The sequence below is a fragment of the Barbatula barbatula genome (assembly GCF_947034865.1).
Source record: "Barbatula barbatula genome assembly, chromosome: 19".
NCBI lineage: Eukaryota > Metazoa > Chordata > Actinopteri > Cypriniformes > Nemacheilidae > Barbatula > Barbatula barbatula.
The window spans coordinates 20,696,214-20,840,392 of NC_136782.1; the positions used below are offsets into that span (position 1 = coordinate 20,696,214).

The following is a 144,179-nucleotide window of genomic DNA, read 5'->3' on the forward strand; positions in this document are numbered from 1 at the left end:
ATTGTTAATGCATGCTTTTAAACACGTCAGATCTTGTTTTCAATGCTTAAGCTTTCTGGTCTCATTTCTTTCATTAAAATAATCACGTTTAATATTAAGGGGTAAGTTACAAACACTGAACGCACAAGGTCAACGCAACACCGTTATAATGCAACTGCAGATTGCGCAGTGTTAGCATCTCTGTGTACTCACTGATGTCTGGTGCTGACACGCACAGCAATCTTCTTGTAACCCGCAAAAGCATTCGGGCATTTTGATCCACGACTTTAACACAACAGTGAGACCTCCACACACACCGCGCTACACCGAAGGCTGCCATGTTGGAATGACGTCACCATCCGTAGCTGAACTTTCACCTTAGGGAACCGCAAATCGCAGCATCATAAATAACTACATGCCGCATTAGCATCTGTTTCTATGGGCCGATAAACGTTGGTAATCCGCCGTATTGGAACGTAAAGTTATCAAATTCGGCTATTTAAATCCCCGTGGATTACACAGCCACGGCTGCGCAGTGTTGGGGCATTCTAGTCAACGGTGACCGGCGTCAGTGGACTGTTCCAAGATGGCGGACACTTCTACGTGCATACGTGCATAGCATGATCGCCGCCATATTTGATAGGGCAAGTCCGCCCCACGAGCACGCGTAAACTGGAGAGCTTCGTTTTTTCTGGTTTATTCAAATAAAAACTGAAATGATGACAGAATGCGCGTGTCCTTAATAAACAGCTAATGTACATTTCATGTACACTGAATAAGCTTTATGCCAAAGAACTTGCCTGACTGTGCGCATTACATCCAGATATGTTTTACTCAAACTGTCCTTAAGATTGTTATTATTATTATTTACCGCATTCACTGCCTTTTTCTTTTAGTAAATAAATAATAAATGTAAATACATTTACCAGTAGATGGCGCAAGAGGTTAACAGTGTCTGATCTCAGCTAGTACCCAAACACACTTCTTCAAGTCACATCAGCTGACCCTGGACTTTATCATACAGATAGTGTACATTACACTTTTAAAGCCATGAAAAGCTTTAACATCAGCTCTGTGCAGTACACAGGAACAACATGTGATGATTCATCTGTTTTCCAGCACCCTCGCATTGCAAGTTTTATATCCATGCACTACTTTTTAACACTTTCCAGACAGGTTTGTAAAAATGTAATTTATACTTATACTATTCATGTAGTGTGTTTTTCTTATTTTCCCCTGTAAAGCTGCTTTGGAGCTAAAGCGTATTATAAAAAAAAAATTGAATTGAATTGAATACTGCATATTTTCTCATTTTATTTTCACCTCCAAGCTCAATATTTTGGAGTGATTTCTTTTGTGATCGTACAGTTTCCTAGATGGAAAGTAAATCTCCTGAGCTAGTGATGTGTCATAATCTGGTCCTTTTTGCAGTAAGATTACCTATGTGTGTGTGTGTGCGCACGCATGTGTGTGTGTGTGTTAATAGTCCTAGTCACCAGAGGCAAGACTGGTTTACCCTTTCAACAAGCAACAGCTGTCTCCATACCAGACACACACACACACACACACAGAACTGATCTCATAATTGTAGTTTTTTTATATAATTCTTAAAGAATCTAGATTAGTCAGAACGTATTGTACCAAAATAAAAATATACCACAATATGTTTACACAATCAAAAGTGAAGCGACGCCTTTTTGTCCTTTTATGAGCATTCCTAGTTCCCAGGTTAACAGGTTTGTTTTCAGGGGCTTTAGTAAATATCATTATCTCAGTATCTCACTTGTACAGTACAGCTTCTATGTGTGTTCTGTGTGTCCAGGAAGGTGAGAGCTTGACCCAGGATTGCCGACTGCACGGGGAGTGTGTGATTACATGTGTATGCACACTTATTGTATATGAAGACTAATTCAATGTATGTTTATTTTGGTTCCTACACACCAGCCAGAAAATGGAGGGTTCACGGAAGGGTAAAACGGAAAGGTCTGTGTGCGTGTGTGTGTGCGTGCGCACTCTCAGGGGCAGTAATAAGGCTTCAAGGACTGAAGCATTGGTATTTCTCAGTTCAGTGGGAGGGAAACGAAGGAGAGGTTGGAAAAGGGCACAGTGACACTAAACCTGACTGCTCTCTTGCGGAATTGCTCTCCCGTGTTCTTTCTTGTTTTTCGTCATCACACCCATTTTAACACAGTTGTTTTTTTATTTTTCTGCTTTCCATTTCATCCTTCATATTATCGACTCTTTCTCACCTTGAGTGTCTCTTATATAATATAATAATTAATGTGTGTAGTGTCTTTTATTGATATTATTGAGAAAATGTATAGAATGGAAAGTTATGGTAAAACACTGTAGGAAAAGTAATACTTTAGTTAAAAAGTTGCCTTAAAATGTAAACTCGAATTTTAAATGATGATATATGAAATACAACTAGATTTTTAATAAATTCTAATTTAAATATAATTTATTAAATTATAAATGTAGTTTTAAAGTTTGAATAAGGTGGAATTATTTTTGCCGTGTACACTTTAAATGGCCTTTAAATGGCAATGTTATATTAGATTTTTACATACTAAACCAGGGCTGTCAAGGTATCAGATTTTAACAACAGGATAATTTTTTTACACCATTTTAGATGTATTATAGATTTGACAAAAAGGGTGTGTTTTTGAGAGACAACATGTTGTGCTTTGTAGGATTTATGTGAATTAAATGCACAAATCAAAAGCGATTGTACCCTAAAAATGGAGAAAGCACTTCATAGAACATAAAATAGTTTCTATATTTCATGTGCCCATTAAAGAGGAACGTGAAACATTTATGGACATGATCAATCTGAAACCATAACACTGTCATGTAAAAATATCTCTAGAATTTACAGAATTGATTTATGTAATTTAGTTGCAATAGTTTGTTCAAAGATAAATGAACATTAAACATTAACAAGTCTTTATCTTTACTGAAGAAACTTTAAAATAATAAAGCATTCTATGAACCAGATATCCTTCTTTTTCCCAGATTGTTATTTTATAACAATTTTATAACGTCCGTAAAGGTAAAGACTTGTAAATGTTTAACGTTCATTTATCTTTGAACAAACTATTACAAGTAAATCACATTAATCTAAATCTAATACTAACGCCTCACATTAATGTTTAAACCACTAAATATCGACATCAGATGGTGAAAACCTTAGCTTGTCTGCATATGCACTCCACCCAAAAATGAAACTTCTGTCATCATTTACCCACACTTATGGTTTCCAAACCTGTATAAAAGTCTTTGTTCTGATGAACACATAGAAGGATATTCAGAAAAATGTTCCTGACTTCAGTAGGAAAAATTCTTGTATTAATTATTTAATTTATTAAAGCAATCCGTTCTGTGGCAACTTTGACTACCAGTTAAATCTTTGCGACTATGGTAGTCAATGATGTCCCAGAAATATCAGTTGCTAACATTCTTCCAAATATATTTTTCTCCGTTCAGCAGAACAAAGAAATGTTTAGGTTTGGAACAACATTGGGGTAGAGTGATTCATGGCAGAGTATTAGTTTTCGGGAGGAGTATCTCTTTAAAAGATAGTGTTTATTACAATAGAGCATGGTGTTCTTAACCTTTTTGACTCTTAGGCCCCTTACAACAATATTCAAAAGTCGCGCTCCCACTCACAAAAACTCAAAATGTCTACACTGTACAATATTTTAGTGCTTTAAATTAATTTAAAAAACTTTATTTGTTAAATCATTTTAAATATTAGTCATCTTCAGGCCCCCTTGAGACTCAGTTGGGACCCCTTTATCGGCCATGCTCGCCCTGTTGAGAACCACTGACTACACAATTGATTTCATTTTGGAATTTTAGCCCACTTCGGGAAAAGATGTCAAATTTTTGGTCATTGTTATTCAGACATTCCCTCACACGTACACACACACACACACTCAGACAGTAGGAAGACTGCAATCAGGATGAACACAATACGGGAAAGCACTTTAAAGGAGTATATTTGGATGATGAATTAGAGAGACTATATATAGACCTTGTTTTAATGCTTTCTCGTTCTCTCAGACCAGTTAGAGGCTGCGGAAAAACCATGTTTATCCCAGTCATCCGTTGTGGAAATGAACTAACACGCAAGGACCCAGCGTAAATGGAGGTGGAATACAGTCGTTGATGATCATTATCATTCATTTAAAAATCTAGAAAGGTGTTAAATAATTTAAATTATTAGTTTAAACCTAAACGGACACTATACGCACGATTGGCTGCCAACACGTGTTCACCTCACCCAGTGACTGAACTATAGAAAAGAGTACCAGCTTTAAAGCTCGTTCCTGACATATGCGCACCGGGGTGCGTACTTCTAAGGCATTTTTATAAAAGCGACATAAATATCTTAATTCAACTAAGGCATAGTCCTGGCTTAAGCTATACGGTGTCTCTGAAACTGGGCCATAATGACTCATTTTCTAAACCCTGCATTAAATCAACCGATAAGATGTGAGTTTGCAGTTAATGTGAGGTTTAAGCTCATAGCCGTAATGGTTTGGGTCTTGGGTAAGCCGTTTTCGACTAAAAACGGACAACGTTTTATGCGTTTTGGCTGTTCGTTTGCACGAACACGGTGTTTTGGGGCAATGATAAAAAGCTGACCGGTTGCACAATCTCTATATAACTGTGTATGTGACAAACAAAATCTTGAATCTTGAAAATGCAAACCTTTGAAAATGTGTTTCAAAGTGCAAATGTTTGAAAACAACATTGTTGTCATGTCTGTGTTAAACTGTGAAAACTCTAGGGGTCAGTCGATCAATTGCAGTTTTATTCTCTTCCGTGTTGGCTTCACGAGACAGATCGGAAGGTTGCCGTCTGGTAATGAAGGAAAAAGCCAGATCGACACTTGGAATAGTGCCGCTTCTCCTCCATATTGAAAGGAGCCAGCTGAGGTGGATCGGGGCATCGGGTTAGGGTGCATCCAGGGCGCCCTCCAGTGGAGGTGTTTAGGGAAGAGATCCCCTCGAGAGAACGGGCTGGATAGCTTCGTTTCATTCATACCTTGCATTACTTTCTAAGGCAGATGAATCTGTAGAGAGTACCTGCTCCTCTTGTGTCATTGTTTCTGAGCACTCCTGATCATAGAGATTGTTCTCACACACACACAACAGCTGGATCTCAGCAGTGCACAGTGACCCTGAAGATAAGCTCGGACTGTACTTCTACCACACAAAGACACACACACACACACTGATAATAAGACAGCTGTGTGGAGGAGACCTTCATCCCGTTCTTTTCCTTCTCTGGTCTTTTATTCATGTTTGTAAAAAAGTGTGTTTTCCTAACCACCGTTTATTTTTCTTCTTTAACAGAGGTAAACGTGCATGGAGACATATATAAGTTGCTTATGTTAGTATAGCATATGAACATTTTATCATCAGCAGGTACAAAGGAGGTGTTCAGGGAGCGCCTGGAAAGAGATCTTGGGGCAGACCACAGAGATTGTTTACATTTAAGATTTTAGCAGATGCTCCTAACCTAAATTTGATAAAAGCGATAAAAGTGTAAACGGAGGAGTACAAAATAATGTGAGAAGGACAACCGTGGCCCAATGTTTCTACATGGGGATGCTGTGCATTTGGCAATTATTCACACTCTCCACAAGGCAACACTGCCATTGTTTTAAAGGTCATAATAAATTGAAAGGAAGATGAATTGAATTGTCCCCGAGCGGCAACCTTCCGGGTTCTCTCGTGAAACCAACAAGAGACTTAAACTGCAATTCATCGACTGGCCGCTAGAGACTGGCTCCAAAACAGAGCAGAATCCCATTGAGCCCCATGTTTAAATGCCCAGAAAAAAACACGTTTACAGCCTGGTTCAAAAAATTATTTGCCCTTCGTGTCAACTGTGAGAAGGGTGACATTTTCTCATCCGGTTCAATTTTCTTAAGCCTTTAAAATCGGAATAAATAACCTTTTTTCCCATTTTTGGTTAACCGGGAGTGACGCGTGCAGTGAAGCGCTACCAAGATGGAGTCCGCTGGCTCCGCCCACTTTAGGCTTCAAAATTGCTTGTCACAAACCTATGGGTGACATCACGGGCACTACATCCATTTAAATAGGTATATATAAACCGATTTCCATCTGTTCCTTTTTTGTGTTTTTTTTTCTTACTTGATTTAACACAACCAAAAATCATTGAATTAAAAGACTACTTCACCTTCAAAAATGAAAATTCTGTCATCGTTTATTTACCCTTTTGTTATGTCAAACCTGTTTGACTTCCTTTCTTCTGCAGAGCACAAAAGAAGATGTTTAATATTTGTTTGGGTAACAGCACAGCCCCCCATTCACTTCTATTGTAACCAATGCAAGTGGATGAGGGGCTGTTAACAGCATTCTTCAAAATGTCTTCTTTTGTGCTCTGTGGAAGAAAGAAAGTACAGTCACAGTTATTGATTGCATGAATTGACCAAAAACTGTATATACTAATGAAAACTTGCGTCGCAAACCTTCTGAACTGAAGCCAAGATATGACTTTATCTGACGATATTCATGAAAGCAACGCACACAGTCAGATCTTGTTTAGACATCATGATGCAATCCGTCACGAGAGCCAATGACACATCACATTACGAGATATAATGGCTGTCACTTGATCTGTACCGGAAAACAAGATTTGCCTGTGTACATACATATCTTTATTTTGATGAACACAGAGAAAGATATTTGGAAGAATGTGAGCAATATTTAGGTTCTGAGACATGACTCACTAGTAGGCAAAATTAGAAGTTGATGGTGCCCCAGAAATGTTTGCTTTCCTAAATTCCTAAAAATATCTAATTTTGTGTCCAACAGAAACAAGTTATAAATAAGTAGAACATACATAGTAGAAGTAAACTTTTATTGCATTTAATTTGTGCTACATATTAACCGTGATATTTTTAACATAAAATGTGTGTGCGTAATTATTAGTTAGTTGTGTGCTAATGATTCTCACAGATCGAGCTGTGTGATAAAAGAGGACTTTACTTTATTTCAATGATACAGCATCCAAAACAAAAGCAACAAAAGACACATGTTTCTTATCTACATCTCAGTAGTGTAATTTCTAACTGCACATATTCTTTGTTTAGGCCTCCATATGTGGAGTTCAGACATAATTCTATCATAATCTAATTAAATCCACTTAAATTAAAATAATTGTTGTCGATTTTGTCCCCTAAATAACGCTCAATTGCTTTAGAAGTTGAGAATTTAAGCAATGCGACTATGCAGGAATCGAACCTACAATGAGAGAAGTGTGACAACTATTCTTATCCAAATACCACGAACTGTTTGTATTAAGTAGTTCTTAATCAGTGCTGTGTGTGTCTTTCAGTAGTCTAGATGTGAAACTAAAATAAACAAATCCTTGCTAGTTAAGACTGCACATTTACTTTCACTTATCAGAGGCGATACGTGTGTGTTTATATCGGCTTCACTCTTTGTTATGGTTAAATTTACGTTCATTACAACATTTTTCTTGGAATCACGAGGGCCTGAAATGACTCATTAGAGGAGGAAAAATATTTCAAGAACTGTCAGCCTGATCTATACAGACTGCATGAACTCTGTTTTATCATTCTTTGATCAGATCTACGACAATCTCAGTTCTTGGTCGGAGAGACAGGACACCGCACTTGTGTTACACTCATTGAGAAAAATGTACCACAAACTAACACGGTATTTACAATGAATAAATAAATAATCTAATCTAATATTTTTTTTTACATTTATGTTAGTCATAAATCATGAAAATCCATTGATATGAATGCATATATTGCTTTTAAATGTGTACTTTTTAAAATGCTGTCAAAGGCATTCTCAGACATCTCTACCGATCATTAAAAAAAATTCTGACGCTAAATCTAACTGTGATTAAAGGACGGTGGGATAATTTCCCATACATTTGGGAAAATTGTAACCTCGCCGTCCTTCTCATGATGTCATGGCGTGAAGACTCTCCGAGGGGATCGTGCTGAAAGGATCGGTGTGCCGAGCCAATGTAAACGGGGCGCCTTGGAGCCACGATGCAGCGTTGAGAACACGGACACCAGTTACGAAAAGACTCAGATATGGATCGTTTGGTCTGAGCGCGACTGCAGCTTGAGTCAATTATTGGTGTCATCTTGATCCAATTTCACTGATCTAAAGGGGAACAGAGGGAATGAGGAGGTGGGGGTGCAGAGGAGGGCAAATTCTGGTCAAATATCCTGAGTGCACAGCACCCCTACCCCAAAAAAACCTTTCCCCACCTCAACCAGCCGCCGGTCACTTCGACCCCCAACGGGGCCAGAGGGTCAGTGGCAAAAAGTGTGACACGCTCTTAAATTTAATGAGTGGTGATCGCAGGGCGGCGACATCACATTACACCTGCATATGATTCCAGTTCGTGTTCACGTGATGATTTGATTTCCATAATCTCTACTGATATCCTGATGGTGAAACATATTACATCGTGTAAGGTGAGTTCGTATAACTCTTGCAACGTCTTAGCCTGATCTAACAGGAATTTAAATATTTTACCTGACGGAAAATTTGGATGAATTCGTACATGAGAACCTTACAAAAATGTACAATTTTATGTGAAATTAACACTCAAAGTGTATATATAATCCACACCTCAAAGTGTGGATTATACAGTTTATACACTGTGAGAGTTAATTTGCACATTTTTAACACTTGTGTACAAATCTTGGGTTGGCTACGTAATACATAAGTAGGCTGATACTTCTCAAAAGAGGGTAAATTGTATTTGGTAGTAGCTGTTGAAAAGAAAATAACCATTGTAATAAAGCAACGTTTCAATCATCTCCTGGTAAAATGTTTGAAATTACAAGTAAAGATGGGCTTCAATGGAAACGCCTTTAAATACCAACTTGCTTTGAGACACATACCACGCAGACACGGTTTGGACGGCCCTACAAAACCTGAAAACATCCATAAGCCCTGTTGAGATCTGAGCAAATCTGCCTCTGGTCTTTATCCACACGACCTACACAATATATTACAACCTCCTACCAAAACATAACATAACATGGTGGTGCTTTCGTTCTGTCGTCCGCCGTATCATCTTTTCAATTATTTTAAATCCTTACGATGACATTTAGTCTGTTTACACTGACAATATTGATATTATTGTAGCTAATGGTTTTTGGTGTGGCCATGAAGTGATCTACATACATCTGTTTTGCCTGATTTCCTTGAGATAGTTAATGCCGTCCGAGTATTGGGTTACCTGTGCGAAGCGTGCGCTTGAAGCCAGGTGCTGCTGAGTCTGGTTACCGGAGCATCACTCAGCAATGGATGTGAAATACTGGGTTAAATAGACAGAAATGGTAAACCACTGTGTTTGGACATCACAGGTTAGATACCAATGTGAAAACCGTACCAACCGATTTCACATTTTTACACTGTAACATTTTGCAAGAAATATAAAAACTTTCTTGAATGTTTTATTCTTATGCATAGTTTATGCAGCCAGTATTTTATGAGGTCCCTAATTCATAAGAATTAATATACAGTGTTATTCATAGAAATTAATTTGATTATTAGAGAAAACAATAATGCAGCCCCACACGCAGTGTTAACAGTTACTGTAATTTAAAGACTTTTCCCTTTAAAAAAGTAAAGTGAGGAATTACTCTTCCGTAATTTAATTACAGTTACTTCAATTACAGTTAATGTAATTGATCCAAATACTACGTATACAATACTGGAATTGACATTAAAATTCAAAGTCTAACTTTAAAATGCACGTATTGATGTATCTTTCCTCACATTTGTAATACTTCAGTCAGTTAACAAGAGTACTTTTTGTAGTTTTTTATATTATTTAATTAAATGTTTCATGTCTATCCTTGAATCACTTAAAACGAATAAAGGTTGCTATAGGATATAGAAAGTAATTAGTAATAAGTAATTCAATACCTTTTGGAGAGAGTCATTTGTACAGCAATATAATATTGGATTTGTAATTAATAACTAGTAGTGAATTACTTTTTTATTACCCAACACCGCCCACACGTAAACTAAATGTCACAAAGTAGTGAAGGTAAACAACCGATAGTTTTATCCCCGGTAAGCCAAATACATTTTTGCATCTCCTTTACACAATCTGACATTTTTCTTTAAAAGAATTAGACAGTCTTACAGAAGAGATTTTCCGATAACCTTTTCCCTTCCCGATACCGATTCCGATATCTGTGCTCAGGGTATCGGCTGATATCGAGTACTGAGCCGATTCCTGGGTTTGTATCTTGCAGCTGTACTAGCCCTGTATGAATTCATTTTATTTTATGGTATGCTTCAGAAATATTAGTATCGGTATCGGGACAACCCTAGTTTACAGTAGACTATATAGCTACAAGCTATATACTGTAGCTACCTTAAATTGTGAATCAATATAACGTGTAGGATTTTCATTAGGAAAATCCATGAATCCATTTGCCAGTCTCAGGACATGACTGGGAGCACTCTCATAGTAGTTGCCATCTTTTAAGCATAAAACAATTTGAATGTTAGAAACGTTTTTTTTTTTATTAAGTTATTAACGCAAACGCACATACGTCATTTTACTCTAAAACATATTGCGCCATTGCAGTTTGTGCTAAGTGTGTTCCTGATAATCCCTGACATTAATACACACGTACAAACACACGCCTGATACAATTACAGTTACACACTCGGATACAATTGCAAAGACGCTAAACGCATAAACAGAGTGCAGATCTCTGTATATGAGGCACACCACACGGACGCACACACACACAGGAATGGTGAAAGTCTATCCGAGTCCATGTCTGACAGAGGGGCTAAGAGGTTGGCGGCACATTGCAGGTTTATTGAATTAATTACGATAAGGATCAGAGCTTTAAACGGGGGTGAGACACTGGCTGGAAAGACACTGGAGCCCTTCAAGCAATCTCTCTCTTTCTCTCTTTCTCCCAGCGCATGATTGGATTGGTCGTGTCAGAGTTGAACTGTGTGTGACAGTAACTAACTCCATAAGGTAAGCCGAGGGTTGAGCTCGGTCAGCCGCACAACTTGTCCACTCGCTACACGCGAAAAATTAGTCCTGCATACTGAACAAATAAGGGGCTGGGCTCGGCCCGGCGGTGTGTGTGTGATGGCAGGGGGTGAGGTTTGGAAAGGTTGAAGGGGTCACTGCAGATACAGTTACCAGATCAGAAATAAAGAGGGTCATTCTGGCATGACACATTTGTGTGTGTGCTTATTTTCAAATAAAACATTAAAGCTTGAATGTTTGAGTGACGTATGAATGAATAACCGAAATACAGGTGTGTTAGATTCCTGTCGAGTTTGCTTTGTAGATTGACACCCCAAAGGCAGGAATGGTTTTCATGAAGAGCTCCTGGGTTTGTGTGTGTGTGTTTTTACAGAGCAATTACAGTGATTATAATCAGTAAATGTGTGCTTGTGTGTGTTACAAATGCTCTTTATAAATGTTTTGACGGGTAATCTGTGTTTTGTAACGAAATCAAGCATTTATTTTGCCAAACGCGTAATATTGTCTGTTACGTATAATATTTATAATAACCTTGAATGAATTATCAACAGGGTCATATCCTTACGATACCAAATGAACGCTTTTTATAGCGCAGTGTGTTTATTTGGCTGTGTTGACATTCGGTGATGTTTACGTTTATTAGGATCATAATTTCTAAGCTCTTTAAGATAAAACACTATGGTATTTCAAAGATTCTCATCTGATCTCTAATCTTTCCCAGTGTGTGTGTGTGTGTGTGTGTGTGTGTGTGTGTGTGTGTGTGTGGCAAGGCTAAGTGTGAACAGATGTACCACAATATTTTCTCAGTAAGGGAGAATCACAGTGCGACAATAACCTACAGCTGAATCAGCGTACTGTCCTGCCACACAAACACACGCACACGCATACACGCATACACACATAAACATCGTCTCTAACCCACACCCACGTGTTTAAACATACTGAACATTCCCCAATGCAGAATGCACACACAAACATATAAAAAGTAAACTGTCTCATTAAAATAGACATCGAATGTCTGGGTGTCGGAGTGATGTGACATTACACAAGACATGAATGTGATGTTGCTACTGTCAATACAGCTCATCATCAAGCCAACGGCGTTGCAAGTTTCCGCATTTTTATTAAAATTATTTTACAAAATGATAATGCTTTGTTTTAAAGCCCATCAGGTAACAATAACATATCAAACTTTATAAAGGTAAAAGTATGGGTAGAGGTGACTCTCTATCTGCTTTTTTGCATGTTGTCAAGACGGTCGGCTCAACAATTTGTAACCATGATGATATAAGCTTACAAAGAACGACTTGCTTATGGCAATTAACATTACTATTAAAGGGGTAGTTCACCCCAAAATAAAAAAATTGTTCTGCTAAACAGAAAGGAAAATATTTGGAAGAACGTCAGTAACCAAACAGGTCTCATTCCACATTTACTGCCATAGTAGGGAAAATAAATACTACGGGAGCCAATGGGGAATGAAAACTTTTTGGTTATTTTTTTGGGGTGAAAAGAAATTTGGAACAATCTGAGGGTGTGTATATGATGACCGGATTTTCATTTTTGGGTGAACTATCCCTTTAATTAACATTTACTATTACTTTTACTATTAGCAATACTTAAAACTATATTATGTTAATAGTGTAGAATAACACATGCAGGATGTTTTCGACTATTAAATTATAATCTATAGTATAATCAACACTCATCCATAGTACCCCTGGATTTACTGTATACTTGGTCAAATGTACAGTTCTGAATGAGTTGTTTTCTGTTCTTTATCAGGTAGGCTGGTTTACTCGGCTGACTGATAGATGAGGGTGTTATACAAACATTGACTTCTGATAATGTAAACATCAGTGCAATAATTTGATCTTAAATCATTAATTTAAAGATAACATGGTGAAATACTATCTCTGACGCTAATTACAGATAATGTGTCAGGTGGTCTGTGCTAATAATGAAAAATGGATTTCAGTCATCACCTAGGGTTGATGCTGTGGAAGCTATTTGTATAATGACACCTTAACACTGCCTTTTGGAATGACACAGCGCTGTGGTATCACATTTACAAACACTGCACACACACACACACACACACACACACACATACATGCCAAATGGCAGTTTTCACTCCACACCAAGACTGGTAGACATTCCATTGCGTCAGGGCTCCCACACCTGGCATGTAAAGACATTGCTCCGTTTCTGAAAATGAAAACGTGTACATCCACTTCTTCTGTAAAACAATGCATCATATTTTGCAGTTTTAAATATTATGTTTTTCCTTGTATAAACAGATACACTATAAATTATTTCTGACTTCCTTAATTCCCCTGACACCAACGTTTTTCACAGAAATCTGATTCTCTCACGAATACCAGCATGGAAGTTTCTGTCCGCTTACTGAACCAACACTTTTAACTTCCTCACTATTTAAGCTCTTACTCTTCCGGTCTGCAGTTCTCTTTATCGATTTTAGAAATAACTTAAAAATACACTGTCAAATTAGATGGTGTGCCCCAAGGACAAGTGTTAGGTTCATGAGAGTTCATTGATTGATAGGACTGCAATTATCTGCACTCATATCTATTATATTCTCTCTCTCTCTCTCTCTCTCTCTCTCTCTCTCTCTCTTCACTTTTGGATTAGATTTAGACACACCAAAAGCTTTTCTCAGATCTCTGCCAGCTGTGATATCCCACTGCCACACTGTCCTACATACACACAGCTCAAGGAGAGCATGCAGTCATGCACACATCTGAATAAGCACTGTAGATAGGCATGTCATCTGTGTCTCTAATCTGTTGTTGTTTTTATTGGTGCTTAAAGGTATAGCTCATAAAAAAATGTCATAATTTATTAATCTGCAGGTCAATTAAAACCTGTAAATAAGTATTTTTAGCAGAAAACAAGTCACATTTCTCAGTGTTTTTTTTTGTCATTACAATATTCTGTTTAACACAAAAAGAGATATTTTGCAAACAGTTCTAGGGCACATTTGACTACCATTAAAATGTTTCTACTATGGTTGTCAGTTGCCAACATTCTTACAAATATCTTTCTTTGTATTCAGCAGGTTTTGAACAACTTGTAAATGGATTTTGGATAAACCCTCCATTTAATGACTGATAAAAGCTTGTGGATAGACTCTTGTGTGATTGACAGCTGTAGGTAAACAGTTAATTCTCTCTCTCTCTCTCTCTCTCTCTCTCTCTCTCTCTCTCTCTCTCTCTCTCTCTCTAACACATGATCCCCCACATCGTCCCTTCGGCTGGCTGCACTGTTGAGTTGTGTATTCCAGCTGGTCTCTTCTCTCTAGTTTCTGATGTTTGATGTTTCTACTGAGCCCAAAGCTTCCCTCATGAGCTTATATATATGCGTGTGTGTGTATGTGTGAAGTCCAGGTGTTTGCTATTTGGGGGTTGTCTGTCAGTCTTGGTTTGGTTGGGGTGTGTAGAGTGTTTTTGAGTATGTCTAAGTGTGTTCACCCCATGTATGCATGGTTGAATTGGGCCGGGTGGAAAAATTCCTTCCATACCAATAATCCTCATATAGACACCTGTATCAAAAACACAGGTTTATTTAACAGATTTATTTGTTGAAGTATAATATACTGTATATACAGCTTAATGTATGTAGGTAGGTAAAATTAAAATTTTTGTTTAATTCTGTGAACTACAAACAATATTTCTTCCAAAGTTCAAATTTTTTTATTTACATTCATTTGCAGAAAATGAAACTGGAGAAACAAGTCAAAATAGGAAAAGATGCTCTGAGACATACATCACCTACTTTGACCTACAGGTGCGTCTTTGTTGGTCATGTGACCAAGTGGAAACACAAACAAATACATATTGGATAAGCCATTTAATCGTTTGACTTCTAAAGACAGTAAACATAATTGCTCTGTTTATGTGTTTTAACATGTCATCTTAAAACTCAACCAACTGCTTGTTTGTGTTGTCGGCATTTTTGTATGAATGGATGTGAATCATATTAAAATGTTTCACGTAAAAAACCAAGAATGAAACCCCACCCCAAAACCTAGCATGCAAAAGCAGATCATACTGAGCATACTGCATGGAAACTGTTAAGATTAGATTTGCCGTGAGATTGTGTTGAATCTTAACAATGCTTTGTTCATGAATACTTGAAAATAACCTGTTGCAAAAGGCACACACATGGATAAAAACACGAGGTTGTATTTTTATCTAGTTCATATTACAATGCCAGCGAAATGGCAGGAGGATGTTTGACGGAAAAGGCGTGTCACGTGCATGCATGCAAGCGGGATGTCCAATCAGAAAGCTGCGTCATTAACTCTCTTCCTTTCCCATCGCATAGACACGATACAATTAATCAGTGTTCTGCATACACGCATAACAACATCTCGCTCTTTTCTCATTTTTTCATCTGCCACTCAACCAAGTCTTTCCTGGTTTCCCGCGTCATCTGCTGTGTTTCCTGTCTGAAAAAGCTCTAATCATTCTCCATTTCTTGTTTCGAGCAGAGAACATCCCTCGTCTTCCCTTCATGTCTCGTCGTTCATTCAGCTCTAATTGGGATCTGTCATCGCCGGGATCTGAGGGTTTATTATTAGAGGGGTGCTTCCTGTTGCAGATAAAAATAATCAAAGGGCTCTGCGAACACATGTAATAGGGTGTCCTCTGGGGCGGGTATCGTGTGTGTGTGTGTGTGTGTTAGGACGAGGGCCTGCTTCGATATGGTCTCGCCGAAGTCTGTCTGTTGCTTCTTTGTCAGGGGTGAATTCAGGGGTCGGATGTAGATGTCTTTAGTCACGTGTTACCACCACCATACCTCTTACACCCCTCCTGTCCACCCTGTTCAACCACGGAGCAGTTCAGTCTGCCGTTTGTCAATTAACACCTAGTCACTCTGAACCCTCCCCTTCAAACAAGTAAGAAATAAAAAACCTGTGAACCAGACATGGCCCTCCATTCACTTAGTCTTTCATTACCACCCACCTCCACTCACACACACACACACACACACACACACTCGCACACGCTATCTGTTTTCACCATCCACCTCGACAAGAGAGTGAAAGGGAAGAAAAATGTCAGCGGCCATTTTGCGCACCTGTCAGCTGTGCGGTGACAATATGGCAGCTGCTGATTTGTGAACATAATAATTTATAATTGTAACAGAATGTAAAAATGCTAAGAACCTGAAAATACTGTATACAGTTAACGGCTACACTTTATATTGATAGACATCATACTGATGATAAGTAACTTTGCAGCTACTGTACATGTCAACTAATTCTCATTGCAGTATTAGTACAGTGTTAGGTTAAGGTTAAGGTTAAGGTTCTGGTTGGGTATTGAGTATTATTGGGTTAGGAGAACATGCTATAAATGTTTTTCTTTTATGAACTATTATAATAAATTGTTAGTTAATGTTTACTAATACTTCACTCATTGGTAGTTCACAAGAACTATATTTTTCTAATACGGTGATACATGTACGTTTACAGTGTAATGTTAAAATAATGCATTTAGTAAATACAAAATATCATTCACTATATTGAGTACTCTCTCTACAAATGGTGCATCAATAGGTAACTGGGTAATATTTATAATAGGTACATCTCTTTTAAAAGTAAAATAATAGAGACATAAAATATATAGATTACTATATTTTATTGTGATTTTTTTTCTAATAAGGTGGTACATGTACTTTTACAGTGTAATGTTTTTAGTAAATACAAAATATCATTAACTATATTGAGTACTCTCTTTAAAATGGTGCATCAATTGGTTCCATGAAGAACCTTTAACATACGAAGAACCTTTCTGTTTCACAAAAGGTTCTTGGTGGCGAAAAAAGGTTTCCCAGATTATAAAATGGTAAGAAAGAGATCGTTCTTCAAAGAACCTTTGACTGAATGTTTTTTGTGGAGCCAAAATGGTTCTTCATGACATCGCTGTAAAGGACCTTCAAAGCAGCTTTATTTTTAAGTGTGTATATACAGAATGGTCACTTATGATGGACTTTGATTGTACATGTGGCTGCTTGTTTCCATTTGTATTTTTCTGGGCAAACATAGCACAAAGCAGAATTATGTGTCATATCAGTTTGAGGGACAGTACACCCCAAAAAGAAAATCCATTCGTCATTTACTCATCCTCATGTCATTCCAAACCTGTATGTTTTCTTTCTTCTGCAGAATACTAAAGAAGATATTTTGAAGAACACCATTAAAAATAACGATGCTTAAAAGGTTCTTCACAGCGATGCCATAGAAGAACCATTTCCGGATCGAGTAAAGAGGGCTGTCATTCATGAACAAAGTTTTCCCTCAGACCATTTCCCCGATCGCATTTGCACCAACAAAAGGAACTATTTAGTGACCTAAGCCAGTCGACAACAACGTCATAAGTGCGTTCGTCGAAACAACAACCAAAAAACACAAGATAGGCCAGTTGGTGTTTGCCTACATCACAGGTCGTACCTATCCTGCTGGTTTAGACCCTATCGTCGGAGATGGATTCTTCGGAGCTTAAATACTGGCCGGTTCCTGCAGTGCAAACACAACAAAAAGCAGGCACTTCCGGCAAACTACGAAATAGTTCCTGCGGTGCGAAAGCCCCTATTCAGGCAAAGGTTCTTTAAAGAACCATCTCTTTCCTACCTATAATCTGAAGAACCGTTTATCGCCACAAAGAATCTTTTGTGAAAGGTTCTTTGGATGTTAAACGTTCTTTATGGAACCACTTACACAAAATGGTTCTTCTATGGCAACATGATGCACCTTTATTTTTAAGAGTGAACATAACCAAAGAACATTAAACCCCTTTTACTTCCATTGTATGGACACAAAACATATTTTTTGCTTGCTAAGGAAATGAATAAAACGTGTGTGCTGTTGGTTAACAGGAAGTGTTATCGCTCTTTAAAACATCTTGCCGGACTGGTTACCAACACACTCTCTCCAGTACAGAATACAGTATGTAAATGACTTGAATGGAAAGGATAAGTTCATCTAAAAATCTACAATTTGTCACCTTTTCCTTAACAAACTTCAAACTTTATTACAAACTTTAATGGCTGTTTCATTTGTAGCTTCCGAAGGGAGATGTTTTGTTAAACGTGCATGTTCCTCCAAGTTCAAACCTGTCAACTAAATGATCATACAGGAAGATGACTGCATGACCTTTCATCACTCTCTGTGTTTCGGCCAGTGTTTCATTTTAGTGCTTGAAAAAAAGGTTGATTGTTTCATTGAACTCAATTATTAACCAGCTGAAATTTCATTCTCCAAAATCAGGGTAAGTTTTTGTGCAATACAGACAGACTTAAAGAAGAAAATGTAAGTGTTGACTAGAGTTCTAGCGTTTCCAATGTGTCTGGTAGTCTCATAGGAGGCATAAAACAAAACAGGCCAAAGTCTAACCTCCTCTTCAAAGTTGAAATACCACATGCATGGGTTATTTTGGAATAAAAGGGTCTTCCTGCATTGAGGCATAGGAAGGTGAACAGGAAAATGTTTGGCAGGACTGGAAGTGTAAGCACCTGCATGTGATTTGAGGCTGTCAGGGTCTGACTCCATCTTCTAAATCTGTGTCTACTATTTTAAAAAAACACAAGTGAAATTCTGCTTCAGCTGTGTGTGCGGGCAAAACATGACAGACAGCTGTGTCGTGTCACCATCCATCCCCTCATCACTTCCTGTCTCTGTAAACCGGCTGTGTTCACAATGGAACGCTACTGTACAGTATAAACCATTGTTACTTAACAAGGACGTAAAGATATTCTGGCGACCTGTATGATGTTTTCATCACTGAAAAAAGTAATAGTAAATATGAAGAGTGAGTGTTTACATTAACACTGTGACACTATTGTTGGTCGTCAAAAATAAAAGAGCAGGAATATGCCAAAAACACAGATTGAGAAGTGCACAAAAATAGAAAGTAGTACCATTACTTTCTTGCACGTTGGTTCAGTCTTGTGGGCTAACAGGTTTGTCTTCCCCCTTCCGTGGATCAACTAGGAACTCAACACTAGGCACGGTACCAGAACACCACTGCACTCGGAAAACGACACCTCCTGCTCCAAACAAGTAGACATTCAGATGTCATTTTGTTAAATGCATCATTACGCAACATAAGCACTTTTGGAAGCACTTTTCCACATTTACTTCATGCATCTCTACACATCAACTGTGACTGTGTCCTATTTAAGTTGCCTTCGTATATATTTTTTTATAGCGTTTTAATCATGCCACGCTCGAAAAACCCACCACCCTCCGTGTGGCGAGCAGTGCAGGACTAGAGACGTGAGGGAAAGGCGCGAGGCCGGGCACGTGAGTGATAACAATCCCCACCTCCACCACAATCCCCAACTCCGCTTCCTCCGAATGCATCTTTCAGGTACCCTTCATTTTCATCCTGTATGCATCCTGATTTAGATTATTTTAACAGGTGTGGATCCTCTGGATTCGATTATACATTTTTCATATCACTATCGGCGGTTTCCAAAGTGGGGGATTATTATTGCTGTTGCACTCCACAGGCAGAGAGTTGGCCCAGAAAAGTTTCATTCTGCTGACTTTAAATATTGCTATTGTTTAAATCTTGACGGTAGTGGTCCTGACAGAAATGTAGATTCAAGGGGCCAAAAGACCAACTCATGTCAAGACATGTGCACAATTCTCTTGTTACTTCTGTTATGTACGGCCTTGGATCCATGAACACTAAATAGACAACCTCTCCAGTGCCTATACACTGCTGACATCTTTTCGTCTTCACTAGTGGTTGCTTCTGTTCAGTGGCACATAATGCTGAAGATGCATGATGATAAGTGATCCTGGTCTCCCATTGTCCCACTGCACCCACTGTCCATGCTACATCATCCCTGGTCCCACGTAGCTGTAGATTCCTTGACTGACCTGCCTCCATCACAAGGTAATACCACCATCTTAGATGTAATATTTGTGTTTTATCCCTTTACAAGCATATACTGTATTCTGGTTCTTCGACTCACCCGAGGCCACTGTGAAGAGACCACCAGTGACTGAAAGTCGCAGTCGTTTTTATTTCAGTATTGTGATGTATTTCCGATTGAAACCGAATATCAAATGAGAAAAATTCGAGGTTGCGGTTGTTTTTGACTACTAGGAATTTACTGAATGTATAAAACTCAGAAATGGAGCTGGCAGCAGACTGACGGCTGGAGGGGATATCAGATCTGCCCAAACTGACATCATCAGGAGAGAAGAAGATTACGAAAAGAAAACGTTCCTTTGGGGATTGACTTGCATTGTTTACAATAAAAATTAGTAATGTGATCTGACAAGTTAAATGGGTCGATTTTGATGTCCTGAGGAATGTCTACATGCCAGAGTTTCTTCATTGTATTACATTTATTTATAGGTAATAATGAAAAGAATATGTCTGTGCATCAGTGACCTGGTGTGTTAAAGGTGCAATTTTTGGAAATGCAATATCATTTACATAACTATGTCTTCCTTACGTAATAAAGCGTATGTTTTTATTACCTGATCTATTTCTATCTACATGCACCACGGGTCCCCTTGCATGGAATTCGCCATGTTGTTTCTACAGTTTTGTAAATAGGTTATCTCCATCTGCAAAGAAGCAAAACAAAGTCTTGTCCTGTAAGAGTCGCCAATAAAACACAATAATACTAAAGGAAAAGCAACATACCCGTTTCTCTCTTTTCTTTTATCAACATATTGCAGCCTATTGACATAGTGAGTGATTTATACCGGCAACATGATAATGACAAATATGATGATGACATCAGCCAGATGATTTAGACCGAATCATTTATCAGAAAATATGACATCACTTTAAGCATGATGTTGAGAATCACTGATTTACTGTAATTGCTTGTTTTGCTTTTTGTAGTGAGATGGCCTTTCGTGCCACAGTTTCAGATCCACCCCGAGCCTCTGATGGGGCTTTTCCTGCCAGGCAGAAGTGTTGATTGACGGCCGTTGGCTTGACGGACCCCCGCCTGCTTTAATCAGCTTTGGTTCGGCAAACTAAAAGGGTTTCTTTTTCAAAAAAGCTTCTGAGCTTTGTCCCAAAAACAAACACACACAGCACTTCCTTCAGGAAAAACGGTCACAGCTCGTGCGTGTGCACGCGGCTTTGAAGTGAACATCCAAACGCACACGCCTTCATAGGCGCTTTTTGATGGAGCTACACACCAATAAAGCAGAAAGAAAACATAGGCCGTGTGCTTGGTTTATGCATTGCGTGTGTGTCTTTAAGCGTCTGAAAGAGAAAGAATGGAGTTGACAGAGAGGACACAGCCTGGTTGCTTATTAGACCGGTGACCCCGTGTGTCTGAGAGGATCAGGAAATAAACTAAAGCAGAAGTTTTCTCGCCCCCACTTTTTAAATCTTTGGATGACTATAGTGTATAAACAAGCACTTACTTATTGAGTACACGTGTGTTGTTCTGTAAATATTGTATGAGATTTTTAAGTTTTAGGGTACAGAAGACTGAGAAGTACGGTCCAGTTTAGGGGTTAAAGATTTGGAATAGGGTAGTGTAATTACAGGTAGGCCTATGACGTTTTTCACAGCATCCATAAAGCTTCAGAAATGATGGTTCTAGTGGGGGAATTGGTTTTACAAGTTCCATATTGTGCCTTATTAACAGGGACGTGTCAACTGTCAACTGCCCATACGCCCTTCTCGACTCACGTTGCCCTTCCAAGGTGGAAAATAATTAAAACAATAAATCGTACAATGGATGCAGAATTTCACGTATAGGCCTAGATAAAGAAAAACGCAAAGCCTCATTTACTTCCCTATTCGGGCAACGAAAATGAAAGTCAGTAGGAGAAGGGCAAACCCTGTTTACATGGGTGCAGCGCTGGATGCGACCGCCACCTGAGCTGAGCCTGCATGAGCGGCCCTAGAAGGAGATTGTCGCGGTTGTCGGGTGAGACGACTCAACGTTGTTGGTAAAGGCGAGTTTTTGATGTATAACAAATGAACGATCATCATCATGAAGTTTTATGAAATGAATTAAAATCTTCATAAATCAAGGCTGAGTTTGCCACGTTTAACCTAAATAATAAGATCTTCATATAGCCCGTGAGGTTTTCTTTAGTTTTTTTGCGGTGCCCTTTTTTCAGGTCATTGCAACTGCCCCTCAAAATTCATGTGCACATCGCTGCTTATGAAAGCTCCAAGAGTGCTTGCAGTAATAAAATGGTCAACGATTTTACTCTTACTTTTATTTATGACAAAAATGTCATAAAAGACAGTCTAATAAATCTGTTAAAATAAATGAAACGTCAAAACACCACTCTTTTGATCTGAAGGCATATGCTTAAAGTTTAAAATTTGTTTAGTTTAAATTGATTTCTTCATTTATTGATAAATTGATCAAAACATCTACAGTAATAAGAACTCAGAATATCTCCTTTCATACTAATCAGTATTTTCTCAAATGTAGAGAAATATAAATAAAGAACGAGTGACCTCAACATAACAATTTAATTGTAGATATGAAAATGAACTCAATTATGAGTTTGACATTTTTTATTTAACATTTGGCAATGTGAAATGATGGGGAATAATTAAATATATAAAAATGATCTAAACAATGTATTGAGTGAGAGAGGAGACTATAAATAAAGGTTATATAAAGAATTTATACATTATTCATTATGAGCATAAATGTGCTACGCAAATAATTGAATAGAAATTGAAAAATGTAATCTAAGACTTGAATATATTGTTTCCATACATATTTTTTGCCTGTTGCTTTATGGTTTCTTGGATGTTCGGGGTCCTTGCTAGGGCATTGCTGACCAGTTAAGGGTGCTGCTTACTGGCCCGAGGTGTCTCACTCAACAAGCCACACGTTTCCTTCGCATCTACAGCCAAAATGATTTTAAATGAGTTACATGTCGAGGTTTAACCCCTAAGGTTAAGCAACTTTTTTTTAAAGTACCGCATGCTTGCTTTAGCAAATACGACAAATTAAAAACCACAAATTAAAAATGTAAAGTCACAGTACTTTCAGAAATATGTGAATGGAAATGAATTACAAGCATGGATATTAAGAACAAGTGTAGTTGTGCTCAGTTGTCCTCCTAACCCTGCACACTTTTTTTACTTTTTAGTGGCCGAACTTCCTGTGGCCGAACATTTCAAGAACTTTCTCTTTCAAGATTTGTGGTATGTGGACTGTCATCATACTGCAGAGATGCGGATCCTGATCCCCGAGCCTCTGCGCTCGAGTTTAACAACAGCCAGGCAGGATTATCCACACCAGATGAAACTTTAGACCCATTTCAAAGAGATTGACAAGGATTAGACAATTACCTGTTAATGCCCTCATCTGCTGAAATGCTACAGTAAACAGACCTCATCTGGGCTGGATTATGTACACAAACACACACACGCCAAAAACATAAAGATCAGTAACGTGGGACTTTACTAAAGTTAACACACTGAACACTGACAGAGATGTCTTTGGATGTGACGTCAGTGTGAAACAATATGGCCAATGTATATTTAACTACGTATACCTTGGGTGAAAACAGCCCTCAAATATTGAGTAAATAAGACAAAAGTCTAAATCTGACCGGTTGCTTTTCTATGTGATGTGATGTGTAATGTACATGGCACGTCGTCTTTGGCTTGATATGGTTGTGATATGAGGTTTTATTTTAACTTTGGTAATCATCTGCTCTGACTTGTATCTTGAAGACACATCTTGAAAGATCTGTCATCCTTTACTCACCCTGCTGTCACTTTAAACCTGCACGGTTTTAGTTCTTCTGCGACACACAAATGAAGATTTGGTCATTTTTCTTCGGTGGTCTCCATTGATTTCTATTGTATGGACACAAAACCAATGCAAGTCAATGGGGACCGAAGGTTTTCTATTACAAACATTATTCAAACTATCTTGAGAAAGAAAGTCATATAGGTTTGAAATGACAAGATGCAAACAAAAGGTGAACTATTCCTTTAGACACAAGGTAGCATTTCGATATTCATTATGACTCCTTTTTTCTCTTTCTCTTTTTTATTTGCTTTATGTTTGCTCTTCAATGTGTTTTCGGTAAAGGACGTGTAAAAAGAAAATGTCAAAATAATGCATCCATTAAAACATACAACCAACCTCATATATGTGCAAGAGTTTCCAAAAAAGGCATAAATCAAAGTTTTCTGTTAAAGGGATACATCACCCAAAAATGAAAAATCCTGTCATCATTTACTCGCCTTCGAGTTGTTCCAAATCTGTATAAATGTATTTGTTCTGATGAACACGGAGAAAGATATTTGGAAGAACGCTTATAACCAAACAGATATCGCCCCCATTGACCCCAATAGTTGGAAAAATACTTTATCATATATTTATTGTTCTGTAAAACACAAAAGAAGACATTTTGAAGAATGTTGGACTTTTGACCGCCATTGTATTTTTCCTACCATGGGAGTCAAGGGGGGGGCAAAATCTGTCTGGTTATAAGCACGCTTCCGAATATCTTTCTCTGTTTTCATCAGAACAAATAAATGTATACAGATTTGGATGTAAATGAATCATAATAATAAATGATCATTTTTGAGTGAATATTCCTTTAAGGGAATTGGAAAAAGATGGAAAATTGAACTAGACCGAGATGTGAGAGCTTAAATGAATGATGGATGTAGTAAATGAAAGAAGAGAAAGCAACAGATTATTGGGGTCCGAGGCAGGTTCAGAAAACTCTTCTCCCTGTGGATTTGAAGACGTCCTGTTTTACTTTTCCTTTCCTGCAGGAAACTACTCCTCACTGTGTGCAGAGACCTCTCTCTCTCTCTCTCTCTCTCTCTCTCGCTCACATGCACGCAAACTATTTCAATTATGTGTGCAAATAAACACTTGCAGATTTCGAGCTAAATGAACATACGTACAACACAGACAACTGATACACATCTTTTCACGCTGCCTGACCGCCCCTTGGGTGTTTTATTACTGTAAACATTTTTTATTATACTTCTGTCCATATTTTCACACCTATACTATGCCACAGTCATTCCAGGCACCCATCTGCCTTTCGTATGTCAAAAACCCAAACCGGACTACATAAGAACTACATCAATTATTAAGGGGGACAAAACTGAGCATAAGAGACGTGAAGAGCTGAAGTTAAACAGCTGGCTGACACAGCGGCAGCAGTGTCCCGGCTGCATTAACGTCTCTTGTTGTCGTGGAGATTTGACAAGATAAGATCTTCCACGATTCATAGCCGCTCGCATGGAGTTTATGCCTTTTGTGCTGTGGTCCAATGCCGTGCCAAGAATGATATCTGGTCGCTTAGCAACAGCAGGGCATGGGGGTGTCAGGTGGAGACCCGCCCCATCGCACAAACCGAACCTAGACTCGTTCACCTGAATTAACTTGGCTGGTGTTTTTGCTCCATTGACTTTGAGGATTTAAACATGTCAACTGTCATAGCTGCGACTTCCTCTTCCTGGTGTGTTGTGTGTGAGGGACGGCTACGACTCAAGGAAGCGTGCGGATAATGCCTTGTATTCATTGAAGTTCATCAAATGCATGTGCTTTAAACGGGATACGTCACCCAAAATCAATTCTGCTAACATTCTTCCAAATATCTTTTTTTTTGTGTTCAACAGAACACAGACATTTGGAAGAATGTGGGGGGGAGTAATTCATGACAGAATGTTTGGGTGGAGCATCCCTAAATTTGTGTGATTTGTCTGTATATAAAACATGTTATGAAACATCACCGGTTTGATGTTCTATATTAAGAGTCATTATATGAATTAATAACCTAAGTAATTTTCATCTAATCTTCCGAATCGGTATGGGCAGATAACATTGGCAGATATTTAGGTAATCCATGCATCCTAACAGTAAACCCACGGAATTTGGCCTGATTCATGTAAAAACCCAGTGTAGTTGAAAACAACTAGACTTTCACAAGACATTCACTAGAAGCTAGAAAATAGGCCAAGAGCCCGGCAGGCTGAAATTTAAAGTCAATGTCCAAAATGTGCTATAAGAAAGGTCTTTTAAATATGAGTCTGGATTTATCAATGTACGTGACACATATTGAGTGACAAACATGCACCGGGTTTGTATGTGTGTGTGTTGTTCACCTGTGTCACAGCAGGAGCTAAGAACATCTCTCCCTTAATCCCTCTTTCCGTTTCCTCACCCTTACATCTCCACATGCACACTTTTCTCTCTAGTCAAAATACACAGACATCTTTCATCCTTGCTCTATGGACTGATGTGTGTGATCCAGTCCTCTCCGTCTATACCAGTGGTTCTCAAACTGGGGGACCCCAAGATGGGTCCAGGGGTGCTATTTTTTGAAATATATAGAAATGTATCATAAACTTTATGCAAACAAACATCAGAAAAATGCAGAAATAAGAATCATCCAACCAAAAGAATTTATTTTTCAGGGTTGTATGACTGTGCTTTTGGTTTTATTGAAATTCTAGGTTTGGGATTATAAGTCTTTATTCGGGGGCCGCACTCTATACACAAAGGGAGGCACAAACTTGCACTGAAAGAGTTTGAGAACCACTGGTTCGCACCCAAAAATAAACATCCTTACGTCTCAGACCCGGCCAGGAAGTGCAGAACAGAAATTTCCATCTTCCCGAGTTCATTAAGCCTGGAATACATACAGTACTTCTGCTAATGCTTTCTTCATTTCTGCATTACCTCCCCTTCTCTCATCATATACAATAACTATGTATTTTGACACTTTGACCAATGATAGATATTGTTTACACCTAAAGGGGCATTTTTACTGCTCTTTTGCAAATCTTTGGCATGGAGGCACAACCCCAGCATGCTTCTAAGGACCGGATGAATGTTGGGCATTAAACATGTCTTTGTTTTTCCATTTATTTAAAAAAAATAAAGGCATTGCTGTTCGTATGAAAATGTAAATAATAAAGTCATCTGACTTTTTCATAAAATTTCAACATTGTTGAAAAGAATAAGAAACATTTAGATTCATAGATTAGTTTTACTCAGTTTTTTACAGTTCTCTTTTTTATTAATTTTATTTCAAAAGATATACAAAATAGTTTCGGCTAGCCATATGTTTTGTGTATTTGTTTTGTATAAATCAGCTCCAGAATGTGTGTTCTCGTCTTTGCTGTCGTTTAATGAAATTCTACGGAAGCATTACGCATGGGTTTTAAGCGATTTAAAAACGTGTTTTGTTCACTTACATCACGCAATTGTATTTTTTGTTAGAAAAGTAAAATGTTGTAAGGGAATATTGGCATGAGTAAATAAAACATTACTAATATTTTAAGATAAGCGCGTGAATGGAAGGTTGCAATATCTTTACCATAAAACACTCATCTAAACGAGCAGAAACATGCACATGCTTATACATTTCTCCACAATAAAAGAAAAAAATAGGATTTGATAAAATATTAATATTATTGCCAAAATTAATAAATTGATGTGATCAAACGATGCGGATCATAAAAGTCAAGTCAAGTCCGCTTTATTTATATTGCGCTTTTTACAATGTTCGAAAGCAGCTGTACAAGAAAACATTGACTATAAGCAAAACATATAAGGTTATGCAAGTCAAAACACAGGTCAAATATCAGACAAAGAAAAGAACGTTTTGTTAAAAACTTGACTTAAAGAGAATATGGCCAGAGATGCCCGGAGCTACTGGAGCGCATCCTCATCGAGTTCTGTTAACTGCGCAATAGCGTTTTGCTATAAAACCGAGATGCTCCTTTAACATATTCCCTCATCTTTTTCACGAACTCCTATGTCGGCCTCCCTGTTGTGTGAGAAAGCACAGTCGAAAAATCAAACGCGTTTCTTCCGCATATTTATCAAAGTAGGTCCAAATAGAATGGAAGTAAATAAATGCACATGTAGGCCTGAACTATGGATAATATATGTAAGTCGCTTTGGGTAAAAGTAAATGTATTTTTAACCTGCATTTTCTTTCATTTTCCTTCACACGTAGATTGGCTTTGCAATGCAACCCAGATTATCGTTTATCATGTGGAGAAGTAAGGAGGAAAAGTGCAGACATGCAAACAAAATAAAAAGCGATTAGATCATCGTTCAAGTATATATTTTCAGCCCCAAAGCGATCTCTTAAAACAGCAATAATAAGAATAATAATGAATGTTGTTGTCACTCGTTTGGTAATACTGACAGAGTGCATTCATGTCATAACTCGTTTTTAGATTGAAAGGAAAGTTGAGATATTATTATAAAATGGTTTGACCACAGGGAAACCTTGCGGGCGTGACACTCATAAATTGATCGATTTATTTTCGCTCGTGCACCTGTTTTATGAATCAATGATGTCTTGTTAAAGTCGGCCTCAGTCACCAGTTGTTGGCTCATTTGTTCTGCTGTGAAACAGCGCACAGAATAATGAAAGGTGTGAAACAAAAGAGCTGAATAATCGCGTCGTGGCAGAAGAATCAGGAAGCTTTATTTCCTTAGCGCATCAAATATACGTGTGTGTGTGTGTGTGTGTGTGGTTGTGCAGGAGAGTAGGCGGGATTACGGAGAAACCAAACCACAATTTGCCCTCCTTCTAGTTCAGGAGAAAGTCTGGGACGCAGGAGCTCGGATAAACGTTTTCCTCTGGCATTGAGCTGCAGACGTACAAACAAGTACGCATTTTATTCGCAAGAAACCATTTCTTACAGAAGACTGCTAAACTTGGGGTTGGACTGCTCTTCGGGTGTGCTGTGGCGCAGGTCGGCCGCGTGCGCAATGATGGCAACTTACCCGGGCCCTGAGGATAGCGCAATGATCCTCGTGGACACCAAGTCGACGGAGAAAGACAGGACCAAAGGCGACCTAGAGCCCGAGAAGTTACCGGACAAATCTGACCCGACCCAGAAACCTCCGTACTCCTACGTGGCGTTAATCGCGATGGCGATCCGCGAGAGCACGGAAAAGCGTCTCACGCTGTCCGGTATCTACCAGTACATCATCTCCAAGTTCCCCTTCTACGAGAAAAACAAGAAGGGATGGCAGAACAGCATCCGACACAACCTGTCTCTCAACGAATGCTTCATTAAAGTGCCAAGGGAAGGTGGAGGAGAACGCAAAGGCAACTATTGGACCCTGGACCCGGCTTGCGAGGACATGTTCGAGAAGGGTAACTACCGGCGGAGACGGCGCATGAAGAGACCGTTCAGGCCTCCGCCGACGCATTTCCAGCCCGGTAAATCTCTGTTCGGCGGGGATGGGTACGGTTACCTGTCCCCGCCCAAATACCTGCAGTCGGGGTTCATTAACAACTCCTGGTCTCCGGCGCCCATGTCCTACACCTCCTGTCAGATGAGCAGCGGGAACGTGAGTCCCGTTAACGTCAAAGGCCTGTCCGCGCCGTCCTCGTACAATCCGTACTCGCGCGTGCAGAGCATGGCTCTCCCGGGCATGGTGAACTCTTACAACGGCATGGGTCACCATCATCACCATCACCACCACCACCACGCGCACCCGCACGCGCAGCAGCTAAGTCCCGCCGCGGCCGCACCTCCTCCGGTGTCCACGGGTAACGTGACGGGGCTGCAGTTTGCCTGCTCGCGGCAGCCCACCGATCTCTCCGTGATGCACTGTTCGTACTGGGAGCACGAGAGCAAACACTCGGCACTGCAGGCGCGGATCGATATATAGAAACCGACGTTTCCACGCGTAAAAACAATACGAGACGGTGATCTGGTCGGATTTGAAATCCACAGGTTAAAAGGCAACACACCCAAATAGATGAAAAGCAAAGCGCGCATGCGGTGTGGGACATGTAACGAGTTGGATTATGAGTCGAAACATTTTGTCCACGTGAGATGTGCTGGACATCTGTATAAACTGTACACTCGTGTCCTGTGGGATGGCCAGCAGATTGAAGGCACCGACATCTGGATTTACAGATCGTGTTTACCTGAATCCCTTCCCAGCGTGCTGTCAGTGACTTTGGAGAGACGTTCTGGGTTCTGGACCCATTGTATTTTATTCTCTTTGCTTTTGAATGTTTAAGGACACAGTGGAGTTCAGAACGGGTAGTTGAACTGAAGCTCGGAGGGGACGCATGTACACGCTCACTCACACCTGTGTTTTGGTCCTTTATTTTCGCGTAGGGCCCTTGATGCGGGGTCTTACAGGGGTCAGCGCACGTGACGGCTTGTTCGGACTATTTTGTATGTACTTTTTTAACAATATGAAAATATGTTGAATTGTCTGTGACACAAGGGACCATGTTTAAATAGCACTTTTCAATATTTTTTATTTTATAGGTCTAGCTTTTTATCTTTTAATAAACTCTTTGTCAACGTAACGGTGGTCGTCAATTGAATAAATTACTATTATTATTATTATTATTATTACGTGGCAATTTTAAGATTAATTATTATAAAAATATAAATTGTTCGACCAACAACAATGTTTCCTTGTTATATAGGCTACCAACACGGCGTTTAGTGCTGTGAAATGTAGGTTGAATCAATTTCTGCTATGTAAAATGTTTAAGGCCAAACATATAAACGGGGGAGATCTGTTTTCATTTTTTTTATTCGTTTAAATGTTGTGTTACAGTTTGTTCACCGCACGAAAATGGGAAAAAATTTGTTTTGGTGTTTTAATAGCCAGCAAATTTGTAAAAAATAATAATATTTTAGGAAATACACAAAAGTTTCAGCAGTAGGGCATCAATGTGATAGATGGCAAAACTTTTGAAGATTTAAGAAAATGAATTATTCAACTGCGCAATACACACACACACACACACACATATTGCCATATTTGCGGACCAGCTTTTTTGATTTAATCGGAAATGTTAAACATCGTTTATGATCACAAAGTTGTTTGGGGGTGTTTCCTGCACGGAATATTCAGATTTTTCTTCGGGGTCAATAAGCCTGGGTCATAGGTACAATACAATGGATGTATGATTGACAGACGCAATATCCATTCAATGAGAATTTTGAACTGCAGTTTGAGTGATACAGATCAGCATCTCATTGTTTTTCACCCACTGACAAGCAGAACTTTTTTATAGGAGAAGTTATTCCGCGTTACAGACATGGTGTCGCCTTTTAACAAAAGAATAGGCTTACATGAGATCACTGTTTTTCAACTTGACCGTATTTCCAAAGAATAATGAACAATTTTATAAATTCTTCGTAAAAAACAAACCCGATTTAAACATTATTTGTAAAGTTATGTTTGATTAAAATGACCCTTGCACAAGAAGAGAGATATTCAGACCTACCCTGAAAATTAAGTCACCGTAACAATGAAACATTTATTAATTTATTTGACATAACAGCAAAACAGAAAAGCAACGAATAAAACACATTTCATCAACATATAATAACATTATAATGCCTAGCAATTTATAGCTTAGTTTATAATTTATAAAATTGTAAAATACATCTCAAATATATGCATGTTTAAAACTGACCCGTTAGGAAAAGCTTAATTAATAAAATATGTGTTCTTCTTTCTCTCTGTTTGCCCTAAAACTGGAGGATCAGGAGTGTCGATCTCGAGCACACACATTTAACAAAATATGTCGAATCTAAACACATCGAATCCAAAATATTCTTTAAAGATTTGGACATATGCATTAGGTGACGTAATGAAACGCATAAGATAATTCAGTAACTTCAAATCTCTTATTATTACTCTTTCTTAATACGAGCCAATTCAATGAATGCAAACCTATAAATCGAACACAATAGCACAGTCATTTATATAAATAATGTTGTAAAAAAATTGTTTTATCGTTATACTGAATTAAAAAATATGTATATCTTACATATTATATAAATTCAACATGTCAATAAATGTTCTCACACACAGCAATATAATCTAAGTAAAAAATGAATGAATGGTATCTCGCTTCCATGTTGGCCATGCCCAAGCGGCGCTTTCTCAGGTGCCAGGTGTGCATCATATAATACACCCGCATGCAGGATGCCCGGGAACAGTGGGAGGTGAAGGTGGGCCCCCGTTAAAGTATGCATGCATTATGTGTGTCAGTGGGCAACAGAGAAAGCTGTTAGCAAAATAATCTGTTCACTTGAAATATTCTTATCGGGGTTGTTCACAGGGGAAACTTGCATTTCAGTTTTACCGAGTTGGTTTTAAAATAATTCATAATATCATTGTTTTCTGTTGCCATTAATAAAAGAACAATAGAAACACAACCTGCAATATTAAATCACTATCAACAACTACTTTATAATAATATAGTTTGGACATTTTAACAAGTGAGATGAATAATAATAATATTTAAATGAATTAATGGATGAATAGTGTTGATCATCCATTGATGTTTTTCTATGTATTATAACTATAATAAAAGTATTATTAATTTAAAGTATTAAAGTGTTATTTCTTCACCGTGAGAGTGTGTTCCCTAAAATCGAAGGCAAGTAGGACTCAATGCATGCGTATTTTAACCTAGTGACATTTGGCTTATATGTCTTTAGTTAAAAATGTCTTTTTTTTAGTTAAATTGACTCCGTTTACTGTATTGTAAGGTTATGTGTGTACGAAGTTATGGCACCAATGGTTGCTATTGCATGCACTTTGTTTGCTGTGTGACTTTGGAAGATTGCTTGTCACATTCAGATCAACTAGACATGAAATTGCGCACAAACGCATCCGAGCACTTTTCCAGCACTGCGCGTTCTGAGAGACGTTTTGCGCACGAAGAGCGACCACGGCATCTCGATCTGACCCGGCCTCTGGTGTCACCACACAGGTTGCCAGCTTCCCGATGCTCGGGTACACAATTGAATTGGCGGGATTCTTAGCAGTGGTTTCCACGAGCTTCTCTGCGCACTGAGCCCCGCGCCTATAGCACAAGACACAGAGGTCAGCAATGTTTGCCAGACACAGGAAAATAGCCAGAGATTTGATTTGCACAAAATCCGGCAATTGTTGTAACGCACAGGATTTTTTGGGAAAATCCAAAATAATTTGGTAAATAGAGATTAGTGGTTTGCATGAAAACGTTTTCCTCCCTTTGCTTTCGGAGATTCAACTTGCGTGATGTTTTCTGTTATCTTCTGTGATGAACAATAGATGACAATAAATAAGCATTCCTCCCAGAAGTGTATTATGATATGCCACGATCGTTTTAAATTGAAAGTGTACACACGGGATTGTTTGGGCAGAGAAAAGACACGCAGTTGTCAATGATTAAGTTTTTAAAATAGACAGCTAATAATAAGAGATGTGTCATCTTCCTTAAGAAGTTAGTTTCGTGCTAACCTTGAAATGACCCCTGGCCTCGGGTGAAAGGGTTCTCAGATGTTATCATGCAATCGTAGAATAACTAACAATGTTTTAGTGAGACAGATACAGTGTTAAATATACACAATTATTAAAATGCTGAAGAGTGAAGACTTGAAACTGAAAACCTGGAATGACTGCATAACATTTGTATTAATTTGGGGACTTTGATGCCAAAGAAAAACCTTTTTTCGGTGTGTTACCATAAAGAAAGTTTAACATCTGAATAATAAAAAGGTAAGAAAGAGATGGTTCTACTACAGTCTTAAAAATAAAGGTGATTCAAATGTTACTCACAGCGATGCCATAGGAGAACAACTTTTGGTTCCACAAAGAAGCATTCAGTCTGAGGTTCTGTAAAAAACCAACTCTTTCATACTTTTTTATCATCTAAAGAACCGTTTTTCGCCACAAAGAAAGGTTCTTCGGATGCTAAAGGTTCTTTATGGAACCAAAAGGTTCTTCAATGGCATCGAAGAACCTTTTAAAGCACATTTTTTTAAGAGTGTAGTCTATGAAAACTTTAGGCCGCAGTGTCTGTTATTGAAAGTTCAACCACCAAAACATTTTGATTGTTGGCACGATGGGAGACTTTTTGACATCATTCTCTCCGACTAGACGTCCAAAATATTACAGTGTGTGTGTATGTAGCTACTGTGTGCTAACACAACTGCGCAAATAATTTACACGAATTTTAGACAAATACATATTCAATTTAAATGTTGTGGTGCTGACAAGCCAGACCCCACCACAGTCACAAATGCACATTTGACTTACATTACATTACATTTAGTCATATAGCAGACGCTTTTATCCAAAGCGACGTACAGATGAGGTAAACAATGGAACAGCATAAGGACAACACAAAGCATAAGCACAAAACTGTTCTCATAACCTATCGCAGTACACAGATTTATACGGACACTCTCGGACCGGAAAGAAATAAAAGTGTCAACCTTTGCCCCGCCACAAGTTTGAAATATAATATAGCAAAATATGTCCTTTAAGGCAATTACATACCTCTTGGCCAAAGTTCACAATTAAACAAATGATTATATTTTGATACCCACAATTATACGCTTAGGCATATGGGTTCCTTTCAAGTGTCATGTGTGTCTGGTTATAGATGATGAGATTATGAGTCGGGGTGGTTTGGGTCCAGTTAAGGGAATGTATAATGGAATAAGAATGGAATGGGTGAATAATGGAAGCATGCTGCTAACAGGTCTACCCCTTTAATGTGTCATGCACTCATTCATAACATTGATAGGTAACGTTTAACTTGAAGGTGATAAATTAAACAACAGAAAATAACACATAGCCTACATCTTCAAGTGTTTGCATTACAACATATATGTTTGGAGTCATGATGACTGAAAGAGAGTCAATGCTTTGAAACTTGATCTTCTTTTAGCAGTCCTATTTCTGACTCGGTTCACAGCGGGAATGACTGGGGAATGTTTAGGGAATGTTTGGAAATGCTTATCGGAATCATTCAGATCTGATCATCACATGAAAGAGAGGTAGGCAGTGTGCTGGAGTTACATGACTGCATGAGCACCAGAACCACAATAATACGTGTATGTATAATAATGTGCAGACTGAGGCCCGAACACGTACAAATCACACAGTAGAACATTCACTAGAAGAATTAACAAGAGAGAAAAAATGCCAAGATGTTGCTAATCCGGAGGGAAGAAAAGAGAACCGGTAAACATAGAAATGAAGAGAATAGGCCTTTAGGCTATTTCACGTGCAAGCAATGTGAATGATTTAAAACCATCAAAAAACTGCGAAAATGATTATTTATTGTGTATTGTGTGTGTAGTTTATATGTGCATCTACTGCCCCCTGGCGGTCGTTCATCTCGCAAACAAAACAAACACACTTCAAAATTGTAATAAAATGACTGTATTCTGGAAAAATAGGTTATTTCATTGAAGTAATTAAAATATTTCCTACATATTTGACTAATTTATAAGAATTCATATAATAAAACAAAGCACAACACCTTTTCAAGTCAAGGGCCGTTTTTATAGACCACGTCACAAGATGTAAACACAGGTCCAAAGGCACTTAGTTAATTTGTTGTTTTCTGTAAAAACGTTCGTGTAGTGTTAAAAATCAAAACAGGAAGTTCTTCTGGACCAGCGTTGTACAAAAAAAGTGTATCAGTGAAGCAACACACATACAGTGAATCAATCAACTTCACCACAGATTTCACAAACTAACATTACAACCACATTGTAATAATTGCTAGATGAGTAGAGTAAACTCTAAACACCATAACGGTGACGCATCAATAACAGCAAAGCTCGATGTCTGTTCATTCTCAAACTGAACTTTTATACATGAAAGAAATCAAGTGTTCAAATCATTTCTATAAATGTATGTATTCATGTTAATGTTATTATTAGGCCTACAAGAGTCAATTATTTGAAAATATTTAATTGAAATAAGTAACAAGCTTATCTTCACATTTAAATTATTATTATGCTTTTACACTCTTCTTACTCTCTTCTTTCAAATTCTAAGTGCCTATTCTTTTCAAATCATTGACACTTTATTTATAAAAGGTTTCATTGAAGTTAACTTCTGGTCTGTTTTCGGTTATAATGAAATATATTTAATTCATATTCATATTAATATTCAATGAATTATTAATTGCATTAAACCAAATGAAAACTTCTGAACAGCAGAGGTCATTCTTTGCAGAGGTCTTCCGGAGGTTAATGTACCGGATGTAAACCACATAACTTTTGTTTATGTTGTTAACGCTGAAGCGTCTATAATGTTTGTGTAAAATCCCAGTGTGTCCACTATGCCCCTCATGTCTTTGGCGGCATTAGAACGGTTCAGGGCTCAACATCACTCGTGTAGTTTAGTGTGGCAGGACTTGTTCGTGTAAGCTGGCTTCACATGTTGCTGTTTATCAGCATCACAGCACAATTTTCTTTAGTTTTTTACAATATTTGGTGCACAACATCAAATGGATTTGTTCGGTTCTAGCTGTTTATTAAAATTGCTTTAAAAAATATATACAGCACAACACCAGACGCAGGAGTATTTAAGAGCATTAGTTTTTCTTCTTGAAAACTTGATGGCAGACTTTGTCCTCACAGGTGATCTCCTGATGAACATTGAGAGAGGCAGAAATCACAATTTTGATACAAATATTTTCCCACATTTTTACTACAGCCTTGTATAAAATAAGGTATAATTATGTTCTCACATAAAGTTCAATGAAAAACGTAATTGCCAGTAACTTACTGTAGATTTGATTCATAAAAACGTTTTTAATTCGATTAAAATGACTTTTATCAGAATGAAAACACTTTTGAGATTCAAAATGAGCACGACGAGACTTGACACAGTTACATTGCAAACAGTTTTGTTTGGTTTTCCAGTAAAAATATTTATAACTTCTTAAATTATGATACATTTACGTAACAAGAAAAGTGACCTTAGATATTTAGTCTTATTTTATGAAAAGAAATTTAAGAACTAAGTAAATTATTATGTTTAAAACAAAATTGTAAATGAAATCTACAGTAAGTTACTGGCAAACCTGCTGCAAAAATACAGAAACGTTTTTACAGTGTATAGTATTTTTGTACAGTACATGTACTGTAAAAAGTGCAAACCCCAACCCACATCACACACATGTAACTCGGTGTAACTGTGAGCATTGGTTTATTGAATCTTTTGGGTGTATAGCAGTCGTTCTGTACCAGGTGAAGCAGGTCTCCTTCAATCCATTGCTTCCAGCCACGGTTCTGTTTTTCCCCCTTCTGCACACACACAATTTTATCCCCATCCCACGTCACCAGGGTCTGAAACGAATTTGCTTTGTTAATATAAGAGATGAGAGATAATTCAACCAGCTTGCAAATATGTGCATCAACATCCCATCCATCTCTGGACCGTGTCACATTACTTTTTAAACAGCAAAGATCGGCCGTTCTGCACACTTGCCTTAACAACCCTGTTGTCCAGACCTTTTGTGTTCTCCTCAAACTCCTCCCCGATGGTGAAGTTGACCTCATAATTTCTAAAAGTGCTGAGCGTTTTGGTTTCAAATCTGTCGCCGTTTTGAACAATGACCTTAGTCTGTTTGAGATGCGTCGCGATCTTACGAGTGGCGAAGTCGATATCTGAAGGTGAGAAATAGAAAGCAGCATTCAAATTGAAATACACAATACAGAAGGATCCATCATTAATAAAACTGGGCTATTACGCAACAGATTAGCAGATGACCTCATGCACAAATGCACACATGGGTACAAAGGTGATCGATGTATTTGGGTCCACTAATCTCTCTCACCTTTATCAATGTGTCTGATAAGAGACTGTAACATGGCATAAACTTTGACCCCGCATCAGGCACTTTTTTCCCCACAAATAAAGATTAAAACTATATTCAGAAATTACGTTTGGCACCTAAACTCCAATGTTTTATAGTCAAATAAATAGATCCAAGTGCCCGTTGCAAATGCTCAGAAGTCCTTGCTTAACTTTAACTTGAGCTTAAACTGCACTAAACTTCTGTCCCACTTAAAGTGACAGAACTTAAATCTACGTCTGTGAGCTGCTCCGTGTCGTCCGTACCATATCATGCAAGTTGCTGTAAACAAAATGACTTACCCATAGCCTTCATGACATCATCAAACTTGTCATTGCTGACCATCTCCCATGTTCCACTGTAATCTGCCGGCATCGTGAAGCTGAGATGATGTGTGTGCGTGCGTGAAGGGGTTTCAGATGAGGACAAGGAATAAAGTAAGTCACGGTACCTTATAACTGTGTGTTGTATGGACATGGCTTTTTGATAAGACCCTTTATCTTCATTTACAGAGGAGGAGTTTAGATCTTTACTCCTCCTCTTTTAATGAGAATAGCATGCTTATGTCAGCTCTTAATATGGTCTGTGAGAGAGCTACAGATAAGATTGATATTAATATATAAATTGCGTTTATCTGATAATAATGTCCTCCGGTGTGACATCGTGATGCAATCCCCTTTATTTATTATATATTGAGAGAAGACACATAAAACTAAAATATATGTGGCTTCACACATCCAAGGGATTGTTCTTACGAAATCCAAATTATTGGATCATTTATTGATTTTTAATAACCAAATCACAATGACTTCCTTTTATGGACACAAAACCACTAAGACTTCATCAAATGATCTTCATTTGTGTCAATGACACGAGGGTGAATAAAGGATAAAAGACACTTATATTTTTGGGCGAACTATCCCTACAAAAAGCAGTGAATTTACCTGGATTAAACATTATATTGACAACATAAGATATCATGTAAAGAATAACCGTGTATGACAGAAAGAAGAATTATTTCTGTTCAGTTTATTAGGTTTTGTGCAAAAAGGTCAGAGGACATTGATTATCTTGTTTTGCACAATCTTGCGTAGTCCAAGCCAGCCCGGCTTCTGGAATTAAAGCAAAGGGGAGGCAGTAAATATTTCATCTACACCGGAAGAAATCTGTTGGATTGACATGAAAACATGATTTACACATAATAAAGTTTCATTAGGTGCAACATTAATGTTTGTTTTATATGTTAACGTCTCATATTAACGCCTCTTAATCTCAAAGATAAATTAACATTGAACACTAACAAGTGTTTCTCTTTACTGAAAAACACATTAAACAACACTTAAGAAAAGAACTCTGAAAATGCATTTCAGGCCGTCACAGACATCATGGTAATAATAGTATATATGTCAAGGTCCATCAAAGTAAAAACGGCCTAATGGTTAGAGCGTTGGTCTTGTGCCAGCAGGTCATGACTGAAGGGCCCTTGAGCAAGGCACCTTACCCCTGATTGCTCTGCAGTAATGTGTCACTGTATAAAACTACTTGTAAGTCGCTTTGGATAAAAGCGTCTGCAAAATGAATAAATGAAAATGTAAAATAAAGAGCTAAGAGCTTCACCTCCCTGTCAGTCTACGCCGCATGAGCCATGAGAGCACCATGAAACTTGTGCATCCAGGTAATAAGTTAGCTTGCCTAAAAAATGTAAGTTAATTCAACTTATAAATATAAGTCAACTCAGCGAGTTTAGTCAACTTAACAAGAAATACATTGATTTAACTCTATGCATTTCTTGCTAAGTCAATTCAACTTAAAAATATAAGTTGATTTAACACGCTGAGTTGACTTATAAATATAAGTTGAATTAACTTAAAATTTTAAGGCAACCATTTTAAGTACCAACAATATACATTTTCACAAACACACAGTAATATTGTCAATTACCCACAAACAGTGAGATGACATGGGGGCAAGAAGGTGTGTGGGGTCGTCTTGGTTAAAGTAGGACATTATGTTATACAACTTAACAGAGAGAAGATAAGTAAGTGTCTTTCAACTTCATCTGATCTCTGTCACCAATATTACACACATTATCAGCTACACAGGGTGTGTAAACCACTGGTTTCATCATCAATGTAATCAGCCATGTGATGAAATCACAAGTTTTTAAACCTCAAACTAAGAATGGTTTTGTAACACCACTATTATTGCTTAAATATGATTCATATACTGTATATGACTTAAGACTCCTTCAATATTTTTGTTGAATAAACTCTCGGCAAAATATCATAACCGACCACTCAGAATATTGCAATGAAATATTTTTTTATGATGTCCACTAGACTATAGTTGGCTGCTAAAAAAAGGTTCTTCGGATGTTAGAGGTTCTTTTGTTTGATTTGCCATGAAGACAAACTACAGCATATCAAGGAAATGGGTTTCATTGTAGGCTAATATACAAAAAAGACCAAAACAGCACAGTAAAGCAAATACCGACTACAATGTAATCTGTCAGTCATTTTTGTTGTCAGACCTTAAGCTCATATGTTGTATTTTTGTTTTCTTAAAATTATTTGCAAAGTTGAACTTCATTGATACAACTATGCAACATCCATACAACACGTTTTATACGGCAAAATGACATATTTGAATAAAAGGCGAAAGAATCATTTTCTAAAGTTGATACAAATATTGTTTGGCCTGTGTTTTTTGAGCTATTTTCTACACTGAACGAAATGTCACTGGGTTTAATAAACAAAGCAGAAGGGCATGTTGCTTAAGAAATGGAGCTTAGGTCATGCTTGATGTTAATGGCATGCAAAGCCCTCTCCTCCTTTACACGCTTCTCACAGATTTCAAGAGCGGAAGGAAACTCATTCACATACTGCATGTTCAGTCGCTGCTTCGAATAAGATTGAGAAAGAGGTCAAAGATATCATTTCCAGGTCAGGTTGACACCGTGTTGTTTAGGAAACTCACGCATACATTACATACGTGCAGTATAAACGGACGATACAGAACACATCTGATCAGATATAGAGCACATTTCACCACTGTTTAAAGGCTAACAGCCCGACGAGACGGGAATTATATTTTTAGACGAGTCAAGAAATGCGGTTAAATACTCTTATGTAGGCCATGTTATGAAAATCTTACAAAACCGGCACTATTTTGAGAGTTGGGACATACATTACCAGAACATTGCTATAGAAACATTTTAATAGTTGTAGTTTAACTAGTAATACAGTTGAATTGCGTTCCCTTCCAACCGCTATTTGAGGAACGATACTGTATTTTTACACAAGACGACAGAATTCACAGATATTGTTCAAATAAAAGAAAGAGAGAACTGTGCCATGACTCTGGACAAATACCCTTAAATGACTTACAATTGATATTAACTGATAACAATACAAAATAAAATCTACAATTAAAGTAACCTTTGGAAAACTGTAGGACATTAAAGGAATAGTTCAGCCAAAAACGAAAATTCTGGCATCATTTACTCATCCTCAAGTTGTTCCAAATCTCCAAAATGTCTTTGTTCAGATGAACACAAATGACGGTGTTTTTAAGTTACAAACGGTGTTTGGTTACGAGCATTCTTCCAAATATCGGTCTCGGTGTTCAGCAGAACAACGAATTAACAAAGAAAAACACATTTTGGAACAACTGGAGTTTTAAAAAAGGCCACAGAACCAGTTAACTACTAAAGGTACAAGTGCATATCATCCATTTACATCCTCTTGAATGGGACATTCAAAATACATCACTTTTTTATTAAATATTCACAGCCGTCAATGAAGAGTGACAAGCCCTTTCTCAAGCAAAGCGGCTAAAAGGCAGCGAGTCAAGAGCACAAATCAGACCATCCAGAAACAGTATTTTTATTCATAGGAATTCATTCCTTTCCCACTTTTCATTGGCCAACAAGCTGATCATCCTCAGAGAAACTTGTATTAAAGAAGAAGCTTTTACGAAAGACATTAAGCAAAAATGCTAAACTGCGTTACAGAAACCGCGATGCACAATTTAAAGTCTGGGTACAAAAGTTCACGGCTGTTCATAAGTTAAGTCAGACAAGGAATTAATACTGAAAGTACGCAACAGGTCACTAAAACATCTTCCCAATATGAGAAATCACAGTACTTTGCTGCAAGTACTCGTTCGATTTACTGTACTTCGCAAATAGGTACAAAAATCATAGTACATGGCATTGCAATGGAATATAAAAAGAAAGTAATGCTCAACAAAGAAAAGTTTCAATGTACATCTGTTTGCTACAAACCGATTCTCAGAAAACTGAAAAAACATACAAGGAACCAAAACGGGAAACCAAAAAGTTCGATGCGAGGAAGAAATTTTGTACATTTTGGCTCAACAATCCCTCTCCTACAGTGACAATACAAAACGTGAGTGTTCGAGTCCGAGACCATTCATTTATTGTAGTAAAGTGTGTCCAGACGTAAACATAGTTGACCCCTGAGTTTTTTTGAATGCAGAACTAGTGTATAAAATACCTCAATACAGTGTGCCTTTTAGTGCAAGCCAGCAAAAGATGCTCGATTTAACAGTAGAGGTAAATTAGGATAGCACCCAAAGCAGACAATGCCCCTCTATGCAGTCTTTCCTGTTGGTCGAATCACCGAGTGGGGCTGGAGTGAACCAGCGGATGAAACGCATCTCTAGAAATCGCTTCCCTGTCGTTTTTTCATAGAAAATATAAATATCCCTGAATGAAACCGATTCACAGTATATAAACCCGAGGACTCCAGTGCTACTACCATTTTAATTGTGGGCACAATCAAGTGTCTTCAAGGTCTCCAGTTAGTGTCTCTTGCATGGCCAGACTGCCCAGTCCTTCATTCGCTGTCTTGGTAATTCACAGTCCGTTTGCCAGCGTATCTGGTCCGGATGCGCCTAGCCCGTCGCGGATTTCCGTACGACACCTCGCTGTCCTCGTCGGATACATCTCTCTGGCGTTTCCTCAAGCGTGCGGTTCCTCGAAGCGTTCTCTTTGGAGTGCTCCGCGAACCCGAGCTGGTTTCTGATTCAGACTCTTCTTTGCTCTCAGAGCCGCTTTCTTCGTGGCTTTCACTTTGTCTCCGTTTACGGCGGTGGCGCGCCTGATGCTGGGTTTCTCTGGGGAGCTTCTCCTCCGACCGGTGGTCTCGCTTTCTGCGTAACGAACCATTCTCCGATTGACACCCTGATTCGGAGCTGCTTTCAGAGTCCGCCAAACCCTTCCTTAAGCGCTTGGAAGGTTTTGCACTCTTTCGTCGAGGTTCTGAAGTCACGTTTTCATTGCTGACCCGTCTGCCGGTGTCCTCGACGTCTTCATCTGTGGTGCAGCCGCGTTTCCTTTTGGAGTCCCCAGATGGTTTTCTTGCACGGGAGGTGGACCGCTCCTTGTTCTTTTCACACTTGGACCGCATCTCTGCCTCAGAATTGAAGTCTTCATCAGAGTCCTCCATAATGTAGTTCTTCTTCGGAAGATCTCTGAGAGAACTGCGTTTAGAAGTGGCTTTAGTGCAAAGCCTCCTTCTTGGATACGTTTTCTTGTCTTTCTCAGATCCGTCACTCTGTTGCCACTCGTCGGATGAAGTGGCCTCTTTTTTTTCCTCATCGCTCTCTGAACTGGAAACATTCAAGCTTTCATCTCGCTTCTTCCGAACTCTGGATGTCCAACCTGGAGTGTTGGAGGTCGGCTTTCTCTTCCGGAGCGATATTTCCTCGGCATCATCGCTTTGATTCTCTTCATCTTCTGATTTAATCCTCTTCCTGTCCTCAACAGATTTATCTGAACCGGAAACATCGGAACTACCATCACACGTTTTTCTCTGAGCGTTGGACGCCCGCTTTCTGTTCCTGAGCGATCTTTTCTCAGCATGTCCATTCTCTTCAACATCTTCATCTGATTTAATGCGTTTCTGGCGTGCAAAAGGTTTTACTGGAGTGTCACTGAGTTCCTCGGAGTCCTGGGTTGTTGAAGTTAATGCATCCAACGTTTTTTTCTGGATGACATGCAGTTTTGAGACCGAAGCTTGTTCTTGGCATTCTGATGCGAGTTTACTCCTCTTTAGCTCCTTCACCTCCATCTTTCTTCCATTCTGATGAGGGTGCTTTTTAGCTCTGGGCTCTTCATCCTTATCTGAACGTCTGGTCTCCTGTTTGCTTGACTGATGTTTCGGACGTTGGTTTCGGGGGGGGCTTTCATGATCCTCTGCATCGCTGTGATTCCGTTTTTTTAATTTAATGACGGCAGCTTTTGCCGTCATCCTAGTGGGCTTCTGTCTGACGGTATGGTCTTCGTCCGAATCCTCTGCCGAACTTTCATTCAGACTCCGCCCATTATCAGAGTTGTCCTCACTTTCATCGGATTGCCGTTTGCTATGCCCGTTAACCAAAGCAGCTTCTAAAATGTAAAATAAGAACAGTTCGACTTGAATGAAAACTCAAGACTTTATGCTGATGTTCGATAGCATGAAGAGCAAACCAAACGCACCCTTTTTCTCTGCTGTCCGTCTGCATGATCTAAGGCTAGCTCTTCCGCTTCCTTTGCTGTGAGCCGAAGGGTCACTGTCAGCGCTAGCCTCGCTTTTCTCTTCTTCGCTGGCCGAACCTTCACTTTCATTTGACTCTGTGAGAGAACGAAACAAAAAAAACTTGAGTACCATTCCCAATGGGCCACCAAATGTCATTTTCTAACTAAATGGTGATGCATCACACGAGTTGGTATGCTTATGTACCTTCCTGAGATGTGTCGTCTTCCTCAGAATCACCGCTGCTCTGAATAACAGTAGAGCGTTTGCTAGCACGGGTAACGTGCCGCACGCTGCGTCCGCGACCTTCCCCGTCTGAACAGTCTTCTTCATCCAGGGTATCCATGAGTTTCATCTTACTGACCGCTGCCATGGCAGTCTTGCGGGTCCTGGGCCGGCAGCTGACAGAAGACGACGACTCGTTCTCAGAAGCGTCTGAATCTGCCGATGGCTCCTGATCAGAGTCGCTGCAGGGTCTTGACCTCTGACGCTCCTGGCTTCTGCTCAACCCGTTCACCTTTATGTGGCTCTCTAAAATACACAAGACAGACAACCCATGTTGCGCAAGACTGAAATATTACACATATTTTCTTCAAAATATATTTTACTAATACTATTTGTTAGTGGATATTCGTTTATGTACCAGTACATATCATTTGCACACGCAAATGTATTTTCTCTCTCTCAATTGGTAAAAGAAATTGCATTAGAGAAGCAATTTGAAAAGGAAAAGTAATCTCATGTCTCAGACAAACTCACCATGTCTCTGCTTTGCTCCTTTATTTTGTGCCGCTCTCCTCGTCGCTCTTGTCTCTCGCCTGAAGAGACGGGATGACGAAGGCCTCCCGTCCTCTTCAGACTCGCTCGAAGACTGTTTGCTTTCTTGATCAGACCCTACATTGACATAAAAGAGGCACAAGTTGACCTAAGCATAAAATTCCCAATTACTAATGTGTGTTCAACTGAAAAAGAAAATCAAACATCTGCGATGGCATAAAGGTAAGCAAATTATGCAAGAGTTTTATCACCTTTGAGATGTTGTGCCGAAATGTATTAATAACCCTCCCACTCATACTATATAGAACGTACTGTTTAAATGGCTGATAGGTAGGTACTTATTCACATTCAATACATACGATTTCGGATGCAGACAGTTGCTGCATCCCAACCCGCATACTATCCGTCCTAAATAGTATTCGAAAGTAGAATTAGTATGTCCCTAATCGTAGTATGTTTAAAATTTCCATTTTGTTTAGTGTCAAACAAGAAGACCCTGCAGTCGACGGAAATCCGTCATGGCGACGGAGAACTTTACATGGAATATATTTCACTTTTATAAAGTATGCAACTATCCTAAGTTTTGGCCATTTATCAAGAAGATTTATTTGCGAATTTAAAGCACAATAAAAATGAATATACTCCATTATAAGTACATTTACAACTATATTTATGTTTGCTGTAACATTTTACCCCCCAAAAACCTGAATCCATAAAGTAGACATTTTACTTACATTTAATGTGATATATACATTCTTATAGAAGATAAGCTCAGTATATTTGATATAATATAAGTAATGTTAATACACAGGGACAGCCATAACAGAAAAACGCCTTGGCTGTAGTGCATGTTTACCTTGAACAGTTGTGTTTCAGGTGGGTCGTGACCAAAAGTGGGTCGCGGAGTGTACGGTCAGCAACAAAGAACGTAATTCTAAATGTTTTTCTGATGCAAGACTTTTATTTTGAAAGATGTGGGTAAAAGTCCGAGCGAGTGAACGCTCGCTATGCCAATGGGATACAAATTCAACCGTTCAAATATCAGCAAACCGACAACACTATGGCTGATATGCCTTGTCATCACGCTTCGAGTAAGTGCAAAAAGTTGACTTCGGTGAACGTAGCTTGAAACGGATAGCCTGAAGTGCTTCTCCCTTTTGGTCGTTGATGTATGACATGGTATCATCGTTTTTAAGATCCTTTTAAGATCTCACATCAAATGTGTTACAGGCAAAGATCTGAGTTCATCTTACCAGATGAAGATGCGCTGCTCCGCCTGAAGCCGTTCTTTGATTCGTTGACTCTGCGGCGCCCTGACACGCACGCCCTGGCTGAGGTAGATTTGGTTGTAGACGGTTCCAGGTTTTCCTGAGTTTTATCAGTAGCCCTCTTTTGACTACGGCCAGAAAAATACACGTGTCAGGTTATTTGCCATATATCTTCCGTATGCAATCAACTCCATATATTCTCTGTAAGATTTACTGAGCTCGGTCCTACCGTGTGGATTCTTGGCTAAATGGAGCCGAATCCTGATGCTGAAGTTTCTTCCTGAACCTCTGACTGCGCCTGAGCTTCAAGCTACTTTTGACAGCGGACTTGTAGTCGGAAATGATCTTGCGTATTCTCTCCTCGAAAAATGCTGAGAGTCGCAAGGTCATGCTATAAATCTGTCAAACGCACGAGAATATCAACAGTCACGTTCAGCCTGTAAGACCAAGCAAAAAGACATTTGTTTGTCGTTGGAACTACCTTAGACCGTTTGTTCGGCGTGTAGGCTTTAGCGTTGGCAAATATGAGCCTGGTGTCCTTGCAAAGGTCTGTGGGATTTTCATATTTGTCCTCTTCAAGAGTTTGTCGAACACTTCCGAGGTCCATGGGCGTATCAATAATATCAAAGTAGTCCTGAGGTAAACCAAGACAAGGCGTGAAGAACGTTACAATCAGACCTAACGAAAACGACTTTAGATATTGGTCAGAACATCATCAAGTCAGGTTATTGTAGGCGGTCTTATTCTGTGACGCCAGATACCTCAATCTGATCCAATTATACATTTTATCCGTATGTGCTTCTTTGGAATCAAACCCAAGACCCTTTATGAGACTCACAGAATATTCACTCCGATCCACAGGATTCCGGAAAGGTTCAGAGTCCTCACACTGAAACATGTAGTCCAACAGACGCTTGCACTGGTCCTTCCACGCGTCCCTGTCCTGCACGACCTCCAGCGAGGCCTGCCAACATAAGCACATCTTTCACCTGCCCTTTCATTTCATCACACATTGTGACTTCTCAAAACGATTCAACGTGTCACACTACCTGACGAAGTCTCTGTCCGGATGAGGTTCCAGGTGCATCAATGTCATTCAGATCCTAAAAAGCCACATGTAAATCATTCTCACTTCTACTAGACGACACAACAGTCCACAGGAAGAACACAACCTCACCTCATCATCGGAGTCCTCCATGTTTTCCACAGCATTGTAGATCTCCATGATATCCACACAGTGAGGTTTACTGCACACAACGAGACCGTAAGCTCAGTTTGATTTGGGCCGGTCTCTTGAATGCATTCATTTTACGATACGACAAACACTGACCTGATGAACTTCAAGAGAGCATTAGTGATGGTCTTCGCGGAGTCTGCAATCTTGCTACGGGGCTCATTGAAAGTCTTGGCATTTTGTTCAATGTGTTTAACGTCCCAGATCAGTGCGGACAGCCGCCTGAAAGAATCGCGATTCGTTAAAAACAAACCAAAACCAGGCTGCAAAACCACGAAAGCTTGCACCCAAACTCCAAACAGCTACGAGAACAGGTAATGTAAAGGTACACACCTGTAGAAGTTGTGCTTTAACCGTAGTTTGATGGTGTTCAGGTCTGTGGGATATGCGATGACGGCACAGTACGTGGGATACTGAGCAGTGTCGACTGGACCAGAGAAAGGTGCGGCGATGTCTGTTGGACAGAGACGTAAGGGGTCAAGTCACATTTAAGTCCCAGTTTAAAATGATAAATTAACTAGTCTTTAGAGGTATAGTGGCACGGGTCGACATGGATATTAAAGGGAAAGAAAATCGAATAACCAACATCGAAATTAAGAAGCTCTATCCAACGTAATTTTTCAATTCCTTTTCGATTAATCGCCCAGCCCTAATAATGACCCAATTCTGAATTTTGGAAATATCACTTCAAATGACCAAAATGTCACCTAAATAATACTTCATAAAAAAGCGGGATGCTTTGTGAAAGTATAGTATACTAATGTTAAATAAGAGTTAAAAAAAGGTTCATATAAGACCGTGCCTAGATCGGTATGGTAGAGCATTTGTGTTTTAGTAAGGCATTTTTGAATGTCATGTTTCACAGATTTTAAGATAATCCCTATCCAGGAAACCAATCAGGAGCTTGCTCTAGTGAGCGAGCGGCAGAAGCCCCTCCCATGACGTGAATTTGCATCTGTAATGAAGCGAATTTCACATGCGAATGATGCGTGTCCGACAGCGCAAAAGTGTAAAGCGCGATTTACCGCATTTGGTGTGAACACTATTACAGTTTTTACCTCCCCTTGTTAGTGATATGCTCTAGTGCAGCGTTTCTCAAACTGTGGGGCGCGCCGCACTGGTGGGGAATAGAGACGTGGGGCACGCCAAACGGGAGGAAATGTTCCTTTTTATGCCTTATATGGAAACGTGAGATCAAATCCTCCGGAATTTTGTATTCATGGTTACAAATGAAATTGTAGTGAGGTAGGCGGGGCGAGAGCCGGGATGCGAGTGATAACGAGCGTCAGCTGTACGCGCACCAGTCTGGTATCACGGAGGAGATTGTGAAGCATAAGTGGACGAGTGACCGGGCCGTCAGTGAGAGAGGACCGGGCCCGGAAATTGTGTTTGTGTTTTACGTCCTTGTTTATTAAATTTAAGATGTTAAATGTTCGCCGGTTCCCGCCTCCTTCCTTCCCTTCATGGAACTTTGTTACACTGGTGCCGAAACCCAATAGTACGGTGCTCGTACAGCTGACGCTAGTTATCATTCACGCACCGGCCTCGAATACCCAGCTCTTGTCCCACCTACCTCACTACAGAAATTTTTAACCTTTTGAGCGGTACCCGGTTTGGGATATATATGGGATATTATTTCTGTGCCCCTGAGAATACGGTCCCAGATATGAGATTAAGAATGTTCAGTGACTGCCAGATTCAAATTGTGCTTTCGCGCGTTGGTTTGCGCTGAGCCAGAGACGGACGAGCTCAGCGCTGTCATATATCACAACTATGCAGTGTTTTCAACCTAATAATGTTTATTTTAGGTTTCAGCCATTTAAATACACATAAGCACAAGTAAAACAATACATTTGGAGTTTGTAAGATACACACTCATGTCTGTGGACGCAGCAATAACAATCTATTCAAATATAATTTGACGACGTGTGTTATTCACATCAGACAAACATAGTGGAAGTAACTATAAAGTTTACAAGAGTTAAAGTTCTCGGAGTTCACCGGCCACTTTCTTGCATGTATTTCGGGAGAAACTGATGACAGACAAAACTCTCTGAACTGCGTTGCAAAGAAACATGGTGGCACCCGTCTCACGTATAGATCAAGATTATTTATAAATGACCAAACACACTCACTTACACATTTTTGAGAATCAGAATATCAGATAGTTGATGACATGCTAAGCAAGTTTGTGAATATTTTGAAATAAAAAAGGAAATTAAGGCGATCTGTCATAAGGTGTGGCTGCGGTGTGTCACGTGACAAATATGACGCGTCGCCATGGAAACATTAAAGGGGTAATCATTACTAGTCTACATGGAGTCTATATTAAAACAACATTAGATATGAGACCCCGAGAAAAATATAACCTGGAACCGAAGTGCCAAAATAACGTGACATCGGCATATTAATTGTAACGGAACAAACTTTCACGGCCATATTTAAATGTTTTTTTTTACAGATTTCAAAATGGCACGTTTATATATTTTCTATTTTTGAAATTAGTAGTGCACAGCTGCACTTATTTCTCTATTTCATGAAAGTTATTATGACACAGCTGCACTTTTATTTTCTTTATTTTAGAACTTTCTGTTATTTGATGTATATAGTTTGTATTTTAGATACAACTTGTTACTCTGATACTACTTTTTAGTTCAATAAATTGGAACATATAAGCTTGTTGCGCATTTCATTAGCATTGTGTTGGGGCGATGGGGGCAGGTGGGGCTTGAAAATTCCCCCTTGTCTAAAGTGGGGAATGACCAAAAAAGTTTGAGAACCACTGCTTTAGTGGAAGTAGGAAGAGTTCAATCTCAGAAAATAAACTGCTGACTAGAACGAGACTAAGAAAATAAGGCTACTCACCAACAGTGATGAGCTGCTCGATGCCTGCGATAATGCGTGCGCTCGCTTCCTCTCGTCCCCTGACCCCCCATTCACCCTCCTGTGGTTTATACAGGATGTCAATCATCTCTTCAACCGTTCCTGGAACTCCGGCCCCCTCCGACTCCGGCTGTTGAGCTGACATACAAAAAACATTAATTCATTCAGGCTGAAAGCGACCCTTTTGTCAATTTAACACAATGTTGACGTCCTAAATTCCTGAAATATAGAGAACTTAACATAAAAGAACCGTGACGTACCGTCTTCAGGAATAGCTTCCACATCCCAAGGACTCAGCTTTTCTATCTCACCATTATCCCACCTGAAGAAACAGATGTCACAAATACAGTCTAAACCAAAAGACTTACGCCACATCTCAATGAATCAACAAGTTTGGGCTTACTTGACTTTAAAGCACTGAAAATGGCTGTCAGGATACTCCGCCTGATACGGTTCCTGACAAACTATCGTCCCAAACCACCAGGCGTCATCAATCACAGAGCGAAATCGATCACCTACATGAACAGCAAGAACATAACATTTGATTTTCACGTGTACATCACCGCATGAACTGCATGTAAATAAAAATGTAGGGCTGAGGAAGATAACGCCTACAATAATTTAATCGTGCATTAACGCATTTCTTTTAAATTATTTTATTTCGAAAGTCTGTTGCTCACTGGCTCTGAAAGGTACAGACAAACCATGGGTCACAGAAGGGGTGGGATGTTGATCGCTACTGGCTTGGGATGGGCGTCATCATGCGTTTCAACCAATGAGAGCATTTGGGGTTGGCCCAAGACTGCTGAAGCGCGCACATGAACCAGGAACACCAGAACTGAATGGAGAAAGGTACCGAACTCTTACATGGACGTTTTGTTTTAAATCTCTTACAGACGGTGGAGTTTATGACACAACTAGGCCAGGGGTATTCAATTTAAGTTCCAGGAGGTCCGGACAATGTTTTTTCTCTTTTATCAGGCCATTTGTTTTATATTTTGATACATGTATGTATAGGCTCTGCGACTTTAGGGAAATGCCCACTTAATAGAAGTCTGATTATTATTATTATTTGTAAATAACTCAAATTAAAATGCTATATAACAATTAAAATCATAAAAAGAAAACAGAGTTACTAACTACATTAGCCTCTCCAGGCCATTATCACCTTTTCATTTTCATGTCCTTCATAAAATCATCCTACAGAATATTGTGCAAAAAGAAAATCTTTAAGATTTTGGTATTATTCAGTCAATAATTGAGAAATCAATGCTTGAAATTTATCTTTGATGCTTGTTATAATAATCAGTTAGATTATGAGACTTTAGCCTGGGTCTTCACAGGGTTTTAAATGTTTACATGCTGACTAAAGTTTTAAAGGATTTATTAGGCTATGTCTCGCGCTCCTGATGGAACAAAGTAAAGGTCTGGATCCAGACCGTAGTCCGCCTATTGAGGATGACTGAACTAGGCTCTAGAATTGGTTGAATTTTACAAATACTTTTCTTGCCGGCGCGACCAGTTTTTCGTCATTTTTCTATAATTTTTGGCCTTTCTAAATGTTATGTGCAGAACTGTTAGACTGTGCAATTGGCGCATCCAGGAAATGTCATATGCTATGGTACAAAACAGCGTGTTTTGTATGCAGTGTGAGGCTAATGCAGAAAACATGTTTAAACATGCACGCCAAGAGAGACAGAGAGCAAACTACTAAACGGAGTTCTCTTTTACGTCTTTTTACTCTGAAACAGACAAATAAACACAACACTATGTCAAAATTCCCATATAAGCAAGGGTCCATGTGAAATTAGTCAGTTTCATGAACGTGAACAGCTAGGAAACAAAACGAACGCGTCACAGTATATTAGATCCGGATATCTGCATAGAGCGCTCTTAAAGGGGCAGCAGCTTAATAAACATCTCCTTTTATAATGTTTATCAAACAACAAATTTATTTCAAAGTCATGCAGTTGACTTACTCGGCCTCCAGACTCTGTTCCGCGCCTCATCGTAACTCTGATGCAGCACCAGGAAGTCAATAACATCTGGCATATCATGATATCTAAAACAAAAAGCACCGAAACGTTTACTACATTCTTGATGACGTCATCTACATTTCAAAGCATATCTTGGCAATAAAAGAATGTTGATGGACAACTTACTTTATTGAGAAGGACCTGTCTGTTATTTTGCCTGTTCCAGGGTCGATCTGGGTGAGTTTTAAACAGCACAAGGTTGGTGGGCACACTTCATATTTGATCCCTGTTATTTTCACAAACTCTTGGTCCTTTTAGAAAAGAAAAACAGAATTATGAATTTTCAAATGCAGAAATCCATTATTTTGCTATTGTACTTTTCTTTTGGGAAGGGTAGGTTTTATTTAAAGCATTTGGTCATCAGACAGGGTGAGAGATGGTCCTAAGACACTCACAAAGCCTTGATTAGCTTTATCAATAGAGACTCACAAATAATTTGGATTTAATGTAAGGGTGGGCTTAAATCGAGAACGATTTTGCAGGCATCCTCAATCCACTTTTCAATGGAGTCGCTAGGTGCATGTTCAACAACATTCAGCGCTGCACAGACGCATTGGCGTATGACATTGAAGCACAGCGAGAGCTTTGCATGCTTTCGGACATTTTTGTATTATCCTATACATTTTACATAGGTATCTGCATCCCCTGGGATCCAACCCACAACCTTGTGTTGCTAACGCAATGCTCTTACCACTGAGCTACAGGAAAGCTGTGCTACTTTGTACCTTAGCCGGGAAAATTATTGTATTCTGCAGGCGGCAAAACATATTTATTTCAGTTGCAAGATTAAGCGCTTAACTCGTTTGCGCTGTCGGTCCTTCTGCTTCATAAATGTGCCTCTTACACCCGCGCATTAGGCAATATATTACGCAATATAACATTTCTGCACATTACATTTATAATATATGCAAAAATGTATATTGTTCAGTTTGGCAGTAGTGCCGGTGCAACCATTAAGAAAAACTTAATATGCGAGCATATGGTACTATGAGCCCTATGCCAGAAAATCTTACTCTCAACTCCATTTTCTTCCACGGCTGTTTCTCGAGATTAATGGGGTAGAGGTTACTCCTACAGACGGCATCCAAGTACGCCTCGTGACCCTGCCGAAAATAGATGACCTGTGAAGAGAATCAGAGACAGTGGGACATGAAACGCACACATTCAGCAAAGGCGTGTCAACAGTAACGACAAGCGAAACGCCACAGCACCTCGTCTCCCATCTGAGGGACAAAGGGCGACTTTCTGGGAATGACGTCGGTGATCCACGCTGAGGGACGGAACTCGTTTGACACCTCTCTGTTAATGGGCGGCCTTGGTTTCGGGCGCTGCTTTTCCCAGAGACAAGATATAAAAAAAAATTATTATTAAATCATTTTATACAGTAATTTCACATCAGAACTTTTTCAAAACTCACCTTTGGTGTTTTGCTTTTGGCCTTCTTGTGTTTCCGGGGGGAAGACGTCTGTTCCTCTTCGTCGAGAGTCTGTTCCTCATCCACTGCATCTTCGTCCTCCTCCTCTTCTTCCTCGTCCTCGGAGCTGCTGATCCTACGGCAAGCACGCCTTCGGGATGACGGAGATGAAGGAGGCCGCAGACTGATGCCTGCGTCTGCCGTCCAGTCTGAACAATCACTGGAGGAGTGGCTTCAATTTTGAAACAAGAAATTATTCACAATGAAAACATGTTAAAGGCGACAACCTTGGATATAACAGATTATGAATGATCAATAAGTGTATTGTGTCATATTTTCACAATCCTTATGGTGTGTCAAATTCATTGAACTCTTCAGCTGTAATTTCGGCATATTAGATGCCTCTAGTGGCGTAGAAATGACACAACACTTGGCAACAGTGTTACCTTGAGCTATCGCTTCTCCACTCGTCGTCATCTTCAGAGGAATTGACATCACTTCCCTCCTTTTCAGTGTCCTACGGCAACAACACAAATCACTAATGACATGACAAATGTCGATGGCAGGTATAACACAGCTTGCCAAAAAAAAAAAAAAAAACGACACTTCACCTCAGAAGAGGCCGTCTCCTCCCCTTCCTCACAGAACATATCAATGAACTCTTCAACCAGTCTCTCTTTATGCTCCGAGGTCTTCTGACGTTTGCGTGACTGCGTACGCTTGATGCACGGCCCCTCGTCGTCCGAATCATCCTACGATCAAAACGATCTGACTTTAGCGAGCGGTAACCCAACATAAAAGACGTGGATCCAGAGCTGTAACCTTACCCTGAAAGTTGCATGGGTCACTCTCCGCTTCTTTGTGTTGTAAAGGGTCACCTCCTCCTCGCCCTTGACAGCTCTAGACGACTCCTGGGCCCTGAATGAACCAACGGCACGGTTACACTGATTCCGTGACTATGTTAGGAAGAAATGGTAGCAACCCTTCAACTGATTTAAAGGGATAGCTCACCCAAAATTGAACATTCTGTCATCATTTTGTTCTGTTGAACACAGAAGACGACATTTTGAAGAATGTAGGATAGCAAACAGTTCTGGGGCACTTTTGACTACCATTTTTGTTCTTCAAGGGATGCACGATAAATTATCGGCAGATAAAATGTCATCTTTATAGTAATCGGCCGACATATAATAGCCGATAAATCATAAATATTTCCCTGGGGTATAACTTCTACAGCTGCACGCTTCTCACAGTGCAGTACTCTTTCTGTAGTGATCATTCACTTACTGCTATTAGCAAAACACAGTTGACCTAGGTAGAGTTTGTAGATATTTATGAATGTGTAAATTATAGAAACAAAAGCATAGTTTAAAGCCGACAGCTGTCTGAATTCGGGATGGGCGATATTATATCGTTTGCAATACACCGGAAGAAATTCTCCCCACGATAGAAATGAAGAGCCTGTTTGATTTGGGGAACGTTTTACTTTTTCATTAATGTTTCACTAATGTTGGAGGCGAGATCTGTCTGGTCATAAGCGTTCTTCCAAATATCTTTCTCTGTGTTCGTCATAACAAAGACATTTTTACAGATTTGGAACAAATCGAAGGCGAGTAAATGAATGAATTTTCATTTTGGGTGAAGTATCACTTTAAGAGGGAACGGAATAAGAATCTCACTTGTAGCTGCTCGTCGTAAGCTCAGGCACGACCACCCTACGTCTCCAAGCCTGAAGGTCTCTCTCAGTGGCCATCTGGCTGCGAGGTGCATTCTGGTGCATCTGTCGCACACCCTCCACTTGACCACTGCGACGTAAGCCCACATTAGGAGGAGACTGCACCCCAATGCGATCGTTCACAGACACTGTTCAAAACAATTCATTAATATATACTGTATATACACATCAGATTTGATTATACATATCAATTAGTCGCAGTATATTGGCTTTTAAAAACCCTGGTTTATAATATAGGTTTGTTTTATGCCATACCAGCTTCCACGGCGAGAACATTTTTGTCTATGAAATGATAAATACCTAATTTAATAAAGGATTAAACTGTATAAAAACTTTTTCCTCGCACAATCTACTAAAATATAGAGTGTCTGACAATGAGGACATGTTGGAGGGTCTTCTTGTATTAAAAACGTTTACAAAAATACTATTTGGTTTCATCGGTTTTGAAAAAATTAAATCTTTTGTTTCCAACACTAAGGTTGATTTCATGTAGTTTATTCATAGCAGTAGGTCTCACTTTGTTAATCATTTGTTATTAAAGGGATAGTTCCCCAAAAATCCTGTCATTATTTCTCACACCCTCTTGTCATTTCAAACCTGTATGACAAAAGATATTTTGAAAAATGGCAGCAGGGGAACCCTTTGACTTCTATTGTATGGACACAAAACCAATGCAAGTGAATGTCTGCCAACGCTGTTCGGTCAACAGCATTTTTCTAAATATCTTCTTTTGTGTTCTGCAGAAGAATGAATGTCATACAGGTTTGAAATGCCATGAGAGTGACTGAACTCTCATTTTTGGGTGAACTATCACTTTAACATAGGAATGTATTAATGGTTTCATGTCTACAAGTTTTAAGGTCTATGTTCAGGCACCTCTGCGGGGAGTACCGGGCTCTGGAACGCGGGCAGGGACAGGGACAACCTCTGCACGAACGGTCACCCGCCTGTCCTGGTTTTCCTGAAGCTGACGGATGGCGTCATCCAGAATGTTGTGGCGAGGTTCCTCGCTCTCGGCGTGCTGCTGACTGATAACCTGCTCCACAACCTCACCATCACCTGAAATTAAGCCAGAGAGATCAGAAAGTGTTCAGCTTTTCACTGAACTACTGATGCTTTAAAACATGGGCCTCTTACTCATAGCGACATAGCCCAGCTGAGGAACCAGATGCTCGTCTGCGATGTTCTCCCTTCCAGGCACCAGTCTTTGAAACCTGGGAGGATGAGGGTTCCCATCGACGTCCACTAGGAATGGAGACGGCATCAGGTGTGGGGCCTGCTGAGTCTGTTCATCCAGAACAAACCCGTTGGAGTCCCGGATCAGCGGCCGGTAATCCGTGTGAAAGAACACTTGGTCTGGAAGCTGAGAAGCGTTTTGGATGGATAAATGATATGCAGTTAGAAGTTGCTTCAATCATCTAATAGCTTGACTTCATGAATCCTACAAACCTTTTCATAAGGCTTAGAGCTCCCGAAGCCGAAGATAACCAGATGTCCGTGAGAGTCCGTACACGCGAAACGATGGCCATCAGGAGTGAACTTACAATCAAACACTGCACCGTGTCCTTGACCTTCAATCTACATAGAAGAAACTGAATTTAGACCTTAGGGGAATCCGTTTTATAACTAAAATGACAAAGTCTAATTGAACGCCAAATTTCTTTAAGTTGAAATCGGTCATCAATGTTGAAAACCATCTCCTTACTAAAGTATGTAAACTTCACGAGACACGTGTATTACTATTATCCATGTGTTTAGGGTTGTTCTTTCAATCATAAACATCATTAGGACACTCTTGGGTATGTGCAGGTCCTGGAAGTAATTTTACCATATTGAAGTAATGAAGCGTTTTGGTGCCTCTGATGAGGTCCCATATGAAGACATTTCCATCATGACCAGCAGACAGCATGACCCTCGGGTCATAGGGATGAGGCTCCAAAACAAATACCTCTGCTTCATGACCCTGCGTCAAGAAAAATACAAATGACCTTTGTTGATCATACAATTGTGTTTAACCTCTGACCCAAGACCGTGAGTGTGTTCAATGTCACAACACACACATATACCGTAACTAGTGATGCACTGAAATGAGAACTGTGGGCCAAATAGATTCCAAAAATCACTTTAAATAAAAAATAAAATGTAATACAATCATTTCAAACACACTAAAACCACAAAAATAAAGGAGAACATTTTAAAACGATATACAAAATATATTATAATGTCTAATTGCAACACAATATAACTTTTTTGCCAATCATCTAAATGTTGTTTTTAGGGATGCTACGATCCTACTTTTTCCTTTTCCAATCGGAATGCCTGGATTCTGATTATCCGCCGATACTAGGGGTGTAACAATACACTCAGCTAACGATACGATACACATTACGATATTTTGCACTAAATTAAAATAGGAAACAAATTCAAATTACATTATGCAAAATATTTACGATTTCAGTAACTTGTTTGTTCCACATACAACTTGATCAATCATTTGAACATTTCAAGGCTTAACTGAACCTTCTGTACTTCAGGTTTGTCACTGAAAAAATGTGCAATTTAACATGAAATTAAGAACAGTGTCAATTTTGACAGCAAATTTTGATTTAGTCTTTTGATTAAAATGCTATTTAGTCTTAGTCATTTTATTTACTTTACCTTAGAATTAAACGAAACCAAGTCATTACCTTTATTTTTGGATATGCTACTGGATACGCATTGTTGCGACAGCGAATATTAGACCATGAATGCCATATACATACCAGTTCGATCAGTCTCATTTTGACTCAATTGACTCGTTCGTTCAGTGAAGGGCGTATTCATTCACTACATTTAACCAATGAAACGCTATTGGCTCATGTCTTTGCTTGAGACAGTAATGAATGGGATTAAATATCTTTCAAAAAGACATTACAAAAACTATTGCATTTCTTCAATCATACAAATGACTCAATCTTTAGCATGTCATTCAATCTTTTAACATGCAGTACGCCTCACTTCTCTAATCGGAACAGCGCTGGTTTCTATTGATTTACTTTATGTTGCAGATCACGTTATGCAGCAGCTCACGTTAGCGGATAAATCAACATTGGCATATACAAACGTTAGTTTCGGGGTGACTCGCATGCAGTCACGCTTCAAGTTTGCTGTGTTTTACCAGCGATTGTGAAGGAAAAGAAGATGGTATATTTACTAGTTCAAGCCTTTGTGATGATGCGCTTACATGATCTAGAGAGAGAGTGTGAGCCCGAGCACTGACGAGAGAGAGGCGGGCGCCGGATATTTCGGCCAAAAACGATGCCATTTTCAAATGCCAGCCAAAATTTCAGTGCATCACAACATATAAACCAAATACTTTCTGTACAATTAACTAAAGCCTTACTTTTAAAACATGAAGCAACTGTCCGGTATATGAATTCCAGACTTTGAGGAGATGATTGTTAACAGCAGTAATGACAGTGTTGTCGTGCCGGTCCCAGGACACCATGGTGACTTTGGGTTTGACGAAACTTTCATCCGCTGTTAAAGGTGCAGACCTACAGGGAACATGCAGGGAGACGCTACAATAATCTGCATTGTCAATTCAATATTTCTTCGAGATTGCTAGATGCTTTCCTACCCTGGAAGAGTGGCAGACATGTTCAATAAAAGACTCTTCCACTGATGTCTCTGATGTAGCCGCCATATACGAGCTGTGCCATCTCGACTGCCGCTCACAAACCTGAGAGAGAAAGCGAGAGACACGTTACCAAGAAACATACAAAACACTTAAGAGGTTTTGAAGTAAACCGTTAATAATACCTTTCTCCAGAATGACAGAACTGAATGCTGTCCACCTTGTCCTGCAAATGAAAAGTGAACATTATTACGAAGCATTTCACATTTATTCACAATAAAAATGTATAAAACCCCTCCCACTCTGCCGTAGTTATTGACTATTTTCAATTCAAATGCGCTACATCAAAACCAGAAGCCCAACGGCAAAAGACACAAAACATTTCACTAATATTTATGTGCCATAGCTTCAATCAGAAGATTTTTGGGTGAGCGATCCCTTTGTACATTGTCTTTTTTTCACTAAAGAAAGTCACACAACTAAGGGAAACTAAACAAAGACCAAATGTTAATTTATCGTATGAACTATTCCTTTTATTTGGGAGCACTTACAGTGTGCGAGTCAAGCTCTGCTAGTTTTTCTGGACCACCACTGCCCACATAGTATATCCTGATGACATCATCTGTACTTCCTGTGGCAAGGAACATGCCACCTGAACGTGAAAACAAACAATTTTTTTTTTAAATAATGCATCTACATCTGGAGAGACTACTTGAGATCTTTAGTTAGTCTTACCAGGGCTGAAAGAAGAACAGACCGTTTGCACACCAGGTCTCGGCCTCTCGGTGAATTTGTGTGGCCGGTCGCTAATAAACATTAAAGAGAGAAAGTCTTACTTTTAACAAACTGTTACGCATGCATCACAGCTGATGAAAGTGCACGACTTTTTTTAACGTGGTGAAGAATACTCACTTAAAACTGTTGCTATGAACATCCCACTGCCAGAAACACACGGTTGCATCCGTTCCTGTGGAAACCATGTACCTTTTGAAGCCCTTGACAAACGGAGAGAACTACAAACAGAAAGAGGAAGTAGAAATGAACACCTAAACTGTTAGAGCAAGTGAAGCGCAGAGCCACACCAACTGAAACAAAAACACTCTCTGCCAAAAGCAAATGTGAGTTCATATTAATACGACGTTTTATCTTTTAATTAAATGTCATACTTGTTTCATTTAGAAAGTAAAACGTTTTCTGTAACGCTACTGTGACACAATGCATTGTGAAAAGCTCTTAAAGAAATTAAGCTGAATTTGGCTCACAGTAGACTGTTCAGGCCACAGGTTTTGCTTATAGGTCTTGTGCCCTGATACTCGATTGGTCCATTACGTTTTTCTTACTAGGTTTGCAATCTTTATTTTTGTCTTGGAACACCATTTTTTATTTTGCAGCTATGGCTCAACAAAGCATGAAACAGAAGCTTAAGTCATACTGCACAATCACCTGTAAAGAGGTAATAGATCCACTGTGGCCCTGCAGGACTGCCATCGGGGCACAGGTTCGAAGGCACCAGACACGAATAGTTTTGTCGCAGCTTCCCGCCGCAATAAGGGTATTCTCAAAGTTAACGGCGAGATCAGATATCTCGGCGTGATGTCCTCTGAGCGTTGAGTGAAGCCTCCCATCAAAAGAGGACCAGATCTTCACCAAGGCATCATCGGAACCCTGAACGTCAAAGAAACACAAATCATGTCTGCTTCATTAACATCGACAAAGAGTTGAATCCCATGCAGCTTCTTAGAGATTTCGCTGCTCACCGTAAAAATCCTGGAACCTGTTCGATCAAATGCGATACAGTATACGGCAGACAGATGTCCCAGAATCCTCCTGTGCATCCTCATGTGTTGATAATTGCTAACGGGGTTGATAGAGCTGAAGCGCTGAGCTCCTGTGAGCTCTCTGCCACGGCACACCCCCACTAAAACAAGACACTGTAAGTCACTTTGGAAAAAGGCATCACCCAAATGCATTCATTTGTATTAAATTATCTCTTAAGAAAAGAAACATTCAATTAAAAGGTTGCGTTCTTGTGTAAGTTTGTAAGGTGCTCACCTATATTTGGGGCATCCCTGCAGCTTAAAGGCCTCTCCGGTGGTCGCCCCCTGTGAAGGGCCGCGAATGTGGAGGCTTTCCAACTGCTATTGCCGCAGTCTAGAGATGTCGAGGGGCAGATATTAGTGAAATGTAGGCACAGACGACTGGGCTCATACAAAACACGGTCTCACCTTTTGATGTTCGCAGTAAGGAGTGTTTGCCAGCTCCCAGTAGAGAGTGCACTCCCTGCACACCAGACGGAGCCTCCCGGTCCAGAATCGGTCCGATCTGCTTGCATATCTGCAGCAGGTGATCTGGCGCGATATGCCTGTTGGCTGCAACCTTAAAAAATAAAGAAAGTTTGAGAACCACACGTGTAAACATTCTTGTAATTTTTGTAATGATGTTTTGTAACATCTCCTCTATGTGCTATGATTGGACAGTTAACCAGTGCGTAGTAATTGGTCAAATACTGTAAGCGTGTGACGGAAATGTAACACCTGTACAATTGAAGAGGACCTGGGGTACGTCCACCTTACTTGCATTAACATTTTGGCAGTCTTAGTCAAATCATACCACGAAACGATGAAGATTTGTGGGGGTGAGGTTACACGAGGCGTTTCAGGCAGGTGTAGGTGAGCATTTGATTTTAGATAGAATCCATTATTTTTTCCCGACACTTTCCTTTTTGCAATTTTACGCATCTAATACATGCTTGTGCAACTTGTAACAAACCAAAGACACAGAAAAAGCTGTATTCGTGCCGTATGACCCCTTTAAGATACAAATTCCCTCATGTCGACACATTAAATCTCACTGGTTCTTGCACGTCTTGGGGCATGCTATCATATGACAACAAGACCCCGGAGCACCGATGATATTCAAAGTTAACAACCACATATTAATTTATCTTATCGCTTAGTAAATATCAAATATGAATCGTTTTCTCTTGCAACTATCACTTATTTTTAAATCATTTATAAACCCATTGGAGTTGTATGGATTACTTCTGCGACAGATGCACGAGCTTTTTGGAACAACAGATGACACAAAAGCATTTGAATGTTAATGTTATAATAAAATGTTCATGTTCGGTTGAAAGAAAGTCAGTCATAAACATCTAATGGCATAGTGCAGAGTAAATTATACAAGATTTTTTTTTGTGTAACTATAGATTTTTAAAATCTGATTAATTGAATCCCCAAATAAAGCATCCATTACTATAAGTACTGTTAATTGTAATACACTTTCCGATCCTGAAGCGACTGAGCAGCGGTCATGACCCTTCAAAAACATCAATAAAAGGTCCGTCTCGCGTGCAAGGAGTTTATGCAAAACAAGCCAGCTCATCAGCCAATCACAGCGCGGGTCACATGCGAAATAAAAAGCCGACTGCGAGTTCCCACCGCCGATTGGACGGTTCAACAATATGACGTAGCCGCAAGCCAAAGAGGCCCCACCCTAACTGCGATAGAGCGCTGAATAATAGGAAACAGTCAAAATAACAATAATCGCGCAGCGTTGAGCGTAATAACAACAAACATCCATCCTTAACGAAGTTTAACAGATATATTAAGGTCACACAGCACACGGCAAAACATTTTACGGTCGCGTCTGTCGTTTAACGTACTTTTATCGGCCAACAAAACAAACATGTGCGAGAATAAAACACGCCAAGCATACGCTCCAGAAATAACACTTACCAAATCTTCAAATGATCGAGGATGCTCGCTTCCTTTCCAATCCAACCGGCGCGGAAGGAGCTATCAAAAAGTAAACCGGGTAAATAAGGGCGAAAACAGAGCGACTAAACCAAATACAATTTGCATATCAAAACCTCGATATAATGCGATATGGTAAAGCAATATTCATCCACATCTCGGTCCAAATAGGAAGCATAACGTTACACACAGACACAGCGTTAAAGGTTGACGAATCGTACCACACACCTGATTTTCTTCCAGCTCACACACGAGAGCCTGCAACAGATGATAATGACCTCCATCAGTTCTCCCATCCACATTATTTTACAGTCGATGTTTATAAAAGTATCAAAGACCGAAGACAACTCACCTCTGCCGCTTTCCGACACGGCCCCGTGCTAAGAAAGCGCGATATCAAATAGTACAACTCTGAGAAGAAACATCGCGAGGTCGTTCGTTATTCGATACACGATTAATAAACTACAAAAGTGCCTCAGAATAATATTTCTCAAGTGTTACTTTTCGTGCCTTACCCGATTCAAGGGGCGAAATACTCCCGTTTCTGGCCGCGGCATCGGCCATGTCTCGATATACGTGTTATTTTGTACCGGAACTTGAAGTACAGTTTGAGAGTTAAATAATTTATTTAATTAATGTCGATCGTGCACTCCGTGCCCCTCCGCGATTGCTCCCGCTTTCTGTTCGGCCAGTTTTCGGTCGCCATTGAACGTATGAGGCCTGAGCTCGGAGCTACTTCCGCCCAAACACCGGAAGCGGGGGGAGGGGTGCAGCTCCGTCTCGTTCGGCAAAACAGAAGCCACGCGGGTGTAACGCGACAGCTGTAAGCGTTGTTATCTCATTGTACCGAGACAAGAAACGCACGTCGGCGTTTATCGAACGACATATTCTTCGCAGCGTTGGGAAAAAACGCGTTTGTGCGCGAACGGCGCGTTCGTGACGTCACTCCGAATGGCGACCGCATAGCCGACCGTCTCTTTTGTTTCCAGAAGACGCGGAGACACGACACGATTTGTAATTTTGACACGCTTGTGTTAATAATAGTGTTTGCGTTTTTCACACAACAGTCCACCGACAAACACCCTTTGATATATTAACTTCGACACGACTTATCATTATGCAGACGCAAACCCCATCAACGTGTTAATCTTTTAATGGTTACATGGCTAAATGGCTTTAGATGATGTCATGACAATTCAATAAAAACTTTAATATCACTTATAGAATTATGTTGGGCAAATAATCAGGTTGTTTTTGACTGAGAGCTTTTTTGAACGTGGACAATAAAATGATTTGCTGTAAATAATCCAATACTATTTATATCCATGAGTGTAATCAGACTGATCCTTTTAGATTTTCTCAAAAAAGTGCTTTAGTTTTTTATAAATGTTTAAGTGAAAGATAAGGATTGCAGTAAAGGTCACCGAGAGACAAAATGTTTGGAAATATCTCAAAAACAGAGCTAGGAGGGTCTCCAACACTCCCCAAACAGTATATAGAATGGATGGCTAGACAAACATGACCAAAATGTCTTTAAATCATGAAAATACAGTTAAGCATCTTTGCTTTTGGGCAATATTCAGCCCTCTTATGGAAGATCTCTTGATCATTTAAAATGAGACATTTTACACATTTGTTGTTTATTACCTTAACAAATAACAACCATTTTATTGGTATGTTATACCAATAATTACAGATACTACACAACAAGAGAAATCAAAACATGAAACTGTACATTTGTACTTCTAACCTAACAACTCTGTGATGTAGCTGCTGCTGGCATGTACATGTGAATGAAATTACAGTAATTTTCATACAACCTGCATGTTTAACACTGTGGCACACTTGTTTCCAAACACACTATTCCTTTTAATCCTCTTAAAGTACCATCACATACTGCATATAGAAAATATGAAAACCTTGTACACAGCAGCTATAAAACATTCTTGCAGTGCTCTTACCAAACAAAGTCAAACTACAGTAGTCAACATTTGAAGCTCAAAAAATCTAATCCAAATTCTCCCAAGACAAAAACAGGAATTGTTCTTGTTTTATAACAATTTTGGTGAACGTTTTTGATCCACTTCAAATGTTGACTACTGTATGTTGCAGTTCACATATCTGATGAGTGTCCCAGTACTAGTGAGCAGGTTTATCATTTACCAAAGATGTTGATTAAAAACAAACTGGACTAATATCGAGGTTTCAATCCATAAAATACAGCTTATTAACAACTCAAACAATCAAACGTTTCTTAAAAAACTCCCTTCCCATACAATACAGACTAGAAACATGTACCTCACATCGCCTATGGAATGTTAGTGTCTCAAAAAAACTCTTATAAAGACCTAAGAAATTACACTTTTTTTTTTAAAGAAAATGGCACATCCTGTACGACTTCAAAGCCAGAAAATTTTAACAGGGTGGAATAAGATGGATCCTTCTTTAAAGGCATTACTCATGGATCGTTTTTTATAAAATGAGTTATTAATAATTACTACAAAACCTGCTTAGAAAAGAGTCAATAAAAATATTCCTCTGTATTGTACAAGAAAAGAGTTTTGGGAGCTCTGGTGAAATACAATGTTATTTAGCAGCTTCCTCTTTCTTGTCCTGCTTTTCTTCCTCTCCATCAGTGTTTTCTTCCTTTAATGAAGAAATGTTTTATATTAATACATTTTAATAAACACTGCGACACATAATATCACTGTTTAGTACATACGATGAACAAATAAAATACTTACTTCCTCAGTCTCTCCGTTCTCTGCAGGGGTCTTCTCCTCAGATTTTGCTTCTGGCTTTGCATCTTCTTTCTTCTCCTGTGGTTTGGCCTTTACTACTTCCTTGGCTTTCTTGCCCTTTGCCGCTGCCTTCTGCAAAGTTTACCAATCCACACTATTTAAACACATGCCACAAAATTCTATGTACATTTTATATTACAATTTTGGTTGCTCATTGACCTTTGGCTTGGGCTCAGGCGTTTCGGGCTTCTGCAAAACAGGATTTTTTTGTCAGCGATCGAATGGTGAAAAGAAAGCGTACATGAGCTGATAGGAGAAATGTACTTACAGCTTGAAGTCTCTGAGACCTTCTTTTGGGCTGTTTGGAAGAATAAGAATGGACAGTAAGCATCACGGTTGCAAACTACATCAAGAAAAACGCAAAACAGTATAAAACGAATCATGCAAACCACTCACCCCGGCTGCTTCAGTGTCATTGTTTGCCTGTAAGAGAGGAAACAGAAGCTGTTAGTGTATCTGTAAATATATACGTGTGTTTGTGTTGGTCCCACCCTCTCCAAATGATGTGCAATTATGTAACGTAAAAAGGGGGAGGGGCTATGACCAACTACGGAGCTCTTCCTTCAATTTATTTAAATTTCCACATTACACAACCCCAAAACGTCTTTCCGTAAACGATATCGAAACAAAGTGTAAAAATACAGTATGGAAACGTACATAGATGCCGTAAATAAAGAGACAATTATTTAAATCGTGCAATTCATTACAGCATATACATTTATCCATGTTAACAAAAATCGCTGTCCCTGAATGCGTCGAAGTCGGGGGAGGTAAGCAGCAGCAGCGGCCCCGCCTTTGCCAACCACATTTAATCGCCCGATCGTCGCATTTTTTTTCACATCGTCGATGATAAAGCGGGTTACTTTGTGAAACGGCACGATCACGTGGCACATAAACGCGCAGAAATCGCGATGAAAGTAAGCGAGAACTTGAAGCCACTTCAAGTCCCCTTCAAAGGTCGTGTGGAAAAACAAGACACGCGTGCAATTAAAAATAGCCCTGCGTGAAAAAAGGCACAATGCATATACGTTACAATGACTCAAATGTGTCGAGTTCACAGGCAGCCATGACACCCAAGACCGTAATGCGTGCATCCTGCCCAAGAACCATATGGAGCCCGTACACAACGATCAACTCCGCGTACTTACATTATTATTAATTTGTCTAAAACTTCCGGAATGCGCTGCAAGAAGAACATTTACACGATTTTTTTTATTTATTGAGGATACACCCCTTTGTGCGACTATTACTTAAAAGGTGTGTGTGTATATAAATATATATATATATATACACACACCTTTTATCTAGATCGACACCAGAAATGTGTTTTGTGGCTTAGGTGGCCATGATGTCTTCACGTAATATATACGTTGTGTACACGGCAAAATACTTCACAGCTCTCCAAGTAAAAAGGCGCCAGAATCGCGCCACATACTTTCACGCAACAAATCACGTATGAACACATGTACCAAAGTATACAACAAACACAACACTTCACGTGCTATTAATGCGCGCTAATAATAAACAAAGCGTGGCAACAAATAGGAAATCCAATATATTCAACTTACTTTGCTTCTTTTCGGCATTGTTGTTTTAAGCTTGTATACTTACAGAACAACACGGGGAAATGAATATTGATAATCTACCACTGTAAATAAAGTGTAAAAGTGTAAGGAAAACACTTAAACCAGCATAAATGTCCTGGCGGAACAGAAACCCGACCGGATCTCTCCTTGTATATATTCTTTTCATTAAAGCGCTAACGTGATGGCCATTCCCGCCCCGCCCATTCTCGTCTCTGATTCGCTGAAACGTCCTAGCAACCGAATTTCAAACCAAAGCAAAAGACGTAAGTGGATGGGTTAAGATGTCAATCAATGATCGTTGTGTGCATTTTATTCGACACGAAACTACGTTTTATCTCCTTAAAACCACACGAATTCACGTTACTTCTCATAGTATTATATCTTTGTGCTTTTCTGACTATTTGAATGCGTTTAAATATAATAACACGGCCCTTAAACAAAATACGTGTCCAAACGATTAATTTATATGTAAACGCTACGTGATTCATTTAGGTGCTTGTAATTCCAAATATATATATATATTTTTAAACACTAAAGTGAGAAGACTCAAAGCCGCATTGTTGTAGTGTTGGGGCTGGATCCGGCTGACGAACAGAAAATGGCTACCGGGTTTAACTGGTTTCTCGTGTTGAGCGCTGTGTTTCTGTGCAACCTCGTGAAATCGCTCCTGCCGTCAATTTCTTCGTGTGTGAGTACTGAACCGTCTACTGTAAGAGATCCACACGTACGCAACGTGGGTTTTAAAGCGATAGGGCTCGATGCTATAATGGTTAGCATAGCTGCTAACGTTAGCTTCTGCGTGGACGTGGTGTGTGCTGCGGCGATCAAAATTATAAACCATTCACAAACTGTTTGTAGATCACAACGTCCACATCAACAAACAGTAACAAACAAACGTTGTTTGTGTTTTTATAATCTGGCGTCAAAACAAAATGCCTTCCTCTCACCAAAACAGTGTTGGTAGGGTACATGCGACGTTACTTGTATCATGGGGTTGAATGGTGTAATGGCATATTAGGCTACACACCCCGTTTTCAACTCCACAACACAGCACAGTGAATTCCAATAAGAAATCCACCACGATTTCACTACAGCAACCATAGATTAACTCTTGCATTTGTAGAAAAGCCCATATAATAGCAAATGTACCACGATAACCGTAGTTTAACAATGGTCTGTTTAGCACAGCAATGACAATAAAGATGGTAATCTGCCATGGCTATTACATTTTTACTGTAATAAAACCATGATGCCCTATGGTGATCGTACTCTGAGACTCCTTATACGTCTGTTATACGTATACAACTGGAGAAATAATATTTGAAAAGTATACATGTTGTCACATGACAATGCAATGACTCGTGTATATGCATCCTACATGCATTATACAGATTTGATGATAATGAAGTACACCTACAAGATGCAGGGCAAGTTTGGAAATGGGTGAAAGACAATGCATCAAACAATGCATTGTTGCTCTAAATTTTAATCAACAGTTGCACATTTTATGTTAAAAAACAAAACATTTATTAGGTCTTCACGTAAACTGAATGATTTTTAACACTGAATGCTTGCCAATACCTTTTTTTTAATCGAAATAAGCATGTAAACATTTCAAGTTACCCAAACATCTTGTGTTTGCTCTCGTAGCTGTCAAAGCTCTTTCAGAAAGATGCCGAACAGGAGACGGGGATGCGGATGGAGATCCAGAACATGCGGATGGAGCTTTCCACCGTCAATATGATGGATGAGTTTGCCAGATACGCTAGATTGGAGCGCAAGATCAACAAAATGACCGATCAGCTAAAGACTCTAGGTAATAAAAAGCATGATCTAGTTCTTATTTTGTGCATAACGCATTTATCCAAAGCGACTTATACAATTTGACTATGTGCAATCCCCTGAAATCGAACACGTCACCTTGGTGTTGCTAGCGCCATGATCTTACCGCTGAGCCACAGGAAAGCTATTGTGTCTACACAAACAACTGTCTAAAATGCCATGATGAGCTAAAACATGAGCATGTGATTTATACAGGAAGAAGTCCACAAAACAACATGTTGCATAATGTGTAGTTTATTTTACTTGGAGTTTGCTTTTTGACATAGTGTTTGCCGCTATTTGCACACCCCATTGGTTGTAAACAACAGTAAACGTTTTCTCTTAAAAGGAGTTCACCCAAAAATGACGAGCCACAGATATTAGTCTTCCATTACAAGTACAGCAGAAAAAGAAAGCTTGTAAAGATCTTCAACCACCAATTTGTTTAATTGATATGGAAAAAGGATACGTTTAACCTTATTTTACAATCAACAACCTTTATTTTTTATTTAACTTTATAATGATGTTGTATTTGTTAATGCATTGACTAACATGGATAAACACTGCATCTTCAGCAATAATTGATTTGACTTGTTTTTAATTTGTTTATAATTTATTGTTAGTTTATCAAGACATGTATTAATATTTACTAACATGTGTTTATTAACTTGCATCAGTAATGCAAAATGAGTAATTGTTTTCACATTAACTAACTTTTCATGGATTAATAAATGCTGAAAAACCATATCGCTCATTGTTAGTTCATGTAAGTTAAAGCATTTAACAATGTTAACAAATACAACCTTATTGTGAAGGGTTAGTGAGAAAGATTTTCAACAACTTAAAGGTGTAGTTCACCCCAAAATGGGAATTATTTTACTTTTTTAGCTGACCAGAAACAGAGATGCTATATTAAACTAATCAAAGCTAAACTTATGTCAACAAGAATGACATAATGGTAAATAAAATATAGATTATATCAACATCTGTTTTGAAGACCGATAACAGCTTTGTAGAGACCCACATTCTAAAAGATTGAATGTGTCTTTGATTTTTAGTCAAATCAAGAACTGCACAGCAGGCAAAAATGAAGTGGATTGTGAATATTGCATTTTACATTCTCCAGGTGAGATGCATCTGTTTCATTATGAATGATATTATATTTACAGATATGTGTCTCTTATCATCACCGAGATTAGAAAAAAATGTTGTTTTCTTCCTGTTTCTTTTTAGGCCGCGCTTATGATCTCACTCATATTGAAGTATTATGCAGACCCAGTTACAGTGGTGCCCAGTAAATGGATTTCTCCATTAGAGAAACTGGTAGCCTTTCCATCTGGAGTCACAGGTAACCCTTTGGACGGACAGTGGGATAAAGTATTCATTAAGAATGTTTGAATTACATTTCTGCACTTTTTGCTGCTTTATTTTAGGTGGTGTTGGAATCACATGCTGGCTCGTTGTCTGCAACAAGGTGGTTGCCATTGGTCTACATGCTGTCAGTTAAACCAAGTTACCTCAGTGTTGTCGCAACAGAATTGTGCAGCGACTGGATGTTTGGTACTTGCTAAAAGTTTGTATCAAGTTCCATGTGAAAAGCCATTGATTTTTTAACCACTGCACATTACAGGTCTGTAATACATTGCTTTTAAAAATACAAATGTTACAAACATGTTATTTCTTTTCTGGTTTAAATATTTTCTATTGTCATATATTTTGATTTCAACAAAATGTTATAATTTATTATAATTAATGGTACTCTTTATTTGGATTTGTTTGTCAAAGCCTGTACCACATATATTTATTCGACTGCGTTTGTCTTCATCCATGCATTAAAATGTGCAAATGAAAAGGTGTCCACATGAGGTTCACAATAGACCAAAAACTCATTGCACAGGGACATTTTATCAGTAAGTGTGGATCAAACCCTTGACCTTTGTGCTGCTAACAGAAAGCTCTACCATTTAAACTAAAGAAACACTTTCCATTTTCTGTAATAGACAAGCTTTAATTAGTTTAATATGTTTATCACGTGTTTCATGACTTAAAAAGTATGCCACTGTAAATTCCAAAAAAATTGAAATACAAGGTGCCCTTGCAGTTTGGCAGTACTCGTATCGCCTCATAAAAATGATCCATGAGATTACATTTAGCTCAAAAGTCATCACAAACACTAACTATGGATGACATTTTTGTGAAACTTGATGAAAAACATGTATAAACCAAGAAACACACAATACTTTCATGTTTAAACTTTGAAGTGTAGATATTAAAATAACAGTAACAAACCTTCAAAACACGTCTTTGGCATATGATGCTGTACATTATTAAGAAAATCTCTATGTTTGTTATTAAGGCAATGTTGTGACTTAAATTCACAGGACCCACTCCCAAAAGGGTGACACGTGTAACTGATAAGAACAGGGGTTTTCAATGGGGTCCAGAGACCCCTGTGGGCTTCCGAATTCTAGGGAAACAAGATAAAGCAATGTGAACAAATCAACTATAGTTGAATTTCGAAGTTGCTACAGTACAAAATACACACAATGTATAAGCCTATTTATGTTTGGAAACAATATGATGTTGTTATAATATCACATAACAATGATAAATGGATGGTATTTTTGATTATAACCATTAGTTTCTAAAACCAATATCTCAATTTTACCCACTAACACTTCTGTAATGGTTGTCATTGTGTTTGTTGTTCATTAGGGGCTGCTCTTATAATAAACAGCCTACATTCTAAAAAATTAAATATGTAAGCGATAATGTAGAATCCCCAGTCGGTAAATTACACCTTTCTTTTAAAAAATACCATTTGTGTCCATAACACTAACTTTAGCAGACAGACAGCTGAGATTGCCAATCACTCTTACAGCAGCGAAGCCGCGCGCACCAATGTCGCCGGATCATCAGGACAGAAATAGACACGGTGCGGATCCTCTAACGCCTTGTGCCTTCCAACCCGGGCTGGATCTCCGTCTTTTGCCCCATTATTTCACTTCGCAGTCTTTACACAATGGTCATTAAAGTCTTCCTGGCATCCTCCTCCGGATCGACAGCGGTAAGAACGGAAGCGACAAGTGTTTTTATTCAACATGCGTAAGGTGCCCTGTGCGTTTATACGCATTCAGGCGACATCCAGCACTAACTTACACACTCGTGTTTGCAGATTTCTCATTTAAAGTCGTTTGGTTTGAACGGTTTAAATAACTCTTGTCATAACTTGACCTGAGAAAAGTTGCAAACGCGAGGCTTCGGTTTCTTTAAATATCTCTGAGATCACATGCCAGTACGGCTACTGCCTCCGCAGTCTCGCGTTTACTTTCATTGGTCTTCTTCGGCGTTTTTTATTATTAAACAAATAGTTCATTTCAAGTATTTGTTATTTTTCTACGTGTATTCAAATAAACACGTTTTCCTTTGATTTTAGAGATAAAATAGTCGCATAAAACGTACGCTCTTGTGACGTTGTTTTGACGTCACTTTGACTAACGCTAAAGTAGCGATTAGCGTACCGTTTGATTTGAGGATTGGTCACTGTTACTTATTTTGCATATATGTCTGCCTTTTGAAAATTGTAAGTTAATATTGTTTGTTCAATACCTATTTTGTTTGTAAAATTGAATTAAATGGGAAAAAACAACTAGCACCATTATTTGGCATCTGTACCATGATTGTTAAACTTACTCCAGTAAACGACAACATTTACAAATGTACCTATTCTTAAACTACTTATATAAACAGATGCAACTTTAGATTTCAAAAATGTTTTAGTAAATGTAAATGAACTAAAGTTAATAATAAACGTGTTAGTTGACGAGTGTTAACCTTGTGTCATTAACAATGCAGATCAAAAAGAAACAGCAAGATGTTGTTGGGTTTCTCGAGGCGCTTAAAATCGATTACACGCAGTTTGACATCGCTTCAAATGAGGAGAATCGCCAGTGGATGAGGGAAAATGTGCCGGGAGAAAAGAAGCCCACCAGCGGGATTCCTCTTCCTCCGCAGATCTTCAACGAGCAGATATATTGCGGGGTAAGACCCCGGCATACATGTTCATTAAAATGTCCTCTACAAGGGTCTGCTAATACAAAATTAAGTTCCTCGGATGTGACGTATCTTTGTGCGCAAACCCCAGATGCGAGTTCGACTTCCGGTTCTATCGCCCCACAGACTTTGGGGTTTTGGTTGTCTCCTTATTGTGACTTAAAAACAGCGGTTGTGCAACTACTTCCTTTGGGGGTCATCCCGCATATAAAGCAGCTCACGCATAACGCAACATGGGCGACTGTTTTTATTCTGTTTTTGACTGTTATTATCTGTATATTGTTTTAATCAATAATAAAAAAACGCAACTGGCTAGGTTGGTTCGGTATAAATTCTGTATCAATAACAAAGTTAAAGAAGTGCATTTTAAAATTCTACACACAAATGTACCCCTTGCAATTTATTTCTATCTACAATGACGGATGTTGGTGATACATGTTATTTTTGTAATATGCAGGAGGAAAACTTTGCTCATTTATTTTATAACTGTCATGTAACTCTTAAATTTAATGTAAAGCTCCTTTTTATTTGCTCGTAAAAATATTGCGTATATTTGATCTCTTAACGGTGTTATATGTTTATATACTAATGAATGTAAAATGTTTTATGATGGGGTGAATTTCTATATTTTACATGACAAACATTATATTCAAAAGTTTGTAAAACCTGCAATTAACTGCGATTATTTTTTTAGTTAGACTTTGAGAACTTTAAAACATCTCTATTGCTTATAAACAACCAAATTAAAATGTATGCAGACGTTTTTTTCAACGTAATATCCCGCCTGTGTTTTACCATACAGTGTTTTTATGGATGCTCTTTTGTTTTTTTTGGTGTATTGAGAATAGGAAAGAGAAGAAATACTAGTTTTTTTCTTCTTCTTCCTTTTCCTCTTTGTATGATCTATTGTCTGATCTTTATAATATTGTTACTGTCAAAGATATCTATTAATAATTTTTTTTAATGAGAAAAATAGTGGGAAAAACGTAGATGCGGATTCATTCACGGAGTTATCACTTACCAGGGAACACATTTTAAATAAAGTTTGAAAGGGTTGATATTTCTCTTTGCTTTTGTTGATTTTTAAAACCCCAAAACAAACACACCCCTACCCCATCTTTCGCTTTCGTCAGCACCCGGCTCGAGTAACGGCCGTCCTGTGCACCTTACTGCTGATTGGCTACAAGGTTGTTTTGGTACTCGGCCCGACCTTGTCTAAACAAGCGAAATTCAGAAATCGGACACCCCGCCTTTAAGTGTAGTCTGTTTATAGCGTCGTGTTAGCTTTTTACTTCTGCCGATTGTATTTCCGCTTCAAAGGTAACTGTTTATTTGTAAAGATTATCCTGCTAGACAAAACGTGTAAACATTTGTTAATCACAGAGCTTTTCTTTGCGATAAGTCTATGGGGGAAATGCACAGGCTTTAGGTGGAGGGAACAAGCGCGGCGCTTACTTTCGAGTTAGCATACAAAAGTACGTCATCTCTGAGGTACTGGATCATGGGCCGGGACAAAAATGTTGATTTACGATTACGACATTTACTACAGCGAGCTAGGAATTGGGATAATGCTTAAATATTTTGGCTAAACTTTTTACATGCCACGTTTACATTTAAGTAAAATAAGTGTGCTTAATAATAAAGTTTTGAAATCCAGAATTTTTCCGCATCTCATATATAATAAAATGAGTTTAACTATGTGGTTTGTGTAACATTACTTGTATAAAATGATAATGCAAGCTTTCTGTCTTTCTTTGCAGGACTATGAGACATTCTTTAATGCGAAGGAAGACAATGCAGTCTATGAATTTTTGGGCCTGCAATCTCCACCAGGATCAAAGGTTGTAATTGTCTCTTTCGTTGTCTTTCTTTACTGTTCATTTACCTAAAACCAGTATCACTGTTAGTTATTCTACTTATAATGTAGTAGGCGGAGAGGAATCTTCTGGAGTAAGAACACTACCAGAGCACCGTTTCTATGTTACATGCATAAATGTCGGTGGAGTTTCTTGTGAAAGAGTGTTCGCTGTAGATAATGGCACATTTCATCACTTGCAGCTTTCCTTTTGTTGTACTTCTTTCCCCCAGTTCCTGACAGCAATGACATTGATTGTACATTGTTTTAATAAAATAATTCTCTTGACACAGGAGGCAAAACAAGCGGAAAATTCACAAAAACTTCATAATGGATCTGGCACAGAGGAACACCCACACGATGACACAACAGTAATGTCCCACTGAACCTTTTTTACTTGTTTTCTCTCTCATCTTTTTAATCGTTATTTGCTTTTAGTTCATTTCCAGACATGTGCCAGCATTTGTTTCTCATCCACATTGTGATTCATTTAGGTTTTTGTACCATCAATTTCTCTGTTTGGAATAGCGTACTAATACTATTTATGCAGTAGCGTACTTTGCACTCACTAAGTATGTAAACTCTGCGTCAAATTCTTAGTCCAGGACTTACTACACTTTATTATTATCCTCTTTTTCGTTTTATAATTTTTTATATTTTTGGGGATTTAAATTCACATGATAAATGAGAAATTGATTTTCAAGCATGCTTTTCATAAGTTGAAATATAATATAATATAGTTCTCTATTATAATAATATAGAATATAAAATGTATACTGAGGGGTATAGTGGCCAGTTAGTGTGGGGGAGATTTTGATGAAAGTGAGGCAACATGTACTCACTGGAAATTTGCAATAACAATTTGCATTTTGTTTTATATCATTTAAAAATGTTTGTTGTCATAAACGTAAAGGGAACATATATATATTTCTGATGTTTTTTAATTGATCAATTTGGACGATGTAAATTGTAGAAAAAAAGCCCCACCCCTAAGCACAACTATCCCTTGATAGTGCGAAAACATAATTTGTAAGAAAACTTACAAATTACATCGCACACATTAATAAGAATCACCACAAAATTCTCTAAAATGTCAAATAGCTACAAATTGTCATGAGATTGTGTTGGAACTAATGGCTAATCTGTGTCTGAAACCAAGATTACTAAATTAACCAAAATAAAAAACTTATTTACAACGGATCAGCCACGGCTGTGATTACATTTTTCTTGCAGCCCATGAAGATCCTGAAATATGTGAAAATTATTGTTTTCCATTGTAGTTTGGCAACACACCCATCTAATATAACCAAACCATGTTTTCTCCTCCTGAGTGTGTTTTCTTTCTCAAGTTCCATTGTGAAATCCCCGATCATTAAATCATGTCTGTTCTCATCCTGAGGAACCTGATTACCCAGGATGCCGTTGGAACACATGATGCCTCACTGTTGACCCATCATAGTTTTAATTTTGATTCCCCTTGGGGTGCGTTGTATCTTCTTCTAGAGAAAGGAAATTCAAGAAGCTGAGCAGAACGGTGACGCACACCCAGCAGAGCTGGAGGAAGATGCTCCGGCCGAGACGGATGCTCAAGAAGAGAAAGAGGAAGAAGATGAACAAGAGGATGAAGAAGAAGACGAGAGTGTAATTTACCACCACACCATCTTTTCATCCTTTGCTCATCTCTATACATTGTGTGTCTTCCCAAACCTGCTCTTTCCTCTTCCGTATATCCTCTTTTCCTCCACCCATTAATCTCATCCTCTGTTATTAAGGTTTGGTTTCAGGTTGCAGGATCTCTGAATTTAACCTATTCTAATCTAATCTTCTGCTTTTCACGCCCTCCATTCCTGGAGTTTCATCACTGCCGTTGTTGCTTCTTTTCTCATTCCTGGTGTGATTGTGACTATAGGAAATTTTAACAAGCAGCCTTACGGATTAGTTTCAATTGTTGTTGTTGTTTTTTGGTATTGCTTGTTTGAAAGAAACTTTCGGGAGTAAATGTTTTTTAGGGCTCTTACGTCTCTTAGGCCCTGTGCACACGAACACGGGTATTTTCAAGACCGCAGATTTTTCACTGACCGTTATCACTGAAACCAAACGTAAATAAAAAAAACTCCGGCCAGGGTGAAGATTTTTTGAAACTCTTGTTTCAGTGTTTTCGTGTAGACGGTGAAACTGGAGATTTGGCGTATGATGTTGGAATGCGTGCCGCTATCTCCTTTGTTTGACGTCAGATTCCAGTCTTCTGATTGGCCAATACAGCTTTATGGTTATACCGCCACCTTTTGGTTTGGCATGAATTGGACGGCGCTTTTTGCGTTTTCGTGTGTATGCAGGTGTTTCTTTTTTTAAACAAGGAAGGAAAACTTTGTGTATAAAAATACCTGTGTATGTGTTAGTCAGTTAGTTTGTGTACTGATTTTAATATCTAACTTTCTTTTTGTTAGAGAAAAGTAGCTGAGGAGGAAAACCAGGTGAGTAAAATGTTATCATTTGTCTGCTAGCAATTTATATACAGTATAATGTATATGTACTGCTTTTACACTTTATTATGTGAAAAAGTGACACATGTTTTATTGCAGTTTGTATAATTTCAGATTTGTAGATGTCTGGTTTTACGATACACTCATTTTATTTCATCTGAAACAGCTCATATAAAACAAAATAAATGTTTACAATGTGACCTAACAAAAAGGATGATTTGTTTAGATAAAAATCAATCCATGAGACATAAATTGTCTTTATATGATGAAAACCCCATTTAAGATTTTTCAAACTGCATTTGCTTTTATGGTTTACGTTTCTATTCTGAATTCATCTTTTTTTGTGTCTTACAGGATGAAGGAGATGAAGACAAGGTAAGGCTTACATCTATGTTTTTTAGTCCTCAGAGGCATCTGCACCTTTGTTTTTATGCATTAAACACATGTTAGAGATACGCAATGATAGCTGTGAATGTATGGTATCTGATATTTATTGGACTGCATCATGATGGCATGTGACAACAGGATGTGAAGGTGTTGCTTTTGCCCAAAGATCATGAACAGAGAAACACATGGCAGTATAAGTCTCATTCATGGAAAACTAGCAAATGAAACAATGAAGTTTACTTCTATACCAATAAAAAGTCACACACATAGAAGTTTTCCAATAATCTTATAATAAAACCATCATTAAGCATAACAGAATTTAATTGTTGGAAAAGTGTGGGGCCTTTGTTTGATGCTTTTTAACTATTGTCAAAAACGATAATGTATCCCTGTTCGTAGGGCTGCACTATAAATCATGTTTTAATCGTGATAACGATAAATGTTTCCCACAATTAACTGAACATAATCGTTGTGTTAATGATTTAAAAGAACACACGAAACTCCCCATAAGGTCAGAAAATGATGGCAAAGTTTTCAATTGCCACGTTACATGAAATAAAACAGCACAATATGTTTTTTACTGCATTTGTACTATTTGCAAAACCCACAGAGCAACATGACGGATGAGCAATTGTAATGATTTATAAAAAAGACTAGAAATAAAAAATGGAGTAGCAAGGTATCATTCCTAAGGTCACAAATTCTTATGGTGGAGTTTTTAGATGATAGATCGCGTGCTTTGAAATATGGTGCTGAAGAAGGTCGATGGCGGCAGATTATTACATATTCATTAACCGTAAATTATAGGCCTCGTAAACATGCTGAAGTGAAATTAAAAGTATCGTGATTAAAGTGTTGAGCAAAATAATCGTGATTATCATTTTACCTGTTCAGCCCATCATCAAATTTATAGGAGAAAATCTTACTTGCGGCTAATAGTTACTGCTTACTATTTCAGGGAGAGGACAACCATCTGGTCTCAGAGGTGAATCTTAATTTATATTTGGTTTGTTCTGGATCTGTCTCCTCTTCTATTTTTCCTCTTTTTTAATCTTTCTTCTCCTTCACGGATAACTCACTACACTTCTTCTGGCCTTGAGAAACATTTTCCTTCAGAAGGCGAATCACTGGAAACATGTGTTTTGCTTGTCGTCTTTTCCCCTTTCTTTATAGGTGACATGGATGCATTTTATATTGTTGTTGCTGTGTTGGTTTATCTCATCCCAGTGATAAAAATACTTGTCTTGTTCCTGATTCATTTATCTTGACAACTTAGTAAGCCATTCGTAGAATGACTTCGTGAAACACTTTGTGAACACTGTGGCACTTTCAAAAAAGTGTTGTTTGAGCAAACATACATTTATATACATGTCGGCGGGGGCACCTGTTTGTGTGACCAAAGACCAACCTGTTGTTTTTTCCTATAATACAGAGGCCCACAAAAATGTATGTAATCTTTAGAAAACCAGACTGAAAAATAATAAAAACGCATGGCCCTTTTTTGTCAAAGAATGATTGAACAAAACAAAAAATGATCTCATGATTTACTCCCCCTAATGCCATCCCATACGTTTTTGACTTGGGCTTTTCAATTGAACACAAACAACTATAACAACAACAGGATATGACGCTAGATACTTTTAATACATTATAAATTTCATCAAACTTTCATGATGATACAATGTAAAAACTCGTAACAACATCAAACAATGTAACAAAATCGAATCTAGTAAAACTTTTTGTCATTTAAATGCGACAAACACAGATGATATATGAATGTATTGTATTTATAATAAAACGTATGCTCATGTTTAAAATATGAGTGACAAACCGATTGGATTCGAATTTAGCATCCTTACACCTTTTAATGTTTTTTTTTCTTTGTCCACCATTTTTTCCAGTCAGAGGAAGGTCTGAAGTCACTCGGTAGTGTAATTCCTGTTTGTGTGGATTTGTGTTCATCAGCAAAGGCCGGTTGTTGTGGACCAAATATATATTTATAACTCCAGATCTGCTCTCCCTTATCTCTCGTTTCTCGACCTCCATTCTTTCATGCTAACCTCCTTTCCTCCACCACTTCTCTCCATAGTCCTGTAGCCGCCTCCTGCCTGTATCTCTTCCTTCAATTGCATGCGTCATGTTGCTCTTTCCACCTTTAGCTTCACCTGCGCTCTATTCCTCTGACATACAGTCTGTTCTCTCCTCTAGGACGAAGAAGAACTCCAAAAGCTTGAGGTAGATCGATATGTTTTTTTTTCTTTAGATTCAGTTTGTCGTTTTAGTGGGAATGTCTCTGGATTATTTTCTTCAAATTGCTCTTGATATCTGCTGGAATGGCTCTTCCGTCATGAACCAGATCTTACAAGTGCTTTACCAGGAACTTTCAACCCGTTCTCATCAACCTGCGTATAAATAACACGACTTTACACTTTCCGATTGCATACAATGCATGAGTCATTAACGTCTGTGTAGAGCTAATGCGTGCAACTGAAACAATTTTAGAAATGCGTATTATTCGTACTTTAATCGATATTTTGGATTACCTAACCCTACCCAACAAGTAAGGGATAATGTACAGGTTGTGTGAGGGTCTTGTATCACACTGAAGGGTCTTATTTTCCGAGAATCGCCGGCTGCTTGTACATTATCCCGCTTATTACACATAAGAAAAAACTGGACATTAAATATTTGAGTTGCTCATTTGTACTGAATGCTGACCTTCCGCGAGGAAAAGCCGTTTACGTTTGGTTTTAAGGTAAGAAACGACGTTCAAATGCCACGAACAGGCAATTTGGTTTAATCATTTGTAAATATAATGTCATTTATGTCTATTCATAACGTAATATCATGTAATGATGCGACCAGTCACAAGACACACACGAGCCATTGTGGTTTCAATGCCGTATCGGGTTTTATGGCGGACGAAGAAGGGGATTGTTCTTCGGCCTCGGAACGCTTGGAATAATTGCACTTTTGGAATAAATAGCATCTGTAGTCGTACCTGACTGTAATGTGTTGTGTTTGTATTGTATTATATACAAACAGTTAGGTTTAGCGGCCTGGTTTCATGCTCAAATGCTTCTGCATTGTGCGAACTAAGTAAACGTACCCAAAATACGCCGTTAAATTAACAATCACATGTCATAATGGCAAAGTGACACCAGAATATATCATTTTGTCGCGTCATTGGATGCATCTGCGCTCCACAGACGTTAATGGGAAGGATGTGCGTGTATCGCATGCACTCAAAATTGGACTTCGACGAATGCATTATATGCAAACGGAAAGTGTGAAGTTGTGCAATTTATGCGCAAATTGATGAGATCTGGTTGTATGTATCCAAGTACATAAATCAAATTGAACAGAACCAAATCCTTAGAATAGAAATAGAATTCTAAAATAAAATCCATGTTGTTGTAAAGCAATGCTGCTTCAGATCAGCGTATTTGCAGCAACACCAAAATTACAACCGAACTACGGGACGCGTGAAGGGACAAACCGCCCGTACTTTTTAAAAACCGTGACCGCGTTTAGATGCATTTCATGTCTGAAGTAATTACAAGATTTATAATAGTTAATTATTGCTCTGCAAATCATCCCCGAAAAACACCACCAAACCCAGTCGGGTCACCATGATTTCGGAACAGGGAGGGCGAAGACCAACAAAAACCAATGAGATTTGACGTTATCGTAATCTCGCCATATTTTAGTTTACCATTAGGGGAAATAATGAGAAATTATGAATATTCATAAACGGGGAACATTTATTGCTTGATTGGAGTAAAATCTGTCTCTACGTGATCTTCACCCTTTCCGAACCTTCTGCTTTGCTCTTCATGTCCCTCTCTGTTTCTCTTCCTTTTTACCCATTCAGTCATTTCATACCTCATTTATTTTACAGGAGCAGAATTCCTGGAAGCAGTTTCATTTGGCTTTGATATTTAGCGTGTTTATTATGCCGTAAAGTTTTACCCTCAGTAGCTGTATTTGTGACTCGCATACCTCGGCTGTTTTTGACACATGTTTTTCTGTTTTAATGGTAAACCCCTTCATCACAGGAGGAGGAGGAGGAGGAGGAGGAACAGGGCTCGGAGGTACCCTTGCACATGTGCAGTTGTGATCATTGCATGCCACTCATGCAGCATCACTTGTATTTAAAATCCATGTTGCATTGGAATAGATCGTCCTTTTATATTTATCTTAGTTGCTTGGATTGATTCCTTCTGTTACAGTATTAAACAAGCTGCAAGGAATATCGCATGTTAATGTCTCTCTGAAATAAGTGTCCTGATAAATCACATTGATGTTTCTGATGTTGTTACTGTCAGAATAACTAGGAGTTTAGGGGAGCTGCTCTTGCCTTTTTTATGCCTTTAAAATAATCCGGCTTTAGGCTTCTGATGACTAGACGTCTTACTGGTGTGTTTATTTATTTTACTAAAACAATTGAATAAATCGTAATATCATTCGAGGTCAAGTGAGAAGAATCCACTGCAAGGATCTTTTGTGAGTTTTCTATAAAACAAGCATGGTTGTGTGTTTATGGAGAAGACCGTCAGCATGAATTCTATGTTGCCTGAATCGAGATTAACGGGATTCAGAACAAGGGGCGGGACTAAAGGACGTGACACCGGAGAGAGAGCATGGCTTCTCAAACCAAAACAATGCTCTTTCTCCACACAAAACACATGGGCTGACATGATCCTGCCACAAGACTCGAAAAAAACAAGACAAGGAGAGGCAGGATCATGACATTTGCAGTGTTGCTGTGCTAATACCAACCTCTTCTTGCTTATTTTTAATCACAGAAGTCAATGTGGCGTGTTTTATTTTGGTTAAAGTAAATGTGAAAAATGAATAACTGTACTAATAGGAAAGTAGTCAAATCTGCTGCAAAGTTTAACGGTGTACGTGCCACTTAAATAAACCGTGAAATACAAAGATGTCACACTAACTACAGTCGTTTAAACACTACATTTGGAGTAAAAACAGCAAAGCTTATGATATGTGCGAGAATATTAGAGAGATGGATAAATATTCAGTTGCACTAAAAGTGATACTTCGCTTGACACAGGAAAGGATTTACTGCACATGTGCGAGCACAGATGTTATTTTAATCTGTGTGGTTGTTTTTATCTACAGGAGGCTGAAGACTAGTATTCTGAAGCTGAGGAGTTGTGGAGCTGGATCTTCCTGCAGAGGTAATGCACCTTCCTCTTTGTTCTCTCCGCCACTTGGTGGTGTTGTAGGATTACATCCCTCAAGTAAAGAGCAGTGTCTAGTGTTCATATTGGTAATATTATAGGTTATTTCCAACCTTGTTTTTCATGGGACACAAATTTGGAAAGGCAGTTGAAACTATAATAAACTTTAAGCAGTGATAATAGTCTTTAGCAAAAAATAAACCTGTGTTTTTGCTGTGCTTACATCATCTGAAGACATCTGGGGTTACATTTCTTTTCTTTTTTTTAAGTTGTTACAAAACTTATACTTACAATTTAATTCATTTCAATTTAGAAAAATACTTCATATTTTGTGGTTCAATAGCCTACAAGCCTACAGTTAGTATGATAGCCCGATAAGACAAAAGTTAAAACTTAAAGAATAGCATTTGGATAAAGATTTTTTTGTATTTATTTATTAAGTATTTATTTTCATTTATTCATTTTTTTTAACTTAAAGCTTCAATGCGTAACTTATTTTGATTATGTGAGTATAAAAGCTGTTTCAGGACTGTCTGCTTTCAACTCTTGAAGCTTGAATTTTATTTATGTTGCTGATGGGTTAGATTTCAGTATGAAATGTCAGTAGTGATATGATATTAATTTATACTTATATATATATATATATATATATACTCTTGTGTTATGTGTAACCTGCAAGTTTCAACTGTCAAAAAACCGTTGGTTCAATTTCAGTTTACTCTTTGAGTTAACTTATAAAGTTGAGTTAAGGCAATCCAACGAGAAATTCATTGAATTAAGCAATATTTTTAATTTGAACTGAAAATGTGAATGCAACCATTTTTAAATTGAACCAACAAAAACAGTTGCAGTGTAGAGAGGGGAAAATTACGAATTGCAGCTTTAGCAATTGATGAAAGCTTGAGATGTGGGTGATTTTTAATAATTTTAGTTGGCAATTCGTAGAAAGATGCGGTAACCACACGGACACCGAGAAGACCAAGATTCATGCATTTTTCAACACATACCCCCTTGTATACACTTACCCTGTTCTTTGTATTTCAGCGTGAAGTACAGTAACATGCCACCTGCCATGGAGCTGTCTGCCAAAATCTCCCACAAACACCTGCATCAGAGCATTGCTCAGGCCAAACGTGACACCAATGCACTGGAGGAAATGCACTCAGGACACACTAGCCGCCAACCGTAGAAAACGCCACCTCATCCCACAGCGATGAGGTTCCCGAATGCCTTTTGCTTTTGTTGTTCACACACACACACACACACACACACACACACACACACACACACACCCAGTGTCGCTTGTTTCTCAGTAGCATTGCATTTCAAATGAATGGGAATGTATTTTTTTATTATTGTACGTATAGATAGTAGTTTATGCTGCGTCTGTTAAATTTACACGTCGAGACCGTTCTTAAGAGTCCCAAATTGGTCTCGGATATGCCAAACCCATACTCGCAAATACTGTACTTCTGTGAGTTTCTAATATTGTTAGGTACACTTCCATTCAAAATGTTGATTATAGATTTGGCTCGAAATAGAAATTTGCAGTAAATTGTGCATTTGTATGAATGTCTTTACCAAACAAAAACTGTAATTCTTATAATTATAAAATAAATCAATTGAAATGGATAGTGGAGACGACAAGACGTAAGAAAGCGTCCGAGCCTTTGACTGGTAGTGTACTGTGCATGTTTTTATTGGGCGAAATGACACCATGACTGCTTAATGATTGACCTCACCATAGTCAAATGAACGTTTAAATTCGACCATAACAATGTAAAAGTCCCAACCGCACCCTTGTTTACAGTCTATTATGACTGATTTAGTTGCTTTCTCTGTATGTAGACCGAGCTGAATGAGTGGAAATTCGCCATTAAAAGTCGTAAAGGCCCTGTCTGGTCTATTCTGTTCTATTCTTGACATGTTGTGTGTATTTATGGGATAGCATTCAGCAGGGTTGGTAATTCAATAAACAGGATGTGACCTTAAAGGAAATCCCTATAGAGTTAAGTGAAAGACAATGACTAAAGCTCACATTACTAGAAATGCTTTTTTAAGGTTTACAATAAACTCAATTTAGATTGTCAATAACATACAGGCCTCCATTAGTATGCACTGAAAATGTCTGGTATAGTGTTTAAAATATCACATTCAATTCAACAATAGGGGGCTTGTTCAACCCATAATAGAAACTGTTATAACGCATTGTTCTCCCAGGAATGAGTAATGGCCAGCCGGTGAGTATTTGTCGTTTTCAGCTCAAGGCTAAAAACAGATTCGCTTTTAGTAATATTTACTTGCCAGTTTTGGCCACATCCCATAGCTTCCCAAGAATGGCTTAACATTGGGAAGCATGCTCCCTTCCCGACCTAAAGTCTCTGGAATACTGTCCGTCTCATCCTTGAACAGTTAAGGTAAGAATATAGCACATCTAAGAAATATGCATTGGAGGATGAATGTTTTTGCACAGAATATTAGAAATGACTTACAAGCTTACTAGAACTTTAAAAACATGAACCTTTACATCTCCTGGTAGGACTTAAAGAAACTTAAAAACATTTATTCTCATTCAAAATGATCTCACTTTTGTGATGTGTGGTGTGTTTTGTACATGTAGCAATAATAGTTGAATAGAAGCCAAACATCTCAGTAAGAACACTGAAGAATTTCAATAGAAATGACATTATTACTGGCTGCAGTTTGCCAGTAACTTACTGTAGATTTACATTTTGCAACAGGTTTGTTCAAAGATTAATGATCATGAACCATTAACAAGTCCTTATCTTTATAGAAAAACACAGCAAAGCATCTTTGATTAATACTGTTGCCAATAAAACAGATAAATATACATCTACGGTAAGTAACTGGCAACTAGTTGCATAAGTACGTGAGTCGTATTTTGGGCATAAGAGAGTATCTGGGTTCGATTTTTAATCAAAACAAACTTCATTCAATGTAATTGTCTCATTATAATGTTTCAAGCCTATTCTACTATTTTAACAGAAGACTAGCAAGTCGCTGCCTAACATCTCCTTCTGTTTGCAATTTTCTGTGAAACAATATTTGTGAATAGTAGTTGCAAACGCAAAAGAAAATATCTCTTTATCCATCCATTCCCTAAACCCACTTGCAAGGTCATTGTGGCTGGAGCCAGAAAAAAGAGATTTATTGTATTATTATAATTATCATCTTTCTGAGCAAAACATGACAATGTGACACATGCAAAATTGGAATGAATGCAAAATGGGTTATATTACATAACTTATCCCATTTTAGGCACAATATACTTAAACTGAGGGCTATTCAATTCATGACATTGGTGACTGCACTGTCACACTAGCTCGGTTTATATTGTAATGGTCTATGATTTGTGTGAAAAAATATTTAGTGATTATTTCAAATGTTATCTTTGCAGTGTCCTCGCAGAGTAGAACAATGGCTTGACTGTTTTTCGGACAATATGCATGGCCACAACCTTCAGCTAAACTTGCTTCTTTGTACGATTCAAGGTGAGCGTGTCATCCAAGTGAAAGGTTTGTGTGTTTACACGGCGACATGATTGTGCTCTCAACAAAATGAGCTATAGGATTAAAACCCATCATTTATGTACATTGACCAAAGTAGGAATTATGTTAATGTTAAAATCATATTAAAAGTCCTCATCATGTTGGTTTGGGATACACATACCATACCATAATAATATTATCCTCCTTTAACATGTTCATATGTATACACGTCATAGTTTGGACGTTATTCTAACCATGTCATATCACCAAAATACCAAATGACCTGATATGGTCAATGCTTTGATATAGTTATACGTATATAGAACGATTCATTCTTTTCAACAGGCTTTTAAATGAGTAATCGCGATTAATCGAAACCAGAATAAAAGTTTGTGTTTACATAAAGCCGTGGAGAGAATTAAGAGACCTCTTCATATTTTGAATTTAATCACCTCAGGAGTGACAAAAAGTCAACAGCATAACAAGACACATGAAAACTGATAAAAGTCCAGGTTATCACATTAAAAATAAATAAAAACATGTGAAAATAGACTGTTGCATTGCTTTAATGTGAATATGAACTTTCTGCATTTTTACTGTTATTTTCTGAAATGCTATATTTTTATTAGAAATTTAGGAGAAATAAATAAATAAATATAGTAAATTCAGAAAAAATGGCGCTTTGAAACTGTGCTCTTATTTTTTCCTGCGGTTGTATGTCTGTGTACTCTGGATATTCAATTTGTGATTATAAAAACATATTTATACATGCATATATTTAAGAGAAATAGAAAATGTAAACTGTTATGAACCATTAGGCCTACATTTAATTCAAATGATTGGTTAATATAAATACATGTAAATATTTCCTATATACAGTTGTGTTAAAAATAATTGTGTTCAATAAAAGCGCATAAAAAGCTAATATTTCTAAATGGTTTTACTTTCCATTTTTTAAAATGATATTTAAAACACTATAAATTCAGTTTCACATCAAAGCATTAACAAGTCTGCATTATTTGTTAACAGAAAGCAAAGAAAGGGAACGTTAATATGTTTTTATGAACATTTTACTCTTCAAACACTTAAACCTTCAAATGACAGAATTTTATTGCATAACTATTGTTTTTGATATTGGCTGAGCTTCTGTGTTGCATCACAAGTATATTAGCCTGGGTTGAAAACACTGCACAGTTCTTGTGAATGTTTGGGTTTTGTTTCAAAAACTCAATATATATATCGTGTCCCCAAGTTTTCAATGGGGTTGATGATGGAGAATTGAGCCAGCCACTCCATTACCTCAGTCCTTTTCATCTATAACTAAGATGTTGCTCGCGTACTCGTGTCTTTGGGTTCATTGTGGTGTAGAAATCCCCATTTGAGGGGTATTTCCTTTTCGGCATAGTTTCTTCCAATATTGGGATGTACTCGAATCGATTGTGATGTATGGAACGAATCCATAATACCTGGTAGGCACAACAACATTTTCTTTCCTTCTTCCTTACTAAAGGACACATGTTTTTCACAGAATGAATGATTCTCCGGTTGAATTCCACACTGCTATTATTACGAACGGACTCATTTTATTTAATAAGTCCATTCAGAACAAGCCATTTGCATGTAATGAAAGACAAGTCTATTACACTTCTACATCTATACAAGTAAATGATTTGCAATGCAGAAATATAAAAGAAACGAATACGCACAGTACAGAGCCATATACAGTATTATATAAACACAAACTTATTCTGGATGCAATTAATCGTGAATAATCATTTGACAGCCCAAATATGAATAAAACTCAATGTAATACATAATCATTTATAATAGAACACTGTGGTCATTTATAAACAAGAATATAATACCAATGATATCTCTCTTCTTCTCAGCTGTAGCCTCTTTTATCCAGCTGGAGCCCATGATGGTGACTGTGTTGCGGGATAGTGCCGTACACTTTAACTGCAGCACTAATGAATCCTGGGATGTCATGACGTGGCTGTTGGATGGAAGAACAATTCTCACCATCTCAGTACAGCATGGTCCTCTGGGCAGTGATGAGATTGTGTCTACGTTAAATCACTCCACGTCAGCTCTCTCAGTGTGGGAGTTAATCCTGATGAATGCCCCATTTAAACCTACAGCGCAGGAGGTCCGATGTGAGTTCCTGCCTACGAAAACCAGCAGACCCTCTTCGGCCCTGTTTGTGCAAGGTATTTGTCCGAGTTAAACAAGTTCAATGATATTTGTCATCAATTATTTTGCCAAATGCATCATTTTTGCAGAAGCACAATACACCATTAGGACGACATTTCACAGCTTGGGCCCGACGCACCGTGCCATAATAATTATATAGATAGTAGAAAGAAAGGAAAAACCATGAATGAAATCACTTTGAATATTTATTATGAGCATTATTTATTTATTTAAAGTCACCATGAAACGGAAGTTGTGATCGTCGTCTTTTCCGTATCGTGTGAAACAGATGCAGAAATTTGTAAAAAAAAAAGTAGAGCGGGACTTTTTGTTGGGCAAATTAATTAAATAAATAAAGTAATGATGCCAGTAATGAATCTTTTATAATAATTTTTGCAGCGCTGCATAAGAATTGCACGGTGGCTGTTCAGCAAATTCAGTATATTGTGGTAATATTGGTATCGTAACCTCTTTTGGCCATGAGAATGTGTATTTTCACATGTAGTGACAGTTTATATAAAATGTACTTAAAATAAAATTAGTAATGTACACATTGTCTTTTAAACCACATCTATTTTTGATGATGTCACTACTTCAAATATAAGGAGGATCAAATATTTTCGTAACTATTGCATATTCGTTTGAATTGTATGTTGTGAATCACACGAAAACGTACGATTACCTAGAAAAAGCAATACTGTAGCCCCACCGCCCAACCCCTACCCTAACCCGCACATTTCATTTACATTTAGTCATTGGTCTAAACTAATCGGTCAGGTGGTGATGGAAGAGATTCTTAAAGATAGCTACAGAATGTACAAATGTGGAACCGATCCAGATGTGGAACGTCACCTATTTGGGATGTTGAGACGTTGTTTGTTTGCAGCGTGGGATCTGGCGGGTACATAAGTCTGTATTAGCGAGTGAAGATATGTTGGTGCAGAACCAGTGGTGGTCTTGTGGGCTAATAGCGACTATAGGGAGCCAATTTAACTTCATGAAGAGAGGAGTGACGTGTGCTGTCTTCGGTTCATTGAAGACCACTCTTGCCGCTGCATTCTGGATCATCTGTAGAGGTTTGGTTGTGTAGGCCGGAGGTCCAGCCAGTAGCGCATTGCAATAGTCCAGTCTGGACAGGACGAGAGCCTGGACTAGGATTTGAGTTGCATGCTTGGACAGGAAAGGTCACATTTTTCTAATGTTGTAGAGCAGGGGTTCCCAAAGTAGAGGTCGGGAACCCCGGGGGAATCGCAAGGCCACGTGGGTGGGATGATTTCCAGAGATCTTTTTATTTGATAGGAATAGCGTATTTAATCAATAGTTAAGTAAAAAAAGTTTATTAGGATATTGGGGGTTTTGAGTCCCTGGCACAATTATTTTTGGGAAAAGTTTGGGAACGCATGTTGTAGAGGATGAATACGAAAGTAAAATTAAGATGTACGAATGAGATCGTCATAGGACAGTTACGTTTCTGCAGTTTTGTTGTGTTGAAATGTACAACAGAATAACGAAGTTTGACAGACGGTGCAAATTCTGTTTTGTTTTTCTCTTGGAATGTGCATAAAACGTTTAGGAAAACTCCATTGACATTTATCTGAACGCAATTAAATGACGATGAATAGAGTCCATTGGCTGAAAAGCTGTAATAAATATGATCATTTCATTTGAAAACCTGTTTAGCGTTTCACATCGAACAGTAAACTAGTTTGTTTCATGTGATTCATGGGATCTTTTCTAAAAACGAGTCACATCAACCTGCACAGAATTTCTTTTTTATCCATAAAACAAAGTAAGAATAAAACATCTTTTGCGTAATGATAATAAAATAAGATTCATACACTTAATTCACAAATATGCGATATGTAAGCAAAGAAGCAGTCAGGCTTTATATAAAAGAGCTGATTTAGGTGCAGCCATTGACCGAGGTTGTTTTCACTGCGTCTCTGCTCCGAGTAAAGACTGCTGCTCTGGCAGTTTTGACGGAGAGAATGACATTGTCAATGCCGGTGCGAGAGCCCCTGGGATGGGAATCGATTGGGGGCTGTTCTAAATACCAACTGCTAACCCACTGCGCAGGGTGGCAAACAAAGACCGAGAGCAGAGACTATAATCTGTGATTCACAGTCCATCAGCGTTCACCTGATCTGGTCATTCTAATGAAAGTGCTTCTTATCGGTGTAGAACCGGTTTGTGACTCTTATAGTCCTTTAAATAAGCTATCAGAGTCGCTAACACATTATAAATATGTATATAACATTAGATTTGCATTTATTATAGATTGAATATTTCATTATTATCAAAATGATTTTGAGCCTCCTACACATTGCTTTACATTTAGCTTCAAAAGCAAATAAGACTTGCTTTGTTTGACTTTTCTTATCCGTCTCACTTCATTCTGTTAAATAAATACAAGATCTCTGTTTGGTTAATAGAGGCATTTCCACTGGATGTGTGGGCGCTTTTGAATGAATTGGTCATCTTGGCGTTTTCAGCAGTCAGCATCTCTTGCTGTGATTTGTGGCACATTGGGGTAGACGTACAGTTGGAGGTCGGCCACAAATCTCCTGGGCACTGCAAATTCGTCCCTCTCATCCCGTTACAAAAGACTCCCATCCACTTACATGGGCAGGAATAAACACAAGCAAACCCAATAAGTGTTCTTTATCAAGACAAAAGTATTTTCCAAATGCCTTTTCTCATCCACTAAATAAACTGCTATTAAAATGAATATTATATGTGTTAATACGAATAGGTTGTGAGTTGAGAGGCGGTCCCCCTCTCATCCGCTCTTCCTCTACAGATGAGCTGTGCTGCAGGCTTAAGGATGTAAATCAGGAATGTCAGTTGATAGGACACGGGATTGCTCACAAAGCTTTTCATTAGAGGCGGCCATCCATATTTCTCCCGGATTAAATGTTGTTTCTTACACCGTAATGTTCTCTGCCTGCGCTTTGAATGATATTTGTATCATTTGTGTAGTTTTGAATGACATCAAGTTCCAATGTAAAAACATATTTTGTTGCGTTTTCAATACATATATATTTCAATGCGGTGATGTAGCCCATGAAAACCTAAAGTTTAAAGCTTTTGTCATGTTCCTAGCATTGTTTTGTTTTGCATAACATAAATATGGATTCTTCTGTGTAAATATAGACTCGGAGGTGCATGAGGTACTACAGTTTATGATAAACACTTAGCTCGCATACAAAAACGCCTTTACAAGTGCTGCGGTCATGGTTAAATAAGACAAAGCAACAGTTTCAACTAATAACTCTTCATCTCTCTGTAATGATCCTCCGTACTTGCATTGTGTCTCTTTCTCTCAGGGGTAAATTTAAAGCCCATAATGTGCCCTTTGGTTTAAAAAGACAATTTGGCTGTCAAGCATGTGCTATCTCATTGCCATAACAGCAATAAACAATCATTCATTTAAAAAGGAGGGAATGCCCTGTCCAATACACTGTAGTGGAGAAAAGACACAGCGGTCTTCGTTGGAAGATGATGCTCTCTGGATTAGTATCCCAAATGCCATATAACATCAAACCTGACTTTGGTTCAAATTGTTTTAAAGAAACAAGTATTCAAGTATTTGTAATATCAAGGATCAGATCCTATTTAGTTTCCTATTCTAATAAAACATTAATGTATTAATGCTATATTTAAAGGGGGGGATCCGGGACCCCCTAATTAAACATTAGGAAAAAAACATGAGAGGGTTCCCATGATGCATGTGTTTCTGAATAAAATGGTGACAAAACTGAAATTTGTACAGATAAGATAAAGTTGTTTAACAAAATTGTCTAATAAAAACTACTTTTTTTAAGATCATTTAAGCCACCCCCCCAAATAAATAAAATATTTTGGTGGGGACATGGTTCAATTCGAGCACTTTTTTATGTGCTAATAGATTTGCACAACAATCATAGTTAAAATCCCTTTCAAACTTGTAATGTCGGTCAAAATGATCATTTCTTGTCTTTGTAATAACAGAAAAAGGAAATGTCAGCATTGTGGAGGGTGACATGTCGGCTCAAGAGGGGACACTTGTGATGTTTCATTGCCAGGCAATGGGCTGGTATCCAAGCCCTACAATATTCTGGGCCATGAGCAACAGCACTGTGGACAGAAGTGACTTTAACACCAGTGATCTTCGGGACCCCGACGGCCTGTTTAACTCCTTCAGTGTACTTCGTATAAAAGCGGAAATGAGCACCACAGTCGAATGTCGGGTGTCTGTGTCTGCTGCTCTTGCACATCAAACCAGCAGCGTCAAACTGACTGTAGGTAAGAGTCACTCTTTAACAAACAACCCCTATGGGGATCGTGCATTTTGTTTAGTAAAACAAATGTGTACTTGTAAGTCACATGACCATAAATGTATGAATGTGTTTTGCAGTGCAATCGACACAGAACTACATGGTTGTGATTGCAGTAACGGTGGTATTGTGTACGGTCGTTCTGCTGGTCGCTCTCGTCCTGACCCTATACTGCAAACGAAAACTTACAAGTAAGCAAATGCATTAGAATTCTCAATAAAGTTACTTGGTAATGGTCAAATATGTGAGATGTTTTCTCGTTCTGTGCAACTGAACAAATGTATGCCACTTTAACACTTTGATCCATAACAAATGCTTGGAAATAAAGATGGCCACCTGCTTTGCACTTTGACAAGCGGCCATTTCTCATATTTGTCAAGATATTTGGTATTGAATTTCAGTTTGTGGATGTTCCATTGTTCACAAAAAAACAAAGTCAAAGTTTCAAAGCCTTTATGAACATCATGGTTTATCACATTCAAACGAATAACATATACTGCACAATAAAGCTTTTGGGACCTCTTGTTCCTGGTTCCCTGGACTTTTTGTGGTACAGAAGACTCAATTCCTACCAAAGACCATCTTTCAGGGTTATTTAACAATGTTTGCTCAGCAAGCAGCGGTCCTTTGTGTACTTTTTGATTTAAGAAATGATCTTTGATTTGAGATACTGAACAGTGCATGCTTTACATTTAACAGCTGTGGTTTCATTTAGCGAAATCCATGATGTCAATAAATGTTTTTAAGAATTGCACAGTATTTAATACATGAACGATGTTAATGGTATTTCATTTTATGTGTAATGTTTCATTAAAAACAAAAAGTATATATATATTCAGTTAAATGTGCTGAGACCAAAAGTCAGAGCATTGTCATTTTAATCTGCGTTTATAATGTCAGTGTGTTACTTGATAAGCGTTTTACTGACACCGTTGTTCTCTCTTCTATTATAGAAACCACCTTTAAAAATACATTCAGGTAGGACATTTCTTCCTTGGAAACATACCTACACTACAAGACTTTTAAAATCTGAACTATACATCATACACTTGCAGACTTTTTGAAAGTTTCAGATAACAAAAACACACTAAAGGATCAAAACCGCAGACTGGCACAGACCTTCTCCAACAAGTCCAGACTGAAAATCTGGGCAGAAGTCTTGTAGGTTATTTTATCCTTTAGTCCCTAAAAATCCTACTGCAACACAGGACAACCAAAAACACCCGAAGCAAAGACGCAAACATTATGCTTTTTTCATTAACAAACCACGCGGTTGTAATGGAGTGTGTTTGTCCAGCTCCTCCTCTCTATGGACCGTCAACTTGAATGGGATGGGAACATCGGTTGCTGTGGAAACCAGAGGCAAGATTAACCAAGGATACCACGCTGAAGACGTAACAGGTGAAAACACCAAATAATAGCTCGGAATCACTTGAACAATATGTGAAATGATCATCATACAGTCATTTCAAAGAATCGTCATTGCAAAACAGGAGGTACTGGTAATTTGGTTACTATCATTATTTATTATCTGACATAGAAAATTGTATTCCATCATTACGGCTGTCATTCAGTTTAATGTTATGAAAGGATCTTTAAAAAAAGCTGAAACAACACAAATAGCAGTATGTACAGCGTCTTATGTTTAAGACTTGCATTTGTCTCTAAACTGCCTTCATACATCTCATTTCCACAGGTTCAGGACACAGCGACCTTTCGAACAGAGATGACAGCGTGACAAACATCACGAGCCCTCCACGGGTAAGAAAACAGAGACAGACAGAGAGACCTCTGCATTATTCAAAACTCTGACACCTCACTCCGAAGTCTTCTGCCACTTTGGGTAAAATGCTTACAGTCGGCTATTTCTTTATATTATGGTGAATAATAATCAAATCTTCTCTGTAAACACTTTTCCCGTAGCAGAGATTCATTATTAATGTAAGTTTGACAAGGCAGATGTAGTACTGTGTTTAACGTGTCTGTGTTCTGTAATATTATGATGTCATGTCGTATTTTGTTTAACCCCGTCCTAGTGTTTCCAGGTGTTCCTCGTTTTCCCTCATTATTTTGTGTTTATACCCCAGTTGTTGTCATCGTTTTGTAGCGTTCAGTTCCGTGGATTCACGATCACGTCTTGTATTACGTTTCGCATGGATTCATTAAATTTGACCTGCATTTAGTTCCAGTCTCATCTTTTGTACGTTACATCCAAAACATAATCCAAGACATGACCACGAATCCATGGAAACAATAACCAGCAAAAACAATGACAACCACCGGGGTTTACTGTAAACGCCGAAAATAATGAGGGAAAACTAGGAGCGCCTGGAAACACTAGGACGGGGCTAAACAAAATACGACATGACATCATAATATAACCTTCAAGATAAAACAGAACACAGACACATAACATACTGAAAAAGACCAATGTGAGACCCTAAGACCACGCGGTGCAACATGTCAAAGTATAGTCTTTACAGAAGTGAGGGATGAAATTATATTACCCAGAAAATAGAGTATTGAACATAGATTAAAAACTGTAATGAAACATTTCATTTGAATAAAAGGGACATTTGGTTATTGTATGTAATGAATAGCGACAAGCAAACCCATTCTATTATAAAACAAATGCATTTTATTGAAAAATGAATTTGGTGTATTGTTGTATTGGGACACAAACAAGGACACCGTTTGACGGCGGTACAACGTCTGTGGAGTATATACAGATGCTCGTTATACATTTTGACACATTGCTGGTTTTCTTCTGGATTCTTTTCCTAAACACGTTTACATTAGATTCACTTATATCCTGTGGAGGTTTGGCTTGTTTTTGACAAGTTCCCGATGTTGTCATCTACAGCGCACCTCTCAGAATCATACACAAGGGGAATCAAACCTGCACAGTAAGGACGTGAAGACAGTCCGTCGGGTCACCACCGTTTGACGTCGCTGATCCCATCGTGAGAAAGGCTGTTTACATAGTTTGTCCCGAAGCGGGTTTTTCCGGGCAAGTTTTCCGTTATATGAGACAAAGCACGAAATCAAACTGACCTTATAGTAACTCCAGAGAGGTCACATCTGCCGAAGATCTCGTTGTCATCCGTGCAGTAAAACTGTGATGTGTGTTTACACTGTTCACGGCTTGGATTTCAAAGGAGACCCAGCAGGGATGTAAAACGGCGTGAAATCATGTACAGACATTCACATATTAAAACCACATATGCATAATTGTATGATTCAAGAATTTTGTCTAATCATTTTGTGTCAAACTTTTAGATGTAGCTTTCTTTTATGTATTTTCTATTTGGTATTTATTTGTTTTGTGAGTTTGATCCGTTCCAGGATATTGAACACTTAACAACTAAAGTACCACCACAGAATATCTTTAAGGAGTAGTTTACTTCAAAACTGGTTAAAAAAGTAAACAGGGTCAATTTTGAAGTGAACTACTCCTTTAAAAGTCTCAAAATCTTTAAAATAAAACCTTGATCTTTTCTTTTATAATACACGAAACATTGCATATGGTGATTATCAACTGGTGAACATTCACACAATTCTTAATTTTTATTCCTGAGCAGATGCATGACGTACTTATGAAGCACAAATGTGAGTTTGTCCTGATATAACACGTGTCCATAATGTTGAACTCGGATGGCAGGTGATGAATAAGTTAGGCTCTCCCTCGGTAGGTCGCTCACAGCTGTTGTGATATGAGAGGGTGATAACATGACGCTGTTGTTTCTGTTTGGGTCTCCAGACCAGTGTTATCTTTCCTAGACCTGCTTGTGTTACGGAGGTTTTCATTTGCCATTCACAAGAGGTGGACTGGTGATCGAGGTCAAGCAGACTTCTTTGGGGTAATGTACAGGGCGCAGTGTTTGTCTCTCAGAGACGGAGAGCGCAATGCTAACAGTGAATTATGTTTTTTGTTAAGGAGCTCAACAACATATTGACACATTTTGGCAGGCACTTTTATTCAAAGCTTCTTAGAGAGCATTGCCATTTATTTACATATCAGTGGATAAATGCATTCCCTGGGAATGCAGGCGCTTCACGTTGCCAAAGACGAAACGTTTTTTGTCTAAATGGTTCCATAAAGAACCGATAACACCCGATCTGTTTCACAAAAGGTTCTTTGTGGTGAAAATTGGTAAGACAGAGATGGTTCTTTAAAGAGTCTAAGACTAAATGGTTCTTCTATGGCATCGCTGTGAAGCAGCTTTATTTTTAAGAGCGTACCAACTAAGCTGCTTGAATGGTCTTAAAAGGACAGTTCACCTCCAAATTCTGTCATCATTTATTCACCATCATGTCATTCAAACCTGTATATGACTCGTTCTTCTAGGAGATATTTCGAGGAAGGTTTCAGTGGTTTTGTGATCAAACAATGGAAGTCAATGGAGTTTAACGTGGTTTGGTTACCGACATTCTTGAAAATATCTTCTTTTGTGCCAGAACAGAAACATCTGATATCACACCGCTTTGGAAGGAAACATGTCTTTTTGTTCGGGATAAACCATCCCTTCAAGGAAATCAGACTAAATCGTCAAAACCCATTTAGTCTTTAACACGTTTAACAAACTCGTTCACAAAAGTTGCTCCACTCCTCATGAAATTGATCCTAAATAAATTAACCCTATTAGAATCACTCAAGGCACTTTGAAACGATTGAAGTCTACTTTTGACACAATTGCGATTCGCTGCAACGCTGATGAATAACTTAGTATGTCTTTGTGATTGAAATGTAATCCTCACTAGTGCATCCACGGCCTTTAAGAGCTTCCACAGTCAGTTAAGTGACACTGTATTAAGTGACTGGCTATTAAAGGGAATTGGAGATAGAGGTAGTTGACATGGTGCTGTTAGCATAATTAAGACCCATTTAAACGTATATCACTTAAAACTGATGAAGTAAGAGGGATTAAGGGTCCAGGGTTCTCTGCCTTGTCCTGAGTCAGCTGGAATAGGCTTCTTCACTTGAAGGATGGATGGATGGAGGGATGGCAGATTAGTTGGCTTGTAACTTTAGAAACTATAGTAATACTATTATAAGAATGTGCAATGGCGGATCCAAAATAACGCTTGTTTTTACACAGATGTCCCGTCTAGATCTGTTTTTCTCAAATCGTCTTAAAATGTGATTGGTTGATAAAATATTGGCTGAAAATGATTCTTAGACAAATAATAAATGTCTAGTGACACAGAGCTGCACTTTTGGGGAAATCAACATTAAACTGCAATTGGAGATATTTATTTTGGGTCAACTTAAACCCAAAACATCTTCTGAAAAGTATTCTGATCCTTGAGTCTTGATAATAGTAAAAATATACAATACATGATAATAACATGAATATATCAAAATAATCATCAGTTATTCTCATATATTCTTTTCCCATGCCTTCTGGAACAAGATTTTTTATTTATTTACTTTATTTAAAGCAGCTTTCTGTGGTTTCTGATCAAAACGTTTTGTCCTACTATTTTAAGGAGCGGGTTAAGGAGATTAGGTAAGTAAAGAGAAATAACAAATAGAAATTTACATTTCATAATTTCAGGTATATTAAAACGTGTGTGAGTCAATATAACTCACACATTCAGTCATTGCTCAAATTTGCAAATCACAAGAGGGTTCATAGGTGATGCTTTATTCGTTTTAAGTTCTGAATGTCGAGATAAACAAAACTGCAAAAAATATTATATTGTCGATTATTTATAACGTCATGATTCATGACTGATGTGTCAATTCGCAATCTTGTGTGTTCTGCGCAGGTTCTGTGTATGTTGTTTTAATATTAAGTTACATTAATAACTGTATTAAAGCAACAATTTCCCCAATTTAAATATCTGCTGTGTATACAAGTTTGTGTGTGACCGTGTTTTAATGCCAATGTTCACTATTGCTGGCCATCAATGATAAAGCAAAAACAATCCCCTTTATGTATAATGATGTTTTACATTATACATCTGTTGGCCAAATATCTCGTCTCACGAAGGTTGGTACACACATCTCATTCTTGGGTGCCAGTGGCAATATAGATTCGAATATAAATACAAACAGTACAATAACTGACAATTATACACCAGTCTGCCAGAACAACAAAATCCATGAATGAAAAGATGATGTCAAGGAATGTCGAAGTCTCACCTTTGGCAAGACACTTTAAAATGCGATAAACGTGCAGAGAAGACTATTGTGTCATTAAAGCAAATGCAAGGGATGAGAGATATAATGACTAACACATTGCTTCAGACTATAACCAGCGGCAATAACTAAAAAATCATTATTAGGACACCGTATTTACAAAAATACATGAAGATTACATTTGCGTACTAAATCAATAGCAATGTTGTTTTGGATGTACTACATGTGCAAGGACACTCACTACACAATCTCACCCTCCGTCCTCACTTCTGATCTCTGTACGTCTAAGCAAAGTATACTCAAACCCTTTTCTGATGACCAATCGTTTGGCCAGCAAGCTGTGTCAGCTCGATTTTTGTTTGAGGGCAAATTAGCAGAGATATTTGCATATGCGCCTCTCCGCCTCTCCGTCTGTCAGAGCTGGGCTCAGATGGCACACGCAGGCTGTCACTTCAATAAATAAACCTCAAACACTTTTAGACGTACACTGAAATTCTCTTTCCTGATGAATAGGTCCGTGTAGGTTTTTGGCAGGCAGACAGGTAAGAAGTACATCAAATGTACGGGTCTAGATTTACACAATAGCGTGATCTCACAAACCCGCGTGTGGAGATGCACATCGTCGCTGTCTTTCCGGATGTCAAAATTCACAGTTTTTCAGGAAATGAAAAAAACACTTCACTTTCAAAACGATTCGATACGGTGTTATCAAAGCACTTTTAATTCTTATCGTTGGTTAGATGGTAAGTGACAAACATAAAAGGTGACTATGAGGGACAGCAGCGATGTAATACATTTAACAGGCGTTACGGACACCACAGTCGGCTTTCTTTAAGTTTGGTTTGGTGTTTTACAGTCCTGTTGTATGAGCTGACTGTTCTGTTTTGGTCGCAGGTGATTTTAGGCACTATGTTGTGTGATGTATTAAAGCGCCACAATTTGATTTATAGTTACGCTAAAACAGCTATGGACAGCTACCAAACATCGGTCTGCTGAATGTCTACTTTTCGCATCTAAGATAGCTCATCTCCTCATTACAGTATTTTAAAAAAAGGGGCTTCGGTGCCATAGAAGAACCTTTTGGTTCTTTGTGAATCAAAAGTGGTTCTTCCATGAACCTTTTAAGCGTCTATAGCACTTATATAAGTGTATATAATTGACCTAAGCCCTAGGCCACCAATTTCCGGCATTGATCGATATTTCATAGATTTATTTAGTAGTCCTTTTATTCAGTAGTAAGAACGTAACCGCGCAATAAGCGGCATAATCACAAAATCAAACACCTTATCCGCGATACTCCCCTAGCAGAGTTTATAACTTGCAGTTTATGACCGCCGAGAGCAGGAAAGAGACTGCGGTCATTCATAATGTACTTTTTCTTTGTGGTAGTATATGTAGATGCAGGTAGCTGTGGCCATGTGATGTTCTGGAGAGGACATTTCTCTCATTCCATAAAGAAATGCAATTAACAGCTGCTAAATGAATCCCTGGAGCGCGCTGGGCTCGACAAGATACACTCGACCGAAAACGCATCCTTTTTTTGCACAGGACACCATCAAAGGGAACAGACCGTGGACACGTGATGAGAAATCAAATCAGTAGAGCGTGTACCGTCAAATAGGAAACAGTAATGTCTGTGAGATTCTCAGAATTGTGTGATCTTTATAATTCTGCTGGGGTTGAGACTGGACTCTCTCTCTCTTTCTCTTCCATTGGGAGATTCTCTGCTGCATTTCCTCTGCATACACGCCTGGCCCAATCCTCTGCAGCAGCGACTCTCGTGTGATTTAAACATGTTGCGTGTGGCAGATACAAATGTGCAGGGAGCAACCCCTGACACAATGTTTACTCCCGCAGTAAACATGCATCCTAAAATACCATTCGGTTGCACTGAAGGTCTCAAAGCTTTGGACGAATACAGGAAAGAATGGGAGAATTTACAGTGTCACACGTGGAATGGTTATATCATCTCATTGAGTCTGTACACAATCATATCTGCCGACTGCAGCTGTAGGTTTGGTTCCAAATGAGCATCTGATTTCCTTTGCTGTCCGTGATTTATTCATCATTGATCTGGAGATGTGGTAGATTTCAACATTAAAGGGATATTCCACCCAAAAATGAAAGTCCTGTCATGAGTTATTCATCCTCACGTTGTTCCAAACCTATATATTTGGAAGAATTCAGTGAACTTTCCCTTTAATCCCAATTAGATTTAGAGTTTTAAGATTAGGATTAAGACATACAACATTTTAACATGTTTGTGTGTGTGTGTGTTTACTTGTACGGCTGCATTGATACAATCCGCAAAATTGCTTTAAAGAAATAAAATCAAAAACACACACGCAGTTTCTGCCAATCTCAAAATAATCTTGAGAATTTCATATTTAGAGTATTTAGTTTGATCAAATTAATAAAAGAGAGATACAGCTGTACGATTGTTTCTGGAAAAGATAAGCGCCTGGAGGCAGGCAGTGGGTAGAACTGCACCGCACACAATACATCATCGCATTGATTCACAATAATGTTTACATTATGCCCGTACACGCCGATTGTCAACAAAACACAGATAATTGACTCAGTTTGATTTACCGCATATGGTTCATGTCCGGCATCCTTTCGCGCTGGGACCGTTCCATCTATACATTTCAAACAATCCCTAAATCCAGCGTCATATCCACCGTTTACATAACATCCATCACCCAAATGCAGTGTGCAAACATACACAACTAAACTTCCGTCAGCCGAGTGAAGCGGCATCGATGGACGTGCTCTTCCTCAAGCGTTCTGTTTGACGTGTGGGCGTGCTCTTTCTCTCACGCTTGCACATGGGCATGGTCTTTCACTCTCTGGATGACACGTGGACATGCTTTTCCGGAAGAATTGTCCAATAATGGATTAAGAACCCTTGTTAAAAGATGGGAATCCATAGCTGCGTCCCAATTCTCCTACTTATACTATGCACTTGAAGTAGGTACTGTTTTTGTAGTATATAGTATATATAGTATATACATTTAAGTGTTGAGCAAAACAATATGCAAGCATTGGGACATACTAACAGGAAGCCATTGTTGCCTAGACAACATTGTGGTCATTAACTGTCACACACATCCAAATACAGCTTTTCTTCCATTAAGCTATTTATTCATTCATTATAATGTTAACTGTATACTTACATTTGTTAATTTGGTGACGCATCAGTTGTATAATTTATTTATGCAGTGGAGCGTCACTAAACTCCGCCTACTCGCGGTGAGTTGTGGGTAATATTAACTATTAGAGTTTGCATCGTTCTGCACTTTGTATTTTTACCGGAAGTAGTAGATCATCCGGGAATCTTTGGAATACTTTTTTCAACATACTACGATTTGGGACGTACTAATTCTCCTTTCGAACACTATTTAGGAAGGATAGTATGCCGGTTGGGACGCCGCCCATGTTTGAAAAAAACGTATCGAAATACTATACTAACAACCAGCACGTTTAACAGTGTGATGAAGTCATAATGCGTGAAATAGCATGTTACCTCCACTTTAACAACATTATAAGGTTATACAGTAGTATACACAGTAATTCTAAACTCTCATAGCTCCGCCTTTAATCGTCATTCATTCACGCATCTTTTTATCCCGAGTCATTTGGAAACTTCAGGGATTTTGCATTTTTTGACACTTGCTTACACGAATTAACTTTGTGACCGTATATTAAGAGGATACTCTACGCAAAAATGAACCACATCCGCCACATAAATTTTTTTTTTTGTTGGGTTGATCACAAAGAGCGATATTTTGGAATAATGTAAGCAACCAACAGTTCAAAAGCACCATCGACTGCCATAGTTTGGTTCTGTTGAACACAAAAGAAGATATTTTGAGGAATGTAGGAAAACAACCAGTTCCGGGGCACCTTTGACTACCATTACAATTTTTCCTACTTCAAGTAATGGTGCTTCATAACTGTTGGTTGCTCGCGTTATTCCAAAATATCCCTCTTTGTGTTCAACCCAACAAAGAAATGTACACGTTTCTGAGACAACTAGAGGTTGAGTAATGCATGGCAGCATTTCATTTTTGGGTGGAGTATCCCTTTAAGGCGCATACAGTATACTTCCAATGGATGAAACGGTCCGATACGTCCTGTACACAATCATTTTATTGTGTAATTAATATTGCTAATTTTCATCTTATAAAAATGTGCAATAATAGCATTCTACATATTTTCCCTGTTTTCTGTCATTTTCCTATTTCGACATCACGTTTTCCAACGTCACTCGGGTAAAGCTGCATGCAATATTATCACATTGTGAAAAGTGCCATTGAAATAAACGAACATTTGCCTAAATGACGAGCAATATGAAAAGTAGTATTCAGGCTACAAACAAACGAATGAACCAGTACTCAACTTTTTCAACACTTGATCCAAATGATGATAAATAATTAAATAATATAACTTAATAACTAAATATATCTTACATAATAAGATACAGATTCAGAGTAGATGTGCTGTATTTCTTTATTATTTATTTTTACTGTAGAAACTAAACTGAATAAGGAGAATAAGGAGATTTGCCGACGGCTCTCCCATTGGTTTAGAGCGGCCGCGATGACGTCAAAGAGAGCCCGCCTACAGACTTTAAAAAGCTCACGCGCTGAGGGGAAACACGACCGTTAACTCACTACAGCCCTGAGAGAAACTCGCGAGACATCCCTGAGACATGAGTGAGGTGAGTACGGCGCTTTTACACTGGAAATATACTTCTTACTTTACACCGTGTCGTGTTACTTTTACTCGAATGAACCCGTTAACACGTTAAAGTCGTTTTTCGCGCTTTTCATTCAGCGTCAGGGCAGTGGATTCAAACACATATTGTGTGTGGGTCGAGTCCCAGAGCGAACAGTCCTGAAGAGAATCGACATATTAAAGTTGTGCTTTTATATAAAAGCATCTTTCAAATGTGTAATATATGAAATTTCCCAAATCAGTTTATAGACGTTATAATGGAGTCATGCATAACATGTTATTGGACCAGTAGGGTATAACGCATAAGGTCATGCTAACTACTTTTTTCCCAATAATAAAGTATTCGTCGTAAAGAAAAATAAACATCTGTATTAGATAACTTAGATAAAGGTATCAGGCTCATGCCCAATGATCCAGTAGCCCAAACAGACATTCAAGAAAAAGTTTAAGGATACATACATTAAACATAAAGGGGACATGGGTTGAAGACGTTTCTTAAAATGCATCAGTGCACGCCAGTAATGTAAAATATGTTTCAAAAACAACGTTAATATCCTAATTTAACTAAGGGCTTATAATAGCACCCCTTATATTCCTGGTTTTGCACTTTAAACTCTTTAAGCTAAATAAAGCAATACAGGTAATGGACAGAACTAGTTCACGGCTGATTTCTCAATCTCCTCGGCCGTAATTCTTTTAAAACAAACAAACAAACAAACAAAACTGTGGACGTAAAGCGTTTTGATCATTGAAACGGATCCCTCTGTAGTTCATTTGTCATAGGGCTGAACTACAGTGTTGTCTGGGTACAGCCACTGACAGGAGACGCGTCTATTTATGGTATAGTATAGTTCATAAATGAGAGCTTTAATGCGTTGTGTACACTTTTAAGATGCGTGTTTGTCCGTCGACAAACATGACACAGAAGAAAATGCTGAACATAAAAGAGTACAGTGCAGAACAGCCATTTCTGAAGTCTTCACTGGCCTGCATGCACTGCATGATCTCAATGATCTTCACTCATCAAATGGTTTTCTTTCGAGTGGTTTATCAAAAGCAATCTTGCGATTGGGATTTTGCAGGTGATGACAACCTGGCGAGTGTGCTTTCCTGCCGTAGTCACTTGTGAAGTGCAGAGCTTTAAAAATGTTGATCTAGTTGTAATGTGGAGCGAGATGTTAATTATGAGAGAGGAAATTAGCATAATCTCAGCTCATTTCAGGCAGACGGGTCATTATCATGCGCGGAGCGCTTCGACGTATTAGAGCGTTTAATATCTAAAGAAAAAGACCAATTACGTGATCCAAATATGCCACATCTTCCCAGCTTCCATTCTGTCTTTTCCGTGAAGACAGAAGTTTTTTTATATTTAAACATATCTCTGATTTTAACCGTGATGTGTGGAAAGAAACAGTTGACCTAAAACAAGATTATTTGTTTAATTCACCCTCATAACGGCCAAAATGCTCAGTTAAGCAGATGTACCGTGTCTTTCTGGCTCTTATATACGGTACACTAATCTAGTTTATTGGCTAGAGCATTTTAGTGCTGAAACAGCAGCTGGACGCAGAAATATAGATAGATAAAGAACACCATAGCACATTTAATCGGATTTTTACAACTCTTCAAAAAGTGCCACGTTACTCATTCCCAAATGACCCGATCCCCTAATTCATCTCTGACCTCTTCAGACATCATTTCTCTCACATCGGGATGCTTTATGACACTTGCAGGGCCTCATGCATTTCTTCAAAACGGACTGTCACAAATCTGATCGGACATCTTATGCCACGAGCTCCTCAATTTTCCACCAATTCTCTCGGTGTACGTGCAGCTGTGATATATTCTGATTACATTTAGTCTGTGACGTTAAAGAAACATCCTTCAAAGAAGGTGTGCTTGACAAATGTATGAGACCAGCACTCCATGTAAAGTTTGTATCACAGCTGCTCTTAATAAACAGTATTTATTGGTGATTAGCAAAATAAACGATCGAAGGTTTTAACAAATCACTAAAATATTTGTGTTTTGTCTTTATTATTACAAAAATAAACTTGCCTTATACATTTGTTAAGTGTTTAAAATATATGTTAGCTATTTTTCAAATATATATTTCAGAAAAATCTTTTCAATTCAAAATATGTTAAACAAATATATTTTTTTTACAATAATTTTTATATTTTGTGTTTATTTATATATATAAATTATATTACACATTTGTTTGGATAAACAGAATATTTTTTATTAAAAATAATTATAATATACATAGAAATATACATTTATTCTAGAAAATATATTTCCAATTGACGTGCATGGAATTTCTGTCTTTGAACATTTGCAAATGAAGCTGCCAAGGAAGCCACTGATTTTTTTTGTTTGGCCGAAGGCATCAACACACCAGAATATTAAAGAGCTAAAGTTAATGGTTTTTTAATCAAAAGATGGATTATATGAACTTTGTGCTTCTTTGAGCTTTTGTAATATGGCAATCGACCTTAAAATTCCTCAGCCAGCCACATATTCTAAATCTTAATATATGCCAAAAATTCGAGCTAATGTTTAGCTTTAATATCCTGTTTTTCCACTTTCACAGTTGCCATTGAATATTGCCCCCAAAAAAGATTTGATCGGACCAAAGGATAAATGGTTTACATATCTGATTCTTTCATTTTTGCTCGTGTGATATTACATAGCACAAGACATCAATACAGTTATGCATATTATAAATATTTACATTCTGTAAAAGGATCATAAATCAAACACACACAGACGGTTTACAAAGTGTATTGCAGGCCATGCTTTAAGTGTTTTCGTGAGAATAAATTCTAGCTGTAATGTGTAAGTTTTGGCTTGATTTCTGAAGCAATATCAATCAGATGATTCCCTGTCACTTGTAAAGCACCATGCAGACGCAATGTAAATCTGCAAATTAAATCTATAAAACACACTGACAACTTTATTAGTGAGGGAAGGAATCGAGAGGTGATAGAAGGGCATTTAGTCAATTGAACAATTACATTTATAAGAATTGCTCCAGCCGGCATGTTGTAAAATAATTCATACAAACCTAAAAATGTAATTGAGCATTTCCTCCACAGATTTATTTTGCACCAAGGGCACCGAACCAATATTAATACACTGTCAAAATTCAATCAAATAATAAGAATAAAAACAAATCTGGTTGATTTGGAGAACTGGGGATACATAGGTGGTCGCTTACTGTATGTTTACAAAATGACATTGGCAACATTGTGTTAAAAGAGTGTTACATCCTCTAATCCATCCTCTTGAGTTATTTAACATTAATGAGACTCACATTAAGGGAAATGTCATCATAGGGCACTGCTGGTAAATAATCTAGGTTCTCCCTTGGCTATCAACCTTTAGACGAGATGACTTGCACATTCTGTTATAACTGTTCATTAAAAAGTTCCCTACATTCTGTTTAATAAAGTTAAATAGAATGACAATGTACTTCATTTCACAACTGACTAAATCAAAGAGATGCGATACTGCTTAAACTCAAGAGACCAGGAGAAGTTTCAGTAATGTGAGATGGGGGATCTTGTGACGGCAGGAGACGCATTGAGGACGTAAAACATCCCCTTGTGTGTTCAGATGCCGCTCACACTTGCACATAGTTCCTCCACCTGGAAGACGTGATATTCATCTTTAACTCAAAGACCGCTCGAGTCCCTGAGAAATATTTTTAGTTTGGTTAGCTCAGGAGACATAATCTCCCGGAGTTCTCAGTTGTGTTTCATCAACCTTGTCTCATAAAATTGCTTAGATGCCTGTTAGTAAACATTGTGACACGTTTTTGTCGGCGGGGCTCTAAACGTTTCTTCCACACATGACGTATTAGGAATTAATGATCACAGTCCTATGAAGGCTGTTTACCCTACAATCTTGCAAAATTGGATTATATTTGGATACCTTGCTGTTTTTAAGCAGTTGTCATCCAAATTCGACAGCACACTTCACCCCTCCCTTGCAAAGCACAACGGTGGCTGACAGAACTAATATATCATTACGTTTTCACTTCTTTGCCGAATAATAATGTATTTACCAAACGCTCTCTAGAGCAGTTTGTCCGTTTAGAGCTACTGTAGAAACAACATGGCCCATTCCATATTAGGGGACCCGCGACATATGGACATTTACATTTAGTCATTTAGCAGACGCTTTTATCCAAAGCGACTTACAAATGAGGTAAACAATGGAAGCTGTGTAAATAGAAATAGCTCATTCTAAGGTAATAAAAACATAACGCTTCATTATTCACATCTTTATTAACTTCTGATACTATGTACAGTTTAAGAACCTCCAAGAAATAAGATCCTCTAAAGAATTACACATTTGACCTTTAATGCTGGTTAAAATTTGGAAATACACATTACTTTATTATTTCTTTGGAACGAAAAATGAGTTGTTACGAGCTGTGTTTTTATACACAAAAAACGAACAGTGATTTGTTCTGCCAAGCTCCAAAATTAAGTCCATATGACCCATGTATTCCAAGTACTTGGAAGTCATACTGAAAAGCTTGTAAGAAAGACCTAATCTGTGCTGTCGTTCAGATCAAGACTTCAGGGCACCTAGAATTATCCTTAAAAATCCCTGCCGCGTTGCAAACAATGACATTATTTACATTTATGATTAAATATTTGTTTAAATATGTAGCCAAGAGGGTTTGGCTACACTGAACGTGGTTTCTTCTATCATGGAAAGAAGGCTTTGGATATCTTTGTTTAGAGGTAAATGTAATATCCTTTTTTTTTCAATTCCTTTCAGAAGTAGACTGTGCAGCACCCTTGCTTTGAAGCTATGTTATACTAAAGAAACTACTCCATTTTCACCAGTGGAGGAGACCGTAGGAACATAATTGGTTCTCTCAGCAGTGACATTGTGTTTGTGATGAAGGAGCCTCTTTCTGCTCCATCATCCTCTGGAAAACCCAACATAAAGAAATTTGTTTACCTTGAACAATGGGTCTCATTCTTGAAACGCGAGCAGAACACATTTTGCTGTAAATTCTTTGTAAAGTCATTCTAACATAAAGTTTGGATTCATGAAAATGTTCGTATTTTCAAAAGGTTAATTGGAACGAAAGAAATGTACACCTGCTCCATACCATGTGTAAATAGTGCATAAAACAACACGTAACTTTCTGTATTACTTTAGACAAATCGATGACACTGCACTGTGATGTATCATAATGATATTTCACGAGTCCTTCGCCCTGTTCTTTATCAATTTTTACTTTGTAACTTTGCCGTCCAATCACAGTGAAGAAGTGGCGGGACAAACACTACAATTACCAACCATCATACACAACAATGGAGAAGTTAATATTAATAAGTAAATGCAGTAACCATTAAGTAATATTCTTCAAATATGATACTTGTAACAAGTACGCTAACTGCTGCGAATATTCTAAATCACAGCAACCAACGTATCTCCAGAATAACACGCAGTGCCTCCAAAGTGTCTCAGGCGCCATCAGCTGGTCGTTATCAAGGAGCGCCATGTGGCTGAAAACATTTTGGTGGACGCAGTTTAATTTATTAATATATTGGTAAGCATATAGCCTATAAGTTTTTTAATGCGTATATGTAATTTGAGTAACTGTAATTCAAAGGCGAGGATTATGCTAATTGTGAATGAGCACGTTCAAGCACGTTTACGGACGATAGGAATTCATTAACATACATACGAAATACGAAGTATTTGTGAATCCGGAGGAAAGTTTTCTGGAATGTCTGGTTTACACGCAAAATACTCCTATACTCCTAAACTATATTTTCGAATGTTTCATGAATGACGGCCATTGTCTTTGACGCCTGTCTACTGAGTGGGAACAAGATAGCATGACATTCTGTAGAGACGCACTCTGTAATTCCCTTTTATTATAGCTGTGTGGACTGTATACTGTTTAAACTGTGTACTCTTCACCAATAACTGTTATGCTCCCAATATGAAAAAAAAGAACAAAACTAATATTGATATGGGCATGACAGGGGCTACTGAATTTGAATGGGTGTCCTGAAATATAAAACAAACGAGTAAAATATATAGTATTTTACAATCTTCACAGTGAAACATACACGATAGCAGAGTGCCACATATTAGGATTAAAGGGATACTCCACCCAAAAATGTAAATAATTTACTCATCCTCAAGTTGTTCCAAACATTTTGAATACGAAGAAATGTCAAATTTTTTTAATGGAAGTCAAAGGTGTCCAAAAACCGTTTCCTTTCCTTAATTCCTCGCAAAATATCTCATTTTGTGTTCGGCAGAGTATTTTTTTCTACTATTGTAGATTTTTCCAAATATCTTTCATTGTTGGCTGGAGTATCCCTTTAAAAGGAAGGATCATGTCATAACAGTAACTTGGGATGATGACTGAAGATGATTGGAAGTATTAATTTATCTCAAAGATGTCAATTCCATATTTAAAATCCATTCATTTACAATCAGTGAATAAATAACTTCGATGAATGGCTGGTTAGGATAAACATCCTTTTATAGTCAACTCAACTATTATTTAACATATCTATTATAACAATATAATAACAACATATATTACAATTAATCACATACATTCACATTTCGGCTATAAGGTCATTTCTATGTTGTATGGCAGAACTTGCCATTTCATGTTTGTTGCCTGAGCAACTCGGCATCAAAGCACTACAAACACTCTTTGAAATTCATTGAAAGTTAATAATTCAAGAGAGAATGTGCCAAGGGAAAGCATGCTCGGTGCTTTCTCACACATCAAAAACTCCTGTGAATGAAATATATTTATTATAATGAAATTATATTATACTACTATTGAATTTACAAATAATACTGTGGTAATAAAGAAACTGTTCGGAAATCGGAAATAGATGCAGTTGGCAGCAAAAACTTAATGTTTAAAGGCATTATGTCGATGTGTTGCTGTCACGTTCCTGATCATTACATACCTTCTAAATACAAAATGTTTCTCATGTGGCTAATGGCGCTATGAAGAAGTTGCACTACCCTCATAATTCAGCCTGAGCATTTGGAACCCCCTCAGTATTATATATAAAAAATTTAATAATGAAACAAACAATGAATTAAAAGGTACGGTTCATACTTCACTCCACAATGTCAAAATCATTGTTGCTTTTCTATTGTTATTATGCAAGTGTTTATGTAGCGGTTCCTTTGTAGAGCATTGCAAAAGCAATACACAAACTGTGATAACTATATTACATAATAATACAATTTAATAAATACTATACATGTGTTATTTAAATAAAATTCATATTAAAAAATGACAGTACAGTAAATCAATGGGAGAGATTCATTTTGAGTGACGGTAAAACTGACCAACGTCGATAAACGTTGTTCAAAACAACGGGAGGCTTTATAAAGTAATTTGGTCATCAAATTGTAAGTTCTTTATGATTTATTAGGATGCCGGGCCTCAATTCATTCTGGTTGCTGATGTGGTCAGTCTTAAATTTAACATATTGTGCATATTTACATTTTTCAGGTCAATGGTAAATTTACTACAGTCAGTTCCACACGTTTAGTTCACTGTAACGTTACCAGTGTAATATTAAGATTTATTATAATCATAGTTTATATTTGTGGTGAATCTCTGTTTACTGTACTGGTTTTCTTAGCTGAGGGCGCTCTCACGAGGTGTCGCATTTAAAATGGCATTATGCGTGTTAATTTTGTGTTAACTGTCTTGCTGTGTTCGGCTTGTTGCATTTCAAGTCTGGAGTAGCATTTTAAATGTATCATGTGGGAAGTGTGATGGTATAATGATGTGTTTTCACTTCTGTAGGAAAGCTCGGTAAGGTAAAACACCTTACTGTACTGTGGTAAATGGGTTGGGTTAGGGATGGGTGCGTGTAGGCAGAGGGCCGAAGCTCAAATGTCACGGTTCGCTACTGCTATGTACCCATAGTGTTTCTTTAGTATGCTGGTAAATTTGTTGGTGAAAAAAATAAATGTATATTTTTCTTTTTTTCTTTCTGAAGAGACAAGGATCTGGAGCGGCTGGTGGCAACACCAAATCATCCGGGACACAAGGTAATGACAACATAATATTCTTACAATCAAACACATCATTGATATACAGTAAGCAGATTGCAAGAGGGATGTACCATTACATTTTTCGGCTGATAAATGGTAATTTTTAATGTTAGCAGTATCATCCCGATAATAAAATCAGGCTGATAAATTGTTGCCGATAAATTATGAATAATTTCCTCTGGTTGAACCGCTTCAGCTGAACGCTGCTCACAGTTAAAACCCTGTCTTTCTGTCATGATCATTCACTTACTGCTATTAGCAAAACATTGTTAATGTAAATATTTATGAATGTGTGAATTATATGAACAAAAGCATATTGTTGTAAATGCACCTGTTAGACTATTGAGAACGCTTTTCTGGGTTGCTCCGGAAGAACCTCCATCATTTGTTTATTAAATAAAAATGATATCATGAAAAGTTTAGGCTAATGTAAAGGATGCTTGGTACACGGTTTATGGGGAAGAAAATAACTAATTGTTACCTTGTTTTCTGCAGTGAATATTTAAAAAAAAACTAAAGGCAAACATTGGACCACTGCTTTTAGTCTCATAAAATTGTATGTTAATATTTAGATACTGTATATAGGTTACAAGAATTATCGGCCCAAGTTTACATATCTAGATTCCACTATGAAGACAAATACAGCCATACTTGGTTTTAAATGAAAAGAGAAACAATCACGTTGTTGCATTTACCCCGAAAAACCTTCAGCATGCAAGAAAGCCCAAGACCAGCATCCCATCTGAAATCTCTCAACATAAGCATCTCTTAAGTATTCCCAGAAGCACTCCGTCGGAGAAAATGTGTTCCGTACCGTGTTCACTGAATGAAAAATAGTCTGCCAAGCACTTTAAAATGTGTGCCTGTGCATGAAAAAAGCTGAAGAAAAAGGTGAAAAAAATGAAAGTGTTTGAAATAATGAACATGGTCCCCAGCGTTTTAGCTGCACACATTTATGAAAAGAAAACTAAATAGACCCGAACCAACATCTTAAATTAGACTTAACAGACTGTGAGCTTTTCATTCTTCTGATGCCCTGGAGAGAGTACACGGGTACAACGCTTATTGAGAGAGGGAAAACTAAACAATCTTAGAAGAAACAGACACAGTCTTATTACAGATGGCACTTAGTTTAAGGAACGCAGCATGGGTAAGCCAGCTATTACTAAACAATCCAAAATAATATAGTTAATACACGATTACAAAAGTAATTTCACTTTAATATATTAAAGAAATCAATTTGAGCTGATGAAAATTTGACATTTTTCCTGTAGTCTGAATATGACATATTATATGACTATTCATTACTCTTTTGCGGCCAGAAAATAAATAAATGTATGCGTCAATTATGGACGCAGCCGGAGACAAGAACTGGACTGGAAAGTCATCAATCTGTCCCCTGTGATTAGATGGCTTGGATTTGTGCCTGCAGGAAGTTTAACACTGAATGTGTTTTGTGCTACAATGCATAGGTGACACTGTGACATAACATTTAGTTTTCACCAATTGTCACATTGTCATCTCGGTACTCTTGAGACCTACAGTGCTAACATTGTATCGCTACGACAAGACCCGTCAAAACCCATATGGCAGAGTATCTGTGTGAACATAGAACGAACCGTGCTGAAAATACTCAATTTAAGCTGGAAAGCACTCATTTTATAGCTCAACAGTACACATATGAATGAACATAAGGAAGTTCTTAAAACAAAATGTGTCCTTTTTTTCTTTCTTATATCCTGCCCTCTACAGTCCTCAGTTGCCAACATAATACATGTACAGCACAATCTATTGAATGCATCTGTAACAAACATACTAAGCAAAAGAAACCGAGAAGAAGCGTTACTTGACTAAACTTGTCTCTCCAATATTTTGAATTTAGACTGCGATACCAAGCTCAACCACTAGAGGTCAGTGTACAATGCGGTTCGTTTGAATGCAATTGAGCTACAGCACAAGAAATTGTTTATTTAATAAAATGAACATGCAACTAAATATTTAATAAAAATATTGTATACAGTAAAATAATAATGCAAATGAATACTAACATAAATTACACTAGCCAAACACGGGCCGGAATTTAACTGGGATTCAGGCGTGCACGCGGCCGAAGAAACCGTCTATATTACAAATAAACACCTGCATTACATTAATGTTGAAATGGTTAGATATTTCATAAAGTTGCATGTTTTTCAGAATCCTGATATTTAATGGGGTTTGTTCTTCAACGAATGAAAATTTAGTCATGAATTACTTCACCCTTAAAGGGAAATGTCTCCCGAAAATCATTTACTCACCCTCATGTTATTTCATACCTGTATAAATGACTTTGTTCTCATGAACACAAAGAAAGATATTTGTAAGAATGTCAGCAATTTTCATTTCTGTGACATCATTGACTACCAAATTAAAAAATCTAGTCAAAAGTGCGCCAGGACTGTTTGTTTTCTTTAATTCTTCAAAATATCTAATTTAGTGTTCAACAGAACAAACAAATACAATATTACTATGGTACTGAAAAATATCTCCGAAAACTATAGTATTAACTTATAATTTATATTTAAAAACCGACAGCGGACATTGTTAATAAGGGGAAACAGATCTTTAAAAATAAGGTATGAGGTACTTACCATAACTATGTTAATAAACAATATTACCAGTAAATAATATTTTCTTTTGGTTTCATGTCTACTTAACTGTTAATACTTATTTAAGTCCTTAATAAATGCATTTTTTGTTTATTTTAAGTAATATTTTTATAATTTTACAAGCACATTAACTTACATTAAATAATACACACAGTGGTCGAATTATAAAAAAATCAAGTGGGATGATGTGGTAAATTCTGTTATAATTTGTTCAAGTTAACCAGACTTTTAATTTGACAGGTCGCCGCAAAGGGTGTTTGACAGTAGCTTCAGTGCAGTTAAAAGCACCACACAAGCATTATGTGTGCAGTACACGCAAGCAAACTACTTAATACAGACGCCCAAAACAAGCAGATTATTTAGACCACATTTGAATCATTTTTACGTTATTCACAGCACAATTGCATTTTGTTAGCTGTTAAGCGCAACTTTTTGGTTAAGAACTAGATCTAATTTATTTGGCAGATTCCGTAACCATTCCGCGTTCTACAGCAAATTGTGTTTTTATGTCTGGATTCCGAATAATAAATAATGAGAAAATGTTCATTTTTGGACGAATTTAACAATTCAATTCCTCAAAGTGCTGGTCTTATTCAATCTCCTATTTTTTACCAGATGCGTCCAAGAAGGACGTCCCAGAGGAGGTCCCAGAGGACTTTGACATTGACATGGACGCCCCTGAAACTGAGAAGGCAGCTGTCGCCATTCAATCGCAGTTCAGGAAGTTCCAGAAGAAGAAAACCGATGAAAAATAATAGTAGGCCACAGCAGTACGGCATGGCTTGATGTCGCATGTAATAGAAACCATACTACATGGACTCAAGGTTGCAACCTGTCAGTCATTAATACAGTATGTGTAATTCCATATAATAACTAATTATTTTACTGCTGTAACTGTGAAATAGTTCAATAGATTTGTATTTTTTTGGGACTCGAGATGTATTCTTTACTATAGCCAAGTATATCTGCTGATGCATGAGTGTCTGTCATACTTTTACCTCAAAGACCTGAAGTGTAAAGCAGCTGTTTCAATTTCAGGTCTGCCCTTTCCTGTCAAAGCACATTATCAGTCTGAGTTGCCGATAAAGTTGATTCTAGTTAGACACTGTAGAGTAAATACTGTGCTTTAAAAGTATGGAGGTGGATTTTTGTTTCAGCTAAAGAAATGCTGATGTGATCCCAGTGAAGTTCTGAATACAGCTTGTCTTTTGAATCCCATGTTGCTGAATAATTCCTAGATCGTCTTCTAAATCGTTCTATTGTTAAATGTCTTGGTTGAGTTTATGTTGAGTGAAAAGACTTGAAGCATTTGAGTATCTGGTTTGCTGCAGTACATCACATATGTTTTCATTCATTTCTCATTCAACTGTTAATAAATATCCTTGAATTGAACGTTGTGTTGACTCAGATCTTAAATTGGCAGTATTTTTTCTAATAGTCGTTTAATAACATCTATCTGAATATAAGTGGACAGCACAAATATAAGGTTCACAAACACCTGCCTTCATTGCAAATATCTCCACAATAATACCCACACTGAAGAAGCTGGTTTCCTTTCAAAACCACATACACCACCATTCCATGGTCAAATTCAATTGTTCCTGCCTTATTGTTCCTAAATAGACTAATGAGACTAATGTATGCAGACCCAGGACAATACAGTGATATATTAATGTTTTGATTGAAGCCATTTGTTTTAGCCACTCTCCAAATTGCCTCCTCTCGCTCTAATTCTGCTTTAAGGACCCGCTAATGCTAGGAACACCATCTAAAAACCTCACAGTGAGAGTCACTGGTGGTGTGTACGCAGCACTACATTTGCATTCAAACAGTTCCACTTGATTTCCTTTAATGTAAATGTGTGTTCTACAGACAAATATACTGGGGGATATAATAGCTTTCTTTTTCCACAGTCCAATAGTTTTTAATTTTACTTCATGTAATCAACTAAAGCCACATTTGGATATTATAATGATATTGTTCTTGTGTCCACAGCCAGTGATCTTTCAAATGCTTTTAATGCTCATGTTTTTAAATGCTTCTGTTGAGCGTATGCCTTCTATATCTGACCGCTTGATAAAATTCTTATTAAAGAAAACATTCCTGCAAATTCTAAAGGTGACCTCATCTGAAGATGATACAATATAACGTTTTGCTTTTTTTTGTTACAACATCATTCCCATAGTTGCCTTTTGCCTGATTTGTTTCATAAATTTGATGAGTGTATTATTAATCTTCTAAAATGTGGAAAACACACAATGAACACGAGTGAGTAAGTATCCCGAAACTTTTGCCCAGTAGAGTAGATTGTGCGTATTGTGTCAGCCTAACTCTGTAGATCTGAAACAATGCATAACTACTTGATGGACGGAACATTTTTAATCAAAGGTTTCGTGTGAAGTCCTGCAGGGCTCTGTTCTTGGACCAATAATGTTTTCTCTGAAAATGTTTAGTCTTTAAACCTAACGTATTTATATGTTTAGTCTCAACTAAACAAATGGAATTACATTCCAACCAATCCTAAACCCCACCATTTAATTTTGTCAATATAAATTCTGGTTCAACCCACTGCACTACAGCTGACTACTTTAAGATATTCCACGGATATTAACACTAGGTCTATTAGGTCATCAATATTGTCTCTTTCCAAGCAAAGTTGAAATATTGCAACAAGACTGGTCTCATTCAACGTCAGCAAAACCACAGTTCTGAATAATATGATCTGGAAGTGGGTACTTACAGTACTACCATTAAGAATGTTGTGAAAGTAATTTATGTAAGTGAAATGCGTGAATGTTGTAGTCTACCTCTGTGTGTTCAGAAAAACGAGGTACCTAATACCTTCTTCAGAATATGATAACTTGATTTTTTCGGTAGCCCACAAGAATAAATATTGTGGAGCACTCTATTATTTCATGTTTACAAAAACACTATAGTGTTACTTTAGTATAGTAAGTCCCTTTATCTGTTTGAAAGAGTTTGTGTGAGGATTATACACCGTATATAAAGAACATGGGGTTTTGAGGGCCTTACCCCTCTGAAGTTTGGGAATATGTGTAGTCACCTATAGATTTCATGTAAAACACTCTATGGAATAAGTTCCCCCAGCAAATTCCATGTAAAAACGTTTATTTATTGATTTGAAAAATCTGAGGATCTACCCTCCGGCTGCTGTGAAGGTCACACATTGTACTGAGAAATATATATTATTTACACGAAATCCTGCAGAACCCTCTGTTACACATACATAAACACACCGTCTGAGCCTATGGAGATGAAAGACATCCACAAAATAGAAATACGTGAATGCGTTATTGAAGACAAAACAGCCTAGGCAAGATGATGTGATGGGCATGAATTAAAGTAATGATCTTAAAAAGGATATCAAGTTAAAACTTTGTTTGATGTTGAAAAATATGGTTTTATCACCTTGTCCACCTTGTATGTACTTAATAAGATACATGCTACATTTGGGCTTGTGATATCACTGCGTAAGCAATTGCACTAAAATGTTGATGAATTCTTACTTGTGATCTTCTTAAACATGTATAAAGTTGCTTGTTTTGAAAATGTTTTTAAAAAAGGTCTAGGACTAAAATGATTTTTGCACATTCAAGCACATTTTATATACCATAATATAACCTTTGGTACTTATGTGGTCATTCCCATCACTGTAATGCAGGAATGAGTTATTGTGAACGCTCTTGGTTTCTCATTTTTAATTCTGACACTAATAGGCAACAAATAGTACTATAATACATAAAAGCTGTTTAATTTATAAAAGGTATGATTGTTTTGTTTTTCATTACAGTGTGGAGGGTGAGATTATTGTGTCAGGAGCGCTCCTATTCTGGCATTTGAATAGGAAAACTGGACATACAAATATTATTCTTGTTGAGTTTGAAACCTTTGTAGCGCACCTGACTGTGCACAGTAAACGTAAACCCATGATCCTCTCACAGTTAAGACATGTCTTTCAATTATAGTTTAGAGACTCCATCATTAGTTTGTCTCTTTATTGTCAATCATCTTGGGTTTTATTTTTCATTATGCATTACTGAATACATTCATATCTGTTAGTACTTCAAGATGTCCAAGAATTACGAAATTATTAGTAAATCCAGTGTCATATTGCTCAATTAAAATATCTTCTCTTTGTCACGTGTCTTACACCAGGCCACAGCATCTACAAACGGATGAACCGGGTACCATTCATTCCTTCCAGGAGCTGTATGGCGTGAACGGTTCTTCCACGGTTTTCTCCTTGTGTTGGAAATGCTCTGCAGCCCACGAAACCACTAGCGTTACGAAGTCACAAAAGTGGAAAAAAGACAAGAGAACCCAACAGTTTCGATTTTCTAATCAAACCAGATGTGTGCAAACATGACTAAGGACTTTATTTACCAAATCTTTTTTTCCCTGTATTATCCACAAATAAAAGTGATCTCTTCATATATATATATTTCATATATATAACGTGTCATAATACATATTATAACGTGTAGTGTCATAATATATATTATAACAACATATAATCCTTTAGTGTGACAAATATCTCTTGAAATCGATTTTCTATTTTCAGGTGCCCATGCAGTCCTTAGAAAGCACAACATTCTGAGACGACTTGAAAAGGCGGACGCGTGTCTCCTCCGCCAGACTCGTTGTCGTTTCTCCATGTCGTCGGCGATCATCACATGTCACATAGGCCGTGGCGATCATCGGCCACGAAACCGCCGATTGCACCTCATCAAAACAGAAAGAGTCATGGATAAAGAAAGCCACATCCTCCTGTAGAGCTGACCGCATCCGCCGCCTTTAACCAATTTTTTGACCATTTTCTCTATTTTTATATAATAATAATAATAATAATGACTATAGAATTATCCTCGATTTAAATTCAAAAGTAGTTCCTCTGTCAATTTAAATAAATAATTTTGGCAATCTCCATAACGGTTGTATTGAAAATAAATGAATGCTTACAAAAAAATCCAGCTTGGTCAGAAGAGAGGGCAGGAGAGGAAGGTGAGCGAAAGAAAGAGAGAAAGAAAGAAAGTGTCAAAAAAAACCCATCAGAGATAGTGAGCTAGAAAGAAAGATAGACAGATGCAAAGAAAACTATCCACTTCTTTAGTAATTCAGAATGTATGTACAGGACTCATCTCTGAATCGGAAAAAGCGCTCGTCTTTTTCAGCAGGTCCCCGCGGGCGCGCGCTTGTGTGTGTTCGTGTGAGAGTGCAATGTGGTCCGTAGCTTTAGTCCTGTGTTATACCAGTGTGTAGGACTTTGCGTAGGGGTTGTTGCTTTGTTTCAGGTGTCCCCTGGAGTCCAGCAGCGATTCCTGCGAGCTGCTGAGTTTAGCGGCCTGGGCCAGGTCGCCCGGCTCGCGCTGTGGCAGTGTGGAGGAGGATCCTGGCTGCCACTGCTGTACTGGCTCTCTGCTGGGGGGGCCGGAGGAGGAGGAGAGGGCGGACGAGGGGGTCTCAGAGGGCGTGGGGGCCAGCAGGGCCGGCCTCTTGGCTATTCGGCTCTTCTGCGGGTCCATACAAGTCTGTCCTGTGGCCTCCCGACCCGAAGAGGCCGCTCCCCGATTCAGCAGGAAGTCCATGCGTAAGTAAGGGGGAAGATGGACCAGTTCACCTCCTACGAGACAAGCATGAGTCGTGTTAGTTCTCAGAGATGAAATAAATCCTTTTGTTCACAATCAACATCTCGACCTTTTTATGATACGTTCAGTATTGAGTTTGGCCTTTGATAGTTGTGATAATTTACGATGTTATTAACAGGTTTTATTAAACCCTGTTATGACGTCCTGCCACTTAAATGATATATAGCAGTGCTGTATGTTAACTTTTTTTGCACAAAGCACCGGTGCTGCAGGAGTTTAAAGTTTTGAAGCACAGGCCAAACAGTTGTAGCACAACTTCAAGCACAAGTGAAGGTCATCGCATACATAGACAGGTAACTGAAAAAGGACATTAACATTATACAAATGGATAAAGAAGTGCCATATTTTATTTTTTTACCAAATTAATTTTTCAGAGTTCTGCATTTTTAATGCTTTATACAGTAGTAAATACATTTGTCCATAAAAATACTGTATATTATAGTTGTGTACCATAGTATATTTGAAACTATTTAATATTAAAGTATACACTATAGTGTTTGCTACAGTTTTTACATTTACTACAAGTAAATTATTTTATCATCTGGTTAAAAATAAGCAGACTTTTATTTTGACGGGTCCTCTTCAGTGTGTTTGACAGTAGCGTCACTCAAACAGTGAAATGCGTGCACAATAAAGTTCGATCAATTCTGTGGATGAAGTTCATGTGTTCATGTCCTCGTATGTCAAGCGACAGACAAATCCACGCAGAACAAGCAGATGACATATTTAAATAGTAGAATTTCGCTTTCGTGATTTATTCCATGTTTTCCCGCATCGCACAGACCGTCGGGCTCTAGATTGATTGACTCGATGCAAAAAGAATCGACGGTGGTGCACCATCAGTAAACCTCACACACGAACAAGCACAACAACAAACGCACTTCACACAAACAAGCTGCTCTGTCTAATGCACCTATCGACCTGTATCGCACGCGTGCTACACTATTAAATGTATTCGTAGCACAAACCGTAGCATGTGCGACGTAATGTTATACAGTATGTCCTACTGTACAAATAGTTTCCTTTTTTAAATGTCATTTTGAATTTACCCCTCTACAATTACATTGCAATGATACTTTATAAGCTCTGTTCCTGAACCTCCATCTTCAGCTTTTATGTATCCTTCTCAACTATACATTGATAATAGATAAACAATACGGCATGCAATTAACATTAAATACACCCAATTTTTTGTGAGAAATTTTTCAAATATTACATATTTGTACTTAACTGGTTTACATTTCTATTGAGCATGTCTCAATGCATTCTGGGATTGTCTTCTCTGCAAAACATAGAGTAGCCTACATTCAATAACGACTGTCTAGGTAGATAGCGGACTGTGAGAAAATAATCCCGTCTGAATTATTTAAATCTTTTTCCTTTATTTTGACTTTTTTAACCCTTTGCACTTCCATTTAATACATTTTGTCTTATTATCGTCAAAAAATTTGCAATTATACTACTGAAGTTAAAAAACCCAATAAACGTCATGTTAGACAATAGACCCTTTTAAGCATTATTATATTTGAAGAGTTTATTTCCAAAATGAGATAACTCAGATAACTGTTTAATTGGGTATTCCAATGTAATATCAGTCAAACTGCAGTTGGTTTGTTTTGATTCAAGCCATAATAACTCCAAAAATACAGCTAACTAACTTACTTTCTCTTTCAGTAAAATGAGTTGTGTTATGTTACTCCATGCGTTTGGCCCATTAAATAAGTGGCATCTGGGATATCGCGACAACGAGCTTGGACACGTTACTCTCATAATGAGGGGTGCAGTATTACACAAGACCTCTTCCAATAAGGATGGTGCTTTGAGTTCATATCAAATTCAATGGCACTATTGTGATGGTAAAGTGCTGTTTTGTATAGACAGACGACCACACGTGGGATGCCGTGCGCCCTTTTGGAACGCTGGCAGGTGATATCACTAACCGAAGGCTTCATGTGAGCGCACGACAGCACCCAGACGCATTCACAATGACACGGTAACGCTAAACTTAAACCTGTAACCCAAGATCAGCCCTGGGAGGGCCAGACGGTGGCCACGCTTGGCCCATTGATGCTAAAAGAACACGGCAATGTGTTTAGACAGCAGCTTTCTAGCTCGCGGCCTTCAACACAGCAACCGATAGCACATCAGAAGATTCAGAGCCGATCCTACACACAGATTATGCAGGTTGCGCCACCGGGGGCCCCCTTGAGTACCGAATCAAAAACACTATAATGTAAACAAGATGTTATTTTTATAACTTGCGGATGAATACTTGATATTAATTCTTCATTTGTTGAATTACTTTGGCATAATATGTCTCTGACATCGTGTAGTGCGTGGCAGGTAATGACAAGCATGTTTACACATGGCCATGGATATAAAATAACTATTCGCCTGTAGGGGAAAAACGCCAACAATGCGAAGTAGAAGAACAAGAAGGCATGTGTTTTATGTCAAAGTCTTATTTAGTTTTGCCAAATTATGCAAAGCCAGATTCACAAATTCAGTATTTATTCACAAGCATAAATTTGGTTTGACAATGGACGTTCGATAGTGTCAATTTAGGGACCGTCTCCAAAGTTACATAGGTTATTGATTAATATTCACGTTTCTAACTTCAAGCATTTAAAGGGAATGACACTGTACAGTGTTCATGTGAGTCTCAGCTATAATGAACACCACTGCAATCCACTGTTTGTTTGCCCATGATAGTATGTCATGTTTGTGTCATCACATTTAGAGAATTATTGATGTGTTTTCGTATGCTTAGCTTTCGTGGGTAAACTATATTTATCATGTTTTGTTTTTGTTGATCTTTCATTTGGTTAGTAAAAACACACCACATTTGTGTGTTAACTTTTAACAGCTAGATGGTTCCAGAATCACGCTTGACTTAAATAATGTGGTTTAATAATTATTTACCTTTTATTTATCAAAGTTTACAGTGTTGTTTATCTAAATTTAACCAGACAAGGGCCCCCACAAAGGTTTGCTTAGGGCCCCAAATGTCTAGGATCGACTCTGAGAAGAGTGACAGCTGAGTTGGTAAACTGCGGAAAAACAACACGCACACATAAGAAAACAAAGACAATACATAAAACACACATTTCTAACCTGTATGACTTTGATATTTTGAAGAACATTGGTCGCCGACCCATTTCTCAAAATATCTTCTTTTGTGTTTCGAAGAAAGAGTCATATACAGGTTTTGAACGACACGAGGGTGAATAATTACTTGTTGAAACAAGCTCTGGCAGACTGTTTTACGCTTACCTGGTCTGTGTGCTTTGGGCACGGCCATATTCATCACCCGGCTGGCGTCCTGTGGTTTCGGTGGGGAAGCGGTGAACCTGCAGATGCCCGACTCTGACGGTGTGCTGGACGTCATGCTGTCTGTGTAGTCGTTGGTGCCGGCCGTCATCTGTTCGGAGGACGTGTCTGAGATGAAGCACTCCGTGATCGTGAACTTGGCGTGTCGCAGCTGCTCCTCCATCTTGGCGTGTTCGTAGGCACGGGCCAACTCTTCGTACGTGGAAGAGGCACTTTCTGTAGACACCATGCTGCTGCGAGCCCGGTCTGTGAGAAGATGCACACCGTTTGTCAACACTTGGATGAGCATGTTTTGGTTTTCACCGAATAAAACGTTTCACTGTAGAAGACATTTATGAACCAACCCGATGTACAGTATGTGCTTGTGTCATTTGAGCTTTTTTATGATGTGATCTTCATTTATGTAACAGGTTAGTGTTTACCCGTGTCCTGAGAGGGACTGACGCTGTAGCTATCGCTCTCTTTGTCCACGGAGCCTGTGGCGCGGGGTGTGGGCAGCCTCCAGTCAGTCGTGAGAGTGTGTGATGACACGGGAGGGTGCGGACGGTTCAGGGTCCACTGGCTGGCGTAGCGGCTGCGTGTGGCTGGACCTGCTTTAGCCGTGCGGCGGGCAGTGGGGTCTAAAGTAACACATATATTCACAACTGATTCAAGATAACAGGTCTGCCCAAAGGCCATGATATAATACGATCACTACAAAGCATACTTATTTCTAAACAAACTCCACGTGTGCTAAACATGTACCGAGAAAGTACAAATTCTGTTTATTATATAGAGATTCATCTTTAACGACTTTTTGAAACGGTTAACAATGCTATAAGCTCCTGAAGTTGTTTTCACGGTTTATCTTCACTGTAAGGTCAATGACAATTATAACATGAAATAAAGACTTTTGAATCTTTATACACTGTATGTCATATTTGCAATATTCTGTATGTCCAGAACTGTTCTTGGCATCCCAAGAGAACATCCTTAAATCCTTCTGGAATAACACTCAAAAGGGTTTTAATGCTAAAAAGTTCATCAAAGTATTCGTGGTAACACTTTATAATAAGGTGCTATTAATAAATGCATTAGCTAACAATTAACTATTTTGTTTTACCTTTAGTTTTGTTTATTTGAGGAAATGCATTAACAAATAGCACCTTATTGTGGAAACCATTAGATACTGAAAGACTACATCTACATGGAAAGTACAACTACAATAAAAATAGTAAACACTATATTACCAAAGTACCTGAACTAAATCTGAATGATTTAGAAAATCAACCCATTGAAAAACTATAAAATAACTACTATGGCATAAAACAAATTGCAAACCGCAAGCCTCTGTCTTCTATTACCCATAGTTTTGATAAAGTTATGACATCATCAGTGAGGTCTGTATTATCCACGCACAGTACAGTCGGATCTCATCGGTTTCCTATCGTGAGTTGCATTAGTGAATCCACCTGAATCAGCACATTTGCTGAATGGATCTAATCACGACTCACTTTCATCAGTTCAGCGCCACTGAAGCCTTCAATGAGTAGACAACCCTGCTCTTGCACAGGTATTCCCTCCTGTGAACTCATTTCAAAGCATCTATCCAGGACTAAGACCTCAAGTATTATTTGTATGCTCATGCTGGAGCTGTTTTCAGGTTCACATACTTGCTAGAAGTGTGCACTTTAATTCCTAAGAAAGTACATACTTGTGTTGGTACGATATGATTAGCTCTTACTTGTACCAGGTCTAGCGTCAGAGACATCAACCAGTGGTCCAGTGGCTTGGGATAGAGACTGGTAGTGCACTGTGTGGGTGACGGTTGATGACTTCTGTTTAGATGTTTCGCCAAAGTCATTGTCCGTCAATAGAACTGTGGATCGGTCATCTGAAGGACACAGGTAACAGGTTCAAGCCCAGAAGACCGCTATAACATAAACAACGACTTTAAAGGCCATCGCAAGCGTACCGATTGTCTCCATAGTGTCCCTCTCCTCGATGAGCAGCTGAGCACGTGGGATATCGATGTGCATCCGAAGAGTCTGTTGCTGTTTGTTGACGGTGTCAGGGGTACGTGCGTTTTTACTGTAGATACACATCCAAAAATACGCAACATTACTCAATCGCTTCAACGGCCACGGACTTTTAGGGCAGTATCGTATTGGATATTTACCTCATTAACATTTCAGCCAGGCTTTTCGCATCTGTTTAACAATGAGAAATATATCAATCAAAAACATGAAGAGGAACTTCTACTGTGGTATCTATGGCACAAACATCTGATGAATTAAGGAACATCAACATTTCTCAGAGCTTAGATGGTTTATTCTGTTATGTGATGATAATACACACCTCGCAATCTCTTGAGTCTCTGTTCTCTCCTCCTTCTCCTCAACACCAGAAGAACAATGAAGACCATGGAGATAGCCACCAGAATGCAGATGATTGTGACCATCATCTTGAGTCCCTCATTACCCTGCCTGTTTTCTTGACTTGGGTCCACCGTCTTTGGCAATGGCGCGATTGTACCTGGAGATGGAACAAAGTTTGTGTGTTTACTACACAATCTTTATGTTTGAATCTGTGTTGAGAGTAACCCATTTCTGTCAGGAAAAAAATGGCGGTGTGGTTCTGTTCTGGGCAAACTCCCTGCCCATCCATGCAGCCAGCATGAATAAGAGCGGGGGGGGGGGCGCTATAACCCCCCCTTAGGGTAAACAGAACAAACAGATTAGTTCTTAACGACATTTAAGTGTAATACATAATTAAAATTAAACTCATGAAGAGACTTATGAAGAGGCATATCAGAAAGTCGAGTACTCGTTGTTTTGTAATGTGCTGTTGGAGGTGGATGAGGGTAGTTTGATCATGAGCTGAATGATCAGCTGCCGGAACTAATGCTATAGCTTGATTTAACATATATTTGTGATTTGGAAAATGTTTTGCAAATTCTTCCAAACATTAAATTATGACAACACTGGATTTGATCCTGGATGGTCTTATGAGAGCGATTACTCACTGCCGTCAACATTGAGAGTGGCAAACAGCACCCTTTTCTCCGCTGTCCCTGCGCTGTTGCCCACTCTCATCTGGAGCTCGTACCAGGTGGCCTCCTGAAGGTCGTACAGAACGTGGCTCTTGGTGAGGGAATCACGCTTTACCATGGTCCATTTCGTAGTGTCCACTGGCCGATACTCCAACGTGAAGGAGTCAATTGGACAGCCGCCGTTGTTCCAGCCAATCAGGTTGAGCTCCACGCGGGAAGAGTTGATACTGGAGAAAAGCTCATGGTCTTTGGCGAACTGTGGCTCTGATTAACAAATGAGATGTAATGTAATTCTAAGCTCAGTAAAAGTACATGCTATGTTGTGAAAATTGTGATTTTTTATTGACCGTACCTTTGCCGTGGGTTTTAGCCTCAATGATTTCACTGATTCGACCTGGACCGACCGCATTCTGAGCCGTCAGGGTAAACTTGTACCACGTACCACACTTCAGATTCTCAAGACGGTAAGATCGCTCACTCGGGCTGATGGAATAACTGCCCCATTCTTCACTGTTATCCTCAGAGTACTGCAGAATGTAGCCTAAACAGTGGACACCACTTATATTTACAGATTTGGCAGACACTTTTATCCATTGCATTTAAGCTATAAGTTTTTACCAAGATAAAAGATAAGAAGACCGGTGTGATAGTATTTATGACGTAAACTGTATACGAGTGCAGTCTAACCTCTGATGGAGCTTCCTCCATTGTCTCCAGGAATCCAGGACAGCGTTATTGAGGTGGTTGTGGTTTTGGTCACTGTGAGACGTGGCTGGTCCGGAGGCACTAAAATATTTTAAGAGTAAACGTTGAAACGAAAGAGCTCTCTGAATCATGAACATATCATATTATGATTATGTGATCTCAAATGCACCTTGAACCTGAAGGTTTAGCATGATCTCATCTGAACCCCAGTTGTTACTAGCAACGCAACTGTAATACCCAGAATCCTCTGCTTTTACTGTTCGAATAACAAAGCTGCCATTGGTGTGAGTGCTGCGACGACCATCGATGGAAACTGGAGCAGGTGTACCATTACTGCATGGAAATCACAATCAGCTTTATAGGAAAATAAACATCCAAGAAAAGACGTATCTTTTAAACAGAGGCTTGCAGCAACATGTGTGTGTAACCACTACAATCTTTCATTTAGAATTAACTTTTTTTAAATAAATGAAACATACTTTCCCTTCAGCCACTTGATGGTAGGAGGAGGATCTCCCACTGCTTTGCAGGGCAGGACAATATCTCTCATCCAGGGTGTGGTCACAGTGCCGCTAAATGTCAGGATTCGAGCAGGGGCTGAAAGAACAAACAGTGCTGTTAGGAAACCAACCCTTCTGTAAAATGTCTAAAGTGGTTGTGTCCCACACAAGTGAAATACAGAGTGCCACAGAGATCAGTGTTAGGCCCTTTTTCATTGTGTGTAGCTATTGGGAGGCATCTTCGGGCAACATGGAACCAGAAATCATTGTTATACCGACAATGCTCAACTTCGAGGCTCCTCACATTGAACCACACACCTCTTGAAACTCCTACATTTAAATCAATGTTTAAGTACAGTGTATGTTAGTAACTTAAAAGACTGCATTAGTGATAAATATCTTTCTCAGAATTCAAAATAGAATCATAAATATTTGGCTTCGAAACTCAAACAAAAAACATGCAAAAATACTGTTTGTTTGATTGATGGTTGTACCAATGCATCATGTTTATAACAACATTGGTTGCGGCTATTGTCAATGTTTATTAACCCAGCGTTATTTTACCAAAAGATTTACTAAATGACAACATCTGTTCTTTTTGAGGCTAAACTAATTCATGTTTTGAATACTTGATTATAACGCCGATTAATTATTGTCAATAAAATACATGAGCGGCATTTACGCTTATGGTTTTATTTGCTTCCTCTTTAACCATTGTGGACTTCTACATTCAACTTTCAAGCGGCCACATGCTCAATTCTGACCACTACAGTATGTACAGTACCATTGTCCCACATATACAACTGCAATCTGTGCAGAGTGACCGTTCCATCCATGTTAAACCTCACTAAGAACCGCTGCCGCCTCCAACCTTGCACCTCGTCGATAAAGTAATGATAAATCTTACAGTACAGCTCAAACTATACGATAAAATAATCTAGCTTTTATGGTTCCTCGTTAAAGGGATTTCTTTAAAGGGACACGCACTACTAAATGTCAAAGTACTTGTTTTGGCAACTCGTACCTTTAGATTGGGGCTCTACGGTGATGACTTCACTGCTGTTTCCCCGACCCGCAGAAGTCACGGCCACGACCCAGATGCTGTACTGCCAGTTCTGGTTCAGGTTGGTCAAACGCCGCAAATAAACATCGGGAGCAGCTTCAAACTCACTGTGCACCTGCAGCGGCAGACAAATAAAAGTGGATCTTAATGCTCCGTTAAGAATCTCTCCGTCTCAACATTTCAGGCTCTAATTTTTCAATAGCTAACTATGTGACGACTTCTAGCATCATTAAGGAAAAAGTCATTTGAAGGGTCCTACAAATGGTCTCTTAGACATTTTTGGGGTGCGCTTAACTGATATAATGTTAGATGGTATCATTTGTGTACGGGGTTTGAAGGCCTCACCGTGGGGTAGGGATTAGAGCAGAAGACGGTGTATTTCCGGATGATACCATTGAGCTTGAGTGGAGGCAGCCAGGAAACAAACACCACCGAGCTGGAGGCCGCAGCCGCCTTTACTCCAGCTGGAGGTCCAGGAACTGATTCATTAGGAGAAATACATTTCATTGTTATATTATTTATTTCAATATTTAAAGAATTAACACGATCCAACCCTTACGCCCTGCGTCTGCCGAGTATTCACATCTCAAACTAACACCAACAAAGTGTTAAACCTCTTCAGGAAGTCAACTTGAATATGGCTCTTTGCATTAAACTGTGAAACACGATTCAATCGGCATTGAATCTCACCGTCCTCTTTGGTACGAGTGAAGATCTGCTCACTACGGACTCCATCTCCAGCTCGAGTGAAGGCCAGCACCTGAATACTGTAGTTGGTGTATTTCTCCAGGTGTTCCAGCTCTAATGAAGGCTTGCTGGTGGTGATGTTTCTGATCTCTCCCAGCTCTGAAATACACACGAGTGAATTTAAATCATACGTTTCATTTCATATTCAGTGTCTGTAAACATTGTGTACTTACATAAGAAAATGCACATTTGTATTTAACGCATGCGTATAAATTAACATTTGTCGTTCCGTATAGGTTTAGAGCCTGGGAAGAGTGTCACTGCATTCAGTCCAACTTAAAAACATGCACGCATGCAACGCACACACGCGGTAGTTAAAGCTACATTGTATACAAAGTAGGTCCGAACTTATCATAAGCATTGTAACAGTTATGTATAAGCGTTGTAACACAGTGGCCAGCGTTGCTCGTCTCGCCCTTGATTCTGTGCATCGAGACTGCCTTATAGTACTTCAATTATTAATAGCTCTGCATTGCAGTCCGAGCATGGCCACCCATCATTTCACCGCATGTGCACGGCTCTCGACGAAAGACACAGGCATGAAGGACATGAAGCCAACAGGAAACCGACACTTACGGTTTCCTCCTCTAAAAAGAAACGAGCCACTCACTATAGCGCATTTATATCCCTTACATTTCTGAACATAGTTCACCCGAACATGAACATTCTGTCGTCTTTTACTCTCCCTCAGATTCCAAACCTGCATACAGGAAGATATCTGAAAGATTGACAAATCTCACCCCCCATTGACTCCCATTATATTTATTTTCCCCACTAATGGTGGGTGAGATCTGACATTCTTCCAAATTTCTTCCTGCGTGTTTAGAAAAACACGGGTGCAGATTTGGAACAATGTAAGGGTGAGTAAATGTTGACAGAATCTTCGTTTTTGGGGGAAGCATCCCATTAACACTGCCTGAACTCCACCAGAACAGCCACTGATAAACACACAAATGCAATATGATGTAATGCATTTCAATACTGTTTATATCCAACACTTTTAGTGATCTGTAAACCATATTCATTTCATGTGTTCAGACCAATTCTCTGGTACTGCTGTTTGCTGTATAGATGACAAAATATGGTAAAGTAAATATTTTAAGTAGTATAACAGTACTTTTTCATGCAAAGCAGCATATACAACTTTTACTGAAGACGATTTCTCTCTTTTCTCTTACGTTATGAAATTATAACTGCTTCAAACGGCAGTATCACGTGACCTAATTACTTGTTAGCTTAATTTAATATTATTGATGATTCTCTGAAATAATCATGGTCTTCTGTATATGTCTACTGGCCCCTGTTCTGCTCCTTCTAATTCTCTTCAAACGAAGCCACAGTGACTCCTGGTGGTTTGAAGACGAACTGCAGCACATGAATTGCACAGTATTGCACATGAAAGAAAATGCAAATATGAAAAAACAAGTTTACTGGCATGGTTTTTAAACATAGTATTATTAAGGTATTAGCGAAACTATTTTACAATGTTAATACCATGGATATGTATATGGTCATCTTTACTACTGTATACAAATACAAGTATCATAGCGTTATCCTCTTACGCTATAGCCACCACAGTTCATTTGTAAGTGTAAAGTTTCATGCTCGACCACATTGACAATCTGCGATTCAATATCTATTTTAACCTGACAATAAACAATTTGGTTATAGTGTCTTTACAGGAATAAGTACTGAGTTATATGTAAGGGATAATGTACAGGCAGCCAGTTGTTATCGCAGAGATATTGAAGAATAGGGCTTATTTCCTCCGCCTGCTTCTGCATTATCCCGATTATTACACATGAGAAAATAAGATTATATTTTATCAGCTCATTTTTACCAAATGCAGACTTTAAAAAAAAGTAAAAGACGTTTACTTTCGGGTTTTAAGGTAAAAAAGACGTTCAAATGTCACGAACAGGCAATTTGGTTGAATCATTTGTAAATATAATGTCATATATGTTATTAGAATACATATTTATATTTATTTAATTTGTCCAAAAACCCGTCAAAATGATTTGCCGCATCCTGGTCGCCGTGTGTTATTAGTTTCGAGAGCTTGTTATCTGGGAATAACGAACCTGCAAATATCGCGACTGGCCAATCAGAATCAAGCGTCCCAATGAGTCGTGTTATAATAACAACATGTTCTTTATTGACTGTAATAACTAAAATGTAATTGTTTTGAAATGATATTCTGAACTAATAATATGAAAATAAATGATTACCTAAAACACTTAATGTCTATTTATATACCAGGAAACATGAGAAACCGATATGAAGGGTGGGAGGAGCATACATTACGTATAAAAGGCACGAAAGCGTTCGAGCTACTGACCTCCATCGGGTAGGTTGGCCCAGAAGATGACACGATATCCCAGCAGCATGCCGTTGAGCGCCTCTTTAGGGAGCGCAGACCAGGACAGAGAGATGGTCTCTGGGGTGGTTGCTGTTGTCACAACGTTCTCAGGTGGGCGACTGGGCACTGCGAGCAAGCACAGAACACACAGATATAAGATATAATATATATTATACAGATATAAACACCTATCGTGTTTATTTTCTGTTCATAATGTACCTAAATGAGTATGAGTGATAGAAATGAGCTAACAGCATGCAGACACTCACCATCCTCGAGCGTTGTGATGGTGATCTCCTCTGAGGTCGGGCCCATGCCTGCCCGGTTCGCCGCTTGTACTCGCACCTCATACTGGGTGTACTTCTTCAGGTTGTCCAGTGTTATGGTTTCAACGTCTCCAGTGGTGTCCACGTTAATGGTGTTGTACTGGGGGCTGCCACCCGTCCCGTATTCCCGGTAGCACACTTGATAGCTTCGGATCAAACCATTCTGCAGGTGCTTATGGGGAGGCTGGACACAGAGGAGAGTAAATGGCAATGGTGCAAAACAAAGGGTCCAAAGTAGGTGCATACAACGTAAATACATGAATCCATCCTCAACGGATCTTGAGCTTTATTTTCAGAGGCACAGAAGATGACAGTATGCCCAAAATGCTATCAACAGTCTGTATAATATTTAAAAGTCCACCAGTACCTTCCACGTGACTTTGATGCTTTGCGAGGAGATTGCTTCCAGCTGCACATCTTGAGGAGGGCCATCGGGTGCTGAAACGATCACGTGCAGGTTAAACAGTGAGACTCGGACACTAGGGGGCGGCACAGATCGTAAAATGTCTGAAACATCCACACGGTACATGAGCCCTCAGAGTTACACATCAGCTGAAATGGTTCACACTCACGTGCTTCATCGGTGGTGATGGTGAGCTCGTTGCTCGGCCTGCTTTCTCCAATCTGGTTTTTGGCAAACATGCGAATGTTGTAGGTGGACGCAGGGTGGAGTTCAATGATGGTGGCCTGGTTCAGCTGAGGGGAGACGTCTTTGGTCATTTGAGATGAGGCCCATGAAGCTACGGGACAGAGGAAAAAGACAAATAATGTCTAATGAAGCGGCGAGAGCCATATTTAGTTATTTATGTATTGCAGCGTACCGTATTAATGAAGCTGTCAAACCAAATAGTAAGAAGTCAACCCACATTTTATTCAGACAGTTTATTCGGCGTGGTTTAGAAAACAGTAAATATGACAAATTCGTCTTGATGATGTCAGATAACTTTGATAGAATGGTGTGTATTACTTAACAGTGCTTATTTTGTTCAATCTGTGGTGTAAAACAAAAAAAAAACACTTGAGCAAAACACGCTTTTATAAAAATAATTGATAACTTGGTCTCAAATTGATATCAATTTTACTGGTAGTCCACTGAAGGAAGAATCTTTGGGTATAATATGTCACAGTTGACTTTATTTTGCTATCATCACTTACATTAATGAACTTCAGTGTCCTGCAACAACTAGTAAACATATGAAGAGTTTGGTTTCAAAAGGAGATAACTCATTTTCAAAGATCTCCAAACTCTTGTTTTTTATTATGTTATCATGTTTTTGTTGTGTTTAATCTTGTTTTGTTATTATGGCTTAAATCAAAACCAACCAGCTGCAGTTTTCATTGATATTAAATTGAATACACAATAAACAAAACAAGGTTTTTGGAAATTTGAAAAAATATTTTTTATATATATATATATCCAGTGTCTGAATAATTTTTGATTTGACTGTAATTACTCCAGTATACTTCAATATTATGTGCTATAATCTATAGTAAATTTATAAAATTTTAGTAAAACTCTAAGACTCTGTAATTTATTCACAGTATTTACTTTGGTAAATAAGACACTAAAATACTACATCTAAACATTTGACTTTGGGTAATTGTATAGTATATGATAGTATTCTTTCATTTAGGAAACTTTCAATATTATCAAATTCATAATTATAGTTGTATATGCCATTTGGTACATATTTGACATACATTGTGCTAACAGGTGTGGTAAAACCTATTTGCGTTACCGTTTAATACGTTAGATTAATAAAGAAATAATTAATAAAAATGTGCAACTTAAACTTATGTCCAGTCATATTCCCAATCATATATATTCTTCTTAATTCACAATATCAATGTGTTGCATTGCTTAAAAATCACCATAGTAATTCAAAACAGTTAGCAGTTCTTTAGGAGTATTGTAATATATTAACATTTTTGCATTTAGCAGACGCTTTTATCCAAAGTGACTTACATTGCATTATCCTATACATCTACACATAGGTATCTGCAATCCCCTGGGATCCAACACACAACCTTGAGTTGTTAACACAATGCTCATACCACTGAGATACAGGAAACACAAACGAATGACGTCACAGTATCCCACCTGATTTGTTCTTATAGTTGATGTCATATCCTGTTATAGGACTGTTGCCATCAAAGCCCATTGTCCAGCGAAGGGCAATGGTCCGATCCTTCACCTCTCGGATCTCAACCTCAGGAGGGTCCGGACGATCTTTGGAGGAATGTTTTTAGGGTGAACGTCAACAGACAACATATTTTGTTGCCCAACATTTGAATCTACGCTATCATTCTAAAATATATATATAAATATATTAAAAGAGGATTTGTAGGTGAAATGAATTGACGTTAGTTTCATCGTTTCTAAAGAAAAAAACAAACACAAACTTTACCTTGTACTATCAACTGAATGATTCCCTTATCTTCACCATAGGAATTGATCGCAATGCAGGAGAAAAATCCAGAATCTTCTCTTATGGTGTGTAAGATCTGTGGGCGATGTTGCAATGTATGTAAATGTTTATGGTCTTTCGGGAATTCAAAGAATTCAACACACCTACATATATTATATATGTTTTTTATATGTAGACACGTTATTCTAAATACAATGAAAAGAAACCTAGATAAACTTCTTCCACTGAGACGTTCATTATATGTCACCACTTTTTCCATTGAATTGAACCTTATTTTAAAACATCATGTCTCTCTCTAAAACTATTCAAGTGAAATGAGCTGCAATCCATATTTAATGTAAGGGAGACAAACACGAGCTATCGAGAACCCGTCAGAAAATCATGTCTGTCAGGGCATCTGGACCAGGACAACATTAATATGTCACAGAAATGCATTGCCGCCGGAAGCGAGTGGCGTCTTATAGCTCACCTGCAGGGTGGATATGACCTCATCGCCCACTTCTTTCACATTTACCACGTAGCGGCTTGTGTCTGGGTTGATGATATGAGATTCCTTTTCCCAGCGAACCTTGATGGGCTTTTCACCATGAGCAGTGCAGCTCATCTCAGTCATGTGACCCTGTTCTGCTCGGGTCGTGTTAGGGTAAGATGTGATCATGGCAGGGACTGAGGAGACAAAGAGATGTATGAAATGATATTCATTTACGTAAGAGATTTATACTGTAACATCATCCCTTTACATTTAAACATTAACATTTAAACGGCAAGGTCTCATATAGATTATTTCATCGAACGCATACGCGTCTGACCCCTAGTTAACTTTTGGTTTGAGTTTCTAATAATGTAAATATTTATATTTAATTTAATTTATGTTAATATTAATTTGTATTATTATTTTCTTGTATATTAATATTGTTAAATAAACGATTTGTTGAATTTTGTTGTATGTTCATTTGATTAAATAAACAATTTGTTGAATGTGTCCTGTAGTTCGGTCACGGTTAAAGAAAGCGTACGGTACGTTGACATCTAGTGGTTGATCTTGGTATCGCAGAGTCTAAATTCAAAATATTGGAGAGACAAGTTTAGCCAAGTAACGCTTCTTCTGGGTTTCTATTAATTGTTATCTGAAATAATCTACAGGCGCTTTATTGTTTGTGAATGTGCACCGGAAGTTCAGTCGGGGTCACAAAAGTGCGCATGAGCAGTAATGTTTGTTTATATTGTTAAGATGAAACAGTCTATAGCCTCTACAATGCAGGCTTCTTTGATAAAGAAATTGGCTAAATGAAGATTTCATTTGCAAAAACATAAAATTATTACTTTTTTAAATTGTGCCTTCCAGTTAATATCAATTTAACTGCGGTTGTGTTGTTTTGATTAAGTAATAATAACTCAATAAAAACATGATAACACAATAAAATAGACACGATGTATGAACACATGAGTGATCTGTTTTTGCAAACTCTTCAAATGTAAAATCAAAACATCTGGACACATTATGGTTAATTTACTTACAATAAAACAATTATACTACATAAAAATATGACATTGTATTATTTAATTTCATTTTTTTCAATAACAGTTAATGAATATTAATATTTGTCAGCTTCTTTCTAAAACGATATACTGTAGTTCTCCAGACTGAGATAACAAAGGCAAAGTAAAACCAAATTGTTCGCACTGAAAGGGCAGATAAAAAAGAACTCAGAGACAAGGCACAGGCCCGTTTCATCCCCTCACTGTCTGAAACCCTGTTACCCTGGAGCAGTGAGCATCTCTCTCTCTCTCTCTCTCCAGCAGACACGGCTATGATTAAATCATGAGCACACTTCGATTATTCATATAGATCCTTCTGTTTGTCTCACTCAGCGATAACAGCACCAGTGACATGGGTGTGCATGAATTAAAATCAGCCAATCAGCATCCTCCGGCGGTAAGATGGTATAGACGGTTTCATCTTAAGAACATAAACAAACGTTACGCACTTTTGTGACCCCAACAGAACTTCCCATTCACAAACAATAGAGCACATGTAGATGTTTTCTGATAACAAGCACAAGAAACCCAGAAGAAGCGTTACTTTGCTAAACTTGTCTCTCCAATATTTTGAATTTAGACTCTGCGATACCAAACTCAACCACTAGATGTCAATGTACCGTACGCTTTCTTTAAATGCGACCAAACTACAGGACACATTCAGCAAATTGTTATATAATAGCAAATTATAATATAATAGTTATATGATTAGACACTAGCCCAACACAAACCGGAACGGTTTATAGCATGTGACGTTATGTTGTGCAGTGGTCGAGTTACTACTCGTTGCATTAATACTACTACATTATGTTTATAATAGTTCTCATGTTTAATACCTCTCATCCAATCATATTTAAGGACTGGAACCAACTGTTGAATAATAAAATGACCATGACAGAGAACGGTGGGCTGGTGGAGTTAAGTGTGGTGCAAGGTGACGGAAGCTGACATGATCAAGAGTGTCATACTCAGGGCTGTAAACGTTTTACCCTCATCTCTTATTTACTTACAAGCCTTCGCAGCTTGTCATACGAAATCGTTAATTCATTTCTTTGGATTTTTAGTTGAGTACATTAAACGTGTATATTTTTAATAGGCTCGAAATGTCACAGAAATAGTTTTTTTCTAAAGATTGACACCAGCACTGATGTGAGGACTGAAGGATTTGGGTATAAACATCTGTGATGTGTGACAGGTGAAAACAACAGAAAAGATTCACATTGAAGCAATACAACAGTACACTGTTAAAAACATTTTTACATGAAATGAACAAAAAAAGTAATTTTAATGTTTGATTTATATGTATTTTGGAAAAAACAGTCAAAAACCGTAAAATTACAGAAAAAGACAACACATTTACAAGAAAAATTGGGGGACATTTTAAATTAAAGTTTATTTCTGGCGTCCCAGAAAGATTTTTTTTTCACAGTTTATTTTTTAAATACGGTAATAATCTTAAATTTACAGGAAAAGACCCAAAAGTTACAAGAAAAATGTGGGGAAATTAAAATGATACATGAAAAGCCTGTTATTTTACATTTTAAAATAGCTGCCAGGAAAATTCATTTTTTAACAAGATACATTTTTTTACAGTTTCTTTTTGAAATACAGTAAAAAACTGTAAGATTACAGTTTCCAAGAAAAAAACAAGAAAACAATTAAATATTTATCCTTATATCCTGTAAAAAATACTTTATGGTACATTTCTGTTACAGAAAATGTCATTTTTTATTTGTATTTAGGAAATGTTTTTGTGCGTTTATGTGTCTTGTCATGCTGTCAGTCTTTCACATTGCTGTTGGATGACTCTGTCACACACTTGAATCTGAATGACCACAACAAGTCTATAAATGCTGATTAATAAAAATAGGAATTGTCTTCAGATCTTTTTCTTTGGCTTTACTGTACCTATTTATGCAAAACATTCAGATATCTATGCAAATAATGTAAACATATTATTATTTGCTAGATCTTTGCTAGACATCAGCAGTTAAAAATGAAGTTCTCGCGACATTGCTTTTTATCGTGCATACTTCGCACATTAAACAAACAGAAAATATCCTATGGGCAAAATGAATGGGATTCCTATTTTGAAAAGCGTGTTAACTACTGTATGCGTTTCTTCCAACATCGTAGAAGACATTAAAATAGCATCCAAGTTCTCCTTTTGAAAATTCACCTTAGTACATGACCAAAGCAGTGCGTATAATCTCATTTAAAGTGTTGAAGTCAGCAGCAGAGGTGCTCCCGGCGAGAGCGGCTCTAAATGGTATTCCCATTACAGCTTAGTTGATGTATATTTTTAATATCCAGCAATATTACAGTCTTCTGTAATAAAGAGAGAGAAGGGAGCGCTGATGGCAGTTATAACTGCACATCAAACAGAATCTCCCTTCATTCATTTCAGCAGCCATAGAGCAGCACATAACTATTATTAAACAAACCGGGCAAAGCCACGGGGAGAAGGGAAGGTTGATATTCACGACAGCGTCTGAGTAACTGTTGTCTTCTTACAAACACGGTACACAGATGGTGTCATCCTATAAAGTGGTGATTTTGAACGCATGGTTTTCATGCCTCAAGAAAGGTAACAGGGTGATCTTTTTTACAGATATTAATAGCTTCACGCTCACAGACACTGCAAGGTTCTTATTAGAAAAAGAATTAAATGCTGCTACAAATATTCGCTTTTAATAATCAATCGTTTTGCAAAAACACTAAAGGCAACAGGTTTGAAGGTTTATTTCTACTTCCTACTGTCAAACACGGGAGATTCAGTAGTTTAATTTAGTGATTTACTATAAGAGGTTGTGCTTCTTACAGCGTTGATGCATAACCTTAGGACACAAAACAAGCAATACGCTATTTCTTGCATATATAAAAAAAAATTGGAATTTAAAGGTCCGGTGTATGAAATTTAGCAACATCTAGTGGTGAGGTTGAGAATTGGACAATTCCGTGATAACATCGACCTTACCATGAAGAAATTAAGGTTTTACCAAAGGTTTTTACTATGCTAACAGCACAGATGTCAACATTTGGTGGTTTAAATACCCATGTGATATCTCTCTTCAAGTTTTATAGCATTTTAGTGCTTGACTTTAGTAAGTGCCATTTTCATGATTGTCTCATCCATAACGCTACATATTCCTCATAAATGTGAAACATGAAAATTAAAATAAAGTAACTATTTTAGGCAATCTTTCTTCATTTCAGAAATCCTACAAAGTTTGACGTCTCCGATCCATAACGCATATTCATTTAGCTTTTTTAAACGAGAAAATGTGTTCACAGACTTCAATATATTCGTAAGAAAAAGATTCTCTGAGCATTTTTATAACGCAAAATGTCACGTCCATAACGCTGGAATTGCCCAATTGCAACCAACGGCGTCCCTTTCGAAGCACAACGGTGGCTGACACAGAACTAAGATGCTGTTACGTTTTCGCTTCTTTGCTGAAGGAGATAAAACATTTACAAAACACGCCCTGTAGAGCAGTTTGTCCCTTTAGGGCTACTGTAGAAACAACATGGCCAATTCCATAAAGGGGACCCGCGGTGTATGTAGAAATAGCTCATTCTAAGAAAATAAAAACGTAACGTTTCATTCACATCTGAAGACAAAGTTATGTATATTATATTGCATTTCTGTCAATACTTCCTCAAAAAAATTTACCTTTAAATTATTTTATTATGTGAGAAAAAAGAAAAGGCAGAATGATAGACAAGAAGTGTCGAAAATGGAAAGCGGAACTGGTACACGGTCAATATTCAAAAATAGTGTTTCAGAAAAAAAGACCTAGAATTGGTCGAAACGAACCCCGCGCTAAAAGCTGCCGTGCTTTCGCATTATTTACAGCGGTTATTTAAAACACAGCTATTGTTTCTGCATAATCAAACAACAAAGGAGCAACAAATGCAAATAACATCCAGACACAGAGTGACTAAGAAAATGACACACACAAACAATAGATTAGTCAAACTGTGGCGAGTATGTAGCCTTTAATGGCTTTTATTGTCCGTTCAATGAAGCATTCAAAAGCGCTTTAGAGAGATGCCAGGGTTAAAAGGCATGAAATATGATCGTCAGATAGTGCAGCGGAGACTCATAATGGAGACTGAAGAGTCAAAGCCCTGTGAGCCAAAAATAGGGCAAATATTTAGATTTTCCTATAGCATGAATTACAGTAAAACTGCCTGAGCTGTAATCACGGATCATTTCAATTCTTCCAGTGCTTACACAGCAAGCAAGCAAGCGGTTTGGACCAGCATTTATGGCTGGGTGGGTATTTAGCTGTGATAACTCCATTTGCGTTTTCCACTTTGATGGCCATGTTGAATATGATTAGTGTGTATAGTGTATTATGCTGTGTGAATGTCGAGGCTTCAGCCGCATCTCTGGGTGTACATAATCCATTTCAGCCCTCATTTTATCACCGGTACGGGGGCACCCTGGGAAACTAGGACACGTCGTCACCTCGCCACGCCTGAGTGGTCCATCTACCCCGTTCTCTCTCACAAACAGACACAGACACACACACACACTCATCTTGGCTTCGCTGTGCAGGACGACAGAGTGAGGTATATTGTCTGGGATGGGAGGGGCAATGCTTGCATGTGTGGAGTGCAGCAGGCTGCCATGCTAAAGCAATTCCCCCTTTATCGTGCACAATTGGTCACAGTCTGAGAATGTGCTGTGTGATACTAAAGGCAAGGGAGCGTCTCTGAAGCAATACATGGAAAAAGAGGCCACATAATAAAGATATAAAGGAAAATAATAGGAAAAAAGTAGGGCTGCCAAACGATTAATCGCGATTAATCGCTTCCAGAATAAAACTTTATGTTTATATCATATATTTCTTGTATACTGTGGATATACATTTTGTAATTATAAACACTTATAAATACAAAACTATTATGTACAGTACACAGACAAATCTTATGTAAACACAAACTTTTATTTTGTACGCGATTAATTGTGATTAATCGTTTGACAGCCCTAGAAAAAAGTCTTCTTTAAAAGTCATTATTAAAACCGTGCAACCATGCATGCAAGCTGTCTCATTTCATCACATATTCAATGTTGAACTGATTTTAAAATACATGAAAAACATTAGTATTGTGTTTAATCGTGAATGTGAACTCCAAATCTGCAAACATCACATCTTTGCTATTTTGTCCCAATTAAATTTTCTGTAAATTAAATGCATATAAAAACAACATGTCCATTTGGATCCCAATAGAAGTATTAGCAGTATTTCACAGAAAGAAACAAAAAGGATCAATTTACTTAAAGATATACCTATGAATTCACAAACTGAACTACGTGAAAGATTGAAATCATAATGAAATGAATGGTTCAATCTAACTTTGATGATCTTTCGGTTTTGCATCGATGCAAAGAAGCTTAACAGTAAAAATTACTTAAGATTGTAAGGGACAAAAGTAAAACCAGAATGTTGTATATAATGTACATTGACTAAACTATCTGATAATATTTCTTTGTAGGTTTGTAATCGGACAGGTGTATTAATAGTGCTGTTGAGCAAGTGTGTGTATCATGATTTCAATACTAACTGTAAACACAGTTGTCTGCAAAATAAAAGACTGTGAAAGACCTCATTGCTCAGAAAGGTATATGGATAACGTTTTCACTATGACCTTGCACAGTGTCTTTCAAATTCTGGGTAGTTTAAAGTTACTAATAATCACTATTATCCGTCATTCAACGATTGAACTCGCTGGTTAACCACCAGAGTACGATGCATCGTTTGAGAAACTAACTAGCAACTCACGACAGTTTCCCGAAAACATAGTAACTTTGTGGCACATCTGTCGCTTGAACACACGCTGGTTTAACGACATAGTTGATGACGTCACATAGGTGGTGGAATATTGAACTCAATCATAAGTTTCCTCCTACGTACCTACGCCCAGGGATTCCCCAGGGTCCAAGAGCAACCCAACATAAAAAAACACTTCTTTTGTCTTGACAAACTAAAAGATGTCAAATTGAATTTGTATATTTAGAATGATGGACATTGAATGCACTGCATGTTGCTTGCTTAGTTTGCTTAAAGCTTGATGTATGTAAGTCTACGTGTTATAATGCGATGCTTCTAACCACAGCTGTAGTTCCAACCACGCGACTTTGCGATGCTGCGATTCATCGTTGGAACCATTGTTTCGGGAAACACTTGAATCGTTGAACTATGCTGGAACGTCGGATCTTGCGACCATAGTTGACTAACTATGCTTTTGGTAAAAACACACCCTAGATTGATTCTAGGGTTTCCCTCTATTTCCCCAAAAGACTTACACGACTACTTTGTAATGAAAGCACCAGTTTAAAGATGCTGTTTGCATAGTCACTTGACAACCCTCTCTCGCTCTCTCTTTTCTCTCCATCTCGCTATTCCTTTAATTTCCTAGAATCTAGATATGTGCTGATGCTCAGGTTAAAGTGAAGTGACATAATATGAACATGAATGGTACCGCTTTCTGCTTTCTTTTTTCCTGATGGACATAAATGCTGTGTGGTGGGTTTAATGGAGGGGATGCAGGTCTCTGCCTGCTCAACAAATAAACAGTTCACCAAGGAACACAATACTGTACACACAGCAGTCAACGGGGCAGAAAACTGCCCTCGGGCACACAAAGAAACCCCTTTTACACACACACACAAACTCCACATCCGCAGCGGTTCAGACTGAAGGAAGATCAGGAATGGGCCATGCATGCATCTGTAAATATCATCAGAATCTTATTTCTAAACACACATTTCATTTGACAGGGTCTTACTTTTAACGGTGAGGTACATGCTCTTGCTGATATCGGCTCCCACGTCATTGCTGACCTTACACAAATAAAATCCAGAATCTTCCTCCAGGACGTGTTTTATGAGCAGTGAGCCCTTCTCCAGGAGCTGGATACGAGACCCAGAATTCAAAGCGATGGGCTGGAATTGAGGTACACCAGCACCTACACGAGGAAACAGACAGAACGGATCAGCATAACAACTTCAATATGTTTACTGCTATCTTAAACGTCTGAGTAACCATTTACATTACTTAACATGAGTATGAATGCAGATTACACTGTGTTTACATGCTATGATTTCTCTATTGGATTTAAAGAGAGGTCTGATGTCTGGATTAGGATTAGAGGATACTGAGGGATTCAATGAAGTGAAATAAACCGTAAAATCACACATGGCAGGCAACCTAATCTGCCGACGCTAGGGTTTGTAAGAATAAAAATTAGCCCGATTCTCATTGCTTGATAAAAGAAAAAGACCACCTCCTACTATATAATCTCTGGATGTAATAATCACACTTAAATGTTGAATCTTTAGTAATCTATTGTCATCTCAATAACAACATGCAGATTATTTGGGTGATACTGATTTCAAAACTCCCATGAAGGATAACTAAGTAGAAAATTATATTTTCTATTCATTTAAAAAAAAACATTTACACTTAATTCAAAACCCTTTTCACACAACATGTTTAGATCTATACCAAGAATAAAATCAGTTCCTTTAAACAAATAATGTCTTGTTGAACCAACTTAATAAATTGTCCCACAACAGCACACAGTCAAATAACGTTTGTTTAACAAACCTAATTCAACTTTTCCACACAGAAAGTTAAGACAACCTACCCATTGATCGGCGTATAAACAACACACTGTTGCAATATCGTGTAATATGTACGCCAAACTTCAATTG

The 144,179-nt window shown here is 38.2% G+C and overlaps 10 protein-coding genes across 19 annotated transcripts in view; 5 read left to right on the forward strand and 5 right to left on the reverse strand.

Annotated features, from left to right (window-relative positions):
• mrps22 (mitochondrial ribosomal protein S22) overlaps positions 1 to 567 on the reverse strand; it is a 5,820-nt gene extending 5,253 nt beyond the window's left edge. The window contains exon 1 of the mRNA XM_079481064.1: positions 193 to 567. Within this exon, the coding sequence (XP_079337190.1) occupies positions 193 to 319 (127 nt within the window). The 5' untranslated portion in view covers positions 320 to 567. The remainder of the gene's footprint in view (positions 1 to 192) is intronic.
• A 28,058-nt stretch (positions 568 to 28,625) lies between these two features.
• On the forward strand, positions 28,626 to 30,585 carry foxl2a (forkhead box L2a). Its single transcript, XM_079482259.1, has one exon. It carries the CDS (start codon positions 28,801 to 28,803, stop codon positions 29,710 to 29,712), a length of 912 nt encoding a protein of 303 aa, XP_079338385.1. The 5' UTR covers positions 28,626 to 28,800; the 3' UTR covers positions 29,713 to 30,585.
• Positions 30,586 to 36,323: 5,738 nt separating this feature from the next.
• On the reverse strand, positions 36,324 to 38,163 carry rbp2a (retinol binding protein 2a, cellular). The gene is made up of 4 exons (XM_079481269.1): positions 37,978 to 38,163; positions 37,309 to 37,487; positions 37,065 to 37,166; positions 36,324 to 36,463 (listed from the first exon to the last, which is right to left on the reverse strand). The coding sequence occupies exons 1-4, from the start codon at positions 38,150 to 38,152 to the stop codon at positions 36,410 to 36,412; spliced, it is 510 nt and encodes a 169-aa protein (XP_079337395.1). The 5' UTR covers positions 38,153 to 38,163; the 3' UTR covers positions 36,324 to 36,409.
• A 2,712-nt stretch (positions 38,164 to 40,875) lies between these two features.
• brwd1 (bromodomain and WD repeat domain containing 1) lies at positions 40,876 to 63,660 on the reverse strand. The gene is made up of 42 exons (XM_079481837.1): positions 63,448 to 63,660; positions 63,285 to 63,343; positions 63,161 to 63,190; positions 62,915 to 62,974; positions 61,403 to 61,553; positions 61,230 to 61,328; positions 60,935 to 61,095; positions 60,621 to 60,842; positions 60,090 to 60,190; positions 59,913 to 59,983; positions 59,729 to 59,829; positions 59,363 to 59,403; positions 59,181 to 59,282; positions 58,944 to 59,097; positions 57,390 to 57,524; positions 57,011 to 57,139; positions 56,699 to 56,924; positions 56,438 to 56,620; positions 55,506 to 55,689; positions 54,654 to 54,744; positions 54,438 to 54,578; positions 54,273 to 54,343; positions 53,830 to 54,058; positions 53,624 to 53,740; positions 53,426 to 53,533; positions 52,539 to 52,663; positions 52,356 to 52,438; positions 50,780 to 50,891; positions 50,637 to 50,698; positions 50,359 to 50,514; positions 47,827 to 47,947; positions 47,590 to 47,715; positions 47,437 to 47,506; positions 47,309 to 47,362; positions 47,098 to 47,223; positions 46,741 to 46,893; positions 46,489 to 46,658; positions 46,245 to 46,387; positions 44,974 to 45,108; positions 44,422 to 44,745; positions 44,178 to 44,312; positions 40,876 to 44,087 (listed from the first exon to the last, which is right to left on the reverse strand). Exons 1-42 carry the CDS (start codon positions 63,494 to 63,496, stop codon positions 42,535 to 42,537), a joined length of 6,663 nt encoding a protein of 2,220 aa, XP_079337963.1. The 5' UTR covers positions 63,497 to 63,660; the 3' UTR covers positions 40,876 to 42,534.
• Positions 63,661 to 64,555: 895 nt separating this feature from the next.
• Positions 64,556 to 67,623, reverse strand: hmgn1a (high mobility group nucleosome binding domain 1a). Its single transcript, XM_079481573.1, has 6 exons — positions 67,302 to 67,623; positions 66,130 to 66,156; positions 66,002 to 66,031; positions 65,893 to 65,922; positions 65,677 to 65,805; positions 64,556 to 65,578 (listed from the first exon to the last, which is right to left on the reverse strand). Exons 1-6 carry the CDS (start codon positions 67,317 to 67,319, stop codon positions 65,519 to 65,521), a joined length of 294 nt encoding a protein of 97 aa, XP_079337699.1. The 5' UTR covers positions 67,320 to 67,623; the 3' UTR covers positions 64,556 to 65,518.
• On the forward strand, positions 67,583 to 71,887 carry get1 (guided entry of tail-anchored proteins factor 1). The gene is made up of 5 exons (XM_079481572.1): positions 67,583 to 68,007; positions 68,970 to 69,135; positions 70,199 to 70,266; positions 70,374 to 70,488; positions 70,574 to 71,887. Exons 1-5 carry the CDS (start codon positions 67,918 to 67,920, stop codon positions 70,645 to 70,647), a joined length of 513 nt encoding a protein of 170 aa, XP_079337698.1. The 5' UTR covers positions 67,583 to 67,917; the 3' UTR covers positions 70,648 to 71,887.
• Positions 71,888 to 71,990: 103 nt separating this feature from the next.
• On the forward strand, positions 71,991 to 85,037 carry sh3bgr (SH3 domain binding glutamate-rich protein). Of its 9 annotated transcripts, XM_079481563.1 has the most exons (12): positions 71,999 to 72,207; positions 72,996 to 73,181; positions 74,954 to 75,034; positions 75,342 to 75,419; positions 76,552 to 76,689; positions 77,496 to 77,522; positions 77,886 to 77,906; positions 78,877 to 78,903; positions 80,127 to 80,153; positions 81,977 to 82,012; positions 83,061 to 83,119; positions 84,167 to 85,037. In XM_079481563.1, the coding sequence occupies exons 1-11, from the start codon at positions 72,163 to 72,165 to the stop codon at positions 83,073 to 83,075; spliced, it is 681 nt and encodes a 226-aa protein (XP_079337689.1). In that variant the 5' UTR covers positions 71,999 to 72,162; the 3' UTR covers positions 83,076 to 83,119; positions 84,167 to 85,037. The 9 variants fall into 9 exon arrangements, with proteins under 9 accessions (XP_079337693.1, XP_079337689.1, XP_079337690.1 ...); XM_079481567.1 differs by lacking the exon at positions 75,342 to 75,419 and having other exon boundaries at positions 71,991 to 72,207; XM_079481564.1 differs by lacking the exon at positions 80,127 to 80,153.
• Positions 85,038 to 85,398: 361 nt separating this feature from the next.
• On the forward strand, positions 85,399 to 96,382 carry igsf5b (immunoglobulin superfamily, member 5b). Of its 2 annotated transcripts, none has more exons than XM_079480977.1 (9): positions 85,399 to 85,539; positions 86,541 to 86,634; positions 88,521 to 88,841; positions 92,815 to 93,108; positions 93,221 to 93,331; positions 94,094 to 94,118; positions 94,438 to 94,541; positions 94,837 to 94,901; positions 96,004 to 96,382. In XM_079480977.1, the coding sequence occupies exons 2-9, from the start codon at positions 86,586 to 86,588 to the stop codon at positions 96,085 to 96,087; spliced, it is 1,053 nt and encodes a 350-aa protein (XP_079337103.1). In that variant the 5' UTR covers positions 85,399 to 85,539; positions 86,541 to 86,585; the 3' UTR covers positions 96,088 to 96,382. The 2 variants fall into 2 exon arrangements, with proteins under 2 accessions (XP_079337103.1, XP_079337104.1); XM_079480978.1 differs by having other exon boundaries at positions 94,837 to 94,983; positions 96,004 to 96,129.
• A 7,563-nt stretch (positions 96,383 to 103,945) lies between these two features.
• On the forward strand, positions 103,946 to 116,152 carry pcp4b (Purkinje cell protein 4b). The gene is made up of 3 exons (XM_079480758.1): positions 103,946 to 104,008; positions 112,053 to 112,104; positions 115,371 to 116,152. Exons 1-3 carry the CDS (start codon positions 104,000 to 104,002, stop codon positions 115,508 to 115,510), a joined length of 201 nt encoding a protein of 66 aa, XP_079336884.1. The 5' UTR covers positions 103,946 to 103,999; the 3' UTR covers positions 115,511 to 116,152.
• Positions 116,153 to 119,678: 3,526 nt separating this feature from the next.
• The window catches only part of dscamb (Down syndrome cell adhesion molecule b), a gene marked incomplete at its 5' end in the record, with an annotated part of 95,545 nt that continues 71,044 nt past the window's right edge, over positions 119,679 to 144,179 (reverse strand). The window contains 23 exons of the mRNA XM_079481533.1: positions 119,679 to 120,393; positions 123,695 to 123,997; positions 124,174 to 124,371; positions 125,475 to 125,624; positions 125,706 to 125,821; positions 125,910 to 125,940; positions 126,089 to 126,265; positions 126,756 to 127,046; positions 127,135 to 127,323; positions 127,470 to 127,568; positions 127,657 to 127,820; positions 127,967 to 128,084; positions 129,012 to 129,165; positions 129,396 to 129,529; positions 129,741 to 129,896; positions 132,136 to 132,282; positions 132,426 to 132,666; positions 132,850 to 132,920; positions 133,055 to 133,222; positions 134,584 to 134,712; positions 134,891 to 134,987; positions 135,381 to 135,577; positions 143,252 to 143,431. Of these exons, the coding sequence (XP_079337659.1) occupies positions 120,020 to 120,393; positions 123,695 to 123,997; positions 124,174 to 124,371; positions 125,475 to 125,624; positions 125,706 to 125,821; positions 125,910 to 125,940; positions 126,089 to 126,265; positions 126,756 to 127,046; positions 127,135 to 127,323; positions 127,470 to 127,568; positions 127,657 to 127,820; positions 127,967 to 128,084; positions 129,012 to 129,165; positions 129,396 to 129,529; positions 129,741 to 129,896; positions 132,136 to 132,282; positions 132,426 to 132,666; positions 132,850 to 132,920; positions 133,055 to 133,222; positions 134,584 to 134,712; positions 134,891 to 134,987; positions 135,381 to 135,577; positions 143,252 to 143,431 (3,884 nt within the window). The 3' untranslated portion in view covers positions 119,679 to 120,019. The remainder of the gene's footprint in view (positions 120,394 to 123,694; positions 123,998 to 124,173; positions 124,372 to 125,474; positions 125,625 to 125,705; positions 125,822 to 125,909; positions 125,941 to 126,088; positions 126,266 to 126,755; positions 127,047 to 127,134; positions 127,324 to 127,469; positions 127,569 to 127,656; positions 127,821 to 127,966; positions 128,085 to 129,011; positions 129,166 to 129,395; positions 129,530 to 129,740; positions 129,897 to 132,135; positions 132,283 to 132,425; positions 132,667 to 132,849; positions 132,921 to 133,054; positions 133,223 to 134,583; positions 134,713 to 134,890; positions 134,988 to 135,380; positions 135,578 to 143,251; positions 143,432 to 144,179) is intronic.

Bases quoted from the DNA above. Each gene is read 5' to 3' on its own strand.
- foxl2a (XM_079482259.1), top strand. From the start codon at position 28,801: ATGATGGCAACTTACCCGGGCCCTGAGGATAGCGCAATGATCCTCGTG.
- rbp2a (XM_079481269.1), bottom strand. From the start codon at position 38,152: ATGTCCATACAACACACAGTTATAAGGTACCGTGACTTACTTTATTCC. The intron at 37,167-37,308 runs GCAAGTGTGCAG...AATTCGTTTCAG, and splicing joins TGGACAACAGGGTTGTTAAG to ACCCTGGTGACGTGGGATGG. The intron at 36,464-37,064 runs GTACAGAACGAC...AATGTTCATCAG, and splicing joins AAGGAGACCTGCTTCACCTG to GAGATCACCTGTGAGGACAA.
- brwd1 (XM_079481837.1), bottom strand. From the start codon at position 63,496: ATGGCCGATGCCGCGGCCAGAAACGGGAGTATTTCGCCCCTTGAATCG. The intron at 62,975-63,160 runs GTGTGTGGTACG...ACTTTTTGATAG, and splicing joins GTGAGCTGGAAGAAAATCAG to CTCCTTCCGCGCCGGTTGGA. The intron at 53,534-53,623 runs GTGCTGTGGCGT...TTCTCTTCACAG, and splicing joins TCCCTCAGATGGGAGACGAG to GTCATCTATTTTCGGCAGGG.
- hmgn1a (XM_079481573.1), bottom strand. The intron at 66,032-66,129 runs GTGAGTGGTTTG...TCTTCCAAACAG, and splicing joins ATGACACTGAAGCAGCCGGG to CCCAAAAGAAGGTCTCAGAG. The intron at 65,579-65,676 runs GTAAGTATTTTA...TCTTCATTAAAG, and splicing joins AGAACGGAGAGACTGAGGAA to GAAGAAAACACTGATGGAGA.
- get1 (XM_079481572.1), top strand. From the start codon at position 67,918: ATGGCTACCGGGTTTAACTGGTTTCTCGTGTTGAGCGCTGTGTTTCTG. The intron at 68,008-68,969 runs GTGAGTACTGAA...TTGCTCTCGTAG, and splicing joins TGCCGTCAATTTCTTCGTGT to CTGTCAAAGCTCTTTCAGAA. The intron at 69,136-70,198 runs GTAATAAAAAGC...TTTGATTTTTAG, and splicing joins CGATCAGCTAAAGACTCTAG to TCAAATCAAGAACTGCACAG.
- sh3bgr (XM_079481563.1), top strand. From the start codon at position 72,163: ATGGTCATTAAAGTCTTCCTGGCATCCTCCTCCGGATCGACAGCG. The intron at 72,208-72,995 runs GTAAGAACGGAA...TTAACAATGCAG, and splicing joins CCTCCTCCGGATCGACAGCG to ATCAAAAAGAAACAGCAAGA. The intron at 75,420-76,551 runs GTAATGTCCCAC...ATCTTCTTCTAG, and splicing joins ACCCACACGATGACACAACA to AGAAAGGAAATTCAAGAAGC.
- igsf5b (XM_079480977.1), top strand. From the start codon at position 86,586: ATGCATGGCCACAACCTTCAGCTAAACTTGCTTCTTTGTACGATTCAA. The intron at 88,842-92,814 runs GTATTTGTCCGA...TTGTAATAACAG, and splicing joins TTCGGCCCTGTTTGTGCAAG to AAAAAGGAAATGTCAGCATT. The intron at 94,902-96,003 runs GTAAGAAAACAG...TGTCATCTACAG, and splicing joins ACATCACGAGCCCTCCACGG to CGCACCTCTCAGAATCATAC.
- pcp4b (XM_079480758.1), top strand. The intron at 112,105-115,370 runs GTAATGACAACA...ATTTTTTACCAG, and splicing joins CAAATCATCCGGGACACAAG to ATGCGTCCAAGAAGGACGTC.